At 46.8% G+C, this 144,179-nt stretch overlaps 1 protein-coding gene across 1 annotated transcript; it reads left to right on the top strand.

Moving 5' to 3' along the window:
* The first annotated feature begins 26,099 nt into the window (after positions 1–26,099).
* On the top strand, positions 26,100–134,592 carry LOC135385247 (uncharacterized). Its single transcript, XM_064614452.1, has 12 exons — positions 26,100–26,316; positions 38,924–38,999; positions 52,083–52,391; positions 78,466–78,807; positions 82,117–82,247; positions 93,947–94,133; positions 94,721–94,873; positions 95,509–95,589; positions 119,721–119,835; positions 128,914–129,086; positions 131,785–131,909; positions 134,324–134,592. The coding sequence occupies exons 1-12, from the start codon at positions 26,254–26,256 to the stop codon at positions 134,336–134,338; spliced, it is 1,770 nt and encodes a 589-aa protein (XP_064470522.1). The 5' UTR covers positions 26,100–26,253; the 3' UTR covers positions 134,339–134,592.
* Positions 134,593–144,179: the final 9,587 nt, after the last annotated feature.

Here is a 144,179-nt window from a genome sequence, read left to right as displayed (position 1 = left end):
ACGGTGGTCAGTAAGGCCAAGTATTTCTTCCTTACATTCACCTAGGCTTTTATTTACTAGCCATTTACTGGCCCAGTTCTCGAATTCCCATTTTTCTGCTTTCAGCCGTAGTCATACGGTGTCCCATCTCTTTTTTATCAGGCCTGTATGTTTTAATTTTAATCGTTCTATTGCTTCCTCACATTCCGGGCCAGTGTTCTGCGACATCCTTAATAAAGCTATTGCGTCGGCAACCCTTCTAATTTCCAGCCTTCTCTCCTTCGCTAACGCCTTACCCCATTTTTTTACAGATTTTTGCCACCTCTATTTTTAAGTCGTCCCAGCTTCGTGGCGACAAATCCTCCGTTAGTCTTTCCGACAAAAAATTCTTAATCTCATCAATTACTCTTTCCTCCCGTAACAACGTGGGGTTCAGCTTCCATGTGCCTTTCCCGGGTATCTGTCAGCCATATTTTAAGCAGCACGAGACTATAGCATGGTCCGATAAAGGTGTAAATTGCACTTTCATAGATTTAAGGTTTTGAAGAACGTTATCGCTAACGTATATTTTATCTAGTCGTGCCTGGTAGCTTGTGCTTCTCCAGGTCATTTTGGGTCTGCCTGTGTGAGTCTTATGCCAGCCGTCAATGAGATTACATCTGTTTTTAAATTCCACTAGCCTCCTTGCCCCGTAAGTGATCTGAATATCTGGGGCTGGGTTTCTATCTGCGATTTCGTACTCCACGCAATTAAAATCGCCTAATACTATTAACTTCTGGGTATCGTTAATATAGTCGTCTAGGTTTTCAAAGAAATCTGTTTGTTCATGACTTCTCGCTGGGGCGTATACATTCACAATCTTAATGCCCGTGTTAAGTTTTACTGATAGGATTCTTCCACTATAATCTCTTTCCATTCCTATCATCAGCTGCTTAGTACTCCCAAACAGTAATATGGCTGTCCCGCCTTGTTTGTCATTCGAGAAACTCCATGCGCTCTTAACGTCAAAAGTCTCGTCAAAGTTCTTAATATATTCTACGCTATTTACATACGTTTCCTGAAGCGCCAAGATATCAATTTTATTTTCTTTCGCTATTTCTATCACCTCGTTTTGTTTTTCTTTTTGGCGAACACCCCTAACATTCCACGTGGCTATTCTTAAAGAGCTTTCGTTCATCAACATGAGAGAGAGTAAAAAAATTCTAATCGTAGGAGTGACTGACATGTTAAAGAAGTTTTGTCTTTTTTTCCTATAAGGTAGCTTGTAAGTATTCACCCTCATTGTCTCCTACTAACGTATCAGCTGACGTGCCAGGCTTTGGTAGCTATCGTCGTTTGAGTCGCTCGTGTTTGCTTCCGTCTGTTCCAGTGCTGTTTGGGTTTGCGTTATCTCACCGTTATCAGTAGATTGTTCTGAACTTCCTCCTGCCTTTTCTGTCTTTTTCTTAAATTGTTTAGCTGCCGGTGACTTCTCGTCACTTTCTGATTCTGTCTCGCTTGATAGCTGGGGCATGTGCTGATAATTTTCAATGAAAGCAATCGTTGCTCCTATTGATGACTTTTGTTTTGTTCCTTTTTGTTTTTGTACGTATTCTTTTCCTCTTGGGTTTTGGTGCCTCCTGGTTGATAGCTTGTTCGCCCGGGGTAATTTCGCTCTCTTCGCTCGTTATGCCTCTGATAGGCTCAACGTCACGCTCTATCCTTGTCATTGGAACGTTACTTGCATATTCTTCAACGCCTGCAGCACCCAAAGGTGTTTCCTCAAAGGTAAAATGCACCGTCTGTAAATCAAGCTGTTGTTCATTGATTGAGAGCCCACTTCGAGGTTCCTTCAGTGGTAGTTGTCCCTCTTGTATATCGAGTGGAATAACGGGTGTTTTTCTCTTTTTGTTGCTAATCGTTATTGACTGATTCGCCGGGACTTCGTCACTATCTCGTAGTTTAAGTAGTGGCCATGTATGTTCATCAACCTGTGGTTCGTCGCTAACGGGTTTTTCATTTGTCTGTTCATTACTTGCGCCATTGATTGGCACATCTCTGTGTTGTTCGTTGTTGTCGATTTCATTTACGCTTTTCTTTCCGATTTCAGGTGGTACCGCGACTTCATCCTCGAGATCTGTAGTGTCTGGAATGACGTCGAGTGCGGGCACCAGTCCCTTCGAGTAGCCCAAGGCCACTGCGAAGGCCCTTTGCCTACACTCGGCTACCGGGTGATCGCCTCGACATCGCGGGCAGGGGTCAGTGCACGACGCATGACCGAGTGTTCCACAACGTGTGCATTTTGGAGTGTTGCAATTACTATTTAGGTGACCCTGCCGTCCGCACTTCCGGCACGCCCGAGTGACTTCCTGGTACTCGCACTGGACGACAAAGCTACGGTTCGCGACGTTGACCTTTAGGTAACTTGGGACGCTTTTCTCCATTTCCATGTAAACTTGAAAGACGCCACTCCCCCATTGTTTATGCTTTTTGTACATGGCCTCTTCTACTTTTACAACTTTTCCACATTGGGCCAACGCACTTTCCAAGAAGCTACTGTGTTCATCTACAGGGCAGTAAAACACCGATATTCTAGTGGTTCGGTATCCCAAATAGTGCCGTCTATATTCTGTCCCTCTAACCACTATTGTAGGATCTTTTGCTAAGTGCTGGGCGACCTTTTCACTCTTTATTTTAATTTCATAGCGGCCGAAGCCGTAGTGTGACACTCTTTCATAATATTCAAACCTTCTCTTCGTTACCAGCGCTTCTGCTAGGTCGTCGAGGGCTATACCACGTGGTAAAGCGATGGTAAACACTTGTGGCCTAACGGCCCTAATCTGGTTCATTTTTAGTCTTCTAGAAAAGGGGAGTAAATACAGAAAGAACTTTCCAATTTAACGTTGATTAGTAATGTTAATCCAGCGTCGTCAATCCGTTTAGTGGCACTCACTTCACAACACCAACACGAAACCGAGTCTTTTCTCGGAAAACACACATGTGGGCGGCTGTCGTGCCTAGCACGAACGGCCGCCAACAAATTCTCAAAAGAACGATAAACACTCACATCGCTGCACCCGGAAAGTTGAAAGCGGGAAACCAACAGGTAAGCTACACTTGAGCTTTACGCCGCTCTTTGCTTATTGCAGGTTACCCTACAACAATCCGACGCAGCAGAGGTGGCATGGCAGTGCTTCCAGCAACGTACTCGGAGAGGAATTTCTCTTCACGCAGAGAAACAGATACTCATGGAACGATGCGACAGCACCAGAGGACACGTGTTTCGCCGTGTTTGGGACTCGTCAGCTCTGGGTAGCTGCGCATCGTTCGGAATTGGCAAACCAGGGGTCGCTCAGCGAGCGATATACACCTGGGAGGGTGACTGGGCACTCCTCAATGCCACAGTGCAAGCCAGTGAATTATAATGAGGGGAAAAAGCCATAAAAGAAACAAGTAAATGACATTAGACGTGTTTGAAATTCAAAATTACAGATTAAGATGGCTTCTATGGCTGCACGCAGAGCAACAGATACTCATGGAACGATGCGACAGCACCAGAGGACACGTGTTTCGCCGTGTTTGCGACTTGTCAACTCTGGGTAGCTGCGCATCGTTCGGAATTGGCAAACCAGGGGTCGCTCAGCGAGCGATATACGCCTGGGAGGGTGACTGGGCACTCCTCAATGCCACAGCGCAAGCGTAGATACCCAGAGCTGACGAGCCGCAAACACGGCGAAACACGTGCCCTCTGCTGCTGTCGCATCCTTCCATGAGTATCTGTTTCTCTGCGTGCAGTCATAGAAGCCATCTTAATCTGTAATTTTTTGAATTTCAAACACGTCTAGTGTCATTTACTTGCTTCTTTACTGGCTTTTTTCCTCATTATAATTCACTGGCTTGCACTGTGGCATTGAGGGGTACCCAGCCACCCTCCCACCTGTATATCGCTCGATGAGCGACCCCTGGTTTGCCAATTCCGAACGACGCGCAGCTACCCAGAGCTGACGAGCCGCAAACACGGCGAAACACGTGTCCGCTGGTGCTGTCGCATCGTCCTATGAGTATCTGTTTCTCTGCGTGCAGCCATAGAAGCCATCTTAATCTGTAATTTTGAATTTCAAACACGTATAGTGTCATTTACTTGTTTCTTTAATGGCTTTTTCCCCTCATTATAATTCACTGGCTTGCACTATGCCATTGAGGAGTGCCCAGTCACCCTCCCAGGTGTAAATCGCTCGCTGAGCGACCCCTGGTTTGCCAAATCCGAACGATGCGCAGCTACCCAGAGCTGACGAGCTGCAAACACGGCGAAACACGTGTCCTCTGGTGCTGTCGCATCGTTCTATGAGTATTTGTTTCTCTGCGTGCAGCCATAGAAGCCATCTTAATCTGTAATTTTGAATTTCAAACACGTATAGTGTCATTTACTTGTTTTCTTTAATGGCTTTTTCCCCTCATTATAATTCACTGGCTTGCACTATGCCATTGAGGAGTGCCCAGTCACCCTCCCAGGTGTATATCGCTCGCTGAGCGACCCCTGGTTTGCCAAATCCGAACGATGCGCAGCTACCCAGAGCTGACGAGCCGCAAACACGGCGAAACACTTGTCCTCTGGTGCTGTGGCATCGTTCCATGAATATATATATATAATGCAAGGGAAAAGCCATTAAAGAAACAAATAAATGATACTAGACGTGTTTGTAATTCAAACTTAGAGATTAACATGGCTTCTATGGCTGCATGCAGAAAAACAGATACTCATGGAACCCAGGTGTATACCCAGGTGTATATCGCTCGCTGAGTGACCCCTGGTTTGCCAATTCGGAACGATGCGCAGCTACCCAGGGCCGACGAGCCGCAAACACGGCGAAACACGTGTCCTCTGGCGCTGCCGCATCGTTCCATGAGTATCTGTTTTTCTGCATGCAGCCATAGAAGCCATGTTAATCTCTAAGTTTGAATTACAAACACGTCTAGTATCATTTATTTGTTTCTTTAATGGCTTTTCCCCTGCATTATAATTCACTGGCTTGCACTGTGGCATTGAGGAGTGCTCAGTCACCCTCCCAGGTGTATATCGCTCGCTGAGTGACCCCTGGTTTGCCAATTCGGAACGATGCGCAGCTACCCAGGGCCGACGAGCCGCAAACACGGCGAAACACGTGTCCTCTGGTGCTGCCGCATCGTTCCATGAGTATCTGTTTTTGTGCATGCAGCCATAGAAGCCATGTTAATCTCTAAGTTTGAATTACAAACACGTCTAGTATCATTTATTTGTTTCTTTAATGGCTTTTCCCCTGCATTATAATTCACTGGCTTGCACTGTGGCATTGAGGAGTGCTCAGTCACCCTCCCAGGTGTGTATCGCTCGCTGAGTGACCCCTGGTTTGCCAATTCGGAACGATGCGCAGCTACCCAGGGCCGACGAGCCGCAAACACGGCGAAACACGTGTCCTCTGGTGCTGCCGCATCGTTCCATGAGTATCTGTTTTTCTGCATGCAGCCATAGAAGCCATGTTAATCTCTAAGTTTGAATTACAAACACGTCTAGTATCATTTATTTGTTTCTTTAATGGCTCTTCCCCTGCATTATAATTCACTGGCTTGCACTGTGGCATTGAGGAGTGCTCAGTCACCCTCCCAGGTGTATATCGCTCGCTGAGTGACCCCTGGTTTGCCAATTCGGAACGATGCGCAGCTACCCAGGGCCGACGAGCCGCAAACACGGCGAAACACGTGTCCTCTGGTGCTGCCGCATCGTTCCATGAGTATCTGTTTTTCTGCATGCAGCCATAGAAGCCATGTTAATCTCTAAGTTTGAATTACAAACACGTCTAGTATCATTTATTTGTTTCTTTAATGGCTTTTCCCCTGCATTATAATTCACTGGCTTGCACTGTGGCATTGAGGAGTGCTCAGTCACCCTCCCAGGTGTATATCGCTCGCTGAGTGACCCCTGGTTTGCCAATTCGGAACGATGCGCAGCTACCCAGGGCCGACGAGCCGCAAACACGGCGAAACACGTGTCCTCTGGTGCTGCCGCATCGTTCCATGAGTATCTGTTTTTCTGCATGCAGCCATAGAAGCCATGTTAATCTCTAAGTTTGAATTACAAACACGTCTAGTATCATTTATTTGTTTCTTTAATGGCTTTTCCCCTGCATTATAATTCACTGGCTTGCACTGTGGCATTGAGGAGTGCTCAGTCACCCTCCCAGGTGTATATCGCTCGCTGAGTGACCCCTGGTTTGCCAATTCGGAACGATGCGCAGCTACCCAGGGCCGACGAGCCGCAAACACGGCGAAACACGTGTCCTCTGGTGCTGCCGCATCGTTCCATGAGTATCTGTTTTTCTGCATGCAGCCATAGAAGCCATGTTAATCTCTAAGTTTGAATTACAAACACGTCTAGTATCATTTATTTGTTTCTTTAATGGCTTTTCCCCTGCATTATAATTCACTGGCTTGCACTGTGGCATTGAGGAGTGCTCAGTCACCCTCCCAGGTGTATATCGCTCGCTGAGTGACCCCTGGTTTGCCAATTCGGAACGATGCGCAGCTACCCAGGGCCGACGAGCCGCAAACACGGCGAAACACGTGTCCTCTGGTGCTGCCGCATCGTTCCATGAGTATCTGTTTTTCTGCATGCAGCCATAGAAGCCATGTTAATCTCTAAGTTTGAATTACAAACACGTCTAGTATCATTTATTTGTTTCTTTAATGGCTTTTCCCCTGCATTATAATTCACTGGCTTGCACTGTGGCATTGAGGAGTGCTCAGTCACCCTCCCAGGTGTATATCGCTCGCTGAGTGACCCCTGGTTTGCCAATTCGGAACGATGCGCAGCTACCCAGGGCCGACGAGCCGCAAACACGGCGAAACACGTGTCCTCTGGTGCTGCCGCATCGTTCCATGAGTATCTGTTTTTCTGCATGCAGCCATAGAAGCCATGTTAATCTCTAAGTTTGAATTACAAACACGTCTAGTATCATTTATTTGTTTCTTTAATGGCTTTTCCCCTGCATTATAATTCACTGGCTTGCACTGTGGCATTGAGGAGTGCTCAGTCACCCTCCCAGGTGTATATCGCTCGCTGAGTGACCCCTGGTTTGCCAATTCGGAACGATGCGCAGCTACCCAGGGCCGACGAGCCGCAAACACGGCGAAACACGTGTCCTCTGGTGCTGCCGCATCGTTCCATGAGTATCTGTTTTTCTGCATGCAGCCATAGAAGCCATGTTAATCTCTAAGTTTGAATTACAAACACGTCTAGTATCATTTATTTGTTTCTTTAATGGCTTTTCCCCTGCATTATAATTCACTGGCTTGCACTGTGGCATTGAGGAGTGCTCAGTCACCCTCCCAGGTGTATATCGCTCGCTGAGTGACCCCTGGTTTGCCAATTCGGAACGATGCGCAGCTACCCAGGGCCGACGAGCCGCAAACACGGCGAAACACGTGTCCTCTGGTGCTGCCGCATCGTTCCATGAGTATCTGTTTTTCTGCATGCAGCCATAGAAGCCATGTTAATCTCTAAGTTTGAATTACAAACACGTCTAGTATCATTTATTTGTTTCTTTAATGGCTTTTCCCGTGCATTATAATTCACTGGCTTGCACTGTGGCATTGAGGAGTGCTCAGTCACCCTCCCAGGTGTATATCGCTCGCTGAGTGACCCCTGGTTTGCCAATTCGGAACGATGCGCAGCTACCCAGGGCCGACGAGCCGCAAACACGGCGAAACACGTGTCCTCTGGTGCTGCCGCATCGTTCCATGAGTATCTGTTTTTCTGCATGCAGCCATAGAAGCCATGTTAATCTCTAAGTTTGAATTACAAACACGTCTAGTATCATTTATTTGTTTCTTTAATGGCTTTTCCCCTGCATTATAATTCACTGGCTTGCACTGTGGCATTGAGGAGTGCTCAGTCACCCTCCCAGGTGTATATCGCTCGCTGAGCGACCCCTGGTTTGCCAATTCGGAACGATGCGCAGCTACCCAGGGCCGACGAGCTACCCAGGGCCGACGGGCCAGCTGTCTACTACTGGCATGGCGACGTTTGACTTACAAACATATACTATAGGTGCAGCCAAAGAGCTCCTGCTATTTTTTCCCCCTTATGCACTTGGTTGGCTTTGCACTGGGCTTTCAGAGGTGTCTTTGGACACCCTGACGGGAGGCATGACGTGCCACGTGACCTTCTGACGCCATACGCTCAAACGTTGCCTGCCTGCGCACTGCTGATGAGGCCCAAGAACGCCGAAACAGCTCTCCAGTACTGACATGGCGTCGTTTGACTTACAAACATATGCTATGCGTGCAGCCAAAGAACTCCTGCTATTTTTCCCCCCTTATACACTTGACTGGCTTTGCACTGGGCTTCCACAGGTGTCTTAGGACACCCTGACGGGAGGCATTACATGCCACGTGACCTTCTGACGCCATACGCTCAAACGTTGCCTGCCTGCGTACTGCTGATGAGGCCCAAGAACGCCGAAACAGCTGTCCAGTACTGACATGGCGTCGTTTGACTTACAAACATATGCTATGCGTGCAGCCAAAGAACTCCTGCTATTTTCCCCCCTTATACACTTGACTGGCTTTGCACTGGGCTTCCACAGGTGTCTTAGGACACCCTGACGGGAGGCATTACATGCCACGTGGCCTTCTGACGCCATACGCTCAAACATTGCCTGCCTGCGTACCGCTGATGAGGCCCAAGAAGGCCGAAACAGCTGTCCAGTACTGGCATGGCGACGTTTGACTTACAAACATATGCTATACGTGCAGCCAAAAAGCTCCTGCTAATTTTTTTCCCTTATACACTTGAGTGGCTTTGCAGTGGCCTTTCAGAGGTGTCTTAGGACACCCTGACGGGAGGCATCACGTGCCACGTGACCTTCTGACGCCATCCGCTCAAACGTTGCCTGCCTGCGTACTGCTGATGAGGCCCAAGAAGGCCGAAACAGCTGTCCAAGGCCAACAGCTGTCCCATGGTGACGTTATACATACATATGTATATACAGGGTGTCCACGCTAAGTGTGAACAGATCTTTTTAAATTATATATAACACTTTTTCCAAGATAAAATCAGTTGCAATATAGCATATGCTAAAGGGCACTCCCTAGCAGGGCATTAGCAAAGTCCAAAGGCAATGTGTTAATTAACTTTCATTAATTAACTTTTTAATTATAAAAGCTACAAAGTTGTCCCAATGAGAACATCTGTTCCTTTCGGTCACCTGATATCGTAGCAGTTTTCAGAACAAAAATCCGCTCGATAGATCGCCCGCAAAAAATTCGTGAAGGAACGCCATTTTTTTCTTTATTTTGTTCATTGCGCTTCTTAGAAGACGCGTCTTTCTTTCACCCCCAATGTGAGAGGGAGAAAGAGCACACTATCGCCTCTCGCGTCCTGGAAAAAGGTTAAAAGGAAACAGAAAATGCAACCCAAGATAAGGCCAGTTCCGATAGAGTCACCCGATACATTTGTTTTTGTTTTGTTTCCGCAAGTTAAAGCTCATCTTCGACGCATGAGGCGGCACTGTGCTCCTTCCCCCTCTCCCGTCGGGGATGAAGGAAATACGCGTCTTCTAAGAAGCGCAATGAACAAAATAAAGAAAAAAATGGCGTTCCTTCACGATTTTTTTGCGGGCGATCTATCGAACGGATTTTTGTTCTGAAAATGGCTACGATATCAGGTTACCGAAAGGAACAGATGTTCTCATTGGGACAACTTTGTAGCTTTTATAATTAAAAAGTTAATTAATGAAAGTTAATTAAGACATTGCCTTTGGACTTTGCTCATGCCCTGCTAGGGAGTGCCCTTCAGCATATGCTATATTGCAATTGATTTCATCTTGGAAAAAGTGTTATATATATTTTTTAAAAATCTGTTCACACTTAGCGTGGACACCCTGTATATATATATATATATATATATATATACATGCGTATGAGCTTGCTTGGAAAAGGTCCATTCCCCACAATGTCAGATATGCATTGTCACCTATCTTTTGCGTTCAGTGCAAGAGCCCCATGAAAATAGTGGAAAAGAATTTCATATCAGATATTTCACTTGTAATTTCAAGACTATTCTTGAAAGCCGCTTGTGTAGCAGCTTAGGACACGTTGGACACTTTCGTTTAAATTCCCTGTCTTGTATGGACGTCTCATCAAGGATTAAAGAACAACGGACAGCTCAAGGAAAGCTCAGTTCCTCCTGTGGAGGACGATGGTCTTCCTCTACATGAGTTCCGAGCGGCGATGATGGTATGCCACGGAGAGGCGATGACTGTGGCCTATCTCCATGGCCGCGCCGGTGGAACTGAGAAGCGGGTGCTCCATGCGCGTGGCCATCCTTGTCGTTGTCCAGCGTCCGCTACACCTCTTTCTTCGAGTCGTTCCGTGATCAGCGATGTCACACAAGCCTCGTCGCAAGACTATCCAACAAATTTCTCCAACGTTGACCTTGATGGTAGCTTGCGCAGTTGCCGTCTCAGGGTCGTTTACGGAGCTCTAGAGATCAAACTCCGTCTGTGACGCCTCGTCTACATTACGGGACAGAACGCCGGCTTCGGCACTCTGTCGGTCGCACGTTGGATGCTTCTTTATGCAACTACGCGCACAAGTTTCCTATGTTTTGGGGCTGGTTCCGCAGTCTGTTTATGGAAAGGGTAGGCAGGGAAAATGGATGGGACCACTGCAGGCAGGAGAGTTCTTACTCCTCCTGGCCTCAAGTCGTCTTCTTAGAAGTACTAGACACAAACGACTGAGCGTAAGGCTGGCACCCAGCGCGTTCTCTTTCACTCACCTTCATGCGATATTGCGCCAGCATCACGAACTGTCTGATTTGACGCTATTTCGTAGTAACACAAGCCCGAACTTGTCCTCGCTGTGGACGGACACAGTGGCACCGAACAGTTTTTCGGCATATTCAACGCCGTCCTCAACGCGGATCACTGCGGCCATAGTTCAGTTCCGTCGTACATTACTTCAGTTACCATCAAGCACAAGCCGGCTCCCCGAACCTCAAAACAAAGTCCCGAATACGGGCAGCACGTGATGACAACCAGCGGATATACGCTTCCTCCCCGTCCGTCCGTCCGCGTTGTACAGCGCCCCCGCAGCGGATTGCCGAAACACTACAATCACAGCTCTCCTATTGTTCCCCTAAAACGGCGTCAGGCGGGAGCGAAGGGACGCGCGCAAGTGGCCGTGGTACATCAATGCATAATCTAAAACCTCGAGACTACGGAACACGACGGGACAGGCACAACATGAAATGTTGACCCTTCGTGTTGTGGTCGTGTGAACGAAGTGTCGACCCTTCGTGTTCACCAGTCTCGGTGTCTTACATTATGCATCAACTTCACCAACTCGCTTGCTTCTTTGCCATCTTTTCATGGTACATCGTTTTTCTTACACAATAATGATTCTTAATCGTTTGTGTCGCATTCTTGTATATTAGTTTGTGTAAATATCAACTATCTCAATGTAATTCTACACATTGCAACCAAGATTCAGTAGCGACCACTGATTTTACAGGCACGACATGGGGCGGGAACACAATTTTTCATTAAATTATAAGCGTGACACACAGCACGCGCAAGAATGCGAAACACATTATCGCATGAGGTGAACGTCATACTGAACGATTGAGAAAGCGCCATCGAATGAACCGAATCACGAGTAAGGTCACAAGATTTTAACCAATAAAATGAGCATAGGTATATTTCCATGTTGGAAGCCATGGGTAGCCAAGGGTTTTGTTTGCACTGGATGAGATTACACGAATGAGTGTATGACATAACAGGTTGAAGTCCAAGGTATTTATGGTCATTTACCTGCGTTAGTACTGATGTTGCCAAAACGTAATTCAAGTTAGAAGGTTGGGCTAACCATCATCAACTTACATGAACGGCATCAACTTACATTTCGAGTAGTTAGCTTCCATTACCCAGTCGGAACACCACAGATCAAAAGAATGTAAGTCGTTTTGTAATATGGCGCGATCATGTTCATTATGCTCGGCTCTATATATGACACAGTCATCAGCGTACAGACATCTGTAGACAGTAGACTTTCATCTTTCATCTTTCAAGGAAGTAACATCAGCGTGCTAAGCCGTTCCCGTAATCCCGATTAGTGCTTAAAGGTCAGCTATGCCGATATCCCATATAGTCCAAAGGGTTGTGATATTCTGAAAGCCCACATCCAGCTCTCCCCAAAATGCACCTTCATTCTCTCAGTTCGGTACAGTACCATGTCAAAAAAATAGATAATTCATTCCGAAACACACATGGGCGCAGCCATTTTTATGACGGAGATGCACCCGAACGGGCATTGTGACGTGTACGCGCCTTTGTAATTGTCAGTGGATTCCAGCTACGGCTTTTCGTGGCTTCACGTATATGTGCTGGAAGATGGCCGACAGACGGGTTCCGCGATAAGTAAACAGTGCAGCAGCTGCGAACTCGTTCGTGAACCAACCTGTATGCGATGTTGTGACTGGAATTCCTCGTTTGTGTGTTGTGAGCACATACAATTTGTATCAAGTCGCGTCTGTGGTAGCCCCTTTGCAGCACTTGCCCATTGTAGAGACTGACGTTTCGACAGCCGTTTTAGCAAGAAAATGCCGACAGCGTTTTATTCTTGCAGGAAAAATTCGTGCTATGTACTTGAGAAACCGCATACTGCTATGGGACAAGTTTTACGTACGATTTATTAATGTACAACACCGTCGACGTTGGTATGGAACGACGAGCGACGTCAAACGAAATACAAATCACATTTTAAACTTTTTGTGGGATCGTGTGCATTTTCCAGAAACTTTCTTTGAATCACACACTCCCATATCACGCTGCGTTGTGTGGCACGCTACAAACTATTGCATTTTATATCTAACATCTGTATATTGTTTGTAAAAAGAAGTACCAGAACACATATTGCCACTTAGAAATCGTGTTTTTTGAAATGTGGGGTCTGAAGAGATAGGGCATAGCATAGATCCTAGAAATCAAATTAGTGGATGCACCTTATCCTTCTGTAGAGTGCTGTTTCAATTCACAACTCAGCCCATGGGGTGTAAAAGTGTTAGAGGCAATTATATGACTTGACGTCCTGGGTGACATCAGTGGCCAGCATCGGAATTAATTGCGTACTCAGGAATTTTTGCACAAATCACTTTGTATTTAGCATTCATCATGTAGGACATGATAAGCAATATGTAAGTTGCAACCCTGTCTGCAGTATTCTCGACTGCCTCTTACCTTTACAGTTAGGGACACGTTACCAAACCATTCGCAAATGGCAGTCTTACTGGGACTGTGTAACTTGAGTTTTGAATTTATAAAATTTATAAGAAAATAAGTATATAATAAGTAATATAAAATTTATAGTTTATATAAAATAAAAAATAATTCATAAAAATAAATAAAAAGGTTTCATGGAAGCAATGCGTTGCATACCCATTGCACATGAAGAACAATTATATATGCTTGCACATCGTCTATCTAATCTTCTGAGCCCTATGTGTGGCTGCATACGAAATTATTTTTTATGTGCATGCTCTACCTTCCTAGTCCTACATGTGCACACGAATAACAGTGAATATATGTGAAGTGGCAAAAACCAATGCTAGACTCTACCATCATTGTGCCCCTTTAACATTTCCACATTTATGTCTGGTGAACAGGGAATATCCCACCTGAAAAGACGACATTTGTGCATTGTTTGGCAAGCAAATAAATATATTTATTTACATTGTCCATCAATCAAGAATGTTGTGACCTGGTCCTAATATTAATGTCAACAAGGGAAGTACTAACTAATTATTCCTATGTACTCAAATGCAGATACGACAATTCTCTTTTTATACCTCAACACAGTACAGTTTCAAAATTAACAAATTGTACAGCATCTGCAATCTTAAGTATCTCAAGAGGGGAATCACATAAAGCTCCAATAATCAAAGCTCCAAAAGACAAAGTAGTTCAAGAAAAATCTGAATAATCGGTTGCCGTTGTGATATGTACTGCTATGCACAGTTCATGAATGGAGCATGTCACCTCACTGGATTGCCTCCATGTGAGCACCAGAACGGGCAGCTTTCCAGGTCCCTTTTTTGTGTTTTTCTATGGTGTTCTTCTTTGTTTTTTTGTTTTTTTCAATAGCAAACATGGCCATAGTGAAACACAAGCAGCCAAGGACAGGATGAGACAAATACAATGTGACTGCTAACTCTCAACTGATATATTTATTAGCAGACTCTGGAATATAGACATACAAGCTGCTAAGCAAATGACAATTTATCCAACAGAATAACAAACAAGAAAAAGGGGTTATATATCTCCTCCTCTCCCCGTTCTATTTTACAGGCAGCCCTAGTATCATTCTAAGTGTGCCCGTGCGTCCCCTTTGAGATAACGTATCTCGGACAGAAGCAAATCCAACAACGGACTGCTTACACATGCAACTGTCTTGGATTTCTCTAACCGCTTGTTGTTTAATCGCTGCCTTGAGTTCTGTGTTCTGGAAATTTAGGCAGCATCCAGAGTCCCTGCAATGTGTTGCCATGTTTCTCGAGGGCATCAAAAGTCCGTCCTTGGCTGCCTGTGTTTCACTATGGCTCTCAGATGCAAACTACCCCATTTCAACAGGGTAGGAAACACAGATTTGTAAATAGCATCTGTTGATTGCACTGTACATACCCCCCATATAAAGGATCATAGTGGATACCACATCTTGTGCGGTAACGTCAGGAACATAAACAAGCTGGATTTGAAGCCACTCTTACGTCGTGGTAGTAGTATTTGTGTGAAGCTACGCAATTCCTGTCCTGCAAATAATTTAAATCATATGTTTCATCTGCCAGCGGGATGATCCCGTGAAAAGCAATTCACACTTGGCTGGAACTACCGGTTCTGTAACCTATCCCTGACATGGTGTAGCCATCAGGTAGGAAAACCAAGGGCTGCGGTTGAAAAGACAAACACACACGGGCTATGTTCTCACTGTGTATCAGCTGCTCTGGCTACTAAGAACAACATGTTCCAAATTAATATAACGTGGCTTGACATGATACGTCGGCGAAAGCTAAGAAATAAAATTAGTAGTTAAATGTACAATACATAAACACTTGCCATAAAATGACAGTTTCCTTCCTGCATTCATGCACTACCATTCATCCCACTTAAAGAGTGCACTGAATTTTTTTGATAGCATTACACGCTCGTTTGACAGAACTTGAACAAGATTACATAGCACAGCATAAAAGTAGAGTAAACATAACGTGCAGAAAAAAAGGCTAGGAAGCAAGCGAGCTGGTGAAGATGATGCATGATGTAAAACCCCGAGACTAGGGAACACGAAGGAGCGTGTTTATGTCTGTCCCTTCGTGTTCCCTAGTCTCGGGGTTTTACATCATGCATAATGTGCAGCTTTCCATTCACGCTTAATGGCCGCAGCAGTAATGCATGAAGGCCACTACTAAGCTGTGTTGAGAAACACCACTTTCTGTTTGCCATGTCTAAATGAAACGTACCTGACCTGATCCAAATTAACCGTTCTGAGTCCGGAACACACAAAAAGAAAAACGCCACACACGTCACAACATTAGCAGTGGCGAGCTGTGGCGAACTCCACCTTGGGACAAAGCCAACAAGTAATTCACGAAAAGTCAATCACTGCCTGAAATGTAACATCTCTGACTGGGCGGAGGACGGTCCACGTTCAATTCCTGGTGATTGCACTGACTGGCTTTTTCATGAATTATTTGTTGAAGTTTTCATGTGCTTGAGAACATGAACCATTTGTGAACCATTGTATCCTCATGAGGTGATGAGGGTTTGTCATGCCAAAGAGACTCCCTTTCTGGCATGTGGCGTTATGGTTGCTCACCACTACAGAAAAAAAAAGCGTTTAATGACAAGAAATGGATAGTCATATTTACTTTATAATGACTGTGCACAACAGAAAGAAGACTTTCGCACAGAAGGCTGTACGTCTTGAGGTCTAACATCAAGTTACAAAATTCCAGAATATATAAGACATGTTGTAAGGTAGAGAACAAGTAGAGTTGTTGAACTGTCGAGTTGAGTTTGGGGGGGGGGAGTTGTACCCCCTTTTTATTTTATTATATATGGCTGTATAATTATTTTTATGCCTGTACCAACCCTTGCTCTCTATCGTACAACATGTTTTATATATTCTGGGATTTTGTAACTTCATGTTAGACATTAACAAGAGCAGCCCTGTGCACGAAAGTCTGGTCTCATTAAAATTTAGGCCCTCGACAGTCTTCTTTCTGCTGTGAATTTCTCTCGCAGCATACCTGCACATTGCTGTTGTACGTACTGTGACTTTGCAGTAAGATTATGGACTTTGGATAAAAAGACCACACAGCACTGCTCAGGTATTTTTGCCTATCGAACAGCATGTATGCACACAGCATTTGTGCACTGGACCCACTAAAAATGTAATGAATGTGGCATTGCCCACAGTAATTCACCAAGTTCAACACAAGTATTGCAGAATCCAGGTATTTTAGCTTACATGTCAATCGAGTACCACATCCACTGTGAAATTGTGACAAATGAATAGTTCCCATTTTTCTTAGCTCTCAGATCATAAACAGTGAATTAATAAGAATAGGCAATGTTAACATGAATTCTGGGCTATTCTTCAATCAAAGATTCACAGATAGTAAAGGCACCTTCCTCAATGGACGTTGATGACAGTGAAAATTCTAAAACGTTATCAGACGCGACATCAGCTTCTGCGTGTCAGAAAGGATTGTATGTCCAACAGTAATACAGCTAACAGTAACAAAAATGTGCAAAAGACGAATTAACTGAACTAATGTAACGTACCTTCTATATCAGACAGTGAAGCTTATAACACGCCATCCACAGGAACCAGTGTCCAGACAGGAAAAGTGCTTGAACTAGGAGATAGCAGCTAATCGGAATGGCGACCTTTGTTTTCCACCCTGAAAGCACATGTTGTAACTTTGAGGACAGATTTAAGAGTGTTGTCAAGATGTCTGCGTGAGACCGCACATGCAAAGTGGAACGTAGGTGAATACTCAAATTATAACATCCCATTTTCATACATGTTGGTGGAGGTAGACTGCAACTAACGTGTCAGCAATTTCTTCATGCACTAGATGCAAACCAGATCCTGCTTCATTTCCGCCTTCACCGTGCATCAGTGGTAATTCAGAAGTTAGATTATCGTGTTGTTAATCGTGGTTATATCAGAGTAAGCGCAGCAGGACAGCTGCACAATCGATTCATGAAGCTTGCTATTTTTACATCTGAACCTCGACTTACCTTTTTTGCTGTCGTTTTTTGCCTTCATCCTCCGTGGCACGTTCAAATGGCACGTGTCACGTGGCAAATTTTGTGCGTCGGGCACCTCAGATTGTCATCAGACGATTTCGTGCCGAGATTCCAAATTGCCTCTGGAGTCGCGTGTAACCTATGATAACATTCGTGGATTCCTTGGAGTGGAACTTAGCAGGAACCGCTCTCGCTGTCAGCCAAGAGCTTCGCAGTGCTTGGTCTTTTGGAAGCTTATTATAGGTAACACTTGAATGATCGGATGAATTGTTCTAACAGCGTAGCACCGTCGCATCTTCGACAACTTCGCCGTCGCATCATCACGTATCATATCGCTCCAGCCCATAAAAGGCAAGGTCAGAACAAGGAAGTGCACTTTCCAAACGACACCGTGCCAAAAACATATTCACATGCTTTCATTCCGGCTTAGCAATAACATAACAGCTGTTCGCCTATGTACGATGCACAGAGGACGAAACGAAAGAAGCCAAGCGGCGAAGCCAAGAGTCCATGCCACGCCAAAGACAGATAAACCGAGAGCAGTGACGTCGGTGCGCCCGTACGCAGGATTTGCCGACGGTCTGACGGGCGAGCGTGGGAACTAAAAAAAAGTTTTTTTAAAAAACTACGAACAGTTGGACCAAGCTATTTCGCACACATATTCAGTCTTCGCCAATGAACACACAGCGCGAGTATCGCTCAGTTCTGCGGCACTTCAAAATCGGCATATCTTACCTTTAACGATATCCGTTTGTGCCCATAGAATAATTCGCGGATAGTGTTGCGAGATTCGCCAATGTGCGTCATGTGCGTCAAATGCATCATCTGTATCATCTGTGCAAGGGCTAAAAGGCATATGCCTGAAAATCCGCTCTCTAATAATCACGCAACGAATAGCACTGAAATCAGCCGCAAGAAGTGATCCGATCGCATAACGCCGAGATACATTTGGCGCCATCTCGCGGCAGGTACATCGGCGGGTACCTGTGACAACACAGTAAATCCGAAAACACCCTTCTAAGTGTAAATGATATGTTCCAGGGCGCACTCCTTTTTTTACACCTCTCGAATGAGAGTGTTCGAGTACACCTTTTTGAAATGGTGTTTTCTACGAGAAACACCTTTTATAAATGGTGTATTCTGCAATAAACACCATTTCAAATGGTGTATAGTGCTAAAAACGCCTTTTTAGCACCCATTTGTATCAGTGTTTTAACTGGAATACACCAATCCGCATGGTGGCCCTGAGCGGAATGGCACATGCAATATGATTTACTGAAGCCCAATTAACACCATCCCGCGTATGTGAAGAGTTTTTGTGAACTTTCTGTGACTTGAGCGAAGTCGAATTTCTTCTCCGTTCTATATGTTCACTCGCTCACAGCAGCCATAAAATACACGCAATGAAGTACACGAAAACTATATATGTATCTGTTTTATTCCGAAAATGCATACGTTAAATGTGGTATCCAGCGTCGAGACAATCGTAGAAAATATCCCGCGCACACAGTAGTGAAGTATTTCACACGCACACATATGCTTCATGCGGCACAGTGTCGGGTCGCACAACTGACAGTCAATGCCCAGCTGCAGTCTGAGTTCTTCTGGCGACCCACGCTGAAACGGCAACGTCTCTGAAGAGCTAGAGAGAAACGTGTCTGAAATAGTGTGTTCAATCGCAAATTAGTAATGTTCAAACGCAAGTGAGTAAAACTGAGTAAAATGGTCATAGCAACAACGAAGTTCGTTCTCCCAGCTTACTGTTCAACAAAGTAAGGCCAGCAAAAACGAGACTGAAATTAGCAGAATCAACACCGGCCACGAACTGATACTTGTACACTTACCTGACGGGACGCAAGACTGCAGCCGCTCCTCGAAACAAACAGCAAAAGCCTACAGCACAACAGTCATGGTATGAATATAAGTGAAGCTTGATCACACACTTCTATCACACAGCTTACCTCTTACGGCGCAAAATCATATCCTCCTTCGTTGAGTAATGGACGAGCGAACGCTGAGACAGTTGGAAAATTGTGCAACCGTTACAACTGCACTCCGATGATGCTCTTGGCGATTACTCCTTCGTGACGAGGCGAGGGCGAGGCTCGGAGGTGCAGAATCAAAATGTTGAGCAAACCTGTCGCATGCGCATAATCCTCATGTGGCCGTATAAGTTGGAAATATATTGTATACTGAGCTGAAGCATAAATAATACGTGGAACCGCCTTCTCAAAGCCAAATGTATTTAGAGTTTAAATACCTAGCTAAAAGGTGACAACGTGGCATTCAAGCTGCTACATTTAATCATATTCAAATACCGCTTTGTTTAGCGAGACGATAACACGAATCTCTCTACCCCCCCCCCCCCCGGAGTGGCGTACACCCCACATGCTTTTTGGAGCACACGCAGAAATTGCTGATATTATACAGCCGGTCTCCCAATGAATAGACCCACAAATGTGCTCTATACACATATACCCTCCCCCACCCCCGGCAGTATAGGATGCTGGGTACCCCCATAAGGTCGACCTCTAGTGCCTTTGCAACGTCGCATGGGATCACAGTGACATGATATTTCTTCCCTAACTTAACTCGCTATTGAAAACACCCTTTCTGACATGCTTTCGGCTAAAATGGTGTAACAGGGGTTGCAGAAGGGTGTAAATCACTTCAGCAACTTTTGTGATCCCAGCATCTGAAGTTAAAAAGGGTGCATTTTTGAAAACTCTTTTTTAAACACTGCCTGTTACACTCTTCATCATTGTCACTGGAGTAAAAAAAAACAAACGTGTATATCACTTAAAACACCCTTTTTGTGTAGAAAAGGGTGTTTTTGGAGTTACTGTGAACCGGTGAACGGCACATCAGCCTCTCTAGCACACCATAAGCCGGGAATCTTTTGAAGTGCGCCGGAAATCCTTGACAAACAGTGTTGGGAGCGATGTTTACCTTCCCCACATTGCTACCGTCCTTGGCCGAGCTTGAGCAAGAGATCCTGGACTCAGGAACACGCACCCGAGTGAGGTACCAAGGTCGGCCGGACCGACAAGGATGACTATGGGTACGTGATAAGCCATCAGCTATCGCGTCCACGTGTTCTGTTGCCCTTCTAAAAACACGAAGCGTCACCTTTACTCCAGTAAGCAATCCCAGTTCCTACCATAGCCGCGTTTACGTCTCACGTATCTCGACCAGTGGATTGGTTGACGTGGCACTGTCAGAGACGATTTGCTGCGATAAGTCGATACGATACGCTGTTGTCGCATTCATGTAAATGCAGCTATAGTCCTCATCTTGGGGCCACCAGATAGCTTAAGTTACAGATAGGTAAGCGATAAGGGATTACTTTATTCCGTGAAACGGTGCTCTTGCACGAAAGTGCACATGACATGTCCATGGCGGCGTTGATATATGAATGCGACACAAGCGCAATATGTCCTGCTACTGCACGTTACGTTTCGTTTTCATGTGGTCATATAACCGCAACTTATAGCAGTGCTGTTGCATATACTGTGATGCTCATTCTATCGAACTCGTACGGCTAGCAGTCAAGACGTATACAAAAATGCACCGGTGTTACACAAACAAGTAAAAACAAGATCGTTGTGGCTAGCGTTACAACAACGCGAACGGCAACGGCTAGTTAGAGTTACAACAACGGCATCGGGAACGGCCATTTAGAGTTACAACAATGGTAATGGTGGTAACGGGAGCAGCTATTTAAGCATATTGAAGGCTACAACAGCAGTAACTGGAGGTAGCAGTAGTTGTCCCTTATCCTGTCCCTTTTGTGGCAGGGTGGGCTGAGAATAGTTTCTGGGACAAAAGGTAATAAAATAAATGACATATGAAAGAAAACTGGCATAATAACTAGCCCGGGACAATTCTGACACAAGCCGACGGGTGCCGCCCCCACTGCTTTGCGTGCAACAGGCATTACCAGCATTAGCTCCAGAGCTTCTGTTACCACGTATTCTTCTACCTGGTAGTGTTTGTGTTTACATCGTTTCTGGTTTCTGGCAACTCTCGTGAAGGAACTTGGGCGACAAGTTTCAGACGTTTGAAGAGTTACAACAATGTGTAAAGTCTTTCTGCAAGGAATCGTTCACGCAGCTATATACGCGGAACTCCGTAACAGTTACTACTGCGCGAACAAAAGGTCTCGAACGGCATAAACGAAAACATTTTCGTGTACCAGATCCAGTACTGCTGCATCCTTGGAGAAAGAAAATATAGGAATCGTGGAAGACGAGCTTGTGCAACAAGGTATGAACGCGTTTACCCCGTTGAACTGTAATGAACTTGTAAAAGCTTATGTCTAATTTGTCGCTTCTCGTCTCAGCACTTCTGCCCATTCTACACCGACTGTCGTGCGTCGTCTGACGGAGAATTTATTGAGGTTGCAGCAATGACAAGTGAGCACAGCAACCATGGGATGTCAGAGGTAAAGGTAACAGGGGCTGACTTGGTGCATGCATAAACATGTTAACTTTCTACACTCTTTCAAGAAATGCTTTTGCACCTAATCGGAAGCTCACCCTCGAGGCACAGAAACACAAAAAGGCTCCTAGACCTTGGGTGCAACAAGAAGCGTGTTGCACGAGCGCTCCTAGAGGCGTGTCGAAAACTGTCATTGATGTCCAAGAAAAAGACGGCGACTTGGCAGCAAGGCTCTCGCACCTGTTTCGCACTGTGTGTTACAGCACCCACCTACAAGTGAGGACAATAACTTTGGAGACTTCCAACTATGTAGTCACAATTCAAGGGTCCGCCATACCAGGACGAGGAAGCCTGGCCCAGTCAAGTTCTTTCAACTGCCACTAAGAATGCTACAATTGAGGATGCTTGAGTGGCTTGTCCCAAGTCGAAAGTGGAAGCAAGGGCACAGAGGTCGAATGGAGGGACACTTCGTGAGTGAGATCGGTCGCTAACATCCCACCTATGGCTAAAATAACGGTAGTTGTTTTTGTTTCGCTATTACCTATAACATGGTACTCTTCTGGGAAGCGTTAGGTGACACATATTTCTCCTGATAACAGACGCACTGTTCACACTCTGAAACGGCATGCCGCTCTTATCATACTCTACGGATATAGTAGAGACGACTCTTTGTGCACTTTATGATACAGGTGCTTCAGAAGTGGATGTCGGCAACGAAACTAGCTCATTACCTACGCAGGAGTTTCGAGTGGACGGACCGAGCATTTTACCCAGCTACGGAAAAATGAGAGGACATGAGATCAAGATCCACGTGCTCCACTCCCTTGTGGACCACGGTGCTGTTATTCAACGTCGCTGTAAGCCCGTTCACATTTCGCAGTGTGGCCGTCTATGTACATATACGTCGTCCGGTTTTCATACATGTAGACATGGTGCATGGAAGCCGCGGTACACAATATTATGTATTCGGGGAAGTAATCTACTTTTGCAGACAAGTTTCACAGATGTAGCTTCTCGGTGTTAAATGATGCATGCACTCCAGAGCATACAAGCCACAGAAGTGCCCTTGCCGCCATTTTTCAAACAGGCGGACAGTGTGAAAAAAAAAACGGCACTTCGTTCACATCACGCGCAATAGCCAATGTCATTTTAAAGGTTTCTGATTTTGTTTATCTTCCGTTTTGGCGCTTGCCGACATATCCCCATCGGCATAAATTTGAGTGCATGCACTCAATTACATGTAACGCATTCTACCTGTGTGGATCAGCATACCTTCCTTCCTGCATATTTGTCGTGCAACTTATGCAGCATGATAGCTTATTGCTCAGGATTATGCGTGGTATCGCATTGTTTGAGTGAGTCCCAGAGCCAGTTCCGTTGTTCCATGCGCTGGAGTGGTCAGAGGTAGGCCGCCTCATATGCACATCTACGTGTTTTACTGAAACAGTGTCCAGCGAAGGGTGACGAACGTATCTTCGTCACCGTTTCCATTTTCGTAACTATTATATTTTTGTTTCCGTTATCTGTTTCTGATGTCAGCCTTTCAATTTCATTTCCGTTACGTTTCCGTTACTAGTTCTGGTAATGGAAAGACTGTTACACAGCTGATCAGAGGTAGGCGCCCCATGTGCACATCTCTGTGTTTTACTGAAACAGTGTCCAGCGAAGGGTGACGAACGTATCCTCGTCACCGTTTCCGTTTTCGTAACTATTATATCTTTGTTTCCGTTATCTGTTTCTGATGTCAGCCTTTCAATTTCGTTTCCATTACTGGTTCCGGTAATGGAAAGGCTGTTAGAGAAACGGTCAGAGGCAGGCGCCTCATGTGCACATGTGTGTGTTATACTGAAACAGTGTCCAGCGAAGGGTGACGAACGTATTTTCGTTACCGTTACCATTTTGGTAACTATTATATTTTTGTTTCCGTTATCTGTTTCTGAAATGATGAAATGAAACGATGAAGTGAAAATGAAGTAAAGAATGGAATAAAAATCGTGTGCTCTTATCCACGTGCTATTTTGAGTATAGTCATGTGATGATGTCATGAAGTTATGCGGACTGGGACGAGGTTACCGAGGGAAGCACCCTCGAGATCCAATACTGCGTTTTGTTTCCATGCTCCCGTGTAGTATTTAGTGCATTACAGGGAATGGAGTTATCAAAATACTAAAACAAAATGAAAAGTCACTCAAATGTCATCGGACAACAGGAAAAGCCATTACCCGAATTCAATACCAGAAGATAATTTTCATTTCCGTTTCTGTTTCCTGTAATGGAGGACCGTGGTATGCGTTTCCGTTTCCGTTATCGTTACCATCTCCAATTTTGGTAATATACCGTTTCTGTTCCCGATATCATTACCGTTACCTTTCCACGGATAATATAATTACCCACGACTAAAGACCTTGTACAACGACGCACGGAAAGAGCAATACGCTTTACAAACTGTTTTACCGCTGATCAATGGCGTGGACATAATTATAATAACTGCTGTGTTGACGTCTTCAACGACGAGTGACCAGCACCTGTGCAGAGTATGGCTAATGCGTTTATGGTTATTAATAAGAGAACGTGCTATGGGAGATAAATTTGGATACCAAAATATAAATTTCGCTGTGCAAATGAGCGGCAAGTACACACTTCTCGAAGGCAAATGAGGCGATGGGCGTTCCCGTTTTGTAGCAACAGAACACATTGGAGTAGGCGCTGTATCATCGTTTCTGAGCACCAGACGTATGTAGCTTTGCTCTGTTTTCATGTCATTTCCATGTCAAAATTTGGCGATTTATATCTCAAGGTACGTGCTCGTTTCATGATTTTTGAAGAGATTGTGTTTTCAAGTAATTCTTGCCTCCAATCCTGCTCTCGCACATCCCCCCCCCAAAAAAAAAGAAGAAAAAACAGCTTGTTAACTAATGAATTTTATGTAATCAGTCGTTCAGCAGTTAGCATGCACATTTCCACACGATGTCCGCCTGACCGCATGACGCGCCAGCGAAAATGGTATCAGTGCTGCCCTCACAACTTTTTTACTCTGTACAAAATAAGAAATAAACAGTTTGGACGAACCTTTAAATGGCAACACGTAAAAAAAAATCGCATTTAGCGAGCATTTGGGCAGTTCATACCCCACCACCACATTGGAAACGTCTCATCTCCGTCGGGGTCTCCATCGGCGTTCGCACGTGCAACCGGCAGCTAACCGGGATCAACACGAAGTTCATGGTCCAGACAAACGAACACAGACATCAAAAGTCAGGATTGGCTAGATTGTCCTGGGGGATTTCAAGTGCCGGAAAAGACTGATATGTACAGCTTGGGACGAAAGTAAACGGAACACGGCAATGACGTGTAGCTTCACTGCAGTGGCCCTCCGCTCGTTACCTGGAGGAGATCGAATAAGAAACGGCCATTGTGTCCATCTCTGAGTATGCGTGTCCGCTTCTGTTTACTGCTAGGGTGTCGCTCGAATGGAGAAATGCGACACCTCTATGTTCCGTAAACTTTTGTCCCAAGCCGTATGAGACGTATGTATAGTGCTCGCAACTTCCAAGCAACCTCCATGGCCGCGCCCTTTCTCCGACGAGCCCTGGGATGGCGGCGAAACGAAATCTGGGTAAATCTTCGGGAAGGCATTGCAACGTCTCTGTTTTGCCATTATATCTTTAAGATTATTGTGCAAGTTTGCGACAAATCGCTGTTTCGCAATTAATTTTGAAAATACATGAACCGTGTTGGTTCTGAAACCTACATCATTCGATAGGGCATTCATTTGGCGACATTTTCGTAGATTGCACCACATTTTAAAGTGATACTGCAACCCACAAAAATATATTTGTGAAACTACCGAAAATAGTCACTTTTATCACATCTCACATCACACCGCACGGTCACATCTCGCAATAATGTTCTTGTTGCTGTTGTTGTACCTTCGAATTCGACGGTGTCCGCCAATATCAGAGGACGTTATGACTGCTCTTGGGCACCAATAAACCAACATATCGTAGGAAGAAATCCCCGTGAACGCGCATTTTTCAGGTCATATTAATCCTTCTGTTACTTTCAGGGTACATATGACATAGCCAGATAACTTGTCTCAGATTGAGCTTATGAGCGATGCAGTAATATCGCAGCCGCTTGACATTTACTTTCTCTGATGTTTATTTTCATTGCAATGGCTGAGATGTGAAATGGAGCGTGGGCGAGATCGGTCTCCTATATGCCTATCTTCCGCTGAAATAATGGCAGTTGCCTTTGCTTCGCTATTATTTGTGACGCTCTAGTGTTGTTCATGCCATTAGATGACGCATATTTCCCCTGATAACAGACGCATTGTTCCCTCTTCGAAACGCCGCTCTTGTCATACGCTACGGATACAGTAGGTACGACTCTGTGAGTACTTTATGATACGGGTGCTTCAGAAGTCGAGGTCGCCTTCGGAACTCATTCCCAACGCAGGAGTTTCGAGTGGACGGGACGAGCATTTTACGCAGCTACGGAAAAACAACAGGACATGAGATCGATATTTACGTGTTCCACTCCCTTGTGGGTCGCCGTGCTGTTATTGAACGCTGCGGTAAGCCTGTTCCGATTTCGCATTGTTGTCCTCAGTGTGTATTCGGAGAAGTAGTCTACTTGGCAGACAGGTTTCATAGATTTAGCTTCGCGGTGTTAAATGATGCATGCATTCCTGAGCACATAAGCCACAGAGGTGCCCTGTACTGTTCAATCTAACAGGCGGTCGGTTTGAGAAACCCAGCACTTCGTCCTCATTACGCGCAATAGTCAACGCCATTTTGAAGGTATCTGATTTTATTTATCTTCCGTTTCGGCGCTCGCCGACATATCCCCATCGGCATAAAATTAAGAGTCTAACGCATTTTACCAGTGTGAATTGTACAGCATGTCGTGGTTATTACATATTTCTCCTCCAACTCATGCAACATGATAGCGTATTCCTTATAGGGTTATAGGGCGTGTATCGCATTGTCTCAGTGAGTCCCAGCTCCCGCCCGTTGCCCGATGTGCGGGAGTCGTCAGAGGTCCGCCGCCTCATGTGCACATCTACGTGTCTTACTGAAACAGTATCGAATAAAACTAATTGCCCACGAAGAAAGAACTTGGAAAACGACACACAGAAAGAGCAATAACCTTTACAAACAGTTTTGCCGCTGATCATGGGCGAGGTCATATTTATAATCACAGCTGTGTTGACGTCTGCAACGACGAGTGACCAGCACTTGTGCAGAATGTATTGTCTTTATAGTTATTAATCATTAATGAGAGGCTTTCGGGGATATACAGCAGGATTGGCGATACAGCACGATTGGAACCACTCCATTATATGAATTTGGAACCACCATTATATGAACGCACCCTCTGTTAAAAGTCCTGAAACAAGAACGTAGTCTGCGACATAAATCTGTATACCGAAATGTAAATTTTGCTGTGCAAATGCGCAGGAAGTACACACTGCTAGAGCGCAAACCGGGCGATGGGCGTTCCCGTTTTGTAGGAACAGAGCTCATTGGAGTAGGCGCTGTATCAACGTTACTGAGCACCAGAAGTACGTAGCATTGTTGTGGTTTTAGGTCATTCCCATGGCAAAATTTGGCGGTTTATATCTCAAAGTTCGTGCTCGTTTCACGATTTTCGCAAACATTGCTTTTTGAAATAATGGTTGACTACAGGATTCCTCCCACCAAGCAACTAGTAAATTAACACATTTTATCAGTCGACCAGTAGTTGCATGCGCTTTCCCACAGGGTGACCGCATGACGCGCCAGCAAAAATGGCATCAGTGCTGTTCTCACTACTTTTTTTTTTTACTCTGCACAGAATCAGAAAGAAACTCTCAGTTTGTACGAGCCGTTAAATCGCAACACCGCAAAAAAATCGCACTTGGGCAGTTCGTACCCCACCACAACATTGCAAACGTCTCCAGCACCGTTCGCACCTGGGAGCAAACCGGGATCAACAGGATGTTTATGTCCAGACAAAGAAGACAGGCATCAGAAGTGACGATCTGGCAAGATTCTGCTGAGGAATTTCAAAGGCAGGAAAGACTTCCATGTGTGACACATGTGCAGAGCACTCGCACCTTCCAACCAATCTCCCATTGCCGTGACCTTGCTCCGATAAGCGCTCTGCTAGCGGCGAAACAAAATCTGGGGCAACCTTCAGGAAGACATTGAACGTGTCTGTTTTGCCACTAATATCTTTAAGTTTATTGCGCAAGTTTACGATAAAACCTTGTTTGATATGGGGTAATGATAATGTGTGAAGTCCGGATGATAAAGGCTCCGCATTTCACTAAGTCACGACACTGCGACGGACACAGAGACGTAAAAAGAAGACTGTAGAATGGGGGGGGGGGATGTTTTTTTTTTTTTAAGGAAAAAGAAAGGAGGATAGCACATGTGGCGGTCCGCGACCCTCAGGCTTGACGCTGCACCGCACATAGTCAGCTGATAACAAAAGGGTAAGTGGCAATACAGAAACGTTGCAATGTCGTCCCGGAGGCTCTTTCTTTTCTTCTTTTTTTTTTTTTTCTGTCGAGTCTCTTTCCACACGTGTTGACAACAAGCGACAGTATGTCAACATCCTGCCATCCCCGGAATGAACATGAGTCAGACCCGGTAATAATTGCGATGTTCGCCGCCAGCCGAGCGCTTATCGGATTAGTTGGAAGTAGCGAGCACAGTACATACATGGGCGGAGAGTTTTCACTCTGCCCCTTTTCGTACACAGTGGTTGGGCAGGGTGTCGGGGATTCCGTGTTGGGACGTTGTGCGGCAAATGTTTACAGGACTCGCATGAAACACGCGATTTTTAGGATATCTGTCGAAACGTTCACCTTCATTGTCAGCAGGGTAGACTTCTCGGAGGGGCGCCTGGGAAAGTCGGGGAGGGGGAGGCAAGACCTTCCCAGTCGCCGCCTATGTGTACATACATAAAGAACAGGCACGTAGGATTAATACGTGTGCATCAATAGAGAACACACACGGAGCCTGGGAAGCAAGCACGTATGGACGACACAGGCGGGTCTGTGTTGTCCTTATTTGCTTGCTTCTCAAGCTCAGGCTGCGTTCTACGTGGATCTCGTCCACCATCTGGCATGCGCCTATGCCATCCTACATCTGCTACATGTGTGTCCCTTCGCACCAATCAGAGTCTATGGCCCTGGAAGTCAGATACACAAACACCAATCGCCTAAGAAGTCGCAGCCTGCGAAGCGTGTACGATAGCGTCGTTAGCGGTGAGAGCACGGTTCACAAAGCTATCGTAGTGGAGAGAGGACCGCCTTTGCTGAGCAAGATAAAGTTGTTCATTTCCTGTCAAGTGGATACAGCCAACGCGCGCGAGACTAAATTTTCACTGGCAATCCGAGTTCCGTGTTCCTGGATTTTTTTTAAATTCCGTGTTAGCGCCGCGAAGCAACTGTGGCTATGAGCTGCGTACAGACGTGGACAGATGAAGCGAGGACAGCAGGATGCAGTGGGGGAGGTTAGTATGCGTCCTGGGCCCGCTTTAGGGGGAACTGTGCATTCGTCTGGAAAGTCTTCGGAAAACCCAGGGAAAGCCTCAGACAGCACAGCCGGTGACAGGATTCGAACCCGTGTCACCTCCCAGTGTCGGCGTAGAAGGCAATCATCCTAACCACTATGCCACGGGAGCTGGTCCGTGTTCCTGGCTCAGCTATTAAACGGCACGATTCAACACGTTCGATGTGCTGCCGTTGATAGCTTTCTCTTTTTCTACACTCTCTGCTCTGGTGCCGTCCCGCATCTAGCGTTCTCTTTCATCGCTTTCGTGGAGATGAGCGAAGAGGTTACATGACGGAGCACGATACCTCTTTTTCGTGCACCCTCTAAAAGTTTGGGCGTGAGGAGCGTACTGGCGTTTCAAACCCGGAGTACGAGCGTTGTCAATTATTGGTAAAGGTGTCAAGCACGCATTCCGGAGCAGCCACTTAACGCGCCCTACGGTAACGATGACGAAACACTGCAGTCGTACCAGTAAGAGTCGTCCCGTTAGAGGAAGTAGTTGTCCGTCCCCAATTGTTGTGTTACTACACGTGCTCTTGGTCTCTCGGCTTGATACCGGATGCCATGAAATCACAGGCGAAGCGCGTTACGACCCAATTTTACGGAGTGCGAAATTGAAGCACTTATTGAAGGTTATCAAGTAAACAAGTGCTCTATTGACGCTACGGGGAATGGTCCCCAAGGACTTCCGGCAAAGTGCAATGCATGAGCGCGTATTACGGAGTCTTCGTTTGCCGTTCTAAAATCCAGCGCTGCGAAGTACGGCGCCATCTTTCCTCGTAAGACCACTCGGGAGCTCTCGCAGGAGTCCGCCGTAAGTTGCGAATGTACACTTCGTTATAGCTCCCTCGTGCGAATGGGTTACGTCAGATTTGCCTACTCAGTGGCTGGTAGAAAAACTTAAATGCGTGATGTGGTAAAAATAGGCTCAACTTCGTGTCTTTCGAATTTGGTTGTCGAATTGTTGAAAAGTAAAAGTCACACGCTACGGACAGTTCGTTGATGACAAAGACAGTCTTCACATGACATCTATCACTGAACCGATCAATCCAGTCACGCTTCTTACGCTACACTTATCCCACACTTTCAAAAAGCCTTCCTAATATACAACGTTCCATGCACTCACTAGTGTTAGGCTGAGATTCACAGGGAGAAAAACTGATCGACAGGGACAGGAGTTAATACTTCAACCCTTGCAACTATGTGTGTGTCTGCGCAGTGTGGCGACATGTTGCACGCGCCGCAGGGTAGGACTGCGGGTAATTTGGACCACCTTTCCTTTTGACGTGCGCCGGAAACCACGGACACACGGTGCTGGAAGCAATGTTTACCTCCCCTACATTGTTTTGTCCGAATCTCAGCGGACGGTGCGGTGACCTCATCTTCACGTTAGGGTGAAGTGAAGTGAAGAAAAATGGAAGGAACTGAACTGAAGATAAGCAAATATATTATCTGTATTCACGAATAAAGAATGACGTCCACGAACACTTTGTTTGAACTATTCAAGACACGACCAGTGGACGAACGACTATGCGCAATAACAGAATAACACATTTTTTTGACAGATTCTGGTAGACCATTTGCGAACAAGTTCGCTTTACGTAAGCCTCGGGATGTCAACGTGCATACCGACATCGTTTTGCCGAATTTCTGGGGAATGCTTATATGAAGATTGCTTTGAAGAAATGGGAGAAGCAAGAAAAACAAAATAAGTATGAATTGGAACGTTAACGAAAAAGAAAAGAAGGCGAAGTTGAATTCGTCACTCAATTTATTCTTATTGCAATCAGTATATGCATACTTGTGTGTTGCGAAAAGAAGAAAAAGAAACGATGTCGGCTGGAATGGTCCGCGTATTCTTCTCTTCTTTTTTAATGCGTTCGTATTGACAATTGTAAAGGCTCATTTTAAGCAGTACCCCGACCTTGATTTCCGCCACAACTGCGTCACCAGCCTCATGGGCTTGAAAAGCACAAAGTAACGCTGGGGGGAACGAAAGACGAAAAACGCGCACCCAACTAACAGCTACACCCTACTTTTCAACCATACGCTTTCATAACAGTCATTTGGAAAGAAATTTGTTTGACGTGACAACACAAACGTAACAAACAAAAAACAACAAATAAAGTTTTTTTCTTTTTTTTTTTTTAAAGAAGAAACCCAACGTACCAGCAAGGCGAAGTACATGTATCCAAGTCCAAATAATCACAGTCATCAGGATTTAGCAAAATGGAGGATTCACTTCTGCAATTTTCTTTCAATTCTGGCGGTTAGAAATGCTTCAAATATTTATCTTTCTGTCCTGGAAGGGGAGCTACCGTTGTTTCTTGGCTTCCTTGGGAATCTGGGTGCACCCGCACCGGATGACATGCGCACCCAGATTTCCCGACACTGTTCGTCATATGGTACACTTGTTTGTTTCTTTGCAAGGTGGTCACCCGGTGGTCGCTTCTGTATGCTGTTGACCCAAGTGTATTATTTGAAATGCCAGGCGGTTTCCCTCGCCTCTTTACGTCTCTCGTGCGTCGTTTACGACTTAGCGTCGCATTCACCCCTGCACTCCGGTATAGGCTGGGCCACAGCAACACGGCGCTGTGTACAACTTTTGGCTTCCCGACAACAATCCGACACATTATAGAAGACCGCAGCCAGTACGTATGCGAGCGACGGGCCTTTAAATGTCAACTTGAAATGCTGGATCAGAGGCCATTCAACATCTGCAAAGTTCTCGGCCCATGGAGTAACCCTACACATCAGTGCCGTGCACTTGGCGCTTTTCTTTCCTTTCTGAGGGCCACCGGCCTCCTTCAAGAACTGTAGGGATTTCCTTCCCTCGTCATCCTTTCATGTGAACCTTTTTTTGCAATGGGGTAGGGTCCTGCACTCAATGCAGGGAAACATGCCACATTATCATCATCATCCATTCATCTATGTTGTTGTTGTTGTTGTTGTAAGGTAAAAGCACTTGTATTTTTTTAGTTTGCCATGTATGCAACGTCCTGTGTGCCCAATATACACTCTATCACATAAATGGAGAATCTCATAGTCTACATTCTACTTGAAACACCAAACTTTTCCCTATGTCTCACATGCGGGTTTAAAGTTTCCTTGGATCATACACGATGTTTTTTTTAGCTTTTACAGAATTTTTATCAAAACAGCTATGAGAACAGCATAGATGTCGTTGTTGCAGCTAAGTGCTACCGCAAGGCGGACATCATCTCGAGGAAACTGTGCAACTGCAAGATGTCTAATTACCTAAAATTCTTTAATTACGTTTTTAATTCGGGGATTTCAGGAAAAGCGAGGTAACAGATTGAGAGACTATCCTAGTGTAAATCCACTTGACGATTAACAAACCCTGTAACACATACATGCGCTATATATATATATATTTATATATAGATAGGGGAGAAAAGACACCAGAGACTGAAGTAGGGAGTAGGGGAAGTTATTTATTAAGCTGGCATTTAAACTAAGGGTCTGGGGAAGTCTACGTTTCGGCGGAAGCTCCGCCTTCTTCGGGACTGAGACGAAAATCTATGTACAAGGTCTTTTAAAAGGTTACAAAAGTGTCGTCACAGTTGGTACAATTCCACTGCGAGGCAGTCGTCAGTGAGTCATGTTCTGGAAGATTCCGGAAGGTTCCTGGGTCATCGGCCGGGGAGATTACGTGTCAGAGTCTTGGGTCGAAAATTGGGTCGAAATGAAAAATGAAAAAAAAAAAAAAAAAATATATATATATATATATATAAATGTTGGATATATATATGAATGTTGGAAAAGTTGGATCGGACGGCTACGTAATTATAGTTATCCCATTTATTTCAACTATATATATATATATAGTTGAAATAAATGGGATAACTATAATTACGTAGCCGTCCGATCCAACTTCAACTTTTCAATATATATATATATATACAGATGCGGCATATACAGGGTGTTCCATTTAAGATTGACCCCACCTTTAAAAAATAATGAATCATCGCAGAAGAATGAAACCAAGTGCATAGTGTTACCAGTGACCTGGAGCATTTAATAGTATTTTTTGTCGCGCAATTAACTGATTAATTAATTAATTTAATTTTCTAACTTTTTAATTAGGAGGATCACACCGGAGATGTCAACTGTGAAGTTGTGGGCGTGGACATGAGAAAGCGAATGCAGTGTGTTGCAACTCTCTAGCTCATACGAGTCTTTTTTTCCCGGGCCAGCAGAAAGGGCCCGGAGTTCCGAAACCACGACGGAATCAGTTTCCGTCGCGCGAAAAGAGCGCTTCATTGCAGCGCTTTCTCACGGCCGCTTGAGGAACAAGCATTGATGCCGTCCGTTCCGCCGATGCTGTTAACTGTCACGGGTGCGAGGACACCAGCAAGGTCACTGCGGCGCTTTATCTCTTGATTCTTTGTTTTTAGGCGTGAAACCACACAAAACACGGGAAGCGGAAGATATCTGCTCACGGCTTACCTTGAACCACGAGCGCGAGATTATTAAATCAATGAGAAAGAAAGAAAAGCTGTGGGCTATCACTGTGCCGACATCCTTTGTTGAACGCTCTGAGGGACAAACAATGCCCTACTCCAACGAACAGAAAGCGGACACGATCCTTGCCCTAGGTGCTGCAGGGGGCAAAACGAAAAAGGCAGTCAAGATATTTCAGAGGTGGCACCCTGGCACAAGACCACACCCATCGACTATTGTCCGTCAATACGAGGCGCTGAAGCAATATGGCAGGTTCATCAAGGAGCGTTGTAGGCCAGCGGAGCTGTCAGACGATGTTCGCATCAACATCTTGGCATTTCTTGAGGCCTGCCCTGAAGCTAGCCTCCGCGAGGCGAGCAGGCAGACAGACGTCCCGTTGTACGGTGTTTAGAGTGGTAAAAGAAGCAGGCTTCCATCCATACCACATACAACTTCACCAAAGGTTGGAACAAAAGGACTTTGAAAGCCGGTTGAACTACGCCAACTGGCTTTTGCAGATCGTCGATGAGAATCCCCAATTTCTAAGAAGTGTCATATGGACTGACGAGGCAAATTTCTCTCGTGACGCACAGGTGAACTTGCATAACGCTCATTACTGGAGCGCTACTAATCCGCATTGGCTTGGAAGGACGCGCCACCAGTATAAGTGGTCGCTCAACGTGAGGTGCGGTATCTGCGACGGAGCTCTCATTGGCCCCGTCTTCCTTGATGGGACACTGACCGCGGTGACGTACCTCAATGAGATTCTATTGGGCCCCGTGGAAGAGTTCTGCGCCAACGTTCCACTGGCACGGCTTGGCAAGCTGTGGTTTCAGCACGATGGCGCACCCGCCCACAGCTCTAGCCAAGCTCGTGCCTATCTCGACAGGGCATTTCCTAGCCGATGGATAGGAAGGTACTGACCTGTGTCGTGGCCTGCGAGGTCCCCAGACCTGACGCCGTTAGATTTCTTTCTGTGGGGATATCTGAAGGGTCGCGTGTACGACCAGGAGACAACAACACCTGACGCCCTTAAGGCCAGGATCACGGAAGTGTGCCGTGGAATCCCCGCGGCCACGTTGCGGAGGGCAACGGAGGACACAAGAGATGCATGTTTTGTGTGACTGAGGAAGGCGATCTTTTCGAACACCTGCTCTGAATGTACATAGTATATGTTTCGGTCATGTTAAAATACCCGTGCAATGTTCTGTAAAATAAGTTGAATGAAAAAGAAGGCATACTATTTTTATCTACTCGTTTAATTCTTTGTTTGCTTGAACAAACTTCGGTTGCCAGTTTACAATGGCTTGGTTAATAGCGTTTCCTGCTTCCATTCCCAAGGTCGCGTGCTCTGAACGCGGGCGGAGACGCAAGCAATTTGTTTGAAGGCACGGATTGCTTAGGCATGCCGTCTCCTGCTGTGACTTACATACGATCTTCCGTGTGTAAGATTCCACCCACGTTAGAGAACTCCAAGTGGGCAAAATTAATTCACAGGCAGACTACCGTGGCGTCGGTCATGATCACCGTTCTCTCCCCTATAGTCATAAACCCTCCCATTATTACTGTTATGACTTATATGCTCGCTTGCTTCCTTCCTTTCTTGCTTGCCCTGTGCAACATCTTGGACAAGCATCGTACCTACTGTCTCTTCGTTGGAAAAGACATAACTTGTGCTACAACGCAGAGAGTGGGTGCAAATGAAAAGGTGTAAAAGAGCGGGTTCATAAATTTCATAGCCCACAGCTTTTCTTTCTTTCTCATTGATTTAATAATCTCGCGCTCGTGGTTCAAGGTAAGCCGTGAGCAGTTATCTTCCGCTTCCCGTGTATTGTGTCGTTTCACGCCTAAAAAACAAAGAATCAAGAGATAAAGCGCCGCAGTGACTTTGCTGGTGTCCCCGCACCCGTGACAGATAACAGCATCAGCGGAACGGACGGCATCAATGCTTGTTCGTCAAGCGGCGGTGAGAAAGCGCTGCAATCAAGCGCTCTTTTCGCGGGACGGAAACTGATTCCGTCGTAGTTTCGGAACTCCGGGCCCTTTCTGCTGGCCCGGGAAAAAAAGACTCGTATGAGCTAGAGAGTTGCAACACACTGCATTCGCTTTCTCATGTTAACGCCCACAACTTCACAGTTGACATCTGCGGTGTGATCCTCCTAATTAAAAAGTTAGAAAATTAAATTAATTATTTAATCAGTTAATTGCGCGACAAAAAATACTATTAAATGCTCCAGGTCACTGGTAACACTATGCACTTGGTTTTATTCTTCTGCGATGATTCATTATTTTTTAAAGGTGGGGTCAATCTTAAATGGAACACCCTGTATATATATATATGCCGCCGCGCAAAGCATGCTGGTGGCCACCTATCAACCTTATTAGCTTTTCGGCCCATCAGCAGATGCGTTTTTCTCGCTTCTTGCCCACCACAGCAAAATATAACCTCGAACCAGTCTTATCGTGACATCACATGTTTGTTAACAGAGTGTCGTCTATAGGGGTTGGCAGGGAGGTGGAATGCCTTGAACAGACTCCTGAAAGTAAAGAACTTTGGTAAGGCACATACCGTCCACCCTTATTGCACACGACTTTCAGTACATTGTGCTGCTTGGGGGTGCACTCACCAGGTAACATCACAATTGCTCTGTTTATCAGTGTGATGTACTCCGGTGAGTGTACTAATGCGGCATGATCGAGCTGACCGACACACCATGACGACCTTCACGTCGGTTCGTAACAAGGCCCGAACTCACGCCATATCACATTATTGTTACCGTGAGTTTCGAAGGCCCGAAACGCCGAGCTGTGGTAAGAGACAACTGAAAGTCGGCCTTGTTCGTTGCGGACACGTTTTGTCGCATGTCTTCTAAGGACCTTTATCGCCCTTATTACAAGAATGTTATAACAAGCTACGGAAAGGCACCGTGTGTAAGTCGCGAAAATTGAAAGGCAAAGCTTTCGTGTTCCTTGGGCCAACACGATTTTTTTTAATGCGTTCTTTATTCTGGAAATGCCGTTTGCGTGCTTTATGTAGGTTTGGAATGATTGGACCTGAATCGCATTCTTAATCGCTAGATCTCGAAAACAAAAATATAGAAGTGAACCTTCGATTGTGCTAACCCTGAGGAGCGTGATTCTGGGTAAACATGCTTCGCCTTCCCTGGTATGCCTCGTTTCCCCTTTCCACAAGAAAAGCGTCTGTGTGCAAAGTAAAGCTCAGTTGTTAATGGAGCTCATGTTTGACGACTTTCGTTCCTCCCTTTGTTGCATGCTTAAAAATCGGATGTCATGTACCGACTAGCTCATGTCGCTGTTCTCGTAACTCACACAGACACACACGCTCGCACGCACGTGCGCACGCACAGATAGAGAGAAAGGCGCGCTGGGCCACCCCGCTCTCTATTGTAGTAGGTCGGGACGCCCCACAGTTTTTCGCGAGGCGTTGATTAAAGGGCGCTCAGCGAGCCAGACAACTAGGGAGACAAATGAAGCTTTCCAGATAAAAAAATTGGGTCCAATGGGCATAAGACAACCTTCGCTCACCTTACATGAAAAGACATTCACGGTTTCATATAAATTGAGCGTTTGATAACTTTGAACTGTTTGCCTCCTTTTGTACCGGTTTTACCCTCTTTTCTCTAGGCTTTCAAACCTGTGTTCATTATACTTTTCAGTTGTCAGTTAGCGCTCGTCCTGTCTACATCTCTGTCCCTGCTTTTAGCGCTTTGAAGTATGTTGAACATTAATGGCTTCCGGGAAGGAAAGGAATTTCAATGAACTGATATGTTCTGCACAGTCTCCAGGGTTGTTAAAGTTACTTTGCAGTTAAGTTGCAGTTACAGATACTCGCCTTCGAAAGTAATTAAGTTACAGTTAGAGCTGCTGACAGGAAAAAATACTGAGATACAGTTACAAATATATTGGAAAAGTATCTGAGTACGGGTGGAGTTACTTTTTGCAATTCTGTATAGGCAGACCATATCTTTCGCCTTTGGCTTATAATAGGTGTCACTCTAGAGCAACAGAGACATCCCTTCTTGTGTAATCGTACGTAATTGCGGGCAAAACATTGAAAGTAACGCCTAAACTGGGAGTAACAGAGACAGGGACAGGTGAGACGCTTAGAAACTTAGTCTTCGGCTCACAGCGGAAACATTTCAGCTTAAGATCCCCGTTCGCCTTCGTTCAGATGAATTTAAAGTACTCCCGATATTGTGGCCACGGGACCTCTGACAGAACGGAGGCAACTTTGCTCGGACTGTTCGTAGTTACAGCCTCACAGACGGCGTCCGCGCCTGAGGTGGCGTCGACGCTTTCAAACTCGGCCATTCTCTTCGCTACCGCCAAGGCCGCCAATAGTGAGGCGAGGAACAAGGAATGTCACGTGCGAGTGTGAGGGCGTGAGCACGTGCAGCAAGGGCGAGGAGGAGTGGAGCTCGTGCCTGGTGTCGGCTAGGGAGCCTCGACGGGTTGCTGCAGCTTCCCACGCGCATGGAGGATCCCTATAGTGTCGGCGCGCCCTTCGCGCTACCTCCTGGTCGGCGACGGTGTTTCGTCGTTTTTACTCAAAAAGACCAAAAAGGCAGATACAAGTTACTGAAAAAAGTAATTAAGTTGCAGTTAGAAGTACATGTTTGAAAATGTATCTAATATTTCCTCAAGATACACAAAAAGTATCTAAGTACACGTACTCAGATACTTTTACTAAGTTTCTTAACAACCCTGCTGGCATTCTCCTTACTATGCATACGCCATACCTGTGACCTACTCTAATTTTACATGTCCGTAGCTAGAACACTACGGCTATACCCAGATTAAAGTCACTCCTTAGGTATATTCGACTAGCGGTACCAATGCTCTAAGCCAGAGCGCGCAGAGGAAGAAAGAAGATCGAAGAAAGAAACAACTGGCCGAAGCTGTTGTGAGAGTGTTCCGTTCTCACCAGTCGAAGATAAAGCGCTCTAGAGCGATCGCTGGCAGAGCGCTCTAGACGCTACGGCTTACGCTACGGCTCTAGACGCTACGGCTTTAATATGCGGCTCTGATCGCTGGCTGCCAGTCAAAGATCTAATTAGCATCCTCTCCACATTTGTTGTCTGTTACATCAACCTAATATGACTTTAGGTTCTTATGGTGAACGTGTAATGACGTGCAATGTATAACTCGCAGCTCGGTGCAGCAGAAGGGACAACAGCGAGTTCGCGGCAGAAGAGGCAAGTGAAAGAGAAAATTGACCCAAAGTGCCGTGAGTACAAAAACGATATATATGTTATTTGTTGCCTTATGAGCGTCGTTAGTCCTGCTGACGTGTGCGCATTTACGCGATTGTGTCAATACGTCACTGGGTTAGAAAACGAATGAAATATGATACAGAGAGAATGTGTGTAGATATCTGGTATGCTCGTGCGATACCCTTTGTGCATTGATGGGAAGGTAGCTTCAAAATGCTGGACCTAGGGGTACACTCTATGAAAATGAGTGGAATGTGAAGTAATACATTATGAAGAGCGCTGTTGCCTTTGTGTTTGTAGTCAACAGAAAACTGAAAACTTTCTACGTACAATGTGTTAATTCCGGCAGCTTAATTCCTGTTTGGTGATTCAATTACTGTTGACCTATGGCTCATTACTCTCTGTAGGTGTTCGTCTGTAGAAAGTCCCTGTATCATTCTGTTGACTGTCAACACAACTATTGTTCACCATACTACAGCTTTTTCCGGCATTAGTAATCCTCTTGTCGTACATTTTAATCCTCATACAATGAGATTTACCGTAATTTCACGCGTATTAGCCGCGGCTTATGCACGATTTCTTTTTCTAACGGGCGCTCTGCGGCTTATCCACCAGTGCGGCTTATCTGATCGCTATTTTTCCTTGGTATTTTCCCCATACGCCGGTTTTAAGAACGACAGTGTCTCTGGGACAGCACCGCCCTGCCGATGCACGTACAGTACGTAACAGGGGCGCGTCCACATTCGAGTATTTCCTTCCTGGTGGCTGGTGGCTACCTTCCTGGTGTCTTCTGGAAGATCACTGACCCAGCGATCCATGAAAAACACGCAACAAGGGCACAATCCGATCTGGGTAGAACACTAGAACTGAACTCCTTCTTGTACACCATGCCGACTCCGGAGTATGTACCACATGGTTTATGGCCTTCTCTATGGTCTCCTTTGTCGCACAAATCAGTTGCGTCGTATCGCCTGCGGCTTACCTGCGAGTGCGGCGTATCTGCCAGAAAATTTTCAAAACGTTCCTAAAAACGGGTCCTACGGCTTATCTGCGGTGCAGCTTGTACGCGTGAAATTACGGTAATTCATTTGCCATCGGAATTAATCCTCCTTTCATTATTTTTAATCCTCATTTCACATAATTTAATCCGTTTCTCATGCAATTTACTCCAAGTGACTATGTGTGGGCTACATGACTTTTTTTGTGTATTTTGGGACAATTCCCATGTGTACGAATATTGCACATGCTTTTCACTAATATTGTGGGTTTCTGCACCATAACGGGATACTGTGGGACTGTCAATCTGGATTACGGTGTTGTGGGATTATTCCCATGTCTACGAGTATTACTCATGGTTTGCATTAAAAAAGATGGGTTTCTGCATTGTAATGGGATACTGTGGGACTGTGTATATGGATTACGACATTGTGGAACTATTCCCATGTGTACGGATATTGCCCATGCTTCTCATTAGATAGTCGGGTTTCTGCACTGTAATGGGATACTGTGCAACTGTGGATCTTCAGTACGATATTGTGGGACTATTTCCATGTCTATGGGTATTACCTATGCTTTTCATTCAAAATGCAGGTTTCTGGGGTATAACGGGATACGGGTTTAGGATATTGTGCAACTATTCACATGTGTGCGGGTATTACCCATGCTGTTCATTAAATATGTGGGTTTCTGCACTGTAATGGGATACTGCGGGACTGGCAACCTTGATTACGATATCCTGGGAATATAAGCATGTCTATGGCTATTCCCCGTGCTTTTCATTAAAAACGTGGATTTTTGCACTAATGGGATGCTGTGGGACTGTCAATCTGGATAGCGTTATTGTTGGACTATTCCCGTGCCTATGGATTTTACCCATGGTTTTCATTAAAACGTGGGTTTCTGCACTGTAATGGGATACTCTGGGACTGTCAGTCCTGATTACGATATTGTGGGGCTATTCCCACGTCTACGGGTATTCCCTGTGATTTTAATTAAAAACGCGGGGGGGGGGGTATATAAGTTTAATAAAGAGGAGGTGGCGTCCACGCAGGGAGAGGTCAGCCAGACCTATGTCGGCTTGCTACGCCCTGGTGGAGCAAAAAAAAAAAGGAAAAAAAAAAAAAAAAAAAAAAAAACCGGCCGGTTTCTTTGCAGTGGGGGCGAGTGCCCAGGGCCGCGGTTCTCAGTTCACAACGTAACACTCAGTTGGGTGTCCTGTAGGTATTGCAGGAGAGCCCTTGTAACGGCTCCCTGTTGTTGGCGTGCGACGGGGCCGAGAAGCACGGCCAGAGAGAGCGAGCCGTGTCCCAGGCGTTGGAGGCGATTGGCGAGGACAGCGCGGGCTGCAGAGTACTCCGAGCAGATTAGTAGGAGGTGCTCAACGTCTGCTACTGCGCCACAGGTAGCGCAGCTGGCTGAGCGACGCTTTCCGACCCTGCACAGGTATTGCGGTGTATATGCGACGTTGAGCCGGAGCCGATGCAGCAGCGTTTCTTCTGCGCGGACGAGCTGCTGGTATGGAGCGAATTGCATTGTCGGGTCAATGGACTGGATATACGCATTGGAGCGTACAGCGTCTTCGACAGAGCGACGCATTTCGGAGGCACACCACTCGCGGATCTTTATAAGGCAGGCGGACGATGTGAGCGGCATACTAGCTGGCGGGCCGACGTCTTGGTGGGCACGCCTCGCGGCGGCGTCCGCTCGGGAGTTCCCACTGAGGCCTATGTGGCTGGGAACCCACTGTAGCCGCACACCGTGGCCAGAGGCGCAAAGAGAGTCGCATGCGGCGATGATAGCCGTTTGGAGGTCGCTGATGATTTTGGTGGCGTGAGAACCCAGGATCTCCAGGGCTGGCTTGCTGTCGGTGAGGATCGTCCACTCTGCAGGTGGGGAGGACGAGATGTGCTGAAGGGCCATATTGATTGCGAATAGCTCTGCTTCCGTGGAGGACGTCTCGTTGGGGAGCTTGGACGCTCTCTCAAAATCTTCGTGGGGCACACAAAAGGCTGCAGCTGCTCCACCAGGTATCACAGACCCATCAGTATAGACGGTCTGCCTTCCGTGGTGCAGCGAGGATAGGTGTTCCAGGGCAAGTTGATGTGCTACAGGCGCTGGCGTGTCGCTTTTTTTCCCGAGGCCATGGATAAATGTGCATATGGGAGGTTGGTCGAGAGCCCATGTTGGGGTAGCATACGATACGTGAGATGTGGGAGGTGGGACAACACCCTTCAGACGGCGCACTGCGCTACCAAAGGCAGACGCGGGGCTGTCGTGGTCAATGGTCCTGAGGTAGTGGAAAGGGTGCCGAGTCATTAGCCGCGTGTAAATGCGGAGGGTCTCTCTATCTCGCAGGGTGGTAACAAGTGGTTCCCTGGCCTCTGCAAGTACCGAATAAGTTTCCGTTGTCTTGGGTAAGCCCAGGCATGCGCGAAGACTGCGAGACTGAATGTTCAGGAGTTCCCGCTCGTGAGTCGTCCGCAGGCCGTGCAGCACTGGGATGCTGTACCGCAGGAGGCCGAGCACGAGGGAGCTGTGAATTTGGCGAAGATCGCGACAGGTGGGGCCCCAAGACGCTCCGGAGATGCGGCGTAGGACGTTCACTGATCTGCTCGTCTTGACGGAGAGGTTCTTTATGTGCTTAGACCAGGAGAGCTGTCTGTCAATAATCACGCCAAGGTACTTGCAGTGCGTCACAAATTGAAGCGGGGTTCCGGCAACATGGAGAGGGTAGCTGGTGAAGGGCCGCCGAGTAAACGCCATGGCGGCTGTCTTGCTAGGGGATACACGGAGTCCTCGGTCGGCAAGGTAAGACGCGGTGGTGTTGAGAGCGCCTTGTAAGCGTTGTTGAATGGCGTCCCGTCGGACCCCGGATGTCCATATGCAGATGTCGTCGGCATAGATTGTGATGCGGATATGCTCAGAGAGGCGCGCCGGGAGTGATGCCATAATCAGATTGAACAGCAGCGGACTCAGTACACTACCTTGTGGCACTCCACGGGAGACGGGAAAAGCTGGAGTATCTCCTGATGCAGTACGGACGAACAGCGTCCGGCCGGACAGAAAGTCACGGACCCAAGAAACCATTCGAGCTCCCACTCCCGATTCTTGCAGGGTAGCAACAACGGCACTGTGGAGAACGCTATCATACGCCTTCATGACATCCAAAAAGACAGCAACAGTAAAACGTGCTTCCGACTGTTCTTCTTGGACACTGGATACCAGGTCGATCACGTTGTCGATGGACGACCTCCCTTGTCTGAACCCTGCCATGGCCTCGGGGAAGTACCTCACAGTTTCAAAGTACCAGGTTAGCCGCGAGTGTACCATGCGCTCCATCGTCTTCGCCACGCAGCTGGTGAGTGCAATCGGCCGAAAGGAATCGATGTCATGGGGCGATTTTCCAGGTTTTAAAATGGGGACCACCATTGCCGACTTCCATTCTGCGGGAACAACACCGGCGCGCCACGACTCATTAATGAGCCGCAAGAGCAGCTGGCGTCCGCGGAGGGGTAGGTTGCGAAGGGTCTTGTATGTCACTAGGTCTGCCCCAGGAGAGGTGTGCACTGGTGACTGTCTTAAGGCCGACTCTAGCTCCATGGAAGAGAATGGGTGGCTTAAGGAAGGCTCCATTGGTGGATCAGGAACAACTGGGATATCGCAGGCTGACGTGAGGTCGACAGTGGGTGATGAGGTCAGCCTACTGCAATAGTCTTCCGCAAGCTCCATCTCCGAACGACCTGTGGCTAAGGATAGCGACCGGAACGGATCACGCTGAGTAACCGGCTTGGTTAGACCCTTCATCACCGCCCATATTCGGGAGAGAGGTGTGCGTGGCGACAGCGACGATGCAAAGCTTCTCCAGTGGTTCCTGGCTAGTTTGCGAAGGTGCCTATCGACGGCTTTCTGCACCCGTTGAGCTTCACGTTTGTCATCAGGGAGGCGGGTTCGACGAGCGCGCCTTTCCGCTCTCCGGCGTGTCGCACGCAGGCGCGCGTACTCCGCATCAACGGCCGCGAACTTCGTCGGGAGGCGAACGACGCGTGTGCAAGCGCGCGTGGCGCCGACCACAGCACGGCAGAAGTCTTGATGGTTGGCGCGCTGGAGCACGGAGTCCGTGAGGGCGGATTCAACAGCAGCCCTATAACGGTGCCAGTTCGTCGACCTGGCGGTACGCCTAAGTTGGGTCCCAGGAGCTCCACGGATGTTGATCAACAGCGGCAAGTGATCACTCCCCAGCGTGTCAGCATCAACTTGCCATGTGAACTGCCGGGCAATCGAGGCGGATACAACCGTGAGGTCCAGGCATGACGAGACAGAAGACGACGGTACAAACGTTGGAGAACCGTCGTTAAGGAGATGGAGGTCTCGTTCTTCAAACAGCGCTGCAAGGCGTTCCCCTCGCGAGTCAGAGCGTGTACTACCCCAGGTGACATGGTGCGCGTTAAAGTCCCCACACAGTACATATGGAGGCGGGAGGCGGTCTAGAATGCACCCTAAGTCGTTCACATCATAGGAGACGGCTGGGGGCAGATACACAGAAACAACGGTGAGGTCGGTAGTGCCCATCCGGACCGAGCAGCAGGCGTATTCCCCTCCATCGGTTAGCCCGATGTCCCTGCTCAGAGAGGGTATGTCCGACCTAACAAGAACAGCTGCTCGACTCTTGGCACCTCTGGGCTTGGAGGCGAAGGTGATATAGTTGGAGAGGCGGAAGTCATCACGGATTCCGCACTCCGATATGCACATGAGAGGGAATTTGTGCCTCCAGGAAAATTGACGGAAATCAGATAGCTTCGACTGCAGGCTTCTCGCGTTCCACTGAAAGATCGTTGTCGTTTGGTACTGCACAGCCATGCTGCCAGTGGCGGAGCGGTAAGGGCGCCCAGCTGATCTTAGTGGCTGCTACGCTTAGGGCCGGATAATAAGGTGGGAGCGATGGCGTTCTCGAGCTGTAGGATGGATCTAATTTCAGCAAGTGCCTTGCACTCAGGACAAGCGGCGACGATGGCTTTTAATGCCGCGAAGAGTAGCCTGATCACCACGACCTGCATGTCTCCAGGGTCGTCGTTCGCTCGGATCGGTGATGGCCGGCGGGCCTTCTGAGAGTGGGTCGGCAGCGGGTCGCCACTGGCCTCAACATGCGTTGGCAGAGCATCGCGAGGGTGGGGCAGGGGGGGGGAAGTCACTGTCGCTCAATGGAGGGGGCCCACCAGCCCCATTGCTAGAGGCAGCACGGTGTCGTGACTGCAGTCTTCGCCGCCGCCGCCGTCTGCGGTGCTCGCGGCGTTCCTCTTTCTGGACCTTCACCTTTGCCTCCTGGTAACTGCTATTGGAGCGCGAACGCTCCCTTGCAATGCGCCGCTGCTGTTTCCGCTTGGGGCAGTCGTTGGATGTTGCTAGATGATTGCCCTGGCAATTCGCGCATAGGGGGTCGTCTTGCGGGCAGGCAGAACCGTCATGAGACGTTCCACAGTTTGCGCAGACCTTCTTCCGGAAGCAGCACGCAGCAACATGCCCATGTCTCAGGCAGTTGTGGCATTGCGGTGCGTACGGTAGGTAGTGCTTAACTCTCATCGTGAGGAGATGAAGACTGATCTCTCGTGGCTTGACAGTCCCGAGGAATGTGAGCCTCACAGCACCGGCATCCCTCTTTATTCGCCTCGCTGCAATGACCGCGGCGTCAGACCGGATCGCCAGCCTTATCTGGTCGTCGGACAGTGAGGTGTCGACACCGGTGATAACGCCATAGCACGAATCAGCCGGGCGCGGTTCATACGCACGGACAGGGATCGAGCAGATCCTCTCGAGTCCCAAGAGAGGGCCTTTAGCAAGCGGGGAAACGGCTTCCACCGCGATGATGTTCTTCGCATAGTTCGGTCGTATTTCTTTAATTTTTCCCGGTTGCTCAGACGTAAGGAACTCGGAGAGTCTCAGGTGATTCAGCCTGGCAAGGCTCACAGTCGGGTCCCGTGGAGCAAAGATCACCGTACTTCCCTCAGGCGGGGCAAGCCGCGCCGAGTTCAGACGGGCGGTCTTCCGCGCCCTTTTGCGGACTTCCTCGAACGGTTGGTCATCATCGTCGTCCGAAGACGTGACCATGGCGTTGTCGCTTAGTCGCTTTCGGAGGATGATCGTGCTGCTACTGGAACAGTCAGTGTCACTATCGGCGCTGCAGTTGCTGCGAACACTCTCCATTCCCGGGGGAGATGCACAGGCCGTCCCGCGCCTTGCAGCGAGGCAGGGCCTGCTGAAAGCCAGGCCTGGATGAGATAAAGCAGGAACAGAAAAAGAGGGAAGCGAAAGAATTGACAGAAAAATTACGGAGCAGGAAAGCGCACGTCAGAACACTTCGTCGTCGTCGTCGCGGGTTTTTGCGATGTAATAGGGTTCTGTGGCTCTGTCAATTTGGATTACGATAGTGTCGGACTCTTTCCATGTCTACAGGTATTACCCGTGCTTTTAATTTAAAATGAGGTTTTCTGCACTGTAATGGGATACTATGCGACTCTCTATCTGGATCACAGTATGCCATTACAGTGCAGAAATTCGCATAATTAATGAAAAGCATGGGTAATACCCGCACACATGGGAGTAGTCCCACAATATCCTAAACCAGATAGACAGTCCCCACAGTATTCCGTTATACAGCAGAAACCCGCATTTTGAGTGAAAAGCATGCGTAATACCCATAGACACTGAAGTAGTTCAACAATATCATAATCCAGATTGACAGACCCGCAGTATCCCATTACAGTGCAAATAAGCGCGTTTTTAATTGAAAGCAAGGGGAATACCCATAGACATGCATATAGTCCCAGGATACCGTAATCAAGATCGACAGTCCCACTGTATCCCATTGAGGTGCGGGAACCCGCACACGTAAAGGTGTTGCGACACTTTCTCTGATGTGTTGAAGTATAATATATATGCATCGTACTGATTATGAGAGTTTACAGAGTTGATCCCACGCTCGCTTTCCGCATGCCACGAAACACATCTCGTCAGGATGCTGCATTAATCCACCGCATGCGCCTCGATGTGGCCTTTACAGCTCAGTGGCGTTACCGCTTGAGACAAATTGATTCTCCCACCTGCTGCCACTGTGGTGCTCTTGAGGATCTGGAGCACATTCTTCTTCATTGCCCTCACTACGAACCTTCCCGAACCACACTCTCCGAGTCTCTTCGTCAGCTGGACTCTCGCCCTTTCTCCCTCCCGAAATTGCTTGGTCCCTGGCCCAATCCAGCCCAGCAACGCTCTGCGCTCAAAGGTCTTCTGACATTTCTGGACACCATCGGACTTCGATCGTTATTGTAAAGGGGCACGTTATTTTATTCCCCCCATTCCACCAAGCACTGGGGTAGAGTATCGCCTGTTGCGATGAAACTCCCCACTCTCCAAGGCCGAAAATAAAGTTGTTGTTGTTGAGAACACCGTGAAAAAAAGAATTTTTCCTCTCGCTAGATAGGTTCGGAAAATAGGCGCAGCCAAAAACGACGACCCACGGTGTGACCTCACGGACCCCTATCCCCCATTTGGCTTCGGAGACGCGCATCTTCCCTCGCTGCTCCTGTGTGACGTCACCAATGTCGCTTCTTCGGGGCCGTTTCTCCGTACCTGCTCACGTCATGGACCCGAAAACTTGAATATGGGATGATGTCGGGTGATAGAATAGTTTTTCGTATTTATCTGGGAAAGCTGGAAACCAACTGTCACAACACCTTTAATGAAAAGCATGGGCGATACCCGCACACATGTGAATAGTCCCACAATATTGCAAGCAAAGTTGACGGTCCCACTGTATCCCATTACGGTACAGAAATCCGTATTTTTAATCAAAACCTTGGGTAAAATACGTAGACATGGGAATAGTCCCATGATACCGCAATCGAGATTGACCGTCCCACAGTATCCCGTTATGGTGCAGAAACCCGCATTATTAATGAAAAACATGTGCAATACCCGTAGACATGGGAATTGTCTCAAAATACCGTAATCAAGATTGACAGTCCCGCAGTATCCCATTAGTGCAAAAACCAGCGCTTTTAATGAAAAGCAGGGGGAATACCCATAGACAAGCTTATAGTCCCAGGATATCGTAATCAAGATTGCCAGTCCCACAGTATCCCATTACAGTGCAGAATCCCACCTATTTAACAAAAAGCGTGGGTAATACCCTCACATATGGGAACAGTCCCACAGTATCCAATTACAGGGCAGAAACCCACATATTTAACGAAAAGCATGGGTAATACCCGCACACATGGGAATAGTTCCACAATATCCTAAACCAGACAGGCAATCCCACACTATCCCGTTATACTCCAGAAACCTGCATTCTGAATGAAAAGCATGGGTAATACCCATAGACACGGAAATAGTTCCACAATATCGTAATGAAGATCCACATTTCCACAGTATCCCATTACAGTGCAGAAACCCGCATATCTAATGAGCAATGGGCAATATCCGTACATATGGGAATAGTCCCACAATGTCGTAATCCATATACACAGTCCCACAGTATCCCATTACAATGCAGAGACCCATGTTTTTAATAAAAGCATATGTAATATCTGTAGACATGGAAGCAGTCCCACAATATCACAATCATCATTGGCAGTCCCACAGTATCCCATTACAATGCAGAAACCCACGTTTTTAATGAAAACCATGGGTAATACTCGTAGACATGGGAATAGTCCCATAACACCGTAATCCAGATTGACAGTCCCACAGTATCCCGTTATGGTGCAGAAACCCACAATATTAGTGAAAAGCATGTGCAATATGCGTACACATGGGAATTGTCCCAAAATACACTAAAAAAAGTCATACCCATCACTTAAAAACCAGAGACTAGGGGACAAAAAAACGACAAACACAGACAAGGTCTCAATTGTTGTGTGTTTTGTCGTTTTTTTCGTCCCCTAGTCTCGGGTTTTTAAGTTATGGATCTATACCACCAGCTCGCTTGCTGCCTCTCTATCCTATCGTAAAAAAAGTCATGTAGCCCACACATAGTCACTTGGATTAAATTGCATGAGAAACGGATTAAATTATGTGAAATGAGGATTTAAAAAATGAAAGAGAGATTAATTGTGATGGCAAATGGATTAAATGTCATGGTATAAGGATTAAAATGTACGACAAGAGGATTAATAACGGCGGAAAAAGCTGTAGTTTATTTCCTGTTGACTTATGGCCGGTTACTTTCCGCAGACAAATGCTTGCAGAAAGCCAACTTATGTCTCTGTTGCCTACTTGAATTATTGCTATATCGAACTACAGTTAGGGAAAATAGTTTCTGTTCACACCCACCTTTTATTGCCAATTGAACTTTTTTACAGGTTTGCATAGCTTCCACTTTTGACTGTGCTGCTCCGCTCGATTTCACAAGATGAGGCGATACGCAGCCCTTCTTTAGCTTGAAGTTGTTTTGAGCTCCGTCTTTCTACAGCATTACCGCCAGGCTTTTTTTCTCTTTATCTTCTTACAGGGCGATCACATGTGGTCTGAATTCGTAACAAGTGCACCCTGAAAAGAGATTAGCTGTGCGCTTAATAAAACAGTAACTTACATTAAAGCAAAGAGAAAAACGTATATGCACTTTAAATCTGTGCCATCATCACAAATGCAAGGGATAAGGACCTGTGGCGCTGATTATGCGACACAATACCTTCAGATAGAGACATTACGCGATTATTGGTCGTACAGTAAGCATAAACCAAGCAATTGCCTGCACGTACAGAAGGCTCGATTACGTCTCACAGCCGTAGTAAAATTGGAAACGATAATTTTCGAATAATCAGTCTTCATGAATATACGCGTTTAATTCATGAACTAGCAACTGGAACGAACATACTCAGAGCTCGACGAATTCCTGCAGCGGCGACTGGAAATCTATAGTACCGGAATCCACGTCCGGGCATGATCGCTCAACATCGATGATTACGCTTCGCAAGTGTTCTCCTATATGCAACAGTCTTCGGAAATATGTGGCCTTCATGAATCTGAATCTCGAAGGAATAACGCTATATAACTTAGCCAACTTAGCAATTTACCTCCCACACGGAGGAAAAAAATAGTTAGAGTTTCTTGCTTCCCTATTGAAAAATCTCATATGTGATGTTGTGGGAATCTGGTGTGAGATCTTATATCACATATCCATGTAGGTTCTCATATTCCATATGAATGTAGGACCTCATACCCCACATCAATATAGGACCTCATATTCCACATCTGTATAGAAGCTCATATTAGTATAGGATCCCATACCATATGCGAGTGGCTTAGGTTTTGCTGTCTTAGCACATAATATGAAGTTCTTTCTATGCTGACACCAAATAGTTCAAATTAATATTATCAATCAACAAAACGTTAAATAACAAAAATCAAAAACAAATAAAGGTGGAGGAAAATTTTCATTCACTGTCATTTTCACAGGACCATGAAGCTTAAAATCTAAAGTTATTGCAATTCGAAGTGTGTTTGATATTTTTTTTCTCAATATGCATTTTTAACTGCCATCCACTCAGTACTGGGGAAATATAGGGTCCCATATGAGTTCATTCTAGGAAGTATGTGGCCACATATGGGGCCAATATAGGAAATTATGATCTCATAAGGGGCCAGTATAGTCGCCCACAAGGGTAATATGAGTTCCCATAAAAGGCTGGTGTGGGAAATATAGGGTCCCATAAAAGGCCGATGTGGGAATTATAGGGTCACATAAAAGGCTGATGTGGGAATTATAGGGTCTCATAAAAGGCTGATGTGGGAATTATAGGGTCTCATGAGTCTCATATCGACGCTCACATCAAATCAATATAGGACATGTGAGATCTTACATGTCTCATACAGATTCCTACATGTAATAATGTGGAACTTTGTGGGATTTTTCAATAGGGTTCCGAATGTCTGCGTCATGCAAACTTTGATAATGCTCGACATATCACGGTTGTCGGTTTAATTTAAAGTAATATCATCTATGCACATGAATTATGTACTTGGGACTCTGAAAGCAGAGCGTGAAATACAGTCGTCAGTCTGTGACATTCCTTTATTCCTGTGCATTTATTCCCAATAATAATCAATTTTTGTGGCAACGTATTTAGCTCTCAAAATGTCTGGAATTACTATTTTTTTTCCTCTTGGAGTTTACGCGGGACTTAGCAGGGCGGCTCTCGAGCGCTGTCCACGAATATTTCGTCCTGTATATGTAACTTTGCCAATCACTCAGGTTAATCATCATGGATTTAGTCCATGAACCTGCCTGCGTTTATGTGTCTCTCCCCCTGGGTTGCTGGGCCATCACCTATGACTTCAGAGATAGTTTTTCTTACGTATTTGTTTACGATCATGAGTTTTTAGGCACGATTTTAGTAAAGATTTCAGGCGCGTACATAATAATGCCGTATATTTTGATTAATTTAAAATAATGCTTCATATTAAGTTCTCGACATCGAGGTCAATGAAGATGTAACATGCAGTGCACTCCGGGAGGAAGGATACCCCCTTCAGGCTTTTCAAACTGTGCACAGCGAACGTCTAGCGCCTTTCAGTTATACCGTGAAGACGCTGGGTGGGGCATTGGCTGACGCTGAGTGGGGCATTCCTAACCCTAGTTTCGATGCAAAGCCCTACCCGGTTGCGGCCCCCCATACCAACCCTGTGTGTGTCAGCACGGTAGCACACATGAGACGGTTGTCGGAAAGGAGCTGGTGCACCCCTTGTTGCCACTGTTCTTCTCCCGCTTGTCAACTATACTGTCTATGGTAGTGCTATCTGTCCTGCTACATACCACCCGACCACACTCAGTTATTTACAAAAACAAGTATCACAAGTACGTTCAACAGGGCCATTTGACACATCGCCACTGTAACGGAAAAACATGTCACCACCTCGTTATCCACATCATGCTTTAGTGAAACAACGAAGGAGACAGCAAGTAGATACTGATTTGTGCTTGAATGGGCGTTTGCGTGTAATCGTGTAAATTCCACGAAGATACTGAAGATGGTAGTTGCCCTACGAGCACCTCTCGGGCTGTTCGTTTTGCATAGTTTTTCCATTTACGAGCTCCCCTCTTTTAGTTCCTACAGAGATCGAAAACTTGAGGAACGTGGCGGATGCAACCCAGGTCACCCTCGCTTGGAAGCAAGTCACCGAAACTTATTGGTGCACTCGGTATGGAGCTAAGTACAGCGTCATCATCACGTGGACACCGAAAGGTGAAGAATTAAAAGAGGATGAAATTGAGGCAGCTGGTGACTACTACGTCATCACCGGTTTGAAGCCTTATACCTCAGTGGGAATAAAAGTGTGGCTGCGGTACCTCGACGAAAATGGAGACAAGCATGATGGACCACCCAGCGCTATTACTCCGAGGACAGCAGTCAGCAGTAAGAATAAAATATCTATGCATGTGGGTGTTGTAGGAAGATTTTAGCAACGTTTTCATGTTCACGTTTCCTCACGGAAGTGATCAGAATACAGTACCGCGTACCTTGTGTACTGAATACCTCTTTGTGCTGGTATGAAGTAGAGCAAGAACGTCAAATTAACTATTTATTCACTCGATGTGGTATCTGAGACAATCATAATTGCATAAAGTAACTTTCATCGCTGATACCAGAGACGGGCTCTAATTACTTTTTTAGTAAAGCAAAGAGTGATATTAAACGGTAGGAGCAACTTATTTATTTACACATGGTAACGTGCACGAAAGTCTCGCTACCATGTGTAAATAAATAAGTTGCTCCTACCGTTTAATATCACTCTTTGATTTACTCACCACCGACAACTTGACATCGCCTATTTTTCTGCCATCGTATCTTCTTACTTTTTTAGGAGCTCAACTACTAATTTCTCTGGGAAATTGCAGTTTATGTACTAGCTGAGTTACGTCTTAGCGGCAATAATTACAACTATTTTGCAAGTACGAGAATGTAGTTTAAGTATATAGTTTAACTAGCATTCCCTCTCTGTTCTTTTTATTCTCTTGTAAGCTTTCAACGGCAGTAGAAACAGCACTAAGGCGCCTCAGGAGTAACAAAATGGTTTTGAGCAGTTTCGTTTTAAATCAAACAAGGCTCCATACTAGGCTAGTGCAGGCGATAGTTTGCGAGGTGGAGAGAAAAACACCGAAGCCTATTGCGCGAGAGCTGCGTACAGAAAAAGGGAGTATGTCAATTAATGGGAGCTTTCTATACTTGGAGCCCCACACCCTCTTCTAGAGCTCTGTGGACAATCACTGCCCAAAATACAGTCTAGTATTATAACGGTCTAGGTCTATCCAAAGCTATACTTCATCCTTACTTACTAGGGAGCTATTCCCGATGAAACTAATGCGTGCATTACTTGCACGTCACGAGCTCTTGGGTGGAGTCCACACGAAACACTCCGCCTGAACGCTCCGCCCATTTCTACGGACATTTGTCCCCAGCGAAGTCATTTCCAAGTGCATTCTTTGCAGTGGCATGTGTTGTAAGACACTCTAATGAGGTGGCGATACGTACAAGATGTAATAAATGTGGAGCAAAACACAAGCGACATCGTAATGCGGCAGTGGAAACGTGCAGCGTTTTTGTGTCGTGTTATAATTAATGTCAGTACGCGATTATACCCAGTGCATTTGGGGGGAGACGTTAATGCTGCTGAGGGGAGGGGGAGGGAGATATGTTTAATGGAGATATCAAAACATAGGGTGAGGGCGCAAGCTACAGCTTTTTCCGCCGTTATTAATCCTCTTGTCGTTCATTTTAATCCTTATAACTTGACATTTAATCCATTTACCATCGGAATTAATCCTCCTTTCATTATTTTTAATCCTCTTTTCACATAATTTAATCCGTTTCTCACGCAATTTAATCCAAGTAACTATGTGTGGGCTACATGACTTTTTTGTATGTGTGTTTTGGGACAATTCCCATGTGTACGCATATTGCACATGCTATTCATTAATAATGCGGGTTTCTGCACCATAATGGGATACTGTGGGACGGTCAGTCTGGATTGTGCTATTGTGGCACTATTCCCATGACTACGGATTTTACCCATGGTTTCCATTAAAAATACGGGTTTCTGTACCGTAATGGGATACAGTGAGACTGTCAACCTTGTTTACGATATTGTGGGACTATTCCCATGTGTGCGGGTATTACCTATGCTTTTCATTAAAAATGCGGGTTTCACCTTAATGGGATACTGTGGGACTGTCGATCGTGTTTACGATATCCTGGGACTATATGCATGTCTACGGGTATTCCACTTCCTTTCCATTAAAGACGTGGTTATTTGCACTGTAATGACATACTGCGGGTCTGTCAATATGGATTACGATATTGTGGGACTATTTCCGTGTCTATGGGTATTACCCATGCTTTTCATTCAAAATGCAGGTTTCTGCAGTATAACGGGATACTGTGGGACTGTCTATCTGGTTTAGGATATTCTGGGACTACTCCCATGTGTGCGGGTATTACCCATGCTTTTCATTAATTATGCGAATTTCTGCACTGTAATAGACAGATAGACAGTCCCATAGCATCCCAATACAGTGCAGAAACACTCATTTTGAATTAAAAGCATGAGTAATACCCGTTGACATGGAAATAGTCCCACACTATCGTGCTCCAAATTGACAGACCCGCAGAATCCTATTAGAGCGCAAAAACCCGCGTTTTTAATTAAAAGCACGGGGAATACCCGTAGACGTGGGAATAGCCCCACAATATCGTAATCAGGACTGACAGTCCCAGAGTACCCCATTACAGTGCAGAAACCCGCGTTTTTAATGAAAAGCACGGGGAATACCCATAGACATGCTTATAGTCTGAGGATATCGTAATCAAGATTGCCAGTACCACAGTATCCCATTACAGTGCAGAAACCCACATATTAAATGAAAAGTATGGGTAATACCCGCGCACATGTGAATAGTCCCACAATATCCTAAACCAGATAGAAAATCCCACGGTATCCCGTTATAATGCAGAAACCTGCATTTTGAATGAAAAGCATGGGTAATACCCACAGAAACGGAAATATTCCCACAATATCGTAATCCATATTGACAGACCCGCAGTATGCCATTACAGTGCAAATAACCACGTTCTTAATGGAAAGGAAGTAGAATACTCGTAGACATGCATATAGTCCCAGGATATCGTAATCACGATCGACAGTCCCACAGTATCCCGTGAAGGTGAAGCCCGCATATTTAATGAAAAGCATAGGTAATACCCGCACACATGGGAATAGTCCCACAATATCGTAAGCAAGGTTGACAGTCTCACTGTGTCCCATTACAGTACAGAAACCCGTATTGTTATGGAAACCATGGGTAAAATCCGTAGACATGGGAATAGTCCCACAATAGCAGAATCCAGATTGACCGTCCAACAGTATCCCATTATGGCGCAGAAACCCGCATTATTAATGAATAACATGTGCAATACCCGTAGACATAGGAATAGTCCCCTAAATACCGCTATCCAGATTGACAGTCCCGCAGTGTCCCATTAGTGCAAAAACTCGTGTTTTTAATGAAAAGCACGGGGAATGCCCATAGATATGCTTATTGTCCCAGGATATCGTAATCAAGATTGTCAGTCCCACAGTATCCCATTACAGTGCAGAAACCCACATATTTAATGAACTGCATGGGTAATACCCGCACACATGGGAATAGTTCCACAATATCCTAAACCAGATAGACAATCCCACAGTATCCCGTTATACTCCAGAAACCTGCATTTTGAATGAAAAGCATGGGTAATACCCATAGACATGGAAATAGTCCCACAATATTGTAATGAAGATCAACAGTTCCACAGTATCCCATTACAGTGCAGAAACCCGCATATCTAATGAAAAGGATCTGCAATATCCGTACACATGGGAATAGTCCCACAATATCGTAATCCATATACACAGTCCCACAGTATCCCATTACAATGCAGAAACCCATATTTTTAATAAAACACATGTCATATCTGTAGACATGGAAATAGTCCCACAATGTCACAATCCAGATTGGCAGTTCCACAGTATCCCATTACAGTTCAGAAACCCCCGTTTTTAATGAAAACCATGGGTAATACTCGTAGACATGGGAATAGTCCCACTACACCGTAATCCAGATTGACAGTCCCACAGTATCCCGTTATGGTGCAGAAACCCACAATATTAGTGAAAAGCATGTGCAATACGCGTACACATGGGAATTGTCCCAAAATACAAAAAAAAAGCCACGTAGCCCACATATAGTCACTTGCATTAAATAGCATGAGAAACAGATTAAATTCTGTGAAATGAGGATTAAAAATAATGAAAGGAGGATTAATTCCCATGACAAATGGATTAAATGTCATTGTATACGGATTAAAATGTACGACAAAATGATTAATAACGCCGGAAAAAGCTGTAGATGGTGAAACATTCCCTCAGTAGATATCGTGAAGTCACGGGGTAGACCCACTCGTATGGTATGTGGTTTCGTTAGTGGGGCACAAACCTCCGTGAAGCGTGCTACAGTTTACTATATTACTACACACACCATTCCTAATCATGGCAAGCCATTTGTTTTGCAGTTAACATAAATAGAATAAGCATAGACACGAAGGCGTTCATGAAGATATTATATTTCGAACTTTACAGTTTCAGCAAAAAATTGCAGAGAGTCTTTTGTGTATAGACATGCATATGAAAATTTCCAAGGCGATAATACAGTGGCGCCACACTCTACGCTTTGACTTTTACAACATGACACCGAGGAGTTGTCCCCAGATTTTGCCTACCCAGCAGACGCAAGCTAACATCGCGTTAGGCCGTACTTCACTTTGACGTAAGCAATGACGTATGGCATCACTTTTAGTGCAGAAAAGTAAAGGAGCGTAGGGGGAGCATTACTCTGATCAAGGATGGAGGTATGATCGACATAGCATACATACTTTGGGTTATGGTGTTATATCTTTCGGCAACTGTTTTCGCGACTCAACGGTGGCGTACACTGCATTTGCATGGGATAATGCTGACGGATGTATGTCGTTGTTGGTTCGTACTTCACCACATAGCACCGCACCTCCGATGTAGTCCACCACACAGCACAACATCTCCGCTGGGCGGTATGTCCGATGTAACGTCCGTGCGAGCAAAGGGATGGTCTTAGTAGTCTACGCATAATTTCTTCCTCGGGGGGGGGGGGGGGGGGGGGGGGGCTTTTACAAGCTTTTGACGGACGAAGTATTGTGCCATGACACAGAATTGTAGGGGGGGGTCTCTTCCAGATTTTGGGGGTACTATGATGTGTGGGGGGATGGCCTCCTATTCGAAGAACTTTGCCAACACTGATTCTCAATGGAAATAAAAAAAGACGTCGGCAAGGCGAGCTATGCATGGTCACTTCGATGGTCACTGTCGATGGCCCGAGCTCGCGAGGACGCGGCTGCATCGTATGTTCCATGCACGCGAGGATGTCCGCGCGTAGCGAATAACTATTGTGTATTTGTCAAACCAGGAAATTGCACAAAATTATTATTGTCGTTATTAAATGACGCTCACAGAGTCATTTACATATGAAGGTTTGACGTGTCCTTGCATTATGTACATCACATGATATCGCACCAACGGGAGGCGTGTGTAATGTCTTTCCGAGAGGAAGAACGTACTCCGAATGTGAAAAGAACTTGTTTATTGCAGGTATAACACGGGCAGAACCTACTCCTAGCACACCCGGCTGCAGACTGCGCGAAAACAAACTCGCAGCTGACTTTTATCGCCAAGCCATGAAGGCGCGAAACAGTAGCGGACAAACCGCGTATAAACCGATAAGATATCACACTACCACCACCCTAAGGGAAAAAATAACTTTGCGCGAACGATGTATACAATATTTGAAAAACCCGCATGCAACTTTCATGCACACTAACTACTAGAACAATACTTAATACTAGACCAACCCAGTTCATGTGACTTCATAACGTTGAGGGGTCGACGCTCACGAAGTGGGTATACTCTTGCTTGTACTGGCGTTGGCGGCTTCTCGGTCACCGGTGTCTTCTCGGAACTTGGGCCAGTGGAGATTGCAGGCATGAGAGCCGGCGATTCTTGTTCATGTAGATCTGTCGAAGATTCCGTTCGAGCTTGAGCCGCGACAATCTTGTCAACGTGTCTTCTCCACACGAAAGTCCCATGCTGTGTGATCACTTTCACTTTGTGTGACACAGGCCCAGTCCTTCTGATAATAAAACCATACACCCATTTCTTCCCACTTCGGTAGTTGCTTACTCGTACCGAATCACCAACCTGAAACAACTGTTCTTTATGGCTTCGCTTTAAAATTTGCGTTTCTTGCTTCTGCGTTACGACTGACTTAAGAGAAGGCATCATGAGATCTAGTCTCGTTTTTAACGTCCTTCCAGACATTGAAGATGCAGGTGATTGAGAAGTTGTAGCATGAGGGGTGTTCCCATAAGATAAAAGTATGTTGGCTAGCCTCACCTCCAGGGACTGGCTACGACCCTTTCCTAGACCGTCTTTCAAGGTCCTCACAAATCGTTCTGCCAAACCTTTTGTTGACGGGTGGTAAGGTGCTGACGTCACATGCCGGACATCATTCTGCTTTAGGAACACCTGGAAAGATTCTGAACAAAACTGTGGCCCTTTGTCCGTAACAATTGTTCTCACAATTCCCCAACGGCAAATAGTTCACTTACACACTGAACTGTCATTTCAACAGTCGTTGATGCAAGTACACCTCCGGCCATTTAGAATGGGTGTCAACTGCCACTAAAAAAATTCTTGTTCTGGAATCGTCCGGCATAGTCCAGGTGGACGCGTTCCCAAGGTTCCGACGGCCACGACCACGGATGCAGCGGAGCTGTCGCTGGTAAGGGACGCTGGTCTTGGCAGTCGTCACACTCCTTCACCATGAGCTCCAAGTCGAAGTCGATACCTGGCCACCAGGTATAACGTCTGGCGATCTTCTTCCTCCGAACGATTCCTGCGTGTCCATAGTGTAGCTCTTCAAGCTCTCTACTACGCAGCTCCGCTGGAACCAGGATTCTCATACCCCACAAGATGCACCCTTGGTGTACCGTAAGAACCGTCATGTGAAAAAAGTAGGGCTTTAAAGCGTCATCGTAGTTTGAAGGAGGTCATCCGTTTCGTATAAAGTTGGCCACAACACTCAGAATAGGATCACGAGCAGTTTCCTTGGCAATTTGTGCTGCTCACTGGGAAACTTTGCAGTCGCACGATATACAGCGCACCGACCTCATCGTCCGCATTTTCGGGATGCTTATGCTTGAGCGGTAAGCCAGAGAAACAGTCCGCGACAGCATTAGTGGAACCGCTTCTGTGGCGAAGTTCATACTGGTACGCTGCAAGAGTTCATGCCCATCTCTGTAGCCGTGCAGCGGCTATACTTGGGATGCCAGTCTTTGCACCAAATATTGTTTGGAGTGGCTTATGGTCAATACAAAGAACGAAATGCAGTCCATACAGGTAGTTGTGGAACTTCTTAACTCCAAATATCAGTCCCAGGGCTTCTCTTTCCAAGTGACTATAATTGGATTCTGCGGCATTCTTGAAGCGTAACCGATGGGCTTAGCGCTGTCATCTGCTTGTATATTCGACAGTACGGCCCCTACACCATATGCTAATGCATCACTCTCCAACTGCAACGGGATGTCCATGTCATAGTGGACAAGGAGCTGGGGCGATGATAGGAGTTCCTTCACCTTTTCGAACGCCCGTTGGCACTGTTGGTTCCAATTCCATGCCACCTTAAGTCGTAAGAGTCTATACAGCGGATACAAAACACTGGACAAATCTGGCAAGAACTTCCTATAGAAGTTAATCGCTCCCAGTAGCGAACGTAGCTGTTGCTTATCTGCCGGCGGCGGTGCGCGAAGAATTGCTTCTACTTTCTCCAGCGATGGCTTAATTCCTCCCGCATTGATTACGTGTCCGAGATGCTGCAATTCGTTTTTGAAAAATTCGCATTTATCTTTCTTTGCCTTTACTCCTCGTTCTGCGAGGCGCTTCAGTACTGCTTCCAGATGCCGCACATGCTCTTCTTGCGACCTTCCCATGACCAGGATATCATCCAAGTAAACAATGACACCGCTAAGGTCCTTCAGCATGTTTTCTTTTATCTTTTGGAAAATTGCGGGCGCAGAGGTGATTCCGAACGCAAGGCGATTCACTTTGTATAATCCCTTGTGTGTGTTCAGCGTCAAGTAGTGCCGTGACTGTTCATCAACTTCGACCTGAAGATATGCCCGGTTGACGTCAATCTTCGAAAAATCCTTGCCGCCTGCAAGCGCTGCGAAAATTTCGCCCAGTCAAGGCAAGGGGTACTTCTCAACTTACAAAATTTGATTGACCGTTGTTCGGTAATCACCCCACAATCGAATTGAACCATCTCTTTTAACGACAAATACAACTGGTGTTGCAAATGAACTACTACTTGTTGGCGTAATTACTCCGAGGCTTTCCAGTTTACTCCATTCATTTTCCACAGTAGACTTTAGCGCAAAAGGCAAACTTCGGGCCTTTAAAAAGCGTGGTGTACTGCCCTCTCTGAGCTTGAGAGATGCTTGCTCACCTTTCATTCTTCCCAGCCCGTCTTCGAAGAGTAGGATGTACTTTTCAAACAACTGTTCCGTGGTGGATTTGATGTCGGGTGACATTGTGTTCAGTTGTGTCCAGTCCAGGCACAGTTCTCGCACCCAGTCACGTCCTAGGAGAGGTACACCAGACTCACGCAAGATGTGAAGTGAAAGGCTTCGTTGATTTCCGTTGTACTTCACGTCAACCATGACGCACCCACGAGGTGTAATCGCTTCCCCCCTGTATGTCAGCAACTTTAGCGCCGTGGGTGTCAACTTAAGGTCCGGGAAGCACGCCTGGTACTGCTGGAAAGGCATAACGGAAACAGCGGCACCAGTGTCAATTTCCATCTTAACAGGAACATTCACGATCACAACCGTTGCGCACATGGGGTCGTTGCTGCGTGTTTCCATCCGTAGAACCGCATTATTCAAGTAAAAGTTGTCATCTTCCCGCAAGCTGCGAAGATTTTGTCGACCGGACAGCGGTTTTAGCTTTGTTCGCGATCGGCACACTCGTCGCATATGCCCTCTCTTTTTGCAGTTGTGGCAGACAGAATTCCGGAAGTTGCATGATTCACTGGAGTGATTGTTCGCACCGCATCGATAACAGGAACGCTTCTTTTCCTTGTCGACCTTATCAACTTTGTGTTGAGGTGGGGGCGTATCAGCTTCGTGGCATTCCAAGGCGCTTCGTGTAGCTATTTCAAGAGACAATGCTTTTTCCGCTGCTTTCTTAAATGTTAAAGACTCGTCTTCGGCGAATAGACATTTTTGAATGTCAAGTCTTCGCAATCCGCAAACAAATCAAAATTTCCTCCAAGTTTGCCCCAAACTTGCAACCCTTGGCAAGCCTTTTCAATTTAGCGACAAACTGCACAATCGTCTGAGCCTCTCCCTGGACGCACTTACGGAATTTCGCCCTTTCTGCAGTCACTGACGGTTTCGGCGATAAACGCACCCGCAAAGTAGTCATCAGGGGTCGGATTCACAAAGAGCTCGTGCGACGGAATCTGTCGTATCTCCGTCGTATGGGAAAGTTACGACGAAGTGTAGGTTCACGAAGGGCGCGCATCGCAAAATCTTCGCAGCTTACGGCGGAATCCTGCGAGAGCTCCCGAGCAGTCTTACGAAGAAAGATGGCGGCGTTATTTGGCAGCGGTGGATTTGGAGACGGCAAACAAAGACTCCGTAATAGGCGCCAACGCATTACACTTTGCCACAGAACCTTCGAGGCCATCCCCGAAGTGACATTGAGGCATTTCTTTCGAGGTGTTTCTATCGGAGGTGCACGTGACAGGAAGCGAGCAACTTCCTCTTCCTCGTCAAAGGGGGTACCCTCTCCACTACGATAGTTTTGTGAATTGCGCTTACGACGCCGTCGTACGCGCGTCGCAGGCTACGACGTCTTAGCGCATCTTGGCGTAACTTACGATCGCGTTTGTGAATCCGACCCCAGGTTTTTAGCAGCGAATAGGTTTTGGGTCAAATGATGCTAAGGAACGCATCCACTTTGCTGCCATCTTCAATTTTGTTAACTTTCAGGAACGAAAGCAAGCGTTCTTCGTAGGATATCCAATCCGATGTAGCTTCATCAAAATGTTCTACTTGCCCTATCGTAGTCACCCTGCACCATGTCGTCGGGTTCGCGTTCTCGTTCTCGTTCCTCGCTTCTTCCTTTCCGTCGGTTGCTTCGTCAACGCCGGTCATTCGGAGTGAAATCCCATACTAGCATCGCCAGATGTAGTGTCTTTCCGAGAGGAACAACGTACTCCGAATGTGGAACGAACTTGTTTATTGCAGGTATGACACGGGCAGAACCTACTCCTACCACACCCGGCTGCAGACTGCGCGGAAACAAACCCTGCCTTTTATCGCCAAGCCATGAAGGCGCGAAACAGTTATCAACAACGCCGCGTACAAACCGATAGGATATCACAGCGTGCAAACGAGGAATGTCTTCAAAAATTTAGGTGAAAACTGCGATGGTGTTCACAAGACAAGGACTTCGGCACATTTGCATATCAAAATTCGGGGACGGACATTTAACGCACGTGCGGGCTTCAGGATTTGGTAAACGTGAAATTGTAGAGTCTCTCAATCTGCCATCTCGTTTTTGCCCAAAATCCCCAAATTAAAAAGTTAATTATTGAACTTTAAGATAAGAAGGCAAAAAGACGGCGACGTCACGTTGTCGGTAGTGAGTAAATCAAAGCGTGATATTAAACGGTAGGATCAGCTTATTTATTTAGACATGGTAAGCAAGACTTTCACTCATGAGACAGCACACCTCCAGGTTACGAAAGCAACCCGGTAACCTGAAGGAGTGCAGTCCCGTCCACGAAATTATTGCGTACCATGTGTAGATAAATAAGTAGCTCCAACCGGTTAATATCACTCTGGAATGAATTCTAGGTAATTCTAGGTCTTCTGCCAGGACAGTCTCGAACACGTGCGGGAGGGGGGGGGGCGTGTAATATGTCGACAGACCTAACCTGACCCAACCTGCCTGAGGTTAGGGGAAACCCGGACCCCCCGCGTGTAATATGTACTGACCTAACCTAACCTAACCTCACTACACTTCGTTTAGTGAGGTAAACCAAGCTTTATGGCTGATGCGTAGGAGTACAACAAATGATACCCGTCGAGATCTAGTGCTTTCATCGTGCATTCTTGGCAACGAGCGAGAGGGAACAGGCGAAATGCATGCTGGGAAGAGTGCGAGGTGTGCGTAAGCTGTCATACGTAAACAATGGGCGCATGGAGATGACATGGTCGCCGCTGCCGAAACTTTCCCGGGGAAACTGATCTCTGGAGGAATTCGAGGAACGGACCGCCGCTTGATTATTTTGGATTACGATGCACCCTGCAAAATTCTATCCAGGTATGTAGATTAGGAGTTTGAAATCGAGTGGCGCCGCTAAACTAGACATGGACCGCATATACCCCTAGCGACATACTAAAAATAATGAATTTTGCGGCCACTTTTACCAAAGCCATTGGGGTGGAGAGAGACATGTTGGGTAGACGCTGGACTTCTGCAATGGTTACTAGCAAAACTGATTGACCTGAAAAGTGGCAGAACCGCACCTTCCTACACAGACGGCTGCCGGTATGAACTTTTAATCACGTAACATAAGCAGATTAAATCAGAAACGGACAAAGATTATTTTTTAATAATTGGGGGTTTACGTCGCGAGACAACTGAGACAAAGATGAATATACCAATAAAATTCCATGGAACAACGCCATTTTTTATACGTCAGTGCGTCTTGCAATCACGGTCTTCACTAGATAAAACGCATGCGACGAAGTATGCACGGTTGGTCACGTAAACAGACCAGAATTTTTATAAAAACGATATGTCAGCAGTATAGATATTGTTTTCACGGTTGAGTTCTACGGCCAGGCGGACATGCTTCGGAAGAGAGTATGCAACTAACAGATGACTAATTACCTGAAATTACTTTATTACATTTTTGATTAGGCAAGTTCGCGCTAAAGCGAGATAGTAGGCTTAGAGTCTGTCGTCATTGGGCACCGTTCCACGTTTAAAAAATCGTGAAACACGCACGTGCGCTAAAATAGCCATCCCCGAACCGTGGTATGCAAATGAACCGAAACCCAAAAAGCGCGCATGAGGATGGCATCACCCATACCGACGGAAGCTTATCAGGGTTGGAAAGTGGCTGAGCGGCACGCACTCCGATTTTCTCCACCATTCCAAATCACGTGGACCCCTGACGTGAAATGAGCGCCGTAGTCCCTGCATTTCCGCTCACCGCGGTTTCAGTTTCGGCACTTTTGCGTATCAAAATTCGGGGACTGACATTTAGCGCACGTGCAGGTTTCTGGATTTGGTAAACGTGAACCTGTAGAGTCTCTCAATCTGCCATCTCGTTTTTGCCCAGAATCCTCAATTTTTTTTGGTTCCGCATTGCTGATGAAGGCCCAATAAGGCCGAAACAGCTGTCCAATGCTGGTGTGGCGACGTTTGGGACTTATAAACATATATATATATGTGTATAGGTTGTCTTCCGTCACCATAATATCCCATTCCTGTTGAAGACAGCGCTGCTGTCGAAACGTCGAATACTCCCTCTTAGTTTTTAATAAAGTTCCCCTTTTATTCCTTGTCCTGTAGAAGCACCGTCTCCACTTCTGATATTTATTGAATACCTTTATTTTTCGTGGTCAACCGCATTCGTTTATTTCAACTTATATATATATATATATATATATATAAGTTTCTTATAAGTATATATATATATAAGTATATATATATTATAAGTTTCTTATAAGTATCTTTATAATTCACTGGCTTGCACTGTGGCATTGAGGAGTGCTCGGTCACCCTCCCAGGTGTATATCGCTCGCTGAGTGACCCCTGGTTTGCCAATCCCGAACGATGCGCAGCTACCCAGGGCCTACGAGCCGCAAACACGGCGAAACACGTGTCCTCTGGTGCTGTCGCATCGTTCAATGAGTATCTGTTTCTCTACGTGCAGCCATAGAAGCCATCTTAACTGTAAGTTTGAATTTCAAACGCGTCTAGCATCATTTACCTATTTTTTCAATGGCTTTTCCCCCCTCTTTATAATTCACTGGCTTGCACTGTGGCATTGAGGAGTGCTCGGTCACCCTCCCAGGTGTATATCGCTCGCTGCGTGACCCCTGGTTTGCCAATCCCGAACGATGCGCAGCTACCCAGGGCCGACGAGCCGCAAACACGGCGAAACACGTGTCCTCTGGTGCTGTCGCATCGTTCAATGAGTATCTGTTTCTCTACGTGCAGCCATAGAAGCCATCTTAACTGTAAGTTTGAATTTCAAACACGTCTAGCATCATTTACCTATTTTTTTAATGGCTTTTCCCCCCTCTTTATAATTCACTGGCTTGCACTGTGGCATTGAGGAGTGCTCGGTCACCCTCCCAGGTGTATATCGCTCGCTGAGTGACCCCTCGTTTGCCAATCCCGAACGATGCGCAGCTACCCAGGGCCGACGAGCCGCAAACACGGCGAAACACGTGTCCTCTGGTGCTGTCGCATCGTTCAATGAGTATCTGTTTCTCTACGTGCAGCCATAGAAGCCATCTTAACTGTAAGTTTGAATTTCAAACACGTCTAGCATCATTTACCTATTTTTTTAATGGCTTTTCCCCCTCTTTATAATTCACTGGCTTGCACTGTGGCATTGAGGAGTGCTCGGTCACCCTCCCAGGTGTATATCGCTCGCTGAGTGACCCCTGGTTTGCCAATCCCGAACGATGCGCAGCTACCCATGGCCGACGAGCCGCAAACACGGCGAAACACGTGCCCTCTGGTGCTGTCGCATCGTTCAATGAGTATCTGTTTCTCTACGTGCAGCCATAGAAGCCATCTTAACTGTAAGTTTGAATTTCAAACACGTCTAGCATCATTTACCTATTTTTTAATGGCTTTTCCCCCCTCTTTATAATTCACTGGCTTGCACTGTGGCATTGAGGAGTGCTCGGTCACCCTCCCAGGTGTATATCGCTCGCTGAGTGACCCCTGGTTTGCCAATCCCGAACGATGCGCAGCTACCCAGGGCCGACGAGCCGCAAACACGGCGAAACACGTGTCCTCTGGTGCTGTCGCATCGTTCAATGAGTATCTGTTTCTCTACGTGCAGCCATAGAAGCCATCTTAACTGTAAGTTTGAATTTTAAACACGTCTAGCATCATTTACCTATTTTTTTAATGGCTTTTTCCCCCTCTTTATAATTCACTGGCTTGCACTGTGGCATTGAGGAGTGCTCGGTCACCCTCCCAGGTGTATATCGCTCGCTGAGTGACCCCTGGTTTGCCAATCCCGAACGATGCGCAGCTACCCAGGGCCGACGAGCCGCAAACACGGCGAAACACGTGTCCTCTGGTGCTGTCGCATCGTTCAATGAGTATCTGTTTCTCTACGTGCAGCCATAGAAGCCATCTTAACTGTAAGTTTGAATTTCAAACACGTCTAGCATCATTTACCTATTTTTTTAATGGCTTTTCCCCCCTCTTTATAATTCACTGGCTTGCACTGTGGCATTGAGGAGTGCTCGGTCACCCTCCCAGGTGTATATCGCTCGCTGAGTGACCCCTCGTTTGCCAATCCCGAACGATGCGCAGCTACCCAGGGCCGACGAGCCGCAAACACGGCGAAACACGTGTCCTCTGGTGCTGTCGCATCGTTCAATGAGTATCTGTTTCTCTACGTGCAGCCATAGAAGCCATCTTAACTGTAAGTTTGAATTTCAAACACGTCTAGCATCATTTACCTATTTTTTTAATCGCTTTTTCCCCCTCTTTATAATTCACTGGCTTGCACTGTGGCATTGAGGAGTGCTCGGTCACCCTCCCAGGTGTATATCGCTCGCTGAGTGACCCCTGGTTTGCCAATCCCGAACGATGCGCAGCTACCCATGGCCGACGAGCCGCAAACACGGCGAAACACGTGTCCTCTGGTGCTGTCGCATCGTTCAATGAGTATCTGTTTCTCTACGTGCAGCCATAGAAGCCATCTTAACTGTAAGTTTGAATTTCAAACACGTCTAGCATCATTTACCTATTTTTTTAATGGCTTTTCCCCCCTCTTTATAATTCACTGACTTGCACTGTGGCATTGAGGAGTGCTCGGTCACCCTCCCAGGTGTATATCGCTCACTGAGTGACCCCTGGTTTGCCAATCCCGAACGATGCGCAGCTACCCAGGGCCGACGAGCCGCAAACACGGCGAAACACGTGTCCTCTGGTGCTGTCGCATCGTTCAATGAGTATCTGTTTCTCTACGTGCAGCCATAGAAGCCATCTTAACTGTAAGTTTGAATTTCAAACACGTCTAGCATCATTTACCTATTTTTTTAATGGCTTTTCCCCCTCTTTATATATATATATATATATATATATATATATATATATATATAAAGAGGGGAAAAAGCCATTAAAGAAATAAGTAAATGAGGCTAGACGTGTTTGAAATTCAAACTTGCAGATTCATACCCCTGTCAGACGTACTAATTTAGTGTCACTTAGTTGAAGTGCACTCCGTCCCGTAATGTCACTTTCACTACGCTTGTGCTACACGGTATAAGTAAGTGTCACTAAGCAGTCATGGTGATGACGATGGGCGAGCTTGAACTCCCACCAAACATCGGGGAGTGCACCATACTTTCTCGGTAAAATCGTTTTTCTTACGTCTAGAAACATTTCATAAAGATTTTCTTCGCAGTTGAAGTCGATTTAATGTCATAAATATAATTGTTGGGAACCAACACAAGTATATTTATTTGACAAATTTTCAATCTTCTTCTTCACCTCTTTGGTGGTCTTTACTTATGGTGGTCTTTACTTTACCTTCTAGCTCACCATACTTTACTATGTCTTGCGCGTGCAACTGGCCCGCGATGTCAGCATACACTTTCGCGTTTCGCTTAGTCCTCCCATGTTCTGATAGCATGGGTTTCTATCTCAGACCATGACGCCCCGTCTTTTTTGTCTTCCGTTATTCAGTGCTTCACTGCGGGTATTTCGCGATTTCGCCGGAAACACTTAACCACCGTGCAATGTCAACAAATATGGCTGCCGCGAAGTGGATTACGAACTCTACTGGGCAGTCTGTGAACGAGAGTACCGGTAAATCACGCCAAAAAATCATTACGTCTTTCTTATATAAATCAGCGCTGTCTTAACAAACTTGTCCAAATATAAATTCCGGTTGGGTTGTTTATTTCCTTTTCCAAAAATAAGCATTTGTTACGCAATTCCTGCCGTGGAGGCTACGTACTTGATTGTTGCAGGCAAAGTGAAGTGAGTTTGGCGAACTCACTTCATCCTAAGTGTACTTTGCATCTAGTGTCACTAAAAGATGCCGTGTGACTCGTAAAGAATGACACTTATTGCAAGTGTACTCGCTGAAAGTTACACTAAATTAGTACGTCTGACAGCGGTATAAGATGGCTTCTATGGCTGCACGTAGAGAAACAGATACTCATGGAACCTGGTTTGCCAATCCCGAACGATGCGCAGCTACCCAGGGCTGACGAGCCGCAAACACTGCGAAACACGTGTCCTCTGGTGCTGGTACTGCAGCGCCGCGAGTGGCCGGGGCAAGGTGTTGTGAGACATTTGAGTACACTGAGACCGCCCAGTCGCTCAGCGTGTTGTTGCAGTGGCTGACGCTGTTTTGCCACGTGCTTGACTACAGCCGCCACAGAAGAGGAAGAAAGACAGCGTATGACCGCGCTGCGTTACGAACAACGTGTTTTTTTTTTACTTTGCAAGTGCGCAAGTGCACTGACACGCGGCGAATAATGGTGCCATGATGTTACACGTAAGGTTTGTCTACCCAATGTGGCGACATGTTGCACGTGCCGCAGGTTAGGGCTGTGGATAATTTGGACCATCTGGGGTTCTTTTGACGTGAGCAAAAGCAGACGGCGTTCTTTGGCCCCTCAAGGTACCCAGAGTGCCTTACGCTGCTGATTTGTTGGTGCGTGGAACTTCATGAAATCGTGAACGGCCAGAATTCAGTGGATTGTCGGGTTCGGATTCCAGGAGTTTACATAATTTAATGTACCGAAATCCCAAGATCACGTGAGGCCGAGTCCCGTAATTTTGGGATAATACGTAAATTTCTACTTCCTGAGAATGGATACTAGGCTGTAGAGAATGACTTTTGACTACAAGTATCCCCCCACCGAAAAATATAATGTGTAATCCGAAACTGAACCACATGAGAAGGATTTTAGCTGTCTGCTCAGGTGAACCGCGGAAGCAGCGGTCGAAAACTCAACTCCCTCAGAGCTCCCTCAAGTACAGGGTGTGTGCAGAAAAACGTGACCCGCATTTTTACATGTAACTCGTTGTCTACTTAGGCGAGGAATTTACGGTAGCGCACGACGGCGTATTTATGCGTGCGAAAGCTACAAAAAAGTCCCGGAAGCCATACTCAGTGTAAAAAAAAAATAAACAGAGCGCGAAAACATGTGCTTCCATGCATTAGAATACGGCGGTCATGAGAGTGCATGGTAGTGCATTTCGGTCTGAGGAGAGTTATGTGCAGGCACCGCTAGGGGTACTGCCGATGAGCATCCAATGTGGGACATCGTTTCGATTTATGCACCGATAGCTCCCCTAGCGGTACTTGAACACAACTCTCCTACGTCCACCATGTTGCCCTTTCACATCCACCCTGTTGTCCACCATGTTGCCCTATTCTGATGCACGGAAGCCGACGTTTTCGATGTTCCGTTTATTTTTTAAGCTGAGTATGGCTTCCACAATTTTTCTGCAGATTTCGCACGCATAAATGCGCGATCGTGCGCCACCGGAAGTTCGTTAGTTAGGTAGGCAACAAGCTATGTGCCTAAATGCTGGTCACGTTTTACTGCACACACCCTGTAGTATTTAACCTCCTCCGAAATCAGAGTGAGCCTTCCGGTTCATAAGGCTGCACAAAGTACTGTTAGATTTTCTCTCTCTCTGCTGCATTTTTACCTTTTTTTTTCCTTTGATTCTCGCGAATATGTTGGCAAGTGAAAAACGAATATGGAGACAGCTTTTTCGGGAAACTAGATCCGGCTGCTCCAGACGAGAACACGCCAGCTACTGCGGGCGAATAAAAAAGGAGAAATGCATAGTGCACCATTCCATGTATTCTCACAAGCGGCATTCCTGAGAATACTCCAGCGGAAGGCTTTTGTGCGGAAAGAAGGAGGGCGCCGCAAGGCACCCTATCCGTGCGGCGCGTCCCGCGAGGCGCACCATGGTGAACTTAAAAATTCGTCGCGGTCGTATAACAAAAAGCACCCTGCAGAAATTTTTTGTACTTCTAACTGGGAAACTATGCTAGATTTGTGCGGAAATTTCGTTCCTTCAGCGCGCCCGCCAACGCCACTTGCTCTTCAGCGAAGATTTCAATTTTTCCTAAAACTACCGACTTTCGATTTTTTTTTACAGCCTAGCAGTTTAATTTTCTGGCGTCAAACTTTTTTTGGTGGAATGTACTTGTAGGCCCCTACAAATAAAGAATATAACAGCAATTTCTGCTCATGGTGTTTTTCTTTTTTTAGAAAAATGTGGAATTCGCAAGATTTTGCGCCTGTTTCGCGGAAGTGTAGCTCGCTATTTCTCCACTCGCGGCGACTGCAGATCCGATGATGACTAGTTTGAACGTTTCGGAAGCGTGTCCCGTTTGAATTACTCAGATATGTAATGCCGTTCACCCTCTGCTCCTGCTCAAACGCATTACGGTTTTGGGTTCGGGGCGGAAGTTCGAAGCCCCCTATAGCGGCGATTTCGTGCGGATCCCGAAAGAAATATTTCACACAGTCAGTGAGAAGAACATATATTTTTTTTCACGAAAATCGGCGATGGTCGAGCTACGCCATTGGGACGTTTGAGCTGTAATGACCCAACTGCAATCATCATCATCCATCGGCGGTTTACATGTATAGCCTTCTGTCTATCAGGAAACTATTTTGGCCTAGTTAAGGTCCGCCCTTCCTGGTCCAAATTCCTGTTTCCTGATGCACACATGTTTCCTGGAGGAGGTTCTTAGTTGCTTTACGTTCTAGACCAGCCAGGCACTTGTAGGTTATTTTGGACGGGCCTGGGGTTGTTGGTTTGATTGAAGCCGCCGCGATAGGGCGATGTTAATGAATAGTAAAGCTACATTCGAGTTCTTTGGGGCCCTGGTCCTGTGCTTAGTCCGTTAGCTACTACCGCTGCACAAAGCGATGGATTGAACGTGTAGGCGCTCTGGAGGGTTTGTTGAAAGCTGTCAGGAAAAATGTTTCCGCATCTACTTCATTACTGCTTGTTTTGAGGTCTATATTGCGGAATGGAGTACATTGTACAGCAGTGCTGTTCAGGCTCCTTACAATGTTTGCTCCACTGATTGCGTGACAGGCTCTTGCAGGTCCCTTGCCAGTTGTGTATAGCAGGGGTTTGTAGATAGACTCTTATTTTGGCCTTTGTTGAATTGGCTTGGGTCCAGTGGACTATGTTGCCCCTCCGTCTGCATTGACGCTCTGCATGGCGCCAGAATGCTCTGAGGGTTAGAATTCAGCATGCACTTTGGTGTAAGAAGTAGGAACCCTGATCTGTTTCTAGATGCTTTCAAATTGTTAGTAACCGCTTGATTGAAATCCTGTAACGTGGTTCGTTTTTCCAGAGATTCTGTGTTATGGTGACGGAACTGCTTCCGTTTGTAAGCTGTGAGAGTTCGTCTCATACGTTTTGGGTTGTACCCTTCAAAAGTTATAAGTACTGGTAGGTTATGACTTCCTCTTGCATCTGCAGTCCACATAAACTGGGACGCGATATTGCGCGTGCACAACGTTCCGTCCAGTGGTGCACAATAGTCTGGGCTCTTGAGGTTGGTTGCGTAACCATCGTTCAGAATACAGAGGTCATGACGAGTTAATGCGACTTCAATAATGTGTACTCTTCTCTCCAAGTGCAGAAAGTTGTGCTAGTTGGTGGGATGGCATAATGCAATATTTGGGGACGCTAAAGACGAGGACATAAGGTACAAACAGAACAGGCGTCACTCACAACTGAAGTGTATTGCGGAAAAAAAGGGAGGCATAAATACACAAACCGGTAACAGGCGACAAGCACCGGCATTCCAGACTTCACACATGCGGAACGACGCATCGCTCCCACTAAATAACAGGCCTGTACTTAGCTTTTTTAGGAAGACAACTCCTTTATCAGACAGTGCAACAGATAGTTGACTAACACACCTGGGCCTGGGCCGGGCTCGGGTCTCAGCTACCGGGCCCGGGTCGAGTGCGGGATTGACAACGCCGATCATGGTCTGCATGTACGCGAACATATTTGGCGAGACTGGACAGCTGGATTTTAATGTCTTTTTTTTTTCCCCATTGAGTGTGGTGTGTCATGGTATTCTCATCTGAGAACTATCACTTTTTTTATATGTGATCATGCTTATTTCGTGTAATGGGTGTGGATTTCACACGTGCACTCCCACACATTTGGGGACGCTTGGTGCGGCGGGCGCGCTGAGGATGTCCGGCACGAGGGTCAGTTAGGATAGGTGTTGTGACATATTTCGTTCGCGTGAGAGCCCAGCGCGAGGGTGAGTTAGGTTAGGTGTTCGGACATATTTCTTTCGCGTATTTCTTTCGAGTTTGAGACGGGGGAATAACACCGGTGCATGTGCAATAGAGCGGAAATGACTGTTTCTTGGTCCGCGAGGTACATACATATCGCCCATGCGCCACTGCGCGCTGCCTTCCCAAGCAAGCAAGCAAGCGCAAAGCACACAGCGGCTTGCCGGCACAGAAACACAGCATGTAAAACACGGAGCGTACCTCCACACTCTCCACCAATTAGCTACGTCCTTTTCTTCTTTGTTGTTTCTAATTCTTTAAGATAATGTTCTTCGTGCGTACCGGTCTGTGAGGACTTGACTATACATACGAATAAACCTGAAACTTTTTTTCTGCTGCTTTTATCGTTTGGTACTGCAGTACTTACCCGGTAGCCTCTGACTTTGCCTCTGACTTGATTTTCTTAGTTGGCCGTTGTAAATTGTGAGCTGTAGAACGGGTTACAGTGCTCAAGCTAAGCCGGCGGTTATTCTTTCCGCATGGCAGACGCGGAATCCACACTTCAAGTCAAGTGGACGTGCTCTTGCGCACTGAGGAGGGGGACATCGGGCAGCGCAGTTCCAGAAGTCGTGAGGATGGTCCTGTGTTAGACGTTTTCGGCGCGCCCGCCGTAGAAAGAGACGGAAGAGATTCTTCTGGAATCAACTAGAAGCCGCGCGTGCCCACGAGCGCGTCCCAGGGCAGGGCCCAGGGCCTCCTCTCCGGGCGACCTTGACGATGGAGCGCGCGCGCGGACGTAAGCTTCGAACGAATTTATGGTCGACATGTCTACGCCGCTGCGGCCTGGCTTGTACTACCGCCTGAGCGAGCGCCGCCGACCCTAAGTCTCAGAACTGCCTCAATATTTGCGTCTTTTTTTAGTTTCGAGTATCGTTAAAATACACGATACACTAAAGATGTATTTTCGATACCGATACTCCGATACTCTCATTTTTGGCACGCGATACCTAATACCGATACACAAAATGTATCGAAAGATTGTATCGAAGATACATGTATCTGCGAGACTGCCCACCACTGGCAGTGCTCTAGTTCCGATTCAAATGCGACAACTCGTTTTACTTCTGGTAGGTCTTCAGAGTTTAGGAAGCGTGGCTGTTACAGCTTTTGGTGCAGCGAACAGGAATTGAATAATTTGAGGCACCAGAGTCCTGGTCTTCTAAAATGATGTTCATTCGTCTCTGACATTGTTCGGGTCCTATGCTTACGCCGAAAGGCAATCTCTGGAGGTTGTAGCATCCCTAAGGAGTCGCAAACGTCCACAAGAATGAGCTTAATTCGTCTAGTTCAAGCTGCCAGAAAGGAGTCTTATTTTTAAAATGAGGTGGAGTGCTTCACGCTTGCTTCACCTCTGCCACGGCTTGACCTGGCATTGCAGCATCAAGGATAGTAAAAATTGTACTCCCACTGAGATGTGAGTAAACCTAATCTTGTGTAGGAATGTGACGATGCTCAGGCTGTCTGGCTTCATTTAGTTTTCGTGGGTCCAGGCAAATGGTAGTGATCCCCCCTTCGTCCTTGCGATCACGGTGGGGTGAAACCAATCTGTTGGTTTAGTAACTTTAGCAATTATGCTTGTTGGCTGCTATTATTGCAGGTTCCTCGTTGACGTGGAGTTCCAGAGCGCTGGGAACCTTGCGATGAGCTTATATCGTTCGCTGAGCACCTGGTCGGATGGTTACCTTACAGGTGCCCGGTAGTTTTCCAGCACCCTTGAACACGTCGACAGCTGATTCAGGCCATCCTCATAAGTCGAGTTCTTTTACACCAATACCGTAGGTTTCGTCCGTAACCAATTCCATCACAGAACCAGTCAAATCGAGCTGATAGTATGCAGCTTTTCCCAGAATAGGCTTATCATCGACGTCAGCGGTGAGGAAGGTGATGTCCTTACTTCATCCATGGTATAGTGCAGGTGGGCGTACGCTCATTTTCCACTTTCAGGTTCTCCTCAGTGTACGTGGACACCGTTCTGATTGTCGATCAGACTTGCTAATGATGGACTTGAGAAGGATATTGCCGTCCAAACCTGTGTCGAGCTCGAAGGTCACAGCATGTTCATCGACGGTTACCACCTCGAGCCATACTTAGCGCTTCACGGTGCGTACTGTGAGGGATCCCTAATATAGGTAATCGCAGCAGTCCCCTATTTCCAGCACTCACACTATTGGTTCACATTGACGGTTTCGACCGCGCTGTCAACATACAGTGGCGTAGCGGCAAAATTTTTACAGTTGTGGCAAGTACTGACATATTATGTGCAATTACGTGGTGCGTGGTACGTTCCACATTTCCACATCTCGAATGAGTTTTCTGTCGTGGCTGGTGAGTCTTCTGTTGTTCGGACTTGTGCGGTCGTAAGTTGGTTTGACGAGGTTTCGGACAACGTTGCTGTGCTCAAGGTTTGTCCACAGCCATGTTGTAGTTGTTATCATTCAGTGACGTTACTTCCTGCTTCGATATTGCGGGGCACATGGTGATAAGTTTATCCAAACAAATAGCCGGTTCACGAGACAGGCGTTCTTTCAGTGCTGTATCTTTTATACACTCAATGATCCTGTCGCCAACTAGTCGCTATTTTTTGCCTCGGCGTTACATTGGTTAGCTTGACGCTGTAGCTCCGTCACCTGGCTTCTGGATCATCTTGTTGAAGGTTGCGGAAGCCTGCGTAACATTCCAGTACGACTTCTAGTTCTTGTCGCAACTGTCAAGGATGTACTTGACAGAGTCTTTTTGACACTCAGGCTGGGGCCGAAATGTGTCGACGTGTCTCCAGGCTGTTGGGCTAGCACAAGTAGTAACTCTTTCTGAACTGCATCTGGTTTAGCCATATACTCCGTGGCGGCTTCGTAAAGTTATTAGGTATTCCTCCATTTGTCTCATTCGAACCTAGGGTCCTTGCCTGGTACGAACTGCTGTGTCGGCTGCAAGAACGCGAAGGTTACCTTGGTCCAGGAATGTTGTTGTCGCTGTTGCCGTTTTGGGCTCAGTGTTTGGAAGTTGCCAGCGCTTCTGACACCATGTTATGTCGAATGATATGACGACATAGGTTAAGGACCAAACTCATTTATTTGCAGTCACACAAAGAATAATCTCGAGCACACCGTGTCTGGCCCAGAGAACAAGTCTCGAGGGAATTGATGAGCGTGCGAACGAGGCATGATGTGCGCGAGCACACAGAGCTTGCGGCTCTTGCTAAAAACCGTACATAGCAGAACCTTTAGACGTCACTTGCGGTTGCATTTTCCGCGAGGAGGTTTCGTTCCATTTGGGGTCTTTGCCTTTCCTGGTAGAAGTCTGGGCAAACTATTCTCTGCTTTTTCATGTGCTAGTTCCGGAGGTCGGACCACCTCAGCGTTCAAGGCTTTGATTTCTTTTCCGCTCATTCGCTGCAGATCGGATCGCACAGCTCGTATGGCTGCTCGCCGCTTGGCACAGCCACCATTTGTGACAGCGTGAGGACCATGGCAGTTGGCACACTTCTATTCGCGCTTTGTCGTATACATCCTATGCGGCAGTGTTGGCCTGCGCATATCGTGCACCGAATGTTGCCCCTACAGTTTCTGGCAAAATGGCCAAATCTCATACAATTGAAGCACTGTGTGGGCGGAAATATTCCTCGACGTCACGGAGGAAGGAAACACAAGGAGCGGCTCTTCCCTCCAGATTAGCGTAGCCACACTATAGCGGCCACCCGTGCCAAATTCCTACGTCCTGTCCACCACGTGATCCTCTCCCCTGTTGCGTTCTGCCCACCGTTGCTGCTCTTCTAATAGAAGAGTAAACATCCGAACATACAGAAATAAAAGTGCACGCGTTCAACATAATACTGCAATTTGAGCAGTTCCACAACTACAGCTCGCATCGTCTGATAGTGGCGCCGTGCCGTCTGGAGGGTCACGTGACCGGTCATTTGGTAGACAGAATCATCCCAGAATGCAAATGCGAAGGCGGCAAGGCTCGTCCTGATGAAAACGATCGGAGGGGTCGCTGCTGAGTTTCCATCCCAGGGGCGGATACAGACCCTCGGTCCTCCATGCTCGACGTGATATGTGTTCAAACCCAGAGTGACCTGCTCTGGCATCTTTATGTCAGGCACGAATGTTATTATGATGCTGTCCGAACTGTTAACCTTGATGTCACCATCTTCTGTTGAGTGGAACACACGTTGTCGACGTACGCCCACGGCACCTTCAGCGCGCAGGAAGTCTAAGAGCTCTTCCTCCGAATACTGTAGCTGTAGGTCGCTTATTTTCCCGGTGATTTTCTCGTGCGACTCAGGCACGCGGGTTCTCACTGCGATGCTGGCGAGACCTTTGGGTGGATTCAGGGTGGCTGTTATTATCATGCTGCTATCTAAGCAATTCGGTGGGTCCGAGTGTACTCTTTGGTGGCGGTTATTACATCATTGGCTACCACGTTAGGGTGGGCACAGAGAGCAAAAACATCGAGGTGGACTTGTCGGAGATGAACTGGGATCCCTGCCTTTCTGTGTTTCTTATGAACTATCGTGATGAAGCCTTCGTCTCCTTCAATACGTTCGGTGCGTCCAATTATTTCGTTTATTTCCGTCATGTTGTCATCCGGCTCACTGCCTCTCACGGTGCCGTCAACGGATCCCCCACGGGGGGTTTGGCATGAGATGACTTATTTACTTCCATAGAGGAATTCTCTTCAGAGCTTCCGTCCGGCTGCATGGGTACCTCAATTTTTGCCCTGCACGCTGGTCTTCGCTCGAAGCCCGCTCCAGTTGACAAGGGACAATCATCCACACACACTGTCTTTAGCTAGTAGCCTAATCTAGATGTGCACAAGGTTGCTTGCTACGCCCTGAAAAGGGCTGAAACACTGCGAACGCTGGTACTCTTAGCAACGAAGGGCGCGGAAATAGTGCAAATGGGGACTGGAGAATCCTCGCCGTCGTTCTTCGGCAGACACGTGATAACCTCAGCTATCAAACACGCAGGCGTTATGGTTTACTTGGTAGTCTTCGTCTAGCAGTTGCACAGTCACATGACCTTAAAGTATGCGGGGTGCCGGCAGGCAGCTGCCAGCGTCTTCTCAAGCGATATCCCGTACGCAGAGCCGTAGAAGGAGGAAGGGAGGAGTCACGTTGAATACCATGCCATAAGCGATTCCGCGTCCACGTAGAGCACTAGAAAAACAAGTTTCAGAGTACTGCCAACCGCTTAGCTTGACTTGGCTTCCCCTCACGTAACAAGGCAACGCCGCCGTTTCCCTTCCACGCAAATTGGGCCCGCGTGGATGGTACAGAAATTGCTGTGTGTAACATATATATGGACATAGAGAATTAGAAAGCGAAAGAAGTATTCTTAGATATGGGTAATATAAGTTCAGTTAGACTTGAATTTGACTTAAAAACACACGTCAGAGTGGAGTATTTTTATCAACAGGGTCAGTGATCTATGGCAGCATTACATGTACAAGAGATAACCAAATGAATAAACACGTAAATGGAAGGGATAGTGGAGCACGGTCATGTGGGTAAATTCGGCCAATGACCACCGCGGCGGCGAGGAAAAAGGCTGACGGTACTCTGAAACTCATTTATCTAGTGCTCCACGTCCACGGTTCCCGTTGCGTCATCTATCGTCCGGGCTAAGTTTTCGCCGCGAACCACAAGGAATTTGCGAGGCGGTAGTCCAATAATAAATTATATTACATGCTGAAAAAATCAGATGTCTCACATTTTCAGAGCCATCCTTACCGAAGAACTTCAAAATATCACAGTTTAAACAGGACGACGACAGAAAACTGGCAGTGACAGCAGTGTGGGACGCTCCTGATGTTCTAAACGGCCCTCTGGACGGATACGTGTATCAAATCTGCCCAGTGAAGACTTGCAACGATAATCCCGGCACGCACTGCAGGGAAGATCGTATTGCCCGCCAGATGAGCTTCACTGTGTCAGGAGTAAGGCCGTTGGTGCGCTACTGGGTTTGGCTCGCTGGTTATAACGAAGATCCAACGAAAGACGGAAGGGATAAGAAGGTGGTTGGCGAATACACACCGTTCTGCTTCTGGGTGCCGCCAGTTGGTAAGATCTGCAATGCACTACAGAACATTGTGAACGAATGTTTCGACGACTACATTAAGTATTGATCGTTTGATTTTTTTTGTGAAAATGGGACTCATCCCATTGTTGAACGTAATGCGCGCTGCTATGAGCCTCTAGTGGTAACTGTTGTGTACAAGCAGCCTTGAAGCACGTTCTGCCCAATACAATCGTGAACACTCCCATTTCATTTCATTTGTTATTATATTAAGCACCCCTTCTGACGTATTACATAAGCCGGGAATATAGTAAGAAAATCATAAATTTTACCCCTTAGGTGTATGTCACGTTTCTACACGGAACCATCTTCAGTTACCCTTCTAGTCCCTTATTTGTATTGTCCCTTATTGCTACAATCTTTCCTACCAAGTTGCAATGCATGTAACACCAGTTCAAAACATTTACAACATTTCTGCAAGAAACGTAGCCTCTCTTTCCCATGATAGCCGTGTACGGCACATTTGCAGGACCAGTCCACTGCTGGCTGACCTTTTCTTTCTTTTTTTCTTAGTAAACATATTCCCCCAGTTCACTGAAGATGAACCAGTAAGTGATGAAAATTTCCCGAGCTTCGTTCCCGAGCTTCGTTCTCTGATGCAAAAAGTAAGTTCCACAACTGTTTACGACGACACGGTTCTGGGGCAATACAACGTTAACCGGCATTATCACACCTGCGCCGCTGTTATGGATGAAGATGCCATTTGTTGACAACGGACTGCATGGGATTATCCACGTCACAAAATACCCTCATTCCTCCCTCGTGCACTTTCACGTCTTTTGAAAGCGTGGAGGAACAACAACAACTTTATTGCGAGATGACAGATGGAGAGTTTCAAGAATTACTGACGAAGGTCGTACCGATCTGGACTGGAAGGTTTGGACTGAACTGAACGGCATCAGAATGGACGATTTAGAAGAGTTGGAGAGGGTACGTGCTATTTGTCGCTCGACAGTTGCGAGCAACATTAATGATATAACGACTTTACTGACCGCAACCTCACTGGATACCTCCCAGCTGAGACCGAAGCTTGCGTTTTAAGAATTAAAAGTTGCAAGATTGACTGAACTGAATGAAACTATCCAAGCTCTCATCCGAATCTAGCCCTGTTGGAGAGCGAATGTAAGTCTTGCGATCGACGCCTTGAATACCACATCGCAATCATAGTACGAGCCCGAGCGGCGATTGACTCTTCAGTGAGTCATGTAGACTGCGACATGGTGTATAGGCCACGCATGATAGAGCTTCCTACGTTTGGGTCAAAAACGTCTGGCAGAGGACCACTCTTACGAAATAGTTCTCGAGTCTATTGCTCGGCTGTTTTGAAGGACTTTGATTCTGGGAGCAAGCTTGACCTTAGATACAAGACAATTCACTCCTTGCTTAATAGCGTTCTGCAATGACCTCCATTCCGCAGGAACAACGAGAGCCCGAGAATAGAGCTTGGTGCTGTGCAGAGATCTATGCTCCAACATAGTTGTGACGCAAGCTAACTCTGACGGCAGCAGACCTGAAGAGTCACGCTTTGCTGCGAAGCCTGGCGAGGTTCAAAAGGCAATGAGCAACGCTGTAGTCGATGACGAGGCGTCATGTTCTCTGAAAAATGAAGATACGCTGTCGAAACTTGGAGCTCGCTACGACGAAGTTGAACAGGACTTCAACCTCGACAGGACTGATGTTGAAGAAAGTGGACCAAATGTGAAAGACACGTTCACTCAACTCGCCAAAAGCCTGTCGGAAGACGAAAGTGATCGGTTCATCACGGTGAACCTCTCTGAATGAACCAACGGAGGTGAACCAACGGAGACCCGTTGGACTCAGCAAGGCGTGATGATAATGATACACCGATGTTCTTCGTGTCTGAAGATTTCTCCGTCAGTGGGAGAAGTTCCAGAAGTGTCCAGACATGCTTTCCAGAGAGTGAAGTAGGCCCCCGTGCGTCTGCAACGAGCAAACGAGGAATTCAAGATGGTTTAAAACAGGGACTGGATGGCGTGAAGACAGAGTACCCAGGGAGCCCCCAAGAAGTGGTTCAGAGATGTACCTGGACAGCCTGATTGCGTCACCTCATGAGGACAACGTGCACAGAACTAGTCATGCCTACTACTGTGATGCGGGGACCCAGGAAGCTTCTAGAGTCGTCGCACATACGTGGAGACCCCTCGGTTTGTAACAAAAACTGTGCCCCCCCTCCCGAACAATACTCCCATCTCCTTAAATAGCGACCGGTTGTACGATCTCTCATCCAGTTTGGCACTCATGATGTCCGTCACATGACGGACGAAACGTCTGAGTAAAACTTGTTATTTTGTTATGTTAAGTCGGAGTTCTCTACTTTTTTGTCCAGCTATGTCGTTCCCGGCTTTTGGAGTATTTTTGCATCGACCAAGTTTCTCCTGGATGAACTAAACGTCTTCCTGAAAGATTGCAGTCCAATCAGATTTGAGAAGGAAGCTGGGGTCGACAGATCCCTGAAGCAAGTCAGAATTTTAGAAGGAGAAATCACTGCGACAGTATAGTCCTATTCGGAAAACATTTATTCATAGGAGAACAAAAGGACTAAAGGACGGAGAATGAACGGATGTGTGCGGACGGTAAGATGATTCTCAACAATTTCCTCAGGGACACGTCCACCTTTAAAGGAGCACCTGTATGGTCTCTTCGTGGGTTGCTGCAGCAAGGTGATACCGGAACCGTCCGATCCTGATTATCATGGGAACAGAGGAAGTATTTTCATCGACAGGGTCCTGCGCGCCGGTCTTAAAACCCGCTGGCATCTCTCCCATCAAGTCAATGCGTGGTGGATTTATCAAAGCTGTTCAGAGCTGAAGCTTCGGGAGCGCGCAGTACACTTGCGATCCGCGTTCTTTAGCAGCTTGTTTTATTTTTTCCAGAACGCGCTGCAGCCAAACACAGCATCATTATGGGGCCCACCGCAATGCTCCTTTATATTATAGTTGATTTCCATTGTCCCTATAATGTCGCGTGTAAAACCATTCTCACTGGCCTTCTCCAGTAATGTGACATCGTGTCTGGCATATAACGACAAGGAACAAGTTTCATAGACATGCCAGGTGACTTGATCACATCCGCAAGGTGTGAAAGTTTAAGCTGATTCCCTTTTCGCGGACAATTGCTCCATGATTTACTATCCTTTCGGATGTGTTCATTTGGGCGCCTAATGCGTCTTTTCTATCATGTGCAGTTGAAACGCAACTCTTTCTGCCACAAGTCTAAGGTTCTAATTCATAAGCACAGCATCGAGAGTTATGGTGTGCGATGTCTCGTTGCAGACCTGGAGCCTACGAGAGACTTCGATGTGCAGTGCACCCCTAGCCCGAACACGGTCACCGTCACGTGGAAATTGCCATTCGCAAACGACAGCGTTCCGGAAGGCTACAGAGTCGAAATTACTGGAGGATTGGTGAGTGTTGTTCGGTGGACATGGCTTCTCGGACGACACAAAGCACGTATTATAGTACGCTTTTTGATCCATGACCGAAATAGAAACTAATACCCCTGTCAGACGTACTATTTTAGTGTCACTTATTTGAAGTGCACTCCGTCCTGTAACGTCACTTTCACTACGCTCGTGCTACACGGCATAAGTAAGTGTCACTAAGCAGTCATGGTGATGACGATGGGCGCACTTGAACTCCTACCTAACATCGGGGAGTGCACCATACTTTCTTGGTAATATCAGTTTTCTTACGTCCAGAAACATTTCATAAAGATTTTCTTCGCAGTTGTAGTCGATTTAACGTCATAAATATAATTGTTGCGAAGCAACACAAGTTCATTTATTTGACAAATTTTCAATCTTCTTCTTCACCTCTTTGGTGGTCTTTACTATGTCTTGCGCGTGCAACTGACCCGCGACGTCAGCATACGACACTTTCGCGTTTCGCTTGGTCCTCCCATGTTCTGATAGCATGGGTTTCTATCTCAGACCACGACGCCCTGTCTTTTTTGTCTTCCATTATTCAGTGCTTCACTGGGAGTATTTCGCGATTTCGTCGGAAACACTTAACCACCGTGCAATGTCAAGAAATATGGCTGCCGCGAAGAGGATTACGAACTCTACTGGGCAGTCTGTGAACGAGAGTACCGGTAAGTCACGCCAAAACATCCTTACGTCTTTCTTATATAAATCAACGCTGTTTTAACAAATTTGTCCAAAAATAAATTCCGATTGGGTTGTTTCTTTCCTTTTCAAAAAATAATATTTTTATTACGCAATCCCTGCCGTGGAGGCTACGTACTTGATTGTGGCAGGCAAAGTGAAGTGAGTTTGGCGAACTCACTTCATCGTAAGTGTACTTTGCATCTAGTGTCACTAAAAGATGCCGTGTGACTCGTAAAGAATGACACTTATTGCAAGTGTACTCGCTGAAAGTGACACTAAATTAGTACGTCTAACACGGGTATAATCTGCTATCAAAACACTGCGAATTCTTCGGATGTCGTTGAAGAAGAAGAAAAAAAAAGTCAAAATTTTGCAAGAAACAAAAACGGCACGATTGCAAGATGTACATTTATTCTTACGAAAGAGGCTATATTAGCTGAAGTTTGCGCGGAAATGGGAGATTAAATAAAGTTTGCGCTTAAAACGAGCTTGCATTCATTGACCGAATGCGACTGAATGTGGCTGTTATAGCTAAGTGGCGTTACCGCTTGAGACAAGTTTATTCTTCCAGACGATGTCACTGCGGTGCTCTAGAGGATCTGGAGCACATTCTTCTTCATTGCCCACACTACAAACCTTCCCGAACCGCGCTCTCCAATTTTCTTAGTCAGCTGGACTCTGGCCCCTTCTGGCTAAATGGCTTAGACCCTGGCCGAATCCAGTCCACCATCGCTCTGCGCTTAAAGCAGTTTTGACCTTTCTGGACAAAATAGGACTTCGATGCTTAACGATAGCGAGCGATGATACATGGTTCCCAAACTGTGGGTTCTGACCCCTAGGGGGATCGTGAAGCGTCCACAAATTACAGAAAAAGCCACGCCGTGCCCGCTATTCCGCGTTGCCAGGAAGCCCGTGGCAGTGAATCCGGAGGTTTCTAATAAATGCGCTTGCATGCGGGGCACGCGACGCTTTCGATGCGTTACACACACCGTATATATATATATATATATATATATATATATATATATATATAATGCAAAAAAACATTAAAAAATCAGGTAAATGACACTAGACGTGTTTGAAATTCAAAATTACATATTAAGGTGGCTTCTATGGCTGCACGCAGTGAAACAGATACTCATGGAACGACGCGACAGCACCAGAGGACACGTGTTTCGCCGTGTTTGCGGCTCGTCAGCTGTGGGTAGCTGCACATCGTTTTGAATTGGCAAACCAGGGGTCACTCAGCGAGCGATCTACTCCTGGGAGGGTGACCGAGCACTCCTCAATGCCACAGTGCAAGCCTGTGAATTATAACGCAGAAAAAAAGCCATTAATAAACAAGTAGGTGACACTAGACGTGTTTGAAATTCAATTGGTGGGGTAAAAAAGTGACCTTTACTTGGCAAATTTCCGACTTCAGTTCGCAAATATTTACATAATTATACTTGGGGTACATGACATTCACATTAGGAGGTGGCAAAAACCTAATAAGAACAAATGCTGTTGACCGCATGATTCTAGGTGGCATAGTTTTTTTTATTATAATTCAGTGACACGTTTTCTGGGACACCCTGTATATTGTTGTGAAGATGATAAGGAGCTACGGAAGATGCTGAGCAACGCGCCCCGCGCGCCTGCCCCTTGTCGCAGAATAAACTAGTCACTGACCCGTGAACACGTATCTGCTTCCTTCGCGCTAACATAATTGGTGAAGGTGCGAGAGCTTTCTCCCGCCCCACACTGTTTCACACTTTCCTACCTGGAGCTTCGAATTGGAAGGAAAATAGCCCCGATGACACCCCCTGGGCAAGAGCAACAGGCACCGGAGGCAGGCAACGGAAGCGGGAGTCAACCGACGACGGCTGCGCCGTCTCCGACTCGAGTTTGCCAAATGCGTCAACGGGACCCGCCGCCCTTCAGCGGCGCAGCGGATGACGACGTGAACGACTGGCTTGCCCAGTACAATCGAGTGGGCTCTCATAACAGCTGGGACGAGACCGCCAAACTCGCTAATGTGGTCTTCTTCCTGAAGGGCACGGCCTTACAGTGGTTCGAGAACAACGAGACCAGCCTTACATCTTGGCCCACCTTCGCAGACTCGATTACCAAGGTATTTGGCCGACCGTCCCACCGGAAGCATTACGTTCTCCAGCGCCTGTCCACTAGAGCGCAACTCCCTGGCGAGACCTGCACCTGCTATGTGGAGGATGTCCTCTTCTTATGTCGTCGCGTCGATCCGGCCATGCCCGAGGTAGATAAAGTCAATCACATTTTGAAGGGCATCGCTGTCGATCTCTTCGGCTTCTTCGCGCCCAAGTCGCCAAAAACCGTGTCGGAACTTGTCGAGGAGTGCAGAGAGTTCGAAGAAATGCGGAACCGCAGACTTTCTCCTGGGTTGCATCGCCTCCCGGAAACACGTGCAACCTGGACACCTTGCGACACACGGTCTCTCCTTGACCTTGTCCGTCGTGTTGTCACCGAAGAGATCAGGTCCGTTATGCTGTCGGCTCCTTTTACTCTACCTGCTTATTCCACACCTTGTGACCCCCACCACGACCAGGTCGCTACCGCCGCGGCCTCTGGCGCCCACCTTGACGACATGGGTTTACCTACCGAGTCAACGTACGCCGCAAGGCCGACATACGCAGACGTGTGTGCTTCCCGCCCGTGGCAACCTCCTGTCCCACATTGACCCGCAGTTCGCCCATATCGGCCCACGCAGCCGCCTGCGGACTACCAGCCAGCATTCGACCGCTTTTCACGCACCAACACGTGGCGCACGGCCGACGGACGCCCCATCTGCTATTACTGCCGCTCACCTGGCCATATCCTGCGATACTGTCGTCGCCGCCGACCTGACACTCCCCCGCCTGGCCCGGTTTACTATTCACGCCAAATGCCGCGGGACTCTGCTAACGACGCTGATCACGCAGGTGGCGAACGGCGCTCACGGTCGCCGTCGCGGTACCCCCGTCGTCGTCGGACGTCGTCGCCCATGGTTAGACCGGTCCCACACAAATTTGTGCAGCCTGCGGTACCCTGGAAGCGCAGGCTGCAGCTCCGAATCCGCCGCTATATTCCGCCGTATATTCTTTCGGTCCAAGCTCCGCCCACCCTGTCGCTTTACGCCCACAACGCCCCAACCATATCTCAATCCTCCTGGACAGTCACCCTGTGCTTGCCCTAGTCGATACCGGAGCCACGAGATCATGTGTGTCCAGGGAGTTCTGCCGCCGTATCCGGAAAGTTTGCATGCCGCCGCCGGTCGGACAGTTCGTGCGTATGGGAGACGTCTCTCTGGTCTGCCCGATAGCAACCTGCGCCGCTAGGGTGTCTGCTTCTGGATCAACGCATGCTGTCTCCTTTCTGGTCCTGCCACAGTGCATCTGTGATGTGATACTGGGCACCGACTTCCTGTACGACACTCGGGCCGTGATAGAATGTGGTACTGGTACCATTAGTTGGGATATCTTACCAAACGAGACCTGGTTTGACCAAAATCAGCACAGCACCGTCAGATTGTGTGCCGGAGAAGATGTCGTTCTATTCCCTCACGCGCTGTCCCCCGTACGTCTCCGCGCCTCTACATCTTGTCCTAACGGGCCCGGTTTAGCGCCTTGTGCGCCGGCATTGCTCTCCAAAGGTCTGCTGCTCCCTGCCAGTCTGGTATGCCTGACGTCATGTAGAGCAGTTGGCTGGGTGCTCAACCCCACGACAGAAAAACATTTCATCCCGCAAGACATGTGTGTCGCCACTCTTACAGCCGTCACCCCCGACGCAATATTTCGTGCTTCACACGACGCCTCTACCAGCACCGGTCTGCAGCAGACTCCTCCCTCGGCTCTCCCGTGGCTCCGTAAGGCCATCGCCGATGACTTGCAGCCAGATGAACAGCAGCAACTATTGTCTACCCTGGGAAAATTTCATGGCATCTTCGATTGCGATCCCTCCAGTCCTCACTTACCGGTTACGAACATGGTAGAGCACCCCTATTAATACCGGCAGCTCCCCTCCGGTTCACTGCCGCCCCTATCGGGTCTCGTCCTCGGAGCGCGATGTCATCCAATTATCACGTCGCCGACATGGTCAAACGCGGCGTGGTTCAGCCATCGTCCAGCCCGTGGTCTTCCCCTGTTGTCCTCGTTAAGAAAAAGGACGCTACTTGGCGGTTCTGTATTGACTTCAGGAAATTAAACAAGATCACGAAGAAAGACGTGTATCCGCTAGCCAGGATTGACGACCTCCTTGACTGCCCCAATGGGTCCGAATACTTCTCCTCCCTGGACCTCCGCAGCGGTTACTGGCAGATCCCCGTCGCCGATGCCGACCGTGAAAAAACTGCTTTTGTTACCCCGGATGGCTTATACGAGTTCACCGTAATGCCATTTGGTCTATGCAATGCCCCCGCTATATTTGAGCGGATGATGGATACCATCCTGCGAGGGCTGAAGTGGCAAACGTGTCTCTGTTACCTGGACGATGTAGTAGTATTTTCTTTCACGTTTCAAGACCATATCGACAGGCTATCGGAGGTCCTTTCCCGGTTGCGGTCTGCTCGGCTTCAGCTGAACTCGAAGAAATGCACCTTCGGTGCTCGCCGTGTCACAGTCTTGGGCCATGTCGTTGACCGCGACGGCATCCATCCCGACCCTAAAAATGTGCAAGCGGTTCAGGATTTCCCCCCGCCCTCCTCACTCAAGCAACTACGAGCGTTCCTTGGCCTTTGCTCCTACTTTCGGCATTTTATACCACGCTTCGCCGACATTGCCGAACCGTTATATCTCCTCCTCAAACGCGATGCCCCCTATACTTGGACAGCCGCTGCGAGCTCTGCTTTCGAGGAACTCAAACAACGCCTCACTACGGAGCCCGTCCTGGGATTCTTCGTTCAGGACGCCTTGACCGAACTGCACACCGATGCTAGTCGCACGGGTTTAGGCGCAGTACTTGTCCAAAAAGTTAACGGCGTGGAACGAGTCATCGGCTACGCCAGCCGTACCCTATCCAGCCCAGAACGCAACTACTCCACAACTGAAAAAGAGTGCTTAGCGATTGTCTGGGCCATCTCCAAATTTCGCCCCTACGTTTATGGCAGGGCTTTTACTGTCGTGACAGACCACCACTCCCTTTGCTGGCTGTGCAATCTGAAAGACCCCGGTGGCCGTCTTGGACGTTGGATGCTAAAACTACAAGAGTACGACATCACCATCGCGTACAAGTCCGGACGACACCATTCCGACGCTGACGCTCTCTCCCGCCTTCAACCCTCCTCTGCGGACGACGTGACGGCTTCTGCCCAGTTCACCGTCTGCCCTTTGCCTACGGTCGATGTCGCAGCCGCACAAAGCCAGGACCACAATCTTGTCCCTCTCATACAACATTTGCAGAACCCCCAACGACCAGCCCCCCGGCGCCTTCAACGAAAAGCCAAGTTGTACTCTTTGCACAACGGTGTCCTCTACCGAAAGAACTACCATCCCGATGGGAACCGCTGGCTACACGTCGTGCCATCATCCTTACGGAACGACGTCATTCGGACCTGTCATGACGATCCCTCCGCCGGCCACCTTGGGTTCCTCAAAACATACTCTCGCTTGACCCATCGTTTCTTTTGGCAAGGCATGTACCGGTCTGTATGGAAGCATGTTCGTGCCTGCCTTTTGTGCCAACAGCGCAAGCGCCCACCGGGACTTCCTTCCGGCCTCCTCCAACCCCTGACTACCCCAAGCCGGCCGTTCGATCGCCTCGGCATCGACTTCCTAGGCCCCTTCTCACCATCAGCCAGCCGCAACCGCTGGATTATAGTTGCCATCGACCATCTCACGCGCTACGTTGAGACCAAAGCTGTCCCCGTGGACACCGCAGAACAGGTCTCTCTTTTCTTCCTTCACAACATTGTGCTTCGCCATGGTGGGCCACGGACCCTCCTCAGTGACCGCGGAACCCCATTCGTCTCCACCGTCGTGCGCGCACTCCTAGACGCCTGCATCATTGTCCACACCCTTACTACGTCTTACCATCCCCAAACTAATGGCATGACCGAACGATTCAACCGCACTCTCACCGACATGATCTCCATGTATGTCTCCGCCGACCACACCAACTGGGACGTCGTGCTACCGTACGTGACGTATGCCTATAACACCGCGTGCCAACGCACGACTGGTTACAGCCCATACTACTTCCTGTACTCCCGGGAACCCACCACAGTCCTGGACACTCTGCTACCTTGTCCCCCACCCGAGAGCCAGCCCACTCTAGTCTTCGACGCCGTCGCTGATGCCGAGGAAGCCCGACAGTTGGCACGTCTGAGAACCTTCGCGGCCCAAGAGGACGAGCGTTCTCGTTACGATGACCGCCACCGAGCTGTCGAATACCATGTCGGTGACGAAGTCCTCATCTGGACCCCCCCCCCCCCCCCCCGTGTCCCCGGCCGCTCTACGAAACTCCTCAGGAGATACATTGGGCCCTACCGGGAAACACGCAGGCTCTCCGCTCTAAATTATGAAGTGTCGCCTCTCGTCCCACCGCCGGACCGCCGCTTCCGGGGAACGGAACTCGTGCACGAACTCCGCATGAAACCGTTCGTCCGACCACCCACTCCCTTACCCACCCCTTCCGAAGGAAGGGGGTGATGTTGTGAAGATGACAAGGAGCTACGGAAGATGATGAGCAACGCGCCCCGCGCGCCTGCCCCTTGTCGCAGAATAAACTAGTCACTGACCCGTGAACACGTATCTGCTTCCTTCGCGCTAACAATATATATAGATATATAGATAGGGGAAAAAAGACACCAGAGACGGAAGTAGGGAGTGGGGGAAAGTTTTTTCCCCCACTCCCTACTTCCGGCTCTGGTGTCTTTTCTCCCCTATCTATATACAACATCCTGGTCGTTTGAACCTCCATTTTGTAGCGTATATATATATAATGAGGAAAAAAAAGTCAGCTCTGGGTAGCTGCGCATCTTTCTGAATTGGCAAACCAGGGGTCACTCAGCGAGCGATCTACACCTGGGAGGGTGACTGAGCACTCCTCAATGCCACAGTGCAAGCCAGTGAATTATAATGAGGGGAAAACAGCCATTACAGAAACAAGTAAATGACACTAGACGTGTTTGAAATTCAAAATTACAGATTAAGATTTAGCATTATTTCGTATTAGATTTACAGAAGATTAAACATTAATTCGTAGATTGCGACTCAATGTGATTTTTTACAGCGTGACGTTGTCGCTTGCGACAAGTTGGCTCTCCGAGATGCCGTCACTGCGGTAACATGGAAGATGTAGAGGACATTCTTCTCCAATGTCCGCACCACCAACCTTTCAGAACCACACATGCAGCGCCCCTGAGTCCGCTTGCCTCTCATCTTTTCAATGCGTCAACTGTGCTTGGCCCATGGTCAAGTCCAGTACACCAACGCTCTGCGCAAAACGCACTTCTTCAATTTTTGGACACTTCGGTCGTCGCTTTGGGGTAACCCATTAGTCCATTTCTCCGCATTACCGCCAGCAACAGGGTAGAGTATCACCCCTGGAGATAATACTCTAGCCCACTCATCACCATGGAAATAAAGTTGTCAGGGTGACACAGCAAAAATAAATAAATAAATAAATAAAAAGAAAAAGTAAAAAAGAAATATTCACCCTAGCATTTTGTACGTTTCAGGAAAAAGTGCGAAGTGTCTTTTTTCTCTCTCTGGTGTGCCACAAGCCCATGCAGCACACAATATCATACCCATATTGGCTAGGCATTGGCGATACGTGTCTAATATGAGACCCGTTTTGCCAGGATTTTCCGCACACTGACTGAAACTTCGCAATATGGGCCCCATATTGCCCGTGTACACCCGATATTGTCTGAAAATGCAGAAAATGGGACGTACCCGTATTGGGAGGTGTACCAAGTGCCCAATCAACACGGCAAAATTGCACGTGCAAGCGTGTGAAATACCAACGCATCACATTGGTATATCCAACAACTTCGCGCAGATGATGCACATTGTTCGAAACAGTCAACATAGCTTGCAATCCCACTCTAACGTGCACAAAACGTTAAAATCAAATCCACGTTCCAATGTTCGTCGGGGAGGGAGACAAAGCAGTGAGTGTCTGCTCTTCTTTTTCTGGGAGAGGGCAGTATTATTCTTTAAACGTAATGTAGCTAGCATTGCGCTTGCGCCATCCTACAGATGCCAATACAAACGTCTAGGTTACGTCACGCCACCGCACCAAATTGGCGAAGGAAATTTATTACGGGAACGTCCCCGACCCGCATTTCTTTGATGAATCATCGCCGTACGAGGGGAGCTCCGATTTGCCCGTGACGCGTAGAGATATACCTCGATGAGATGCATATTCTCTGGTGTCGCCAGCCAGAACTGCAATCCACTGCAGCAGTAGAGGTCATATTGGATATGCGTGCGCACTAGACTGTTATAATAGCCCTGTCGTGTGATTGCGGAGTCCTTCTCTTGCATGTCCTACAACGCTGCTCTGGTCGAAAATACGATTTAAAGTGAAACACCTCCTGCTACGAATCGGTATGTCACCTCCATTGACGTAAAACATCTCGTTCCACTTACATCGCAGTCGGCATCGCATAATGAGGCGTAACTATAAATTCTTTCTGTGCTACAATACCAGTGCATTCGAACCAATGGTCATTCCGTACACAGTCTACCTACTTCCAGCAGTCTAGGACACCCACCATCACCGCATCATGTCCCTTTAGGAAATTGTTCTGAATCAAGTACAAGAGTACTTTTTTTACTACAACCAAGTACTTTTTGGAACAAGCTTACGTCGCAAGAACTACGAGTGGAGTTTCACTCAAGAAAGACAGTGGCTGCAGAAAATAGGGTTGGTTTCCGGAAACGGAATCGAGCCTGAACGGCTCGATTCCGCTTCCGATTCCGTTTGAAGATGGCGTTTGAAATTCCATCGCAGGGGCGATACTCTACCCATTGCTGGCGGTGATGCGGGGAATGAATTAATGAGCCCCTTCAAGTGAAACAATGAGCAATAAGGATCGAAGTCCTATCCAGAAAGGTGAAGAGAGCTTTGAGGGCAGAGCGTTGGTGGGCTGGATGTGGCCAGGGGCAAAGCAATTTTGTGAGAGAGAGGGGACGAAAGTCCACGTAGTCATGGTATCCGGAGAGTACGGTTAGGGAAGGTTGGTAGCGTAGGCAATGTAAAGTGGTCTAGATCTTCTACAGCACTGCAGTGACAGAATAAGACTCAAATTCATCTAGTCAGTTTCCGCAAGTGAAATAAAATCATACGTGAAGTCGTAATCATTCATCGTAATTGATGAGGAAGGCGCCACGTCAAACTCACGTAAAGTTAGAGCGCAGGGCGGAGCTAAAAAACGAAAGGGGTGCAGTGAACATTTCATCCGTATGGGAGATCCAGGTCCCCCAAGGCCGCCATTTTCCCATGTATTTGTTCCTATCCCGATGCGTGCAATGCCGGAGGCCGCCCTTACATACCCCATTGTTATCAGACGTTGGCTTGCGTTCGATTGTAGCGCGCTAAAGATCCAGTTGAAGCACAATCCAAGCCAGGCCAAGTCACCGAAGGATAAATCGACGACTGCGCCTGCGGCGCCTGGTACGACAGGTACGCTATGTGATGCACGCAGCCGTGCACTAGATCCTTCCGATCGCTCAACACGTTTAAAAACGGGACCAAAAAGTGAAACACGACACAGAAAGTTGTTATACGCGTTTTGTTTGGACATATAAAGACTAGATTCATTCGCAGAAACAACAAAAACATTTTGCCGCTAAACTTGCTAAACAACAAAAACATTTTGCCGCTGCCGGAACGGCAACAGTGGGGTATCTAGTGGCGGCCTTCTTCGTTGCACGCTTTTCCGAGGTGAGTTTGGGGGACCTGGGGAGATCATTTTGATTTTGAGCGCTAGTAATTACAAGGAGCTTTCACGGCCTAAGTTAGAACAATATAACGCAGAGAAATGCACACCTTGTATACCTGTTTACGGCCCCTTTAATGTCGAAATACATGTCGACTTTGGGAATAGTTCATGCAAAAGAGGTCCCAGCAAGGGGCCTCACTAAGCTTCTCGGGATGCTCAAATAACACAATCCGGACGAAAGCGCAACGCTGACAACACGCAACGAGCTGTTGGTTGTGCTAGAGTTTGTACCTATGTTCTGCCAACTTGGTGCCTTAGTCTGTACAGAGTACACGTGGTCGGAGAAAACCCCATACGTCTTCTGTATGTTCCTTCTTCAAGCATGACGTACGGTGAATTCGGGTGATCCTTTCAGACGGCCTAGCCCTCGCAAATTGCTAGGTCGCGTGGATCATGTGGCCGTTGCCACAGGAACATGAGTGGCAGGAGTGTAGCGGTTTGAGGCGCTTGGATCACACTAGGGGCATCGTGGTCGCTCGTCTTCGTGTTTCGTCGTCTGCTAACCCACGTGAATTTGGAAGTGCCTGCCAACGGCGGGCCCTCGCCACACTCACAGTGCGCATGTAGCGAAATCGGATATAGTTGGCCAACCTGCTGCCCGGTCGTATAGAGGCCATGCGAAAAAAAAAGTGCTAGCTAGCAAATTTCTGGCGCTTGGAAAGCGCCACGCGAACATGCGACATCAGGCAAAGCCTGCGACAACAAGCGGGATCTGGCAAAAAAAAGTTGCCACGAAATGACACCCGGAGTTTGCCAATACAAGAAGTGTTTGTTACGGGGAAAGGAAATGTGAAATACCGAATTTCTGCCGGAACCTCAAGCAGAAACAGAAACATTTCCGTTAGTTTTCCCTAAAACGAAAATGGAAACGAAAATCCGCTGACCGCTACCGACGCGGAAACGGCTACCGAATATCGTTTGGAAGCGGTAACGGAAACGGTAACGGAGAATTGAATTCCTTGGTTACCGGCAACAGAAACGCAAACATCATTATTCTCGATAACCAACCCTGGCAGGAAATGTTAAAAAGGCACTTAGAGTGTGGATTCTTTTTCAGGCAGGGCTCGAGAAAGTGACTCACAGAGTAAACATCGAGACTTCGTGTCAGGAAGAAAATTGCAGATATTCGGTGGGAGGAGGCAAAGGGGGACACGCCTACTCGCTTATGCTGTTCCCCCACTACGAGGACATTGGAACCTTTGGACTACGCATTGATAAGGGGGAATGTGTCATGCCAGAAAGCGGTAAGACAGAAGTCTAGACTCTATCAGTGAAAAAAAAAAATCAGTCGTAAAAGTGATTTTACGTACCTCCTCTGTATATATAGACACTGTTGAACAAATAAATAATGGTCGATCATAGCTTTTCTAGTGTCACTTCTAAGTGACCGCGAGGATGCTAGAGAAAATGGATTACAAAGATTAATGCGTGGATACGGTTATACTCGCTTGATTCACTCGTTGTTTGCTGCCTGGGACTGATATGAGGTTTCGAAAATATTCGAAAGCTGGCGAAAAAAGATGGCTTGTTGCAAGGGAATACCAGCAAAATTTTATTCTTGATGTGGTAACCATGTATTGATGACAATACTTTTTGTTAATCGAGATTGAAAGTTACGTCTGCTTCGTAGCAGTCTGAAAGCGATCCACACTAAACATAAGACGACGACGACGACGACGACGACTTACCACTGAAGTTTGTTGAAGTTTGGGCCACTTCCGATTATCGCTGCAGACTGTCCTCTTAGCAAAGATTTGGTCGCAGCCTTATTTTCGAATGACAACGAATTCTCACTGTAGACTTCACTGCTATATTTCTTTGCCTGTTTCAGAACCACCGCCACCAAAAAAAGAAATCAAACTCGTTGCGGACCCCAGCTTGAATAAGGCTGAACAGGCGTTTGAGTTTTCCATTACTATGTTCAGTGACGAGAACGGCAAAATCACAAACACGGAATGGCTGATAGCGCAGGACTCGCAAATAGGTAAGCACTACCTGTCGTACCCTGCTAGTTTGTGAGAAATTGCACTACTGACGCAAAACTGTGAACGCACTAACGCCCGCTGTACACTTATCTATCACGGGATGAGGTAGCGGAAATAGCACCAGTAGCCGAGAAATCTAAGGAACGCGGAAGAAACGGTTACAACGACGGCCAATCCTGCTATCCTACAAGGACTGTCCAGTAGCACGTGTACGGCGGTCTCTACAACGGTAGAGAAACACACGCAATTGTCCTCGCCGTGGAATATTCTAAGCTATAGATTCGAGGTACCTTTAATGGAGTAATTGACTGTACCCCTCGGCTGTATTATCTGTTGTCCATGATGTCAAATACCTGCGGCCCTGTAAAGGTGCATAGTTATAATTCTCTTTGGGGCATCCTGTCGGACCAAACCACTTGCATACAAAAATTATAGATGCTCAGCTCATCTTCCGCATGCTACGATAAAAGTTTCCCATGATCTATTACTACTCATGTCAGGACGGTGAAATAATAGCGGTCGATATTATTCTATTCCATGTAATAACAATTAATTTCGCAGAGATCTAAAAGAAAACGCAAAAATTGCATCAGGTGGACACACAAACTAACTGATATTTTTCAATCCTTATAAGATAAGTGTGGCGCTCCTGTGACGTGGAAAGAAGCTCATTCTCAAGACCCGATCAGGTGCTACGTAGTGAAATTTGACACAGGTGAGAAGTACTCAATTTTGGATATTTAATGAGGGGGGGGGATCTATTTATTCTCACAGGAAACGTCAGCAAGTAAGGACGGCTTGCTCTTCCGTATTAAAGGATTCGTTTGTGCGTAGTCCTGCGGTAGTTAAGAGTAAGGCGATGTGGGGTGAGAGGTCTTCCGCCGTCCCACACACGATGTCACAGGCTGCTGAGGAGACCGGTATCACGCAGGTAGTGGAGAAGCGCCGCGGTTACACTACTGCTCCGTGTGTCCAAGTAGTGTTGCGATAGAGATGGAGTACCCGAGGCTGGTCAGGCGAGACTTGAGGTTGTCGCGGAAGGATTTGGAACGGCGGCAGTTAAGCAAAAGGTGACGAATATCTGCCTGAACGTTGCAGATAGAACATAAGGGTGTGGCTTGCTGGTCCATTTTGAACAGAAGTGACGGAGTGCGGGCGACGTTGAGGCGGAGCCGATGTATGACAGATTCTTCCATCCTTGAGACAAGACCGCAGATAGTGTAGTCCATCGTTGGGTCAATCGACCTCAAGAATGGGTTGGTCCTAGCAGCGTCCTTGGCAAACAGCTTTGTATTTACAGTAAAGAAGCGGCGTCGCTGTAGTTGGCAGGCGGATGTCGAGATGTGTATTCCACCAACCGGCTCTAAAGGCTGGTTCACACTGTCACGTTTACGCTTGCGTCTAGGGGTTACGGGCGCTTACGGTGGGGGTTGCCATGACGACGAAGAGACGGCGCTCGTAAGATCGTTTCCGCAAGGAGTTGAAGCAACTTCAACTTATCTCCCGCAAGCTCCGTAACCGTAAGCGCACTGGCCAATAGGATTGCAGAAAAGTTCGGATGCCGCGCAAGCGTTTTGTCTCGCGCGTCTCCTTGCAAAGATGGCGGAAACATTGGATGTCTTAGAAGCTCTTATTCTCCTAGTTGAGAAGTTTCCCTGGCTATGCAATAGCAAAAGAAGCGACTACAGGGATGCCATGAAACAAGAAAACTCATGGATGACAATTAGCATAGCAGTGGGTCTGTCAGGTGATATCTTTACTCAATGAACCTGTCCGAAGTAGCGAGTTGTACGTTGCACTTTCGACGATGGCGTTAAGTTAAGAACATTAACAGTTAAGAACATCGTCAAGGAATATCTGATTGTCTTCCAAAGCAGCCGGCACCGGGGTGCTCGACGATGAACGCCATGCTACTCTGTGGCTGTATTTCACTTTTCTTCGGAAGGATGGCGCTCTAGGAGGCCGCTCCTCATTGGAGGAACGGAGGCCGAAACGTAGTAAGGTGAACGGTGGAGGAACGTAGCCGGCAACGAGATGGGTACTACGGAAGCGCAACCCGTAACCCGTAAGCGCGAACGTGGCAGTGTGAACTAGCCTTAACGCATGGGCACGTTTCGCCGCGGCGTCAGCGCGAGTATTGCCGCGGATGCCGACCTGGCTCGGAACCCATTGAAACCACACAGTGTGGCCCGGGGACAGGAGTTCATTATAGATTACGAGGATCAGGGCATGCACGTTGCAGACTATCTTAACAGAGAAAGATACCAGGATACCGCTTTGCTGTCAGTCAATACCGTCCAGGCACTAGGCGGAGAAGCAGACATATGCTTCAAGGCAGTAAGAATAGCATACAGCTCAGCTTCTACAGATGACGTTTCATAGGGAAGCAGAGACGCATGCTCGAAGTCGTCGCTATAGGGACATAATACGCCGCCGTCGACGAACCTTGCCGCACTGACCCGTCAGTGTACATCCCCTTTCTATGGCTATGGAAGGCATGAATGTGCTCCAGGGTAAGTTGACATGCAGCGACAGGTGGTATGCTGCTTTTTGTTAGCAATGCCGGCACAGACTCATGTACGATGGGCTGATTCAGCTTCCACGTCGGTGGCGCGTATGCAGCAGAGGTGGCACTGTGAGTGAGGTAGCTGTTAAGACCAAGCAGACCACGACAGAATGTGGATGACGCAGAAGTCACTCAGATATCTCGCAGGTAATGATGGGTATGTCGGCTGACGAATCGGGCGTAAACACCAAGAGTTTCTTTGTCGCGCAGAATGTGGGCTGGAGGTTCACGCGCCTCTGCCAAAACAGAGGAGGCCTCTGTTGTTTTAGGCACACATAAGCAAAGGCGAAGGCTTCTAGCTTGAGCACCGAGTAATGCCCTGTCACCAGAAACACTGAGAAACTCGTTTATGTATGCTCCACCCTCAAAGCAGCACGAATGTTCGAGGAATGTATACCCGCAACACAAAAATTGTTAGCTGTGGGTCCAGCTGCAGAGGGCCACTGCGTAAAGTGGCACATGTCACGACGTTCTTCCGCTTCTTTTTGAATCGTCGCACGGCCGTATCAAAGAAGTTGCCAAAGAACTACGGAGCTGTGGCAGTTTCTCCTTTGTGTATTTTCCATACTGCACCCCATAGACAAGTGCAAGTTGACCTCGATCGAAGCTCTTTTTCTGATGCAACCAAGACCGCGTGGCGGTCTGTTTCGATATATGTATCGGCTGTATCAGTGCCCGAAACCATCCGTTTGCCTGTAGCTTGTTAAGGTTATTGCGAGTATGTCGAATTGCAGTCGTGAAATCTGACATCCCAAGCAAGTACGGAGAACATGAAGCGCTCAAACTGTGTACATAAGGACAGAAACGACGAGAGACTGGCGCTACTTCCAACGACTATGTTGCAATCAAGTTTCACAAGTATTTATAGATATATCGTCAAGGCTGCCCCGCAAAAATGCGTCGTGTTCTCAAGAATGCCGCTTTTTTATTGGATAGGGCAACTGGTCCTTACGCAGCTATCCTTTCAGCACCGACTATTTCCCTAGCCCAGTAAACCATCTACGTCCCAGTGACATCCATGTAATATCCAGTGCTTGGCATTTGAATATCCGAGCAAGTTTCGCACATAGCTTGTAGACGTCTTCTGTACGTACAATAGATGACCATTTGTCCCACTTTTTCGACATCCACAGAACGTCCCACTAACTCAACTAATGGACACCCAAAGGATATTGGTACCACCTTCCGATTTACTGTTATTTTTACTGTTATTTTCGACGTTTGTTTATGCTGTAATGCTAAATCGAATATGCCATGTGTTAAAGTATTGTAAAACATTTTATTTGTTAAAGCAGAGCACGGGTATGTCAGTTTGTTGGCTTGTTTATAACAGCAGCGTGCTTATCCGTCCACCGTTCAAATTTCAAATGTTGTGGAGAGTCAAATCGTGCCCTTTGTTTCTGACAAACGTTACGCAGACTCTGTGTGGCACGTATCTTTTTTGTTCGTGATGGGATCGCCTCATAATATCAAAATCCGGATGTCCCGAAGATATTCTGTCTGGGACGTACAGAAGATATAAAGAATTGGATATCCCCAACAACTAAAATATTTTGAGGAGACAGACTGGATGTCCATGTGACATGCACAGTACATAGCTGCAGTTTTGACATCTGCGACATATAGTTTGATCACATCACGAATATCCGTGGCACGTATATAGGATGTTTTGACGTCTTCGCGTCTGCGACATATTTTGGACCTGTCCAGGATATTCGTTGTTTACTTGGAGTTAATTTGGTCCTGTTTTTCTCAAGAATGCAGCAGCTTCGGAACAATGGCTGGCAACTACACGTACAGCAGGTTTCGGCCAGCTATCCCCCTCTTCCGTTTTCTGCGTTGTTGGAATGTTCCCATAGCCTGTCGTTCATACAACGGCCGGTCTGGTCTACATATTGTTTCCTATAGGAGAGAAGGATCTAGTACACTGCATTGTCAACGCATTCTGCACAGGGGATATTATGTATTTTCATGCATTTCTGTGTCCCGTTTCTGAGCGGGTTGTTTACCCTGCAAAGGTTCGCCTCTCTGTACGGGGATACAAACTGAATATTAAAGTTGGCCCGTCCCTGGATCTCCTAAAAGTTGTCGGACATGCTACGCAGATAGGATATTGGCAGGACGCCATGCCTGTTGGGAGGAGGGGTTCAATCTTGAGAATGGGCTCAGTGGAAGCCTTCCCGGAGCTAGGCAACTCATATTAATCGTTTCGCAATCAAGCTACACGTTGATTCACGCTCATCATCACTTGATTGATTATTAGTTTATTATGTAAGGTCCTCGATCGTTTTCCATCCAAAGGATCAGCGCTGTATTATGTGCTGGGAACACTGGCATAAGGGCATGCTAGCACATGGCGAGTATAGGTTCCAAATTGGGATCATGGTAACTGAGAATGAATAAAACAAGAACGTTAAAAGCATCCATCACTTTCTAAATCATGTAATCTGTCTTTCGTGTCATGAAACTGCACTTCTGCAACAAATTAGGACCAAATCCCGCTTGTGCTAAGCGGCAAACCTGGTGGCTAAGGCGGAGACTGTCCGAGACAAAATGGCAGCGAGACTTGTTTAGCGCCGACCCGATGAGCGAAGCCCAATGCCCCCGTTTATAAGTTTGGAATTGGAGGTGTTTACGGGAAGTAAGGGTTTGCCACCAGCCGTTTACCGTCGCCCAACAAAATAAGGAACACAACCGCAACAAAAGGTCAAGATATTAAGGCCTACCATCAACTACGCGGTCAATGAAGAAAGCTAGATCAGGGGATAAAGATATCATTGCCTGCACAGCTTGGGACACAAGGTAGCCATCCGTCAGTACAATATATATGTCATCTACGTAACGCGTGACAAGAAGAGGAACAGAGTCCACACAATTCAAGATCTGGCAGACATGACTATCGAGTACGTTAATGTAGATTTCAGACAGGATCGGAGCAACAGATTATCCAATACAAACCCCATCAGATTGTACAAAAAGAGAGTCATTGAAGAAAGCAGCGGTAGCACTCCGAAATCCGAACCCGAAGAAACATATTGAGGGACATGCCCACAGAGGACTGAAATGCTACACGTTGGCTTTCAACTACACACTTAACACGAAGGTGCAACTCATGTACATTCAAAGAATAATACAAGTCTCTTATATCAAGAAAAACAATTTCATACTTAGTACCATGAAACCTGGACAACTGGGGGATTAATTCAACCGAGCTCTTTAGGGACAAGCGGTTGGGGAGACGGAGGGAGGTCAAGGCATCTTTCAGGAAACAGGAAACTAGCTTGTCCCACGAACCTGTTTCCCTAAAAAGAACTCTGTGTGGCATGTCCACCTAATGACCTTTCGAAAGAAGTTTGCCAGCCAGCGGCCAACGCTTGGCATCCGTAATTTTCTTTGTCAAGGGGTTTCGAAACTTGGGTGATGATGTCGGTGATTTTCCATTTCAATGACTCTTGGTTGATTGTCTTGCTTCTTGCTTCTTGTCTTGCTCCAATTCTCCTTGTCTTGCTCCAATTCTCCTTGTCTCAGGTTTTTTTGTCGTTTTACTACGTAGCAGCTCGCCTCCACTTTCCGTTGATGTTCCCGCTTGCAGGTTTTATAAGTATTGCCTCTTTTCCCGACCTCTGTCAGTCCGTTCTTTGTCCTGTGGCCCTATTTGTCCTTTAAAAGTTTGGTATCTCTATTGCTAATGTGGAAGTGGAGATGTGCACTCTCAAGTTCTGTCTGCGCCGCCAAGTTTTGCCCCCTCAACAACTAGTCCCGCTTGACCGTTCTTTGTTGCCTTGGCGTTCCTCGTGCAAGCTCCTCCGTGTACAGAAGAATCTGTTGGTTTCTCATTTGAACGACCTGCGAGCCATTGAGGATAAGTTGCGGTTCCTGGTGCTTGAGTCTGACTTCAGACTGCCGGCATACCATCATCAGTCGACACGACTTGTGTGTTGCGAGTTTGGTCGTGGTTGGGACCGTTCAAAGTCGCAACTTCAGTTCCACAGCAAAGCTTACGAAGATCTGTACAAAGCCAATTACGGCGACTTTCTCAATATAGCTAATGTGCCGCTCTCACCTCAAGTCTCGTCTGTTCTCTCGAAAATCCCTAAATTATGTATCCAGTTAAGCCGTCTAAAATCGAGGTGGCATCTGCTGTCGAAACTGTGGCGCCTTGGATACCCGACCTCTGCGAAGATGGCATTTGTTGAACAGTGTGTGGGGCACCTCCCCCCTTCGGCTGTGTCGTAAGGGAATTGTAAACAAGTGTCCAATGTTCTAGGTACTGTAAGGCGTGAACTAAAAAACATATGTTGGGCTCTTGTTGGCCGAATGAAATCTGCCCGTTTCGCTTTCTTGCTACTGTCGTTTTATGTAATGAAAGCCGGGGATGCCCTTAACAAGTTGTTCAAATCCTTTTCTGGCATTTTAAAGTCACTGAAACGGAAAATCGCCAATGTCTTCACCCAGGTGGAAAAGAAAATTAGGGATACCAAGTGTTGTGCGCTAGCTGTCAAATTTCTTTTGAAAGACGGTAAGGTGGACATGCCATTCAGAGTTGTTAGCGAAGCAGGTTTATGGCACAAGCTAGTTTCCTGTTTTCCGAAAGATGGCTTAACGTCCCAATGATGTGTTCATCCACTGAGCTAGGGCAGGTTCCTGAATACCAGGCTCAATGAGCACAAGACGTTAGTGTCCAACGAAACCCCATCGGGCCATCTTGCACTACATTGCAGGAATTGCGAATGCCATCCCCTCTTCAACAGACTTCTGTTGTGGCGAGGGCAAAAGACAAGACGACTCGAGAAATTATAGAAGCCTCCCGCATTACCGAGCTTGGAACGGAACGCTGCATAAGCTGTTCGTCCATTGCCCTGACAGTCCCCGAATTGGAGTATTTGGGACACTGCGGACGCTGACCCTCAAAACCGAGCGAACCGTTTTTTCCCCTTAAACCTACTCTCCTCCCCCTCCCCTAACCTTTCACGTTGTTCTCTTCTGTGAATAAATCTTCAGTTGTGAGTTTGCAGTCTACGTGTTGTGTCTTCCTCTATGTGTGTCCCTGTCTTTTGCTGAATGATATCTACAGTGTCACGTTACCAACTACCCCAACTATCAACAGTGCAACAGTGCTAGTTTTCTTCATTGGGCGTGTAGTTGATGGTAGGTTTCAATATCTTGACCTTCCGTTGCGGTTGTGTCCCCTATTTTGTTGGTCTTATGGTAACCGTTACTTCCCGTTCCAAACTGACATGCCCGTATTCACCAGTCCCACTTAGCCGCTGGTTTAGTGGCGTCTGGTTTAAGTTGATCACGTGATCTCCCCGGCTGTGAAGCCCTTTGACCACAACGCATGCGCATTATTCACATTGTCACGAGATGGTTGAGGGGAGGGAGAAATTAGCAGACGACGGAAAAGCCGCAAAGAGAAAGACGCCCGTTTATTTTTTTATTTTTTATTTTTTGTTACGAGGTTGATAAAGGAAAGTTCAGGCGGCGCTGGCGCTGCTACAGGTGGTTGCGGGATGGTGTGTGGTGTGTGGGTAGCCGGCGGTTAAGCCTGCCGTTGTGTTTGTTAATATGATCGCTAAAACAACGTACAAAGAGCGCGTTTGACATGTTATTGAATAGGCAGGTGTACGTATTCTCGTGGAGGCGATCGTTGTACTTTTGTCGGTGTTCGGTCGTCGATTGTGGTTGCGTATAATAACTGCGCCTCCATGGACCATCGCTTGTTTATCGTTTGTTGTGCGGCCTGTGTGGTGAATTGCAACGATCGAGATAGCCTTTCGATCGCTGGGGCATGTCAGCAACGTGTTTTTACGCTTTCAAGTCTGGTGTCATGTGCGTAGCGTCTGTGCAGGCGCATCATCACGGTAGGCTGCGTGTAAGTAAACAGCAATAACATTGATGCAAGGGTGGCCATATCCTGCATCGGACTCCCACACGCATAACTTTTATAGTGTTATGGTTTCAAGAAATTGGCGTGGTACTTTACAAGGTATTACAAATCTGCAACGCGTTAAAGCATCGCTTCGCTGGCTGCGTTTGTTCGGGCGCACAACGGAAAGCGAACTGTGCAGTCCTGTTTGCATCCGCGTCCTGTGTGTGTGTGTGTGTGTGTGTTAGCGCTGTTTTCGTTATGTTACCCAGGGTTCCCCTGCCTGTGAGTTGTGTGGAAGTTGCCAGTGTCGTGAAATCCTGTCGTTCTATCAGTGCGGTACGTGCTATGGTTAATTGTGACCTCCTTTATCTGCGTATCTCTGCGTATAACATTCTTGTACAAATCATCAAGCACTGAATTGATTTATTCTGTTCAGCTAACAAAGACTGGCTGTGCTGTGACTGTCACTTGCTGGAACTTAATATAATGGGGATGTACACACTTGTCCTACAGTCATATATTGAGCGCACTTGACATCACAGACGCCATATCTGCAAGAATAAAAGGGCACACATTAGTGTCGTTACAATAGATCCGAGCCATTCAGAGTTTGTTGTTTATTGAGACCACATACACAAAATACAAACAATCTTCTCTTTGCTGTTAAAATGGATCAACTATCTCGTACAGAAGGTCTTATTTGTCTACGTAATGGTGTTTCGAGGGTGGAGCAAACATACAAGGACAAAGGCAAACACATACAACAACAGCTGCAACATCAGCTACAAGCAAATCCGTGCTGCTATTTGCATTGTGCTTGCGTGTTCAGAGCAGGCCGGCGATAGGGTAAGGCGACCGCCTTAGGCCCCGCGCTTGCATAGGCCCCGCGCACAAAGCCCTCAACCAGAGATTACTTTTTTTAAATATCAAGTATGCACTTAATCGCACGCGAGATGTTCGACTAAAACAGAAATGAGAGAAGAATGTGTTATGTGCCATTCTGTTATGTGATGAGAAAAAGTCCCACTTTTAAGAAAAATCCGCCAACCCTGCAAGCTATACCGAGGATTTCGCACCCTTTTCTCCTGCTGCCATTTCTCGTACTGCTAAAACCTCCCACTGCGAAAATCTTACCTATTCTTATCTTTTGATTCCTGCTGTCGTGAAACAGGCCCCGCGCACCCCTACCACCGGCCCTGGTTCAGAGTCATATATTATTGAGGAAACCCTTTTACATACCTGGTCAGAGACTTATGTATTTTTCTGCGCTCATTCTATAATATGCCAGCTGATGCTTTTAATTTAGGCTTTTGTTCAAAAAGAATTTCTATGGTGATGCAGTTGCAGTTAGCACTTCACTTTGACACAGATACCTGAATTTGACAGAAAAATCACATGAGAGGCCCGTGTGACCTCTGCTTCTCCTTTGGCAAGGCTGCTCTGAGGACTGCCACTGTCCAATTGTGCAAATTAAGGTATTGCACAATTACATCAGCAGCTCTATACAGCGTTCTTGAGAATTTTATTTTTTAGATTTTAAGTCATGCTATAGGTCTCTGACTGTTCCCAGTTTTCTACACTGTCCTGTATTGCAGACGACCTGAAATACAGATGGTAAAGCTCTAAAAAATTTGTGCATGTGCCCCATGCATTTGTGCACTGCGTAGTTACGCAGTTATGCTATGCTGCTATGTTGTGCTATTTCTTGAGAAACAACGCTCTGGAATATCAAAGCAAACAGCAGCACTGACCATTGCCTGCTAGCTTTCTGTATTGATATGTAATGGACAGTAAGTGGAAGGCTGCAATGGACAAATGAATGCAATGCAAATAAGCTCATATAAAGAAAAGAATGAAATTTGAAATCAGATGCATCTTATCTACAATGAGCTGCTATTATTTTTTAGGAAATACAGGATTGTATATCTTTCTTCCACACTTTCTGTTGTCTTTTGAGACACTTTGGCAGTTGTAACTTTGCAGAAGCCGACATATTTATTTATTTATTTATTTTCAAATACTGTTGGTCTTTACAGACCGTTACAGGGGGGGGGGGGGGCATCTTGTCCCATGCAAGGTGTACAACAGTAGCAGTACTGCCATTAAAAGAAGATGAATAGATAAAAGAGCAGTAAATACAATACAACAAAATGAAGTGAGAGAAGAGATATCAGAACAACAGCAGAGCACTAAGTACAATACGGCAAGGAAATATAACAAAAGGAACCTATAGATGTGTTACGGAGGACATCCCATCTGGTTAGAGAACATGTTTAGATTTTCTGCACGTACGGCATTTTCAGGCAACGCATTCCATACTGATATCATGTGCGGGAAAAAAGAGTATTTAAGAATATCCGTCCTTACATCAAAGGGTTTCACGGCATTGCAGTGATTTGAGCGTAAAGGGCGAGATAAGAAGGGTTGTATGTAGATCCTAGTATTATCAGAACCCAGCTGGTTGCGGTAGAGCAAAAGGAAAAATTTAGCTCGAGCCATCCTTCGTCTTTCATCTAAGCTTTCTAAACCCAACAGGTTTACTATGCCAGACACAGAATCTGGGCTGCGTTCCAATATCTCGCGCCCGCGAAGCCGCCTGAATAGGCAGCTGAGTAGACCCCTTTGCTTGTCACTATTGGAACAGGCTTGCCTAGCCGAGGCGCCTCCGGCGTAATCACAAAATTATCACAAAGTTTACTTGGTGCCTGTTTGCGTGATAGCTTTTTGATAACTTTGTGATAATTTTGTGATTACAGCATGACTGCCTTGGCTGCCACTAGGGGTCGGGTGTGCAGTTGGTATATTTAAGATGTGTCCCTGCCATTAAAGTTGTTTGTCAGTCAGTGCTTCGTCTGTGTTGTCTCTTTGTGTCCCCTGCACCGGGGTTTTATCGCTTTTAAGATACTCGTTGAAAGCATTTGCAGCCCCCTTGGGATTAGATATCAACTTATCTTTCCAGTATATCTTATCAATGGGATCAGTTGATTCCTTGAAAAAGTCCCAAAATTTCTTCGGATTAGATTTCATGAATTCCTCTAAAGTAAAGCTGCAATATCTTTGTTTTGCCTCGTGAAGTTTCGATCTCAATAATGCTTTTACTTCTATGAACTTCCCTCTGTCGCCAATACGACGAAGGCGTCGGGCGCGCCTCTTCAAGTGGATTATCTCTCCGTGGGTTCTTCTTCCGAATTACCTTCCTTTTACTTGGGATGTATTGTATGGATGTATTTGTTGGGAAACTATAGCTCCCAAGCTGTTTATGAAGGTTTTCATTCGTTGACGTTGCATAGGGTTGCCAGTTGTTGAAACTTGACTTCAGCAGAATACCACGCAACATGTCACTTGTATCTCTGACGTTTCCTTGATCGATTACGGTCGCAGAACACGAAGGAATATCAGCAAACAGGTTCGCACTGCTGATATCAGATGGGATTATGAGCAGCACCTGCAGTAGGAACATGTTTTTGGCAAGGCGTGTTGACGAGGTGCCGTGCCCCCATATTCATTCAGCTGTGTCAGCACAAAGCTACACAACTAGACAGTATATTAGTGTAGTGAACGCGGTGTACCGCATCATCACGGACAAAGTCTGGGAGCAGAAATGTGGGACATTGCTTAATATGCAGAAAAATAACAGATGTTTTTGCATGGCTGACCACCTAACTTCAACAGCCAGTGATGAACATGCGATGTCTTCAGCTGGTGTATTCTGGAAATTAATAGGTGATGCATGGGGAGGGGTGATGGTTTGCAAGTTAACAGCACCCAACAGCAAGAACAGTTTCACAGATTTTGGGCGAACACATCTATGTTGGCACACATGAAGGGCATATAGTTAGTTCATTACACTTTATTGAACTTTATGTACCCATAAGGGTGCATTACAAAAAAAAAGTGGGAGTTGGCAGGGTTACAAAAAGAAACATAGGTAGAGGTAGTGCGAAACTCCTCTTTAGAAGAAAGGAAAAATGCCGCACACACAACCACAATATTCCTGAAGCAATGGTTTCTACTCTTACAATGACATGCTTTTCATGCATTTAAGCAGGGTTAGTCACGTTCAAGCCACATATCTGTACGACAATTAGTTTTCTTTACGTATTGCACTGAAGAACTGCTTTCCTAACAAACTAAATAAGAATGTGTATCATATGTCACAGGCATTTTATGTCGGTTATGCAGTAAAACTAGTACGCTTGAGGTGCCACATATTGTCCTGGTGATGATGTGAAGGAAGGAAGCTTCAATCTTCCCAAATGTAAATGAGTGCCGTGGTGTCTCGCATTGTAACACCATCTAGGCACTCTTTCCTGGGGGCTTTCGAGTGACAGATTCATACATGTTATAACCATTTGTAATGATGCTGATAACAACACTCTTAATTACATCAGATTTTTGTGACGTTAGTATGCCCATATTGCGTTCATACTTCATTCAACTGGTGTGCATTTAGGGGTGCAGTGTGAGCCAAGGCAGAGGTGAGCTAGTACGAAATGGGAGTACCTGTTCCTATCAGGTAATATACAGGACATGTCAAAAAGGAAGAACCGTGGGCACTTAGCGCGTACCTGTACTGGTGTAAGGAGAACAAAGTTACAACATAATTGAAAGTACAGTGAAGTGAAGTGTATATTAGAAGTGGCCATTGGTTTGGTTCATTCAGTATTACTACAATTTCTACTATTCTATACTTATTGCTCGAACTCAGCTATTTAGAGCACATTAAAGACAGACACAACAGAACGAGATTACAGGCATTTCGACATTCATGATAAATAGGGGCATGGATGCAATGTGGATGTGAATGCAGATGTATATAGCAAATCTTGTGACCTGATTACACAGGAAAGTGTTTTTCTATTCTTCAAGATTTCCCTTACAGCATATGAGACTACGCAACAAGTGCACAGATCACACCAGTCTAAAGCTGGAGTGTCGTTGACATCCGTGTCGCCACCATGTCATGACATCGGTGTCATGACAGCCGTGAACAATTCATAGCATGTGAGATTTGCCAGGAAATCTTGCAAAAAAAATGAGCATGCCTGTGTTCTCAGATCACGTGATCTGTCATACACCTGCAGTCACACCATAATGATACCCATGATTTAGCACAGACGATACAAATGTCAATCTGCCACGTGGTGACTGTCCTCAGCATAGCTGCGTTTCATTAGATTGATGTACTTGTGCGCCGCAGTACAATGTGGAAACATAGCATTACTAGTAACAACAGGTCCCTATGATCTACATATATTCCACTGTACTGGTAATTGTGTTACTGGTTCTCTTTGCACCGGCTCAGGCAAACCCTACATGTCCTTCCATCACAGTTCCATTTTTCATGATATCTATTTGTTCGTTATGTGTAACAGACAGCATTTCCGGTATTCAATCACTCTTCATGTCCAATGTACAGCAGTAATTTCAACTGTTCAGTGTTGGTACTTCCTGTGCCAGTAAGAGTGTCAGCTAGTGGTTCTGCTTTTCATGCTAAACTGCCCAATAGAATTCCGCTCTGTTGCACTATCAATGCATTGGAGTTGTGTCTCCATGCACAATGTAGTAAATATTTCTTTTCCATAGCATGTGGCATGGGACAAACTTCTGTACTTCACAACTAATAGTTGATATCCTTAATAATAATAATCCTTGTGGAAATGCGTAACAAGTTTTATTGATTTAATGCAAAGAAACAACTCAAAAGCATGAGGTACAGGCACTGCTGTGCCCATAACAGATAATGAGGAAGAAAAGAAACAAAGTGTTGGGCATACACAGTGCTGCTCACACAATAAAGGGGAACACTGTGTGAATCATGGTCATGGGCTTGTATTGGCAGTAATCGCATCCCAGAAATATGTTGCTTTGATAAAGTCTGCAGCCAGGTTTCTTGTGTTTTGTGTCTTGCGGTGGCAGTCTACAAAGCCACTTCTACTGTTAGCAGATGATTAATGTGAGCATAAAAGCAAGTAGCTGTCACCTTGAATATTTTCTAATATTACGTTACATCATCATTGCAGAAATGTTGGTTGTTTGCATATTTGCCCTCCCCTTCTGGTGTGGTGTGCTGGAAGCGGAAGAGCACACATTTTAGCTACACATGTACTTACATGTGCGTCCTTCACTTCTCTGTGGATTTTCTCCTGAACCGGCAAGGTGAAACCTGCTCACAATTTTGCACGCAGTATCTGCACACTCCTGACAGTGGTATCGACATCATGACTACATGGGCTGCCTTGACACTCTACAGGTTTTCTCGCTCAATTTAATCCAATGGTCACTCCATTTAATCATGTGGTCACTCATTTTAATCCCATAGTCACTGAAATTAATCCAATTGTCACTGAATTTAATCCTATGGTCAACCAAATTAATCCAGTGGTCAGCCAATTTAATCCGTCCCATATCATTGCATCTGCCACCATTGAAATCAGTATAACCCAGTAATTTATGACTACTGCTGCACGATAAGGAGATAAATTGCGAGTACTCTGTCATTTATTACATTGGTATTACGTCATGAGTTATGACTATGCAGGATTTTATGAGCTTTTCATGACTATAACCTACATATTATAGACTATAACTGGACTATTTCGGAGTAACGTCATTGCAGAGAGTATAATACGATGATCTATGACTATGTGGGATTTTATGGGCTTTTCATGACTAAACCCGCATTGTATACTGTGACTGCACTATTTCGGACTACCCTTGTCGCAAATGGTATAATGACATGAATTATGACTATGCGGGATTCTATGAGCCTTTCATCACTATAACCTACATTATAGACTATGACTGGACTATTTCAGACACTACCCTTGTCGGAAATGGTATAATGACATGAATTATGACTATGCGGGATTTTATGAGCTTTTTTATGACTATAACCTACATTATAGACTATAGATGGACTATTTCGAACTAACCTCATTGAGAGTATAAAACCATGATCTATGGCTGTGGGATTTTATGGGCTTTTCATGACTCAAACCTGCATTGCATACTGTGACTGCACTATTTCGGACTACTCTTTTTGGAAATTGAGTAATGTCATGACTTATGACTATGCGGGGGTTTATGAGCTTTTGATGACTATAACCTACACTATAGACTATGACTGGACTATTTCGGACTACCCTTGTCGCAAATGGTATAATGACATGAATTATGACTATGCGGGATTCTATGAGCTTTTCATGGCTATAACCTACATTATAGACTATAGCTGGACTATTTTGAAGTAACCTCATTTCAGAGAGTATAATACCATGATCTATGACCACGTGGGATTTTATGGGCTTTTCATGACTCAAACCTGCATTGCATACTGTGACTGCACTATTTTGGACTGCTCTTTTTTGAAATTGAGTAATGTCATGACTTATGACTATGCGGGGGTTTATGAGCTTTTGATGACTATAACCTACACTATAGACTATGACTGGACTATTTCGGACTACCCTTGTCGCAAATGGTATAATGACATGAATTATGACTATGCGGAATTCTATGAGCTTTTCACGGCTATAACCTACATTATAGACTATAGCTGGACTATTTTGAAGTAACCTTATTTCAGAGAGTATAATACCATGATCTATGACTATGTGGGATTTTATGGGCTTTCCATGACTCAAATCCGCATACTGTGACTGCACTATTTTGGACTACTCTTGTTGGAAATTGAGTAATGTCATGACTTATGACTATGCGGGGGTTTATGAGCTTTTGATGACTATAACGTACACTATAGACTATTACTGGACTATTTCGGACTACCCTTGTCGCAAATGGTATAATGACATGAATTATGACTGCGGAATTCTATGAGCTTTTCACGGCTATAACCTACATTATAGACTATAGCTGGACTATTTTGAAGTAACCTTATTTCAGAGAGTATAATACCATGATCTATGACTATGTGGGATTTTATGGGCTTTCCATGACTCAAATCCGCATTGCATACTGTGACTGCACTATTTCGGACTTCTCTTTCTGGAAATTGAGTAATGTCATGACTTATGACTATGCGGGGTTTTATGAGCTTTTGATTACTAGAACCTACATTATAGACTATGACTAGACTATTTCGGACACTACCCTTGTCGGAAATGGTATAATGACATGAATTATGACTATGCGGGATTTTATGAGCTTATGATGGCTATAACCTATATTATAGACTTTGACGGGACTATTTCGGACTACCCTTGTCGGAAATGGTATAATGACATGAATTATGGCTATGCGGGACTTTATGAGCTTTTCATGTCTATAACCTACATTATAGGCAATGACTGAACTATTTGGGACCATCCTTCTCCGAAATGGTATAACGACCTGAATTATGTCTATGCGAGACTTCATGAGCTTTTATGACTATAACCTAAATTATAGACTATAACTGGACTATATCAGAGTAGAGCACTGCACGGGCCCAGGCTTACCCGAAATCCCGAGTGCGGCCCGGCCCGTGGGCCGGGCTTTGCCTTTTTTACGCGGGCCTAGGCCGGGCTCGGATTTCAGCCACTGGGTAGGGGCTTGGCAATGCCCGCCATGGCCGGGCATGTACGCGAACATATTCCAGGGGACCGGACAGCTGAATTTCCATGTCACTCTTTTTCTCTATTGGTTATGGGATATCATGATATTTTCATCTGAGAACTATCACTTTTTTATATGTGATCATGCTTATTTCGTGTAATGGATCTGGATATCACACGTGCACTTACACGCATTTGGGGATGATGGGTGTGGCGGGCTCGCTGAGTGTCCGGCACGAGGGTCAGTTAGGTTAGGCGTTCTGACATATTTCGTTCGCTGAGAGTTCGAGACAGGGCAACTAACACCGGTGCATGCGCAATAGAGCGGAGATGAATCCGTCTTGAACCGCATCGTACATACATATTTCCCACGCACCACTGCACGCTGCCTTCCCAAGCAAGTAAACACTAAGCACACAGCGGCTTGCCGGCAGAGAAACACAGCCGCTCCATTCGAGTGTACTTCTCACTGTCCACCAATTAGCTGCGTCCTTTTCCTCGCTGCGTTGCGCTATTTAGTAAAGCTAAATACGCCTCCGGGCCTCGAGAACACATAGAGCAGAAGCGGGCTGGGACCGAGCCTGAGCATGGAAACAGTCGGGTACGGGATGGGCCCCAGCCGGCGGAGTCGGGCCTGGGCTGCAAATCTATAGAAGAAGTGGGGCCCGGGTCGGATGCGGGCCGCAGCGGCCGGGCCTCAAAATTAGGCCCTTGCAGTGCTCTACTTCAGTGTAACGCATTGGGTAGCGTATAATACCATGATCTGACTATGTGGGATTTGAAGAGTTTTTCATGACTAAAACCTGCATTGTATACTATGGCTGAGCTATTTCGGACTACTCTTGTTGAAAATTGAATAATGTCATGACTTGTGACAATTTTGGGATTCTATAAGCTTTTCATGACTATAACCTGCGTTATGGACTATCACCTGATCAGTTCGGGCTCCCCTTGTTGAAAATAGTCTAATGCCATGACCTATTGCCATTTGAGCATTTTATGAGCTTTTTATGACTATAATCTGTTATATGGGCTATGAGCGGACGGTTTCGCACTGGCCTTTTTGGAAATGGTATAATGTCATGGGACATCACTACTTGGTATCTGATGAGCTTTTCATGACCATAGTCTATGTTAATGACTACCACAAGACTAATTTGAACTACCCTAACTGTAATGTGTGCAATGATATGGCATGTAACTGTTGGGGTATTGACAGTTTGATGTACATGGTCCATTAAACGGAGCCCAGCACTGCCCTCGTTATAACCGATACACCGATAAACTGTCCACTCATATATATTATAGTCATAAAAAGCTTATAAAATGCTGAAATAGCAATAGGTCATGGCATTAGACCATTTCCAACAGGGAGAGCTCGAACTGATCCGGTGACAGCCTATAATGCACGTTATAGTCATGAAAACTCATACAATCCCCAAATAGTCATAAGTCATGACAGTATTCAATTTCCAACAAGAGTAGTTCGAAATAGTTCAGTCATAGTAAACAATGCAGATTTTAGTGATGACAAGCTCATAAAATCCCACATAGTCAAAGATCATGGTACTCTGCAATGAGGGTACTCCGAAATAGTCCAGATATAGTCCATAATGCAGGTTAGTCATGAAAAGCTAATAAAGTATAGCATAGTCATAATTCATGTCATTTTACCATTTCCGATAAGGGTAGTCCGAATAGTCCAGTCATGCCTATAATGTAGGTTATAGTCATAAAAGATATAAAATCCCGCATAGTAATAAGTCATGACACTACTCAATTTCCAACAAGAGTAATCCGAAATAGTTCAGTGATAGTGCACAATGCAAGTTTTAGTCATGAAAAGCTCATAAAATCCCCCATAGTCATAGATCATATTATACTCTCTGCAATGGGGTTACTCCAAAATAGTCCAGTTATAGTCTATAATTTAGGTTATAGTCATGAAAAGTTCATAAAGTCCCGGATAGTCCTAATTTATGTCATTATACCATTTCCGACAAGGGTAGTGTCAGAAATAGTCCAGTCATGGTCTATGATGTAGGTTATCGTCATGAAAAGCTCATGAAGTCCCACATAGTCATAATTCATGTCATTATACCATTTCCGAGAAGGGTGGTCCGAAATAGTCCAGTCATAGTCCATAATGTAGGTTATAGTCATAAAAAGCTAATAAAAATCCCGCGTAGTCATAAGTCATGACATTATTAAATTTCCAACAAGAGTAGTCCGAATAGTTCAGTCATAGTATACAATGCAGGTTTTAGTCATGAAAAGCATGTAAAATCCCACATAGTCATACATCATATTACTCTCTGCAATGAGGTTACTCCGAAATAGTCCAGTTATAGTCTATAATTTAGGTTATATTCATCAAAAGCTCATGAAGTCTTGCATAGTTGTAATTCATGACATTATTCAATTTCCAACAAGAGTAGTCCAAAATAGTTCAGTCATAGTCTATAATGTAAGTTATAGCCATAAAAAGCTAATAAAATCCTGCGTAGTCATAAGTCATGACATTATTCAATTTCCAACAAGAGTAGTCCGAAATAGTTCAGTCAAAGTCTATAATGTAGGGTATAGTCTTAAAAAGCTATTAAAATCCAGCATAGTCATAAGTCATGACATTATTCAATTTCCAACAAGAGTAGCCCGAAATAGTTCAGTCATAGTATACAATGCAGGTTTTAGTCATGAAAAGCCCATAAAATCCCACATAGTCATAGATCATGGTATTATACTCTCTGCAATCAGGTTACCCCGAAATAGTCCAGTCATGGTCTATGATGTAGGTTATCGTCATGAAAAGCTCATGAAGTCCCACATAGTCATAATTCATGTCATTATACCATTTCCGACAAGGGTGGTCCGAAATAGTCCAGTCATAGTCTATAATGTACGTTATAGTCATAAAAAGCTAATACAAATCCCGCGTAGTCATAAGTCATGACATTATTAAATTTCCAACAAGAGTAGTCCGAATAGTTCAGTCATAGTATACAATGCAGGTTTTAGTCATGAAAAGCATGTAGAATCCCACATAGTCATACATCATGATATTACTCTCTGCAATGAGGTTACTCCGAAATAGTCCAGTTATAGTCTATAATGTAAGTTATAGCCATAAAAAGCTCATAAAATCCTGCGTAGTCATAAGTCATGACATTATTCAATTTCCAACAAGAGTAGTCCGAAATAGTTCAGTCATAGTCTATAATGTAGGTTATAGTCTTAAAAAGCTATTAAAATCCAGCATAGTCATAAGTCATGACATTATTCAATTTCCTACAAGAGTAGCCTGAAATAGTTCAGGTATAGTATACAATGCAGGTTTTAGTCATGAAAAGCCCATAAAATCCCACATAGTCATAGATCATGGTATTATACTCTCTGCAATGAGGTTACCCCGAAATAGTCCAGTTATAGTCTATAAAGTAGGTTATAGTCATGAAAACCTCATGAAGTCCCGCATAGTCATAATTCATGTCATTATACCATTTCCGACAAGGGTGGTCCGACATAGTTCAGCCATGAACTATAATATAGGTTATAGTCATGAAAAGCTCATAAAGTCTCCCATAGTCATAACTCATGATGCAATACCTATGTAATAAATGACCAAGTACTCGCAATTTATCTCCTTAGCGTGCAGCAGTAGTCATAAATTACTGGGTTATACTGATTCCAAAGGCGGCAGATGCAATAATATGGGTCGGATTAAATTGGCTGACCACTGCATTAATTTGGTTGACCATAGGATTAAATTGATAGACTATAGGATTAAATTCAGTGACCATGGGATTAAAATGAGTGACCATTGGATTAAATTGAGCTATAAAACCTGTAGTGTTGTGTTTATATTCCCCCGTGAAGGCTCTCATTTGTCCATACAAATTCGTTGACACAAAAACACTGCTCGCAATATTTCCTTGCGAATAAGTTTGATATCCTAAAGACACGCTGTTTGTCAAAATTTCTCCCAGTCGAGATATACAGCAGCACCCTGCGTTAAAGCCGATAAGCATAGCCAGATCTCACCAGCACAAAATTGTGCCAAGAAACATGCTCATAGCGATTTCCAAAAAACATTAGTGCTTTCATAATGACAGAACGCAATAGTGCTTTCCTATGGGGCTTGCATCTTTCTGGGCAAGCAAATCAAGCTTCCAAGGGGATCTAGAGCTTCCTCCATTTGGTGCCCTTTCCAGAGTCAGATCTGAAATATTGCACCTTGTTAATGCACTGGGACATCCAACATATAACTCCAGGTACCCTCTCAATGCTACTATTTTGGAAGGTCACTCGCACATTTCAAAGGCGAGCTACGTGTTTGATATTTCTGCCTTTACATGCTGGGTAACATGTACCAAACTCCCCTGTATAACTGTAAGGCACATGGAGGTATAACTGCTCCATGGAACCCCCCCTCCCTCTTGTGACCTCCGTTTAGTTTAGAAGAGAAACATGATGGATGCATTTTTAACAGGAAACACTTAACAGTAATCTAGGAACACAAAGCTCGTTCACAAGTACCGGCGATCACTGTAGTGTGCAGCAAGTCGTTAAATGTATCAATCAGAACCAGCAACGGCAGCACAGCACAAACTATTGTTAGTGGTGTATAACAGAGGCACTAGGGGCTGTATTAAAAGTACCACGCACAATCAGCGTCGTTTTTGTTGCTGGAGGTAACAGCTGTTTGTGCACGACCTCCTGTCAGCTTTGGATCGGAAAGTGACTTGTGTCTAGCTGCCAATGTTGACATCACTAACTTTGACGATGTTGGTCCTAAATTAGGAGAGCGGATTTCAAAATTCCACTTCATACCGATCATTAACTTTTTATCGGCGGCGGGTTTATTACTTCACTTACTTCGCTCACGAGTTCCTCACAACGTTCTTTTTGCTTAATTTGCGCAATTTCGACTTGAAAACTATATAGGCAACAGCGTCCAGCAAAAACTATTTTTGGGTTGTTTCTCGAAAGGCTCATTCACAGCTGCTCCGCGGTAGACCGGCTTTAAACTATCCCCACCCCTAGTTTAAATCAGTCCTATGCAAATACATGGAAGTTAGACCATCGCTGGGCCGCCGGGTTTACGTCGTGTGAACGGCGAACGAAATGAGACGTTGAGGGCAAATATTGATTGGAGTGCAACAACATTCGCCTTACGAACGCTTCTGGTAGCTTTACAAGTCAAAACTTACCTGTATTTCGCCGAAAAATTTCCGGCGAAGCGTAGATTAGGCCTATGCGTTGTGCACACAAAAACTCCATGGAGGCCGCCATGGGCCTCACGGTAGCCGGGTTAGACCAGCGGGGTGGTTGTTCGTGATTGGCGGACGAAGTACTCATGTGATCAACCTAAACCAGACGTCACTAAACCAGTGGCTAAGTGGGACAGGTGAATACGGACAATAAAGTCGGGCATTGCGGTCCGCATTGCTCCTCCGGTCGGCGAAAAACAAGTCTTGCTGCCATTTTGTATCTGATAGTCTTCGCCAGAGCTGTAGCGACGGGGGTGCGAGAGGGGCAGCCGCCACGGGCGCCCTCGCCAGAGAGGGCTCCGAACGGCAGGCCCTAGCAGGTTGGTTCGACATTATAAAGCGGGAATTAAGATAATTTGAATTTACGATCTCAGCAGTGCAAATAGGCGTTTGTTAGGCAAATAGTTTTCTTTGCTTAGAGGGTTTCTTACGGCAACTGGAGACTGGGGGGCACTTCAGATTTGCCCTGCCCTGGGCGCAAACTCGCCTCGCGACGGCTCTGGTCGTCGCCATCAGGTTTGCCGCTTAACAAAAGCGGATTTGGTTCTAATTTATTGCATTCGAAGTTACTACCCTGAGCATCACTGACGTAAAGCCCCGTCGTTCTAAGGAGCCTTCTACATGCGTTTGTGTACCATATTTTCGTGCGGTATCACATAACATATTAGCTGCCACAAAGAGGTTTGGTATTCAGTATTTATTGTTTTTAAATGTTGCGCTTTGTGCTCTCTAACGCCCTTTCATTCTAATAGATCAGGCTGCAGTGTTTCACACCGGGCCCGCTTTGTTGAGTGCGCCATTGGAGTTTTGTATTATAATGCATTTGCTTGTGGCTCTTGCTACGTAGGACAATCGGGCAGATGTTTAAACTTTAGGCTCCTAGAACATAAAAGGGGTGCTGACAGCCTTTCAGGGAATACTGAAATGGTTGAACACTATAAAGAATGTCGCAGTTGTACCCCGCTATTCGAAGAAGCCGTTGTTTTGGAAAAGGTGCGTGGCTCGCTTGGGCGAGTTTTAGCTGAGTTCAAGGAGATTAAGTCCAAGGGCAACTACGTTAGCGTTTCCTCTGCTTCCTCCTTTCCACCCATCAGGAGGTTACTGGGAGTGTAAGCGTTTGTGTCATTAAAGGGTTTGCAGCGTTCGAGAACGTGTTGTCTCAGGTTTTTCTTCGTCTTACAATGTACCAGCTCGCCTGCACCCTAGCACTCTTACTGTTGTAGTAGATAAGAAAATCACACTGATGTTTGTTTCGCACTGCAACTTCTCTCTGTTGCGGTTACCGTACGATTCCAGCCCGGAGGCGGTTGTCGGACGACATGCTGTTCAGACACACGCGTTCTTGTTACAGAAATCGCTTGTGTTTCACCATTCACGCCGCTCCACCACGCATCCATTCCACAGACAGCCATGAATGTGCAACAGTGATGTGGTCGGCGAAACGTTGAGTTGTGTCGAAGCGTATTACCGGCAACTGTAGCAATTTCTTCAAAACTTCTTGCTTCGCCAACGTGCTTTCAGCGAAGGCAGCCATGTCGGAAAAGCAACAACGACAACAGAACAGTGAGGCGTTTGCGCGTTGCGCCTCCGCTCATTGGTCAGTTGCATAGCCGGAGGTTACCCGTACCGCATGGAGTTCGGTCGAGCTTAACTCTTGCGGTGCGTATGCTTTTAGGTTCGCAGTGTTTCGCTGCCGTGAGAACTGTGCCCGTCCATCCGCAACGCATATCAATGCAACAGTGTGACCCAGGCATTAGGAGGACGAATTAAACACAGGCCTCACAACACCCAGTTGCATACCTCAACAGCCGTTTCCCCTTTTCTTCAACTGCCATCGTTCAATTGAAGTATCCATGTGCGCGTTGGGAGGCCTGTGTTGTGTTTCTCCTTCTGCGTTTAATTGGCTCCTCCACTACAACGTTAGATGAGAAAGATGCCTCCCGCCACAAGTCCGTGTGAACGTGGGAGATACTGGCAACAGTGTAAGAGAATACGTTAAGGGTCTCCCCCGTCTTTCCTAGCGTGGCTTGGTACGTTGAAGAGAGGATAGCTAGTATGGTGTAATTTGTGGTATCTCTAAAACGGCAATCACAGGCGTGTATCCCACTCCTGGTGGCTTTTCTCCAACTGCCGTCATTCAATTGAAGCCCTCATTTTAACACTATACTTTTAACCCCAATTTCCCGAATGTCCCCGTCTACGAGCCTATTTGTATACTACGAAACCGTGGTTGCACGTTCTGTATACTCATGTCTCTTGTTGTGTTTCACTTTCCTACGTTTCTCGTCGACTCCCAAGTTGTCTATCCACTCTCTTTATCAGTTTTTAATGCCATGTCTCCGTTATACATTCCCGTTGGTTGCAACATTGCTTCCAACCTGAGCAACCGCAGTTTTATGCACGAAAGTCCTGTCAAAAATAAACAGATAGATGCTCGCAACCGTGTTGTGTCGTTTTGAATTATTATCTTTGCGGCGACTTGACATTGTTTTTGCACCTTTTGTGAAGGTATAAAGCTACATTTCATTGTTTTTGCACCTTTTGTGAAGGTATAAAGCTACATTTCATAGCTCCCTTGCATTGCAGATGATCCGCCTGCCTGTAAAACAGTGAATGATGTCAGAAGATGCGTTATTGGAACTGAGAAGGAATGCGAAGGACACGGGTGTAATGGTCAACTGAAAGTTGGTGTGAAGTACGGGTGAGTATTTCAGATGTAGAACATAGAAACAGCTCCGCGAGCTGGTTGGTGCAAAACTAACGACTAAGGCATAGAAGATTATATTACAACCTCGACTACTTCCAAACATGATTAGAGGCAGCATCTTCTTGAGTTTGAGTTGAGTCTCCTTGACCTTTGCATTGTCGACTGATTAGATGAGTCACGGAAATAGTGTGGTTCCTGCGTTCAGAAAAGATTTAATTACAACGTCTACTTAATGTGTCAGAAATGAAAACCAATTACTTCTCTACACAAGGGAGACCTGCCTCTGCCGCGGAAACCACTAATTGTTTTCTACATTGCACGTTACACGGTACTTAGAAAGATGTGTGGAGTTACACTCGAGAGCCAGCAACCTTGACGTGAGCCCAGTTGGAGCAGGTCCATGCAGAGGTAAATAGTTTCATCTGTCATGAGCAACTGTCTCTCGAGATACTGCTTCACCCCACCCTCAACATAGCCGACCAACATCAGCACTGCCCAACAGCAGATTTCCAAAGAGCATGCCCTGTTGTTGCTGTGATAAGAACAGCTGTACCTCCAGCTGCGGCGCATGATATTGGTTGAAGCCCAACTGGGAGTTGCAAGCGGTATTTCCGATGTAGTATTGACTATACCCTGCGCGCAATAGGGCATTCACAGAAAACATGCGGTGTCATTTCTTCTTATCGGTATCGCGCGAGTGGATGTACGACAAACTCCACAATGGCTGATACGGTCGCATGTTGGGAGCGCCTCCCAGGCACTATACGCTATCACAGATATTGAATAAAGCTGGGTAGCCACCACAGGGGTGACACAAACCCGCCATTGTTGCAACTACCCTCAAGCGGGTGCTTTTGGCAAAACTGACATCTTGTCCTGGTCGCACATCGCAGAAAACGTCATTTTGAGATCATGTGACTTTGTTTACATGTCGTTTTGCCGCTTACCGACATATTTTCGTCGGCATAACACCAAGAGATGAACGTAATTTGCCAGCGTAAACTATGCGGTGCTTCTTCCGCAACATGGTAGCTCGATGAAAGGTGAAAGTCACTGAAAAGGTTAGCCAGCTGTAGGACTCGAACCCACATCTTCTGGATTGCCGGTCCAGGGCTCTACCAATTGAGCTAAGCTAACACGCCTTCCCAGCGACTTTCAGGGTGCGTCAACTGAAGGGACAAACCAGCCACTCTCTCTCACTCAACCTCCTTTCACTCTTACATTTTTGCTCACTCACACGCACATTCATACGACGGGGTCGACGCAGGCGGCAACTGATGAACATCAGCTCTTTCATGGTAGCTCATTTCGGCTTAGTTTAAGTACATCGCATCGGCTCGGTGAGTCTTAACGCGCGGTCGTCGTCACATCTTTGGAAGTTGTCAGCAGTACGAGGCTTTATGTGCAAAACTGCGCGTTTTACTGCGAGATTGTCGGATAAAAATAATTGCCGTGACAGTAAAGTTTCTCTCCCACGGAGAAGTTCGTGACGCGTTCTAGGAGCAGAGGTTGATCTCAAGAAAGACGTCCGACCAGCGAAGTACTCAACATGAACCGTGTTTAATTAATATACACTATGCACAAGGCAATGTAAATCAAGACAAAGTCTTACGGAACAGGAACCCGGCGGGGGTGGACGATGATACCAGGTCCCAGACCTTCCTGTAGCAAGTGTCTCCGCTCGAGCTGTCCGGAAATAGCTCGACTCGCTTATAAAGTGCGAAATTGACCACTGCGCACTATATGCACGGTCCAATAAAATCAAAACCGTGAAACCAAAACCAAACACCTAATCCGTTAACATAACTAGGTTTGTCACGTGAATTTCCCCTTTCCCACATGAACTAAATCCCGTAAGCTGGTCCGCCATCTTGAACGTGATGTAGTATCCACAGTGCAAGTGGCTCAAGGGATTACTTCGGCCAGTAACAAAGACGCGCCAACCAAGTGGGTCATTCCAGAACGCCCAAGGCCGAACCGGACGCCGGAGTGCGTGGGAAACATCAAGCACTAACTACGGGGTACAGAGTGATGGAATTCATATAACTCAATAATATTTTGCTTTTGCAATTAAAACCTTACAGTGATCGAAAGACATCCAAAACGTCGTCCAGAAACAACAACCGCATTCTTTACAAACGGTTTGACCGCCGATCACGGGCGCCGCCATCTTTAAGGTCACGTGTGCCTTGACGTTTGCTGCGACGTGCGACCAGGACCTGTCCAGGATGCATTGCGTTCGCCCGGCACGCTTTCGTCTACGGAGCGATACATTGGATGCCACCCCTGTGGTAGCCACGGAGCTTCAGCGGTATCCAAGAAGGGGCTCACCTTGAATGCGAGGCACAGCTAGCGTCTCATATTTGGAGATGTTTCCATCGACGTGTTCTTGCCGTTTTATTGTCCAGTATTGAGCTAAGAGAACACCGTAATCAGGAGCCTGCGTTACTACTAGCACATGTGTTCCTCCTTACGTCATACTTGCTTTAGCATTCCTTGAGAACTTCAGACACAAGTTCTTCACAAGAAAGTGAAGACGAATGCCAGAACGAGACACTGTGATAAAGTGTAACGGAATATAAATACCTGCTATTGTTTTTTCCTTCGCTTTTCACTTGCGTGTTCTAAAGTGGTCCATATTCTCTGAGTGTTGGTGATATGCGGAATCTTGCACGTCGGTGCTGATCATGAGAAACTTACATTCTTCATGCATTCCATTCTATTCTCCGTAGTTGTTAATGTAGCACAAGGAATTATCTTGCCTGAAATGATCATGGCTATTAAAGAAAGTAATTAAGTGAGTAGCTTCCCGTGAGATGTGATGGTAACAACAACGATCACGACGTTTCCCGCAATAATAAGCTGAGTGCAACTTACGGGTGGGCAGTAATATCACAGTTTGTACTATAGTACTAATACACAGTACAGCTTGGGACAAAAGTTTACGGAACACCAGGATGTCACATTTCGCTATTGGGCCGAATTACGCCCGATACGAGCAAGTATCAGTACGTAGTGGAAAGCTTACCCCCGTCGGCCGCCGCCGAACTTCGCGATATCTTGCTCGCCCCTCCCCCCACCCGGCGATGCTTATACAGCACTCAAGGATGTCCTCATTACGCGGCTCATGACGTCGAAGCAGCGCCGCATTCAGCAACTCCTTTCTTGTGACGACCGTGGCGACCGCAAGCCCACGCCGCTGCTTCGCCACCTGCAATACCTTCTTGGTGATAAGGCTGCCACCATCGACTCCGCAATTCTGAGAGAATTTTTTCTACAGCGTCTCCCCAGCAATGTCCGCGTCGCGCTTGCTGCTGCCCGTTCTCTACCCCTCAACGACTTCGCCGAACTAGCGGACAGCGTGCTCGACATAGCACCTCCCTTGGTGGCTGCTTTGCCCACCCGGTAGACACGGTCACCACGGACGTTGCCTTGCTCCGCCAAGAAGTTTCAAAACTTACGGGGCTCGTTGCCCACCTCATAGACCACCCCGCCGACCTCGCTCACCAAGCCCTCGTCCTGGGGTCTGGCGCCCACGGCGTTCTCCATCTCCCCCTCGCCGCAACTCTTCACCACTGAACCCCGCTCTTTGCTGGTACTACCAGAGGTTCGGACACAGGGCCCGCCGTTGTGAGCATCCTTGCACCTGGACCTCTGGAAACGGAACGACGAATCACTGACGGCCGCGAGTGATTCGGTTTCCCCTATTATTCGTCACCGACAAGCTTTCCGGGACCCGCTTCTTAGTTGACATAGAGCGGAAGTCAGCATCCTACCGCCTAAGCTCCGTGACAAAAGAGACCGGCAGCCGTCCACACCACTCAGAGCTGTCAACTCCTCCCCAATTGCAACGTACGACCAACGCTCTGTAACGCTTGATTTTGACCTTCGTCGACGTTTCAAGTGGCTCTTTTGGGTTGCGTCTGTGCGACATGCTATTATCGGCGCCGATTTCCTGCAACGCTTTGGACTACTAGTCGACGTCGGCCTGAGGCGCTTGATTGACGCGGTTACACTCCTTAGCGTCCACGGCGTGGCGCGTCTTTATCACCTTTGTATCCCACATTTTCTCCTCCACCGCCGAAAACAGTATTCGAGGAGCTTCTGCATGAGTTTCCGGACGTTTTCCGACCCCCGCACGTCGACCAACCGGTGAAACATCATGTTACCCACTTCATTCAGACAACAGGACCGCCTATCCACTGTCGACCACGGCGCCTTGCCCCCGAGCGCCTGAAGGTAGCTCGCGCTGAGTTCGAGCACCTGCTTCAGCTCGGTTTCGTCCGGCCATCTTCAAGCCCGTGGTCGTCAGCCCTACACATGGTGCCCAAGCAGTCCGAGGATTGGCAATAATACGGTGATTAGAAAAACATCACTGTTCCTGACCGCTCCCCGCTCCCGAACATCCAGGACTTTACCACCCACCTTCATGGCTGCAAACCTTCAGACCTCAGATAATCGACCTCATTAAGGCATATCACCAGATCCCTGTTGAACCGGCTGACATCCCCAAGACCGCCATTACTACGCCGTTTGGGCTTTTTGAATACGTGCGTATGCCCTTCGGGCTACGAAATGCCGCCCAGTCGTTCCAGCGGTTTATAGATGAAGCGCTCCGTGGTCTTCCGTTTTGCTTCGCCTATCTCGACGATCTCCTCATAGCGAGTGCGGACCCGGAGATACACAAGACCCATCTTCGTCAGCTTTTTGAACGTTTGAACGACCATGGCATTGTGATCAACCCCGCCAAGTGCGAGTTCGGCGTTTCAGAACTTAACTTCCTCGGCCACCGCGTCACTTCCGAAGGTATTCGACCTCTGCCACGCAAGGTGGACGCCATCCGCAAGTTTCCTCCGCCCACTACGAAACGGAAGCTGCGCGAATTTTTCGGGCTTGTGAACTTTTATCGGAGATTTATCCCCCACTACTCAACTGTCATCCACAGCCTGGAAGCCTTGCTTTCTTCCGCAGCGCCTTGTGCGAGCCTTGAGTGGACACCCGCTGTTTCGGACGCTTTCGACGAGATCAAGACCGCGCTAGCCAACGCATCCCTCCATATCCACCCCATCCCCGACGCTCCCACATGCTTGATGGTCGACGCCTCAAACGTGGCCCTCGACGCCGTTTTGCAGCAGCGTTCCGGTGGGGTTTGGAAGCCCATTTCGTTCTTTTCCCGGAAGCTGAAACCGCACGAGCCACGTTATAGCACCTTAGGCCGCGAGCTCTTGGCTATCTACAGCTCCGTGCGTTATTTGCAACACTTCTTGGAGGGCCGCAAGTTCTTCATCTGCACTGACCACCAACCCCTAACCTTTGCCATCACCTCCACCTCCACCAACCATTCACCACGTGAACTCTGGCAGATGTCATTCATCTCAGAATTCACTTCCGACATCCGTCACGTTAGCGCCAAGAACAACGCTGCAGCCGACGCACTTTCTCGCATTACCATTGACGCCCTCTCGTTACCGCGCCCGCCCTTACCCTCGCTTGTCGACATCGCCGCCGCCCAAGCGCAGGACTCCGAGCTGCGGGATTTGCGCTCATCCTCTTCCTCTATCCGTTTTGAGGACGTTCTTCTACCTCACTGCCAAAAACCTGTCACCTGCGAGATGTCGACCGGGTCCCCACGTCCATACCTACCGCTACTTTTCCGTAAGCCCGTCTTCGCCGCCCTGCATGGCCTTGCACACCCGAGCATTCGCGTCACCCAACACCTGGTCACTTCCCGATACCTTTGGCCCCACATGAATGCCGACGTGCGAGGCTGGACCCGTTCCTGTGTGCCATGTCAGCGGGCCAAGGTAGCCCGCCATACCATTCCCCCGCTCGGCCATTTCCTTCCACCCGACGCCCTTTTCAGCCACGTGCATGTTGATATCGTCTGGCCGCTGCCTCCTAGCCAGGGCCACTCGTATTTACTTACTTGTGTCGACAAGTTCACGCGCTGGCCTGAAGCTATTCCCATGCCCAGTATGACGGCAGCGACCATAGCAGAAGCTTTCGTCTCCGGCTGGTTCAGCCGTTTTGGAGTGCCCTCTACTATAACTACAGATCGCGGCCGACAGTTCAAGTCGGCGCTTTTCACTAACCTCCTTCACCTCCTCGGCTCAAGACGGATTCGTACGACTGCCTACCACCCTATGGCCAATGGTTTAGTCGAGAGGTTTCATCGCCAGCTCAAGGCCGCCTTCCGAGCCTACCCGTTCGGTGAGCCGTGGACTGAGATACTCCCTCTCGTCCTACTGGGCATACGCTCGGCGCTCAAGGAGGACCTCGCGTGCACGGTTTCCGAACTGGTTTACGGCACCACCCTGCGTCTCCCCGGCGATTTCTTTCCACCGACCGATCAACCTCTGCCAGATTACACAACCTACGCCCTTCGCCTCAGGACGCTGATGAACAGTCTTTCTCCTACTACGACCCGCGCTGCTGAACCTAAGTCTCCGTTCGTGCCTCCCGACCTCTATACTGCCACACATGTATTCCTGCGGCACGACGCAGTGCGCAAGCCGTTGCAGCCCCCCTACGACGGCCCCTTAAGAGTTTTGTCACGCTTCGACAGCCACTTCACGGTGCAGCTCCCCAATCGGCAGGAGGTTATCGCCAAAGCCCGCCTGAAACCCGCTTATCTGGAGTCCGGCACAACGCCTGCCCCTCCTGCACCTGCGTCGCTCAACACAATGCCTCCACCACGACGGTCTCAGTCCCATCGACGCCATATACACTGGGCGCTTCCGCTTTCCCGGGAAGGGGGCCCACTGTAGCGGTGACGACGACGACGGCGGTGCGCTCTGCCCTTCGCGCGCCGATATTCTTGGTGTCCTGTCTTGTCTGCAGCGGGCCGTTTCCCCGCAGCGCTCCAGAACATAAGAAGCAGGGCGGCTTTAATCGTTTGTCGTCACCACTTCAAAGCCAAAGTGCGAGGATGACTGGACATAAACAAAGACGACTGTTTAGCAGAACTTGAGGGAAACCTTGGTGATCGGTGGATCAGCGAAGAGGTCATATTCAGGGTGGCATGCGTGTGACTGTCACTACAAATAGCTGATTTCCTCCCGCTAACCTATTGGTCCATTCTTTTAGGCGACAACAAAACGTGACATTGTTGGAGACGTTGTGAGAGAGAAAAGCTCTCAATATCTGGCGTCTGATGTTACGGTCTATTTCTGTAAATTTCTCCATGACAACTTCATAATTGCTGAAGGAACATTTCCCGTTTGCGTGGGTAGTACTGATGAATATAACTTCAGCTAGGTTTAGGAATCGCCCGATCTGTACCAATCCGCCCTTTGAGCTAGTGTGTCAACGGTATTTGCCAATTGTGTAACTGCAGTAATTTTGAAATTTTAAGGTTTAAAGCTTCCGGCTGTCACCGCCACTTTCCCGTGTTCGTGCGTGAGGACACTTTAGCAGCAAGCTGGCGCACATTCCTTAGAAATCCGTATTAGTGTGATGTCTTCCTTTGAAGCAGAACTTGAGAGCACAGCACAGAGACAGCCACCAGTGACTCACGAGAATACCATTCCACCTTAATGTTTCTTTATACAGAGGGGAGACAAATGTGCAAGTATTAACAACGACGCATCGTGTCTCAAAATATATACTACTAGCATTTCAACAAATCACGAGACCGGTCCACAAGAGCGGTCTCTGAGCGGGGTCAGTGCCGTTGTCTCCGCTTTAAATGTGTTCACTTTTGGTTTTCCGGAATTTATAACACGGTGATGTTCCAATGTTGACTGTTCAGGAACAAAGTAGCAAATCTTATAGTGTTTACGAGAGACTGCTGGTTGGTGCCTCACACAGTACCCCTATCACCTACTCGGTGACGCTTGCTCGTTTCCGTTGTTCTTTGTCTTTTTTTCGTTGTATTTCTTTTTCTTGTGAAGAGAGGGCCCTCTTCTCTCGGCTTGATTAATTTTGTACTTTCTTTGGCTGCACCGGTTCCTACGTGACGTCTCCTAATACATTTTACCTCCCCATTTACTTCCGAGGCTACGACTATTACGGCGAATTACACGGGTCGTTTTCATGCAACGCAGTGTACTGTACCGGTGTGGGTTCAGCGTAGAAACAAACGAAAACGGAAGGAACAATGAAACGCGACGCGCATTGCACTGAAGCGACCAGTGTAACATGGATACCGAACCAGTACAAGCTTTTTCACACTACAACGAGGGGTGGAATTCGACATTCGACAGCAAGAGGTTCAACTACATTGGAACTAACATACATGTATTTTACTGCCGCAGTTGTTATGTGCAGACCTACACCTAATTCCGTGACCTGCGTGCTCCGCACACTAAGGTGACAGCTGCGACGCAAAACGAAAGCGAAAAAAAAATCGAATTGGGTGAGGGCAGGTGGAGAGGAGGCCGTCACGCCTCCGCGCAGCGCGCGAACGCTGGCATTCGCGTTTCAGGAGTGGTAACTGTCCTCGTAAAACCCATTGCGCCGTGCATCCTCCTTCAGTGCACGCTGATACCGCTACACCACTCCAACTTCCTGTCTGTGAAGATGACATCGAAGAGATTTGTGCAGTGCAGATGCCCAGTGGACTCGTCGTGTGTTACTTCTCGCTTGCCGCCAAGGCTGAAAGGATGCGCGACTATATAGCCTACGCACTCACACCTTACTGTATTAACAAGCTCCTCCTCGTCTGGGATGTCAACGTGGATGTTTCTGCGGGCAAGAAAACGGTGTTCCTAAAAAACACATCCCATCAACTAGACCTCACACTACGCACCGACGTCCGCTAACCCGCCACCAGACACGGATCGTGCATAGACTTGGTCATTGAAAACACCCACTTCGTTCAAGATAGCACTCATCTCGTCAACCACTTTCATGGCCACAAAGCAGTGGTATCCACCCTGAAATAAGCACTCTGTGTACAAACTTTAATGCGTCCTCACTCAACAACACACAGCTGGCTCTGGAATTCGCGTTTCAGGAGTCCTAACCGCCCTTGAATTTTTCATTTCTCATTTCTTCCTTTTTTTTTCTTGATCTGCTCTATTGAGTATGGTGTCATTGTAAGAAGTCATTAAGAGATAACATTTTTTACAGGATAAAACTGAGGGGCTACAACAGCAAGGGACATGCCGATTCGAAGGCTGCATTCTTCACAGCCCCACAGGGAGTCACAGCCCCACAGAGAGTCACAGCCCCACAGGGAGTCACAGCCCCACAGGGAGTCACAGCCCCACAGGGAGCCACAGCAGCCACAGGGAGTCCACCCCGTGAGTAGATGTTCGGAGCAATGAAGTGATATTTAACATGGCTTGAAAACTTGCCTCATTTGTCATGCTGTCCACCAGGAGTCACCATGCAAAATATTTCCGCTCTACAACGATATATTATAGCACCACAGTCGCATTTACGAAAACAGCCGGAGTACGCAACCGCGGTCGGCCGACACGATCCTCGCGTGTCGTATAAATGCCCTCGAGCCTTTTTTCATTTCTTTTTTCTTTTTTTGTTGTTGTTCTCAGCTCACGCGCCGCTCTTACATGTTTGAGCCCTGTCGGTTTACGTCAGGGATCACGTGCCGGGGATCACGTTACGTCACGACGTCCTCTCGTTCTGCGATGCGCTTTTTTCACGAGGAGACTGTGAAAGGTGGGCGGAGCCGATGCCTCGCGGGCGCTCTGTAGCTCACCTGTGCTGATCGTTCTTTCGAACTAAGCTCATTTTATTCCCTGCAGAACACTCTGCAGCGAAAAATAAAAGAATATTTTGGGGGTCACCTCAGCGTTTCTTAAATACAACAGTCTAAACTAAAATAGCGCAGAGTTACTTCCTAGAAGAATGCTACTATATTCACCGCAAACCTCAACCAATCCTAGCAGCTCTTCCCTTGACAGATCCCACCGGTTCGCTGAATTTTCTACATTCATTTTTAGCCCCTTTGTACGTCGTAAAGTCGGACGCATTCCTCTGTCGTACAAATTCTATTAACCTAACAAAAACGTAGGTGTCAAACAATCAGTGTTTTCTACATAATTGGGACAGACGTTGAACCTAGAGACAGATTAGGCACCCAAACCCATGTACGAACCTCGCCGCTGTGCTACGTCTACATAGAGCATATCTAGAGTTTCATAATCTACTAAGTGGTTACTTTGAATTCTGAAAGGTGTTTATTTGTTCATGTTCTCTGGATTTACTCGTTGCTCTCCCGCTTGCAGCTGTGCATTGCTGCTGCTTCTCGCCTCTTGCTCAATCTTGAAATGCCCGACCCTTGCCCAGGCTGCACAGCGCGCTGGCAGCCGCGCGGACCGAGGGCGGGCGGAGACGCTGAAAACTCGGGCACGCGTCGCCTCCCAGCAACGTTCCTATGTAGGATCCTGGGATCCCGGTAACTCCTCCCGACTGTTTCCCGACAGCGTCCCATTACCCTGCCCTCCACGCGTTCCGCTGTAGATCTTTAACTTTTTAATTAATTTATAGAATTTGATGGTCGAAAAGCATAAACAATCTGAAGAACATTTTATTAAGACATGATGCACTATAAATACGTCACAGTTACACACATAGATGAGGACATTTCTGAAAGATATCACAAGTGCACAATAGAAAGCATGCAAAGTCTTTACAGTATAGAGCAGGGGGAAGGACAGGAAGCCTAAATTGCAATGATATCACAAGAGGAGAAGTGACTGCTCAAAAAGTAGGGCAATTTGCTGTCACACCAGGAACTCAAAATTATGTCTAAGGATGACCATTATAAGGATGCAGACAAAAAACCAGCTGTACAAACCTGCTGAAATATGTTGCCAATGGGATCCAGATCCTTTAGATGCAATGAACATCCATGTGCTGGAGAAAGTAAACTCGTAAACAGCTAACAACAGCTAACAGCGTAAAAACGTGAAAACTAACCGGATTGTGTCTCAGTTCACAATACGCCAAGCTGGCTATGAAACCGCGGAAGTCCTTCATCAGTGCACAGGGGAAACTTTGGAGAGGTGCTGAGCCTGTCCTCATTATCTTGTGCCATTTAGTCTATGATGTCTTGTACACGCCTTTCAAGAGCGTTCACGGGATTTCTCATGTCAACAAGGAGTGCTAAGAAGCCTAGCTCAAAACCTGCAATTCTGCAAATAAACCATTCCAAAAACGCTGCTTGACGCATGTGTAATTGGGCACTTAGTCTGATCTCTTCTCACTAAAATGTCGAGAACACGGAAACTTCTCCATACCCGCCGTTCCTCACTCCCGCTGACAACAGAATAATAAACAACGGCGCCAAGCGCGCGCGCTCCCTCTCATGGTCTCATCGGTTTTACACAACTGCGACTGCGCCATGTTGGAATCACGTGGTTACGTCCCTTCGGCGGCACAGAGTCACTCTTCCTGTGCAGCACTTCACTGCAGTGCACGGAACCGCCACGTAATGGGAAATCGCAAAGTAACCGGGAACAGACTGGCGCGAAACCGTCTTCGGCTGTGCGTTTGCGAGTAGTGGCTCGCGGACGACAGTAGGTCAGGAGAGAATCATATTTCTCCTCTCTCAAGCTATCGGGAAGCAGTCGGAAAACGTTGTCGATATCCGCCAGTTCTGAGCCAATGGTCCCATTGAGGCCCGAGGTTCCCGCGGTCGGCTGTGCTGCTTGGGTGGTATGAGCGCGCACAACGGCTTTGATACGTCAACAAACTTGATCAAATTCTCTTAAGAGCGCGGAAAGCGGGAACACAAGTCCGTATTTGTGACATATGTTATTCTATCGACTCAACCTTTATATGTTGTTCCTCCTAAACGGCTGGCGAACTGCGTAACTGCTGCCCTTCGCAGTGGAGCTGAGCTGCGAAACCAGATCCGCACAGCAATAACCTTTTGTTGTCTACATATAACAAAAACAACACATAAACGATGGCTTTGACATGTACTACCGCTTCCGTGCTATAAACCTAGTTTTGCCTCCTTGTCTGTTGCAGCTTCTTCTTCTTCTTCGTCCACCTCAGAGCAATGGCCGTTAGCCACTGAGGCAACTAGCAGCAGCGGAAAGATCGGCGGTAGCTTCATCGTCATTTTTGCCGTCATGTCTGTAAAAGCGCTCATGGTAAGTCAACTACATCACGTTGAGCGAAATATCATACATGTGCATATTTCGCGCATTTCTTTTCGATGCGAGAGGAATATATCATATGCCCACGTTAGCGGTATCTTCGATTGATCACACCTGAGCGCTCTGGAAGCCCAGGGGAGACACTACGTGTTCGGCCGGTGCAAACGTCACGCAACGTCACGTGCAATCGGTTTTGGTGGTCCCCGATTTTGAATAAACGGTGGAACGTGACGTGTGACGAATCACGTGGAAGTGTTGCATTTGTCGCACGTTACCCAATAACGAAACGTTCAGCGTCGGGCCCCTGGCATGATTATGGCAACGTAGCTGTGTACGCTTCCACTCTCACGCCTCATCCCGCCAACGCGATGCTTTGAGCGCGCTGTTTGCTTCAAGCCTCCCCCTCTTCTTGCTGCTCATCCGTCGTAAAGTGACAGCCGCCTCCACTTCTTGTTGCTCCAAAGGCGAGTCCTTTGCTAAAGCCGCAGGACAGATGACGTCTTCCGGAGGCACGGAAAACTTGGTTGGCTGAAGAGTGGGAAAGGAGAATCAGTGACGAAACGAAATTAACAAGAGCTGACTGGATGAGCTCGCTTTGTGTTGCCTCCGTACTTTATCGCTATCTCTGAATGACAGGGAAGCGTCTGCTCCCGTCGCCTGCAAAGAAAATATTTCCGTGACTTGATCGAGGGGTTAAAAGTGTTTCTATGAAGGCGACATTCGCCCATTACAACTATCAACTATGGTTGTGGTGCGTACCGGTTGCCTCGTTCGTGCGTTGTTGTATGCAGTCGTAGGGTCATGCCGTATAAAGTGCAAGGCGCTTGAAAAATAAATTGCATACAAATTCGCGAATATAGAGAGGCTTCTTTAGGAAAGAAAACAAATAAATTGTCTTTCGATAATGAGATCAGGTCATTCAATTGCAGCGTACCTTTTGACTTTAGCGAGTTTTAGTACATCGAAAGTTATGAAATCCTAGCTTAGCAATGTGATGTCACCTGATGGAAGAGATGCTGCAATTGACTTGTCATACTTCCAGGACTGTTATCGTTAATATCTTCGTATCTTCTGAAACTCGTTTTTGTATCTCATCTTTATTGTATATTTCTAATAATAACCCAATACCGGTATTAACATGCATGAACCCATGTTATGAACACCACAGAGTAGCAGCTCTTGGACTGTAAAGTAAGTGATTGGCGGATCTGAGTGTGCAACAACGCACGATTGATGTTGGGACTGTAAAGTATGCATGTGGGAGAGGAAGCATGACTAGTACAAAGAAATACCCAATGTGCTACAGCTGCCTCTGCTGTTAGTAAAGGACGTCGATCACAGAATCTCTCCCTAGTATTTTTCCTTCATCAACATCAACATCGATCACGAGTGGCGACGATGAAGTTGAATGCAGAAGGGAACATACATACTGGTTCATAGCGATACATCAACCTTACATAGTTATATAAAGCCCTGGTCAACCTCCCTCCATAGTCCACGGCCGTTTCTGTGTGAAGAAGAAGAGGAAGCAGGTGGTGCAAAGCAAGAGAGATTGGATGAGGCAGAAGAAGAAGTGCCCGTATATCCTCTGCCAAGCGTGTGTTGCTGAAGTAACACATACACGTACTCAGGGATGTCTAAAATCTTTTATGGAGGACCTTGGCATTCGATATCGATATTACAAATGTTTTGCAGCTCTTTGTCAAATCTGAGACTCTCACGGGATGCAGGTCATCTTCAAAGGAAACGCCGTGATGATGGGAGAGCTGGCGTTGTTCTCGTCACGCGCGAAATGATTACACTATAGCTTCGTTTACATGAACCCGACAGGAGCAAGTCGAGTTGACTAGCTGGCTGTGTCGCACCCGACCTAACGCTGTTTACATGCTGCACATGCTGGTCTTAGCTGCACCTAGCGAGTGTACCCTAGCCCGAGCGGCGCCTATAGCTCGTGTGACTCAAGTCAATCTTCCCCGTGCTTTCGGGTTGACTTAACTCAACACGGCGCGGTACCCTTCCCGCCATTATTCAGCCAGTTTGACTTAGAAGATATATGTCGGCATTGTGTAAACAAAATATCAATATCAGAAATACATTGGTATTAAAAACATGAAGACATTAGAGCTAACGCTTTGTGTGCGTTGTCCGGAAAGCGAATTCTTCATGGTGGTATGTAAGAACTGGTTGGTTATGTTTCAGTCGGCAGTCCCTTGAAAATCCTGTACTCTTACTTATCTTCTTGTGGCACTATAGAAAATGACATTGTTGTATATACAACAACGCTATAGTAACATATATGTTACTATAGCTCGAACTTCAGCACCAAGATGGACACTATGGGATTTCAAAACACCTACCAAAACACGCTACTCAGTTGTCAATATAAGGCACTATTTTATTCCTTGCAGGTGCAAGCATACTGACAATATGGAGACGCCATAACCATGGACACCGATGACAACATAGAGAACAACATAGCCTCATGACCATCGTCAGTTCACGAATGTGGCCATGGAAGAACATTAATATCACCTATTATGAGTCATAAAACATCATTACCAGCTCACGAAACCAGTATCCCTCTTTCATGAACCATAGCACAAGGACATCTTTGTGACATCAGAGGGAATGTTATCGCCCTTCATGAAATAAACAAGTATATCGTTATGCGAGGTAACCCAACCTATCTGTGTTAATTCTGTTTCAGGGAGCGCAGCCCACAAGTATACAAGGTGTTTCACCCAGAGCGTCCAACTGAACCGGAACCGAAACCGAAAACCGGAATTAACCGCTATTTTTAGCTGGAACTGAACCGTAATTACTAGCGCCATCTTGGAGTTGAACAGGAACCGAACCGAACTAAAAACTTCGGTTACCGGTTCGGGATACCAGTTCGGTTCGGGTTGGTGTGTGCCGCCTGTTATCTATCCCATCGTTTGGTGGTGACATCCGTTTTGTGTGACATAACACGCGAGATCAGTCTCGGTCCATTCGGCAGTGCGGGACATACAAGGCCAAGGGTGAAGGAACTTGTCCTCTCGCCAAAGAGATCACCATTTGTTGTCGCTAATAACACGTCATCTAACATCGCTGAAGTTACATCTGGCATTCCTCAAGGTTCTGTTATCGGCCCTCTACTTCTCTTAATATATATTAACGACCTTCCGATTGGCTTATCTTCAACTGCTCGCCTCTTCGCAGACGACTGCGTTATCTACCGGAGAATAACATCAGTCTCAGACCATGACCATATAAAAAAGCGACCTTGATAAAGTACACGCCTGATGCTCGAACTGGCTTTTGACTGTTAACTCTAACAAATGAAAAATTATGTCGTTCACACGTCGAATACCAACCACTGTACCTTAACAACTTGTTTCCTGTGACCTTGAGAGCGTCTCCCCATTTAAATACCTCGGTGTTATCTTGACAACTAAACCTTGCTTGGTCTAACCATATCGCTTACTACATATCTCACGCTAATCGCTCGTTAGGATTTTTACAACGCAGTCTAATCACCATAAGTTAAGAAACTAGCCTACACTACCCTGGTAAAACCTAACCTGGAATATGCTGCCTCCATCTGGGATCCTTACCACGCAATTCTCATCAATTCTATCGAGAGCGTCCAGAATCGCGCAGTACGCTTTATTCTCAACGACTACAGCACTAACTCCAGCGTCACTACAATGAAGCAATCCCTTTCCCTACCCCCGCTAAGCCTACGTTGTTCTTTATGCGGACTTTCCTCTTTCCATAAAATATTTCATAACACATCTTTGCACTCTTCAATGTTAAACTCTCCATCTTACGTCTCTGAACGTCTCGATGATCAATTCAAAGTCGAAGTTCATTCCTCCAGGAGTAATTACTATTACGAATCATTCATCCCTCGCATATCTCGTCTTCCCGGTGAGTGTGTTACCCTGATTGACCCAATTCATTTTGAGCAATCTGTAGCTGTCCTACTAGGTACTTCCTTGCGCCAACTTGTGTTGTATATCGTTGTGTATATTGTATATTACATTGTGTGTTGTATATTGCATATTGTATTGTATGTATTGTATATCTGTTGTGTATTCCGTTTATATGTATATACCTTATAACATATTGTACGTTTTGTGTTCTGCATCTCGTCAAATATCCATTTTATCATGCACTCAGTTTCTTCTTCATTTTTCACGTGCCCACCTCCGTTATGTAATGCCTTCGGGCTTTTAACGTATCAACAATAAATGAATAAATAAATAAATAAATAAATAAATAAATAAAGGTGACGGTGGCGGTGAAAGGGCTCGCCGTTGTCGGCCTAACAGAGGTGGTCAACGTCACGGTTAACACCCTAGGGAATATGCGTCCGAGACCGACTTCTAAGGGTACTGTGCCGACATATGTCTGAAAGCGTCTGAGGAAAACCGAGGAAATACCCCAGACAGCACAGCCGGCACCGGCATTCGAACCCAGGTCACCTACTAGTCTCGACGTGACATGGCCAGCACGCTAAGCACTCAGCCACGCGAGCTGGTCCAATTATTAATTAATGATTAATTAACAATAATTAATTTGTATAATAATAAATAAAATAATAATTCGCGACGTAAAGTAACCAATTATTAATATTAAAGGAACTATGAAATTTCCCGAACCCCCACAAACCCCCACATTTTCTTTTTTTTTTTTTTGCTGAAAACTATTCTTCCCGACGAGAAACTAATATGCCAGGAATTTTTCCGGGCGAAATCGCTCCACTCTGTGAGAAGCGCGCGCCTGAAGTGTCTCTTCCGCATTCCTCCTCTCCCGCGCGCATTCTCCTGTATATTGAGCAACTGTACGGACTCTTTTCCGACCCGCGTTACGTCACCGGTGTTGCGCAATGGCAAGTAATGCTCGCCATAGGCAGGCCATAGGTGGGCATTTTGATGAAACCTCACTGGCCCTCACCCGCACCGCCCTCACGAACACATACCCTCACTCGCCCTCACCCTCACGGCCCTCACAGGCACATGCCCTCAGTCGCCCTCCCCCTCACCGCCCTCACGAGCACATGCCCTCACTCGCCCTCACCCTCACGGCCCTCTCGGGCACATGCCCTCGCTCGCCCTCACCCCCACGGCACTCACAAACGCAAGCTCTCACCCATGGGTGTATTACCCTCATAAGGTCTCCCGTGAGCAGGGTGTCGGAGCGAACCGAAAACCGGAACCGAAAACCGAAAAAAAACCGCTATTTTGGTGCGAACCGGAACGGAATCGAAACCGTATACATTTTTTTCGCTCAGGAGGGAAACCGAAAAATAATTTAACGGTTTTCGGTCCAAGAAAAAACTTCGCCGGTTTGGACTACGGATAGGCGAATGAGACGTCGTGTGCTCTGAAGTCATGTCATGGATACTATACGAGGGTTACGGTTACGATGGAACGTATGTCGGTATAGTATGACCCTTAGGCTCCCTTTTTAATGGTTCATCGTTCGCGCACGCACACAGACTTTGAGGTACATGTGACTCTCTAGCAATGTGCCGTAGTGTTCGTTTTAATTTGATCCCCCCAAACTCTCCTCAACTAAACAACAAGGGGGCTGCATAACAGCTTCTTTATCGGCGATTGATTGATTGATTTTAAAAGAAAAAAAAATGGAGATGGTAGTCTCGAGCCACTCGGGACTAGCTACTCCAGGACGCGGTAATGTCGCGCAACGCGTCCCTTGTTTGAGAGCAGCTAAGTTGAATATATTTACGTATACGAGAGGGCAAGCCCGTGCAAAGTGGCAACTCTTTTGTGGACAGGACACCAAGAAAATAAAACGGAGCCGCCGAGCGCGTTTGTGAGTGAAGCTGTTCCTCGATTTGCGTCGCACTCGTGCGGTGGTGCTTGCTGGCTAGACAGTAGCAACAGACATTCGGATGTGACGCAATCGCTTCAACCCAGCAAGGAAGTACTTTATGTATGACATCACGACAAACAAGTCAGTTTGTAGCATGCGCTTCAAGAAATGAGAAAGCCCATTTGAACGGACAGTAACCTACAGGAACCAGGAGCTACTAATTTCACAGCTGTCTCTTAATATTCAATACCATGTATGCTGAATAAACGGGTTTACATTTTGTAACATTTTTTTTTTTTTTGTGGGGATGAGTATTCCCAGCAGAAGCGGAACCGGTTAAAAACCGGTATGAACCGTTATTTTTTTGCTCCGGAGCAGAACCGGTACCGGATCGTTTATGATGTAACCGGAACGAAAACCGGAGCGAAAAACGTTTCGGTTCGACACCCTGCCCGTGAGTGCACTCATGAGGTTTGCCCCTCATGAGACCTCCTGTGAGAGCACTCATGAGGTCTGAGGGGCGCCAGGTCCGTGTGAGTGAAGTCACTGGTGAGGCCTGAGGTGTGTGAGGTCAGTATGAGGGCATTCAGAAATGAGGTCAAATGACGCATACCAGACGTGCGCAAATTAAATTATGAAGGCATTGATGATATGGTTCCAGCGACACAACTACTGGCTGTGTGCACTTTAAAGGGCTGTTGTGCACGTATTTAGCAATTTCGTCTACGTCGCGCTGGGAACACAACAAAGCGTCCTGAGTTGACTGATTACTTGGTGATATTGTTCTAGCGACCCAACTAACGGCTGTGTGCACTTTAAAGGGCAGGTGTACCCATTTTTAGCAATTTCGTCTACGTCGCGCTGGGAACACAGCAAAGCCTCCTGAGCTGACTGATTACTTCGTGATATGGTTCCAGCGACCCAACTGCCGGCAGCGTGCACCTTAAAGGGCAGGAGTGTTCGTTTTCAGCAGTTTCGTCTACGTCGCGCTGGGAACACAGCAAAGCCTCCTGAGCTGACTGATTACTTCGTGATATGGTTCCAGCGACCCAACTACACGCAGTGTGCACTTTAAAGGGCTGGTGTGCCCGTTTTTAGTAATTTCGTCTACGTCTGTGTTCCCAGCGCGACGTAGACGAAATTGCTAAAAACGGGCACGTGTAAAAATTATGCATGTGTAGCATATAATTTATATGCTACACATGCATAATTTTTATGCATATGCAAACACAGGATGTATTCTGTTTTACACTGTCACACAGCTGTATTGGCACCAATGTTACCAGCAAATAAGGGCTAAAGTAGCTGCACAGGCTTTACAGGATGCCCAGAGCAAGTTGAACTGGTTGAACACAGTAGAGCACCACTGGTATGGTAATGGTTGGTAAGGTTATTTTTTGTAATGTAAAACAAAGTGCAGAGTTGTAACAGGAACAAAATCCCCTGAGGACATAATGGATCAAACTTAGGTTTATTTATTTTAGAGGTGAACTGCAGAGCATTTGCTGTAGTTTTTCTGGCATGTTACCCTGGTGAAAGACTTCAGCTGCCATACACATGTGTCGCCCTGGTTTGAGAGGAGAAAATGAATAACACAGTATGCAGCTCGAGTTCTGTGCACAGGCCGAAAGGCATAACCTTGAATTCGAAAAGTCCATCCGGAGTGACGAAGGCAGTCTTCTCACGGTCCCGTTCGTCGACTTCTATTTGCCAGTACCCTGTCGTTAAAATCCCTGACGTTACCCCTGATACTAATGCTAATACCCTGACGTTACCCTGTCGTAAAAATTTTGCGTTTTGAAGGCGATCGAGCGTGTCGTCGACGCGCGGTAACGGGCAGACGTCCTCCTTCGTTATCTCATTGAGTTTCCGGTAGTCGACGCAGAACCCTGAGTGTTCCGTCCTTCTTCTTCACTAGTACCACCGGCGATGCCCACGGACTGGTCGACGGCTGGATAATATCATCTCTTAGCATCTCTTCTACTTGCGTTCGGATCGTTTGTCGCTCTTTGCAGGAGACCCAGTACGGCATGCGGTGAATTGGACGGGCCTTTTCGTCGACGATGATGCGGTGCTTCGCAATGGGCGTTTGTCTTACTTTCGACGATGCAGCGAAACAGTCACTAAAATCGTTGAGCATCTGGAGAAGAGTTTGTTTTTGAGTTGTATTGAGTTGAGGGTTTACGTCGAAATGTCCGGCCTCGTGTTCCGCGGTGACCGCGATGCGAGAAGCGTCCATCAGGCAAACATCCGTGGTGGTGTATTGGTCTACGATGACGGCTATCTTCGTGCCGTTTGCGAGGTGTTGTGCCTCCGGGCGAAACTTTGTGACCAGGAGTTCGACTGTTCCGTTTCTTACGGGCACAATTCCTCGTGCTATCCCAATTCCTCGTTCGAGGAGAAGTTGCGTGTTGCCTTCAGCCAACAAACAGCCAGTTGGTGCTCTGTCGCACGTAGCGGTCACAAGGACTGACGACAAAAGAGGCAGGTTAACGTGCTGACTCGTCACGGCGGTTACGTCCGTGTTTGCGCGCTTCTGCGCTTCTCCGGAGTTATTCGTGCCCACCACTTGTCTTCCGCAGTTTCCGGCGTTTTGAGTTTCCGGTGGCGGCCATCCCAAATTACCCTGTTCCTTCTAACGTGAAAGACGTTCGAAGCTTTCTTGGCCTTTGCGCCTACTACCGACGGTTCATTCCAAACTTTTCAAGAATTGCGTCACCGCTGAATGCCCTCACGAAGGACGGATCCACGTTTATCTGGAGTGAAGCCCAGCAACAGGCGTTTGATGAATTGAAGACGCGTCTACAGACCGCATCCGTGCTTGCCTATTTCGATTCAAACGCCGAATAAGAAATACACACCGACGCAAGCAACGATGGTCTAGGAGCGGTGCTCGTTCAACTTCACGACGGCGTCGAACGTGTCATCGCTTACGCAAGCAGAACGCTAACCAAGGCAGAGAAGAACTATTCGACGACCGAAAAAGAGTGCCTTGCACTCATATGGGCCATCACAAAGTTGCGGCCCTACCTGTACGGACGGCCGTTCAAGGTGGTAACAGACCACCATTCTCTGTGCTGGCTGTCTGGTTTAAGGGACCCCTCAGGACGCCTAGCGAGATGCAGCCTCCGATTACAGGAATATGACATAACCATCACTTACAAGTCAGGAAGAAAACACAACGACGCCGACTGCCTGTCCCGAGCACCACTCCAGCGACAGGAAATCGGTCTCGAGGACGACGACGCCTTCCTCGGTCTAATGAGCGCGACTACCATGTCTAGCAAGCAGTACAACGACCCCGAATTGAAGACTCGTCGACTATCTGCAGGGCCGCGCCGACAATGTTCCTTCCATCTTCAGAAAATCACTCCCAAGTTTTTCCCTACGTAATGGTGTCCTCTACAAAGAAAACCACGCACCACAAGGCGCTACGTGGCTTCTCGTTGTGCCTGGAGACATGCGTCTCGCGATTCTTCAATCCTGCCACGACGAACCGTCATCAGCTCATTTGGGATACAGCCGGACACTGGCCCGTATAAGGGAAAAGTACTACTGGCCAAAACTGGCCAAGACCGTCCACCACTACGTAAGGACGTGCCAGGAATGCCAACGACGAAAACGCCGCCGGTACGACCTTCTGGGTACCTTCAGCCAATCGCACCCCCGTCGGCGCCGTTCGAGCAGATTGGGATGGATATACTTGGGCCCTTCCCACGTTCGTCTTCCAGAAATCGTTGGATAATCGTCGCCACCGACTACCTGACACGCTATGCCGAGACTAAGGCACTTCCACAGGGCACAGCAACAGAAATGGCGAAGTTCTTCATCGAGAACATCGTACGACGGCACGGAGCTCCGACGGCCTTAATCACCGATAGGGGAACGGCATTTACAAGCAGGCTAACGCAAGAAATCCTTCGACTCAGCCACACCGCCCACCGGAGGACAACGGCGTACCATCCGCAGACGAACGGGCTCACCGAACGCCTAAACAAAACCGTTGCCGACATGATTTCGATGTACGTCGACGTCGAGCACAAGACATGGGAGAAATACTGCCTTACGTCACGTTCGCCTATAACACGGCTGTCCAGGAAACAACGGGTTTCACACCGTTCCGCCTTGCACACGGCCATGACGCATCGACTATGCTGGACGCGATGCTGCCCCACGAACCCAGTGCTGAGGAAAACGACGCTCTGGGTTTCACACAGCGAGCAGAAGAAGCCCGCCAGCTGGCCAGATTACGCATTGGTCAACAGCAACGCGTCGAGGAAAGGAGATATAATTTGCGCCGTCGAGACGTAAGCTTCAGTCCAGGCGACTTGGTATGGGTTTGGACGCCGATTCGACGACGATGCCTTAGCGAGAAGCTACTCAAGCACTACTTCGGTCCCTACAAAGTACTTCGACGCATTGGAGACCTGGATTACGAAGTGGTACCCGAGGGCACCGCTCCCTCTCGACGACCCCCGAGGGGACTGAAATGGTTCACGTCGTTCGACTCAACCCGTACTACAGCAGGTAGCGCTGTAGACAGGTCGGAAGGAGACAACATGACGGAAAATAATAACAAAGAACGGCATCGAGACGATGCCACATCTACGGAGGGGGCAATGCCACGAATCATCTTCGAGAAACATCCAGGACAGGCACGAAACGGTACATCTCATCCCGGCGCGTGTTGAAGAAGAAGCAAGAAGATTCCAGACACATCGCCTGCTCTCTGGCAAACGCACGTGCAGTTTCTAGACTTTTCGGCGCGACGCTTAAATGCTTGTGCGCTCCAGGCTGGAGCATTCATTCTTTGGACTCAGTTGTGTTCAGAGATCCATCACTCTTGTGTTTTTGCTAACAAGTAGGTTAATAAACCGTTTGCTGTTTATTCGACGACTCGCCGGCCCATTTCGTGTGGTATGTCTTTTTTTTATACAAACCTCCCCCCTTTATGTAAATCCCTTCACAAGGGTTTTTAAAGTAAACAAATGAAGTGAAGGACTTCGTGATACTTTCATAGGAGCATTTTTAATGTATATTTTTATGTAAACAGTGGCTGCTAAAAATGTGTCAGACACCATTACAAAGGCTGCCGTCTGTATCAGGTGGATCGCATTTTTCCCAGAAGCCCAATAATGTATGACGCTGCATCACATATGCTATTTTGGAACAATCTCTACCGACATATTATGAAGATATTATCTGAGTGCCAAAATAAACTATATGAACCACATTTCATGTTTCATCATCTTTGACTACAACATGCCTATTTGAGCAGCCCAATATACAAAGCTTGGTTCCTCAAGGTCTACATCCTACTCGAACTGGGTGCGCACTTTGAACACAAAAGGAAGATTGAGGTTTTCGATAGTCAACTTGTGTAGTGAGCACAGTAGTAATAGGGGGTGTCCAGGCTTCGGGCGGTCCACTTAGAAACCTGGACCCCTGGGCCCTGCCCTGAGCCCTGCGCGTATTTTTCCCCGCGCGGCGCGTGTGCGGAGGGTTGTCCGCGTGCTTATAACATGCAGATACATGCAAAGAAGGGTCATACACAAAAAATACGAGTGAAAATATATTTATTAATGCCAATTGTAATGCCAATCAAGTTGAGATATATTTATTAAAGCCAATAGTGCTGGGAATTGTGCCAATTGTGATGCCAATCATGTGAAGGAGAAAAACCCAGCCGAAAAACCTTCACCACCTGTAACAGGGGCGGTGCTCGGGTGGAGGGCTGCTGTGGTGGGTGGAGCGTGACCGGAGGGCTGCGTGCGCGCTTACCCTTCAGCCTGGGCTGACTTCTTTCACCATTTTCCTACTTGGGCCGACTTCACAATTTTTTTCCGGTACAACAGGTGGGCGGCGCGTGGCCGGAGGGCTGCGTGCGCGTTTACACTTCAGCCTGGGCCGACTTCTTTCGTCATTTTTCAGCCTGAGCCGATTTGAATCGTAATTTTTTTTCAGCTACAACTGGTGTGCAGTAGGCTGTTTACATGCAGAGGATAGCCATACACAAAAGTACAAGTGAAAATATATTTATTAAAGACATTAGTGTCAGAAATTATGTTATGACTCTGCGTGAATGGGAAAAACCCAGCCAAAAAACCTGAAGCAGAAGGGACACAGTACACGTAACAAAGAATATTACAGGCACGATACAATAGCATTGAATAGGTATCACAGATCAAACACAATATTTTTTATTAACTCTAATCACACAAGTTTTCAATGAATCAGAAGGGATAGCTCATTTAAAATATTCTTAATCAATACGATTACAATCAAAATTACAATGCTATTATAAAAAGTCTGAGATGTGAGAATCTGATAGGTGTAAGTAATTTCGAGCACAATATGGAATATTCCAATATGACACAAATTTAATTAATCAATTTCTATTGAAGTGAATAGTGCAGACATAAGGCAATAATTCGAATCAAC

This window comes from Ornithodoros turicata, chromosome 2 (genome assembly GCF_037126465.1).
Source record: "Ornithodoros turicata isolate Travis chromosome 2, ASM3712646v1, whole genome shotgun sequence".
NCBI lineage: Eukaryota > Metazoa > Arthropoda > Arachnida > Ixodida > Argasidae > Ornithodoros > Ornithodoros turicata.
Note: the sequence above shows the minus strand (reverse complement) of the source record. Positions and strands in the feature narration are given on the sequence as shown.

What these genes read in the sequence shown, in the direction of transcription:
- LOC135385247 (XM_064614452.1), top strand. Translation starts at nt 26,254, where the DNA reads ATGAGATCGATATTTACGTGTTCCACTCCCTTGTGGGTCGCCGTGCTG. An exon ending in CTTCTGGGTGCCGCCAGTTG is followed by an intron (nt 78,808 to 82,116) that starts GTAAGATCTGCA and finishes GTCTCGTTGCAG; the next exon opens with ACCTGGAGCCTACGAGAGAC. An exon ending in AGCGCAGGACTCGCAAATAG is followed by an intron (nt 94,874 to 95,508) that starts GTAAGCACTACC and finishes AATCCTTATAAG; the next exon opens with ATAAGTGTGGCGCTCCTGTG.